This window comes from Panthera pardus, unplaced genomic scaffold (genome assembly GCF_024362965.1).
Source record: "Panthera pardus isolate Hobbes unplaced genomic scaffold, ASM2436296v1 HiC_scaffold_13, whole genome shotgun sequence".
Classification (NCBI taxonomy): Eukaryota; Metazoa; Chordata; class Mammalia; order Carnivora; family Felidae; genus Panthera; species Panthera pardus.
Genome location: NW_026526688.1, coordinates 36,585,274 through 36,729,452, shown reverse-complemented (window position 1 = coordinate 36,729,452; position 144,179 = coordinate 36,585,274). Strand labels below are relative to the sequence as shown.

The following is a 144,179-nucleotide window of genomic DNA, read 5'->3' as shown; positions in this document are numbered from 1 at the left end:
AAGCATTCCTCAACTGCACTTTTGGGTTTCTTCTCTCAGAAATCTTCCATGACCTATCAAAACTTTAATTTTGCAGACAGGGGAGCTGTTGTTGCTATTGTTTTTATGTCAGAGGTATATTCTAAAATCAAAGGATGGGACACCTGGGTGGCTCAGTCAGATAAGGCACCGACTCTTGATTTTAGCTCACAGTCGTGAGATTGAGCCCCACGTCAGGCTCCATGCTGTGTGAAGCCTGCTTGAGATTCTCTCTCTGTCCCTCTCTCTCTCTCTCTCTCCCCCCACCTCCTTCTGTCCCTCTCTACAGATCACACACACTCTGTCTCTAAAATAATAAAATAAATAAATAAATACATAAATAAATAAATAAATAAATAAATAAATAAATAAATAAAGCAGAAATTGAATATGGGCAATATTGTTATTGCAAATTCCTTAAATTTTCTACACTACACGATGTTTGAAGAATGCAGCTCTGTACATTGTTATATAATTGCAAATGGATAATATATCTACACATTGTTTATGTATATGTATATATATACAGTTATATTTGTATATAAATTACTTATATATGCAACACAAGGTGATGATGCAGAGGATGTGGACCAACAGAAATCCTCACACCTAGCTGATGACAGTATAAATTGGTACCACCACTTTGACAGTGTGCTGTTACCTAGTAAAGTTGATCAGCACATATCCTACATCCCAGAAACACCACTCATAAGTACAAACCCTAGATAAACTCTTGTACTCAGACATCAGGAGCCATGAAAGAATGCTCACACCAGCATTTACCAACATTGCTCATGCTGGTAAAAAACTGTAGAACACACAAAAGTCTGTCAACAGTAAAGTCAGTAAGGAAATGGTGACGTACTCATGTGATGAAATAGTAGGTGGCAATATAATGAACTAAAACTCACAAACCCATTTAGAAGAAAAGAAAAAAGTATAAAAAAATACGCACAGTATGATTCCATTATATAAACTTCAAAAACACAAAACCTAATAATATAATGTTTAGCGGTATGTGAATAGTTAGAAAGACTTATAAAGAAAAACAAGGGAATGCTATCACACAAGTCAGGATAGTGTTTGCCTTGGGGGAAAGGAAGGGAATGGAAAGGGAGGCACATGGGAGGCATTCAGATGCAGGCACTGATCTGATCTTTAACCTGGGTGGAGGCTTCATGAGTTAGTTTTCTTCTTCTTTAAAGTGTGTGTGTGTGTGTGTGTGTGTGTGTGTGTGTGTGTGTGTGTGTGTTAACCTCTAAACTCTGACATATTTTACACTATAACTTATATATCAATACATAGTGATGCTTCCATAGAAGCTACAACTTTACGAGACTATATTCACTAGAATAACCTGCAGCCAAGGTGTGGCTCACACTCTGGGATGCACAAGGATGGAAACCTGCAAACAACCAAGAAAACAGCAGTTCATGTCTCCCGTCTCTGGTTCACTCTGGGACATATGCTCCCTGTATGGGATAGCTCCTGGAATTACTAACATTATTTAAATGGTTTTCCCCTGAAAGCTCATGGCAAAATTTCTATAATTTCACTATGCATACAAGACCCTTCACAGTTACACCTGAGTCTGCACAGCCGCTTAGAGGCCACCCATGTGCTCAGGGGCCCAAGGTCTGCATGCACTGCTGGCTGGGCACAGACTCAGGACCTCTCAGTGACCTTTTCCCTCTAATGATAGGTACTGCTGGCTTAAGCCAGTCATATTATATGCATAATATTATGTATACATATATACATATTATATACAAAATAAATTCAAATATTCATTTCTTCCCTTTCCCTTTCTCTATGTTTTCTCTTTGCAGTAAGATGCCTATAGCTGACCAGAAAGCTGTTCCTTGGAAAGTAAGCTCATTGAGGGCTGGCACCATTGTCTTTCTATTTGCAGCCCTGGTCTACCACAGAAGGTATTAGCTCCACACTATGGTGCTCATCACAGCCTGTCTCGATGTGCAGCTGTCTCTTAGGCCTATTTCTGGATGACATTACCATCCTCCACTCACTTTGAAGCCCTTCTCATTCCTGCCTATTTTTTCTCTCCCTTGTGTACCCCAGGTTTCATTTTCCCACTTCCTGTAGACCTCATCAGGAATCCTCTGACCCCAAGTGGAGTCTGCTCCTCTTTGGCCTGTACCCCATTCATTTATTGAGTACTTATTCTGTGCCCGTTCTGTATTAAATGCTTTCCATACCTTAAAATTCAATTCTCACCAACCTAGAGAGCAGGCACTATTATCCACATCTTACAGAACAGGGTACTGAAATGCCAAGGGATCCAGTAATGTACCCATCCAGGGCATACTCCAACCCAGGGCTGACTGACCCTAGAATTCACCCCATTCCCCTGCTTCTCACCACTTGTACAGGAAGTGGTGCTGTGCCACCAACACTCCTGCCCTCCTCCCTTGGCTGCCAACACATCCTCTGCTAGCAAGATCTCCCCTCTGCTAGCAAGATATGCCTGGCTCACCATGAAAACCTCAAGCAAGTGGCTAGCAACATGCACTCCTTCCATGGCTCCATCTTATGCTGACATCTGCCAGTCCAAACCCCAAGTGACCTGCATCTTTCCTCGGATCTGCCAGCACCATACAGTGTCTTCCTAATGCAGACACAGTGTCTCCTAGAGCCAATGTTTCATTTCTCGAAGAAAATGAACACAGCCTTTAGCCTTGGTGCAGTCTATTCAATCACCTCAATTTCTCCCAGTGGCTTGGTCCTTTTCCTTCTGATATGGTGTCCAAAATAAATCCAATTTCTCTGCTGATCTGAAGCTCACATCAAACTCTTTTCTTCCAGGCATGTGAATTACCACAAATACGTCCCCTGGGTTCATCCCAATTGAGCTACCTGACGCTCGGCACTGACAGTTTCGTCTCTTAGAAAGAAAAGGATGTAAGAATGGAGCTGCTACTCTGGACTTAATTCTGACCAACAAGGAAGAACAAATTGGTAAAGTAGAAGTGACAGGAAACTTGGGAGAAAGGGACCGTGTCATGTTGGAGGTTATTATTTTGAATGAAAGAAGCATTAGATATAGTCAGACATGTCGTTTTTGAAATGTAGGTTTCAAAACATTCAGATTGGTGCCATAGACAGACTCTAAAAGAACAGTGACCATATTTCCAAACCAAAAATCAAGATGTGTCACAGGCCAAGAGATTTCACGTTGCATCTGGTGCAATGGGCAGTTTGAGAAAAAGAAGTCTAGATAGAAAAACAATGATTCTAGCACACATTTCAATAGCCTATGGGAATAACAGGACAGATTATCTAAAATACTGTATGTCTGAAATTTTATCACACTAGAACACTGAAAGATGTTGAGAGGCCATACTACCAGAAATTCTTGGGATGCAATTATAGTTAATACCATTTAAAAAGACATGGAGACATCTACAGAAATCAATGCATCTGCACAGGGAGTTCTTTAATGAATATAGATTTCAAAAGGATGTCAGTAGTGGGGAGTGTCAAGGAAAGGTGTTTGAAAAAGGATGACTTTGAAAAACAGAGGAAACAGCAACTCAAATTAACTTAAAGGAAAGAAACATAAAAGTTCATTAGGAGGGTGGGCTCCAGGCATAGTCTGAGAGGGACACTTTCTAGGACTTCCTCCGTCCTACCCTCCCTGTGTGCTGGCTTTACCCTCAGGCTGGATGAAATTGGATAATACAGTCATCCCTAAACCGACCACTGATGAGAATGGTTTCATAAAATTATAGTCAAATAATCACCTAGGATATACTGGGTATAAAGGATATAATGGATGTTGAGGAATCAGTCAGAATAATCACTACAGATGGGCACATAGCCAGGGAGAAATGCCAGAGTGGTATATACTGATAAGAACAGCATCTAGAGGTCACAGATAATAATGAGCTGAGGTGACATTGGAAAGGACAACACCAATGTTCTCCCAGATATATTTGTATTAATAGGACAAAGAAGCAACCTGCTCGAGGCAAACAGGGCAATGTCAGACAAAGACACAAGACAGGCATTGCCACTCAGTCCCTGTGTTGCCTCTGTCTTCATCAGAAAGATGGAGAAATTATCAGCCAGAAGACACTTGCCAGAAGATAGTGTGAGATGAGAAAAGCATCCCCAGACACTCTCAATGATCTCTGGGTTTTAGATTCAGACAAGTTTCATCACAGAGCACTGAAAGAACATGTAATTGGGAGGATATGGCCTCTAATTTTATATTTAAAGGCTCAAAGAATAGAGAAACACATTGTCTGTCTTCCTTAAAAACTTCTACGGGAACCCTCTTGCACTGTTGGTGGGAATGCAAACTGGTGCAGCCGCTTTGAAAAACAGTGTGGAGGTTCCTCAAAAAATTTAAAATAGACCTACCCTATGAGCCAGCAATAGCACTGCTAGGAATTTACCCAAGGGATACAGGAGTGCTGATGCATAGGGGCACTTGGACCCCAATGTTGATAGCAGCACTTTCAACAATAGCCAAATTATGGAAAGAGCCTAAATGTCTATCAACTGATGAATGGATAAAGAAATTGTGGTTTATATACACAATAGAATACTACGTGGCAATGAGAAAGAATGAAATATGGCCTTTTGTAGCAACGTGGATGGAACTGGAGAATGTTATGCTAAGTGAAATAAGTCATACAGAGAAAGACAGATACCATATGTTTTCACTCTTATGTGGATCCTGAGAAACTTAACAGAAGTCCATGGGGGAGGGGAAGAAAAAAAAAGAGGTTATAGAGGGAGGGAGCCAAAATATAAGAGACTCTTAAAAACTGAGAACAAACTGAGGGCTGATGGGGGGTGGGAGGGAGGGGAGGGTGGGTGATGGGTATTGAGGAGGGCACCTTTTGGGATGAGCACTGGGTGTTGTATGGAATCCAACTTGAAAATAAATTTCATATATTGAAAAAATAAAAAATAAAATAAAATAAAAAAATAAAATAAAATAAAAACTGAGAACAAACTGAGGGTTGATGGGGGGTGGGAGGGAGGGAAGGGTGGGTGATGGGTATTGAGGAGGGTACTTTTTGGGATGAGCACTGGGTGTTGTATGGAAACCAATTTGACAATAAATTTCATATTTTAAAAAAAGTTAATATTCCTCAAAAAATAAAAACTTGAGGAAAAGACGTGGCCCATTAACATGGACCACCAACTTCACTCTTGCAATTAATTCTCTCTCTTTCACCAGCACTCTATCTGCATCATTTCTGATGACTTACAAAAAATGCCCTGCTATTTCCTGTTCTGTAAAAACCTTCATTTTGTCTTCTCTTTCCTCTTCTGTCCTCTCCTCTCCTGTCTCCCTCTCTTTCTCTCTTCTTCCTGTCTTTCTCTCGCTTCTCCTCCCCCCCATCTTTCCTTTCTCTTCCTTCTTTTCCCCCTCCCTCACTCCCTCTCCCTAGCTCCCTCTCCTCTGGCATCCTATATTGCCATTCTCTAGGATTCTATACTGCTCTCTACTTTTATCTCTCCAAATTCTCTTCAATCCCATGTATACAGTAAATATGCCAAAATTTATATCTCTAGCCTGAACCTCTCTTTTGGATTCCAGATCAATACATCCAATAGCCCAGTTGACACATCATTTAAATGTCTCACAAATATCTCAACCTTCATATTTATGAAGGGGTTCCATTATTTTCTCCCCTAGAATTATGTATTCTTCCTTCTCCTCATCATTGTAAATGGAACCCCATTTACCCAGTGGCTTAAGCAAGATACCTGGGCATTATGTTTGAGTTCTTCTGGCACATTATACTGACATCTAATCAATTAGTAAGTCTTATCATTTTACTTCCTAAATGTATTTGGAGTCTGTTTACTTCTCTCAATTCCCCATGTGAACTCTCTTGCTCAAGCCTCTTTCTTTCATCCAAGTTAATTCAACAGCAGCCAGCTGGTTCCCCTGCTCCAACTCAAGTCCTTATATAATCCATTCCCCACACTGCAAGCAGAGTGAGGTTTTTAAAATGTAAATCAGATTGTTTTACTTCCTTGCTCAAAACCTTTCAATGATTTCCTTTGTATCTTGAATAAAATCCAAACTCCTTATTGTGGCTTAGCAAGCCCCACATGCTCTGACTTCAGCCAACCTCTTGGTTGACAGAAGGGCTCAAACTAACCACACAGTGCAAGCCAGAACTCACAGGTAAAGACTCTGCCTCTGTGCCATGGAGTACTCCAGTTGATCTACATCCTGAACAGTGCCAAGGAAAGGGACCCCACCCCCTGTGAGCTCCCCCATCCCCCGTTTTTAAAGGCTCTTGTGAAAGTAGCCTTGAAGAAGGTTGGGTCCTCAGGGAAGCTACATGCTACCACAGAGAAAGCCAGCAGCCCAGTGCCCATGGCACCCAGAGGTCCTGTGGGAAGCTGGGGTCGGCACAGCCTTCCCACTGAGAGGAGCAGAGCCACCCACTAGATGGTTGCCAGCAGCATGCAGAGTGTCCTGATAGTCACTCAGAGTTAATCTTGCCTGTTTCCCCACATTCTCCCCCCTGCAGCCTTGGAGGCTCCTCCTCCTCCTACAGCCTCAGCTCAACTAGCCTCCTTCCAGTTCTTCACACACACCAAGCTCCCCAGCAGGAGTTTCCCACATGATGCACCCTCCCAGATTCCCACCCAGAGGATCCCTTCCTTCCCACCCCTCCATGTATAAGTTAACATGTCACTTCTTGGAAAGGCCTTTTCTGGCTACTTCTGTTGTTCTCCACTCTTGTTCCTGATTTGCTTCTGCTTACGAATCTCAGGACTTGTACTTTGTATTTCATTTTTTTGTTTCTTTGTTTAAAGTCTGGCTCTCACTAGATTGTAAACTCCACAAGGGCAGGAACTGTCCTTTATATTATGAAATGACAGTTATCAGAATTTTTTAATAATATCTTTATTTTACAAAATTACCAGTGGAAAGAACCCTGTATCAGCCCTTATATTCTGTATTAAGATTTTTGCTGATCCATTAAATTAAAATTTCCAAGAACGACAAGGCTAGATTATAGTACAATGTCAGTAGATTTACAACCTAGCTGAATGCCCTAGCACACAGCAGTAAATAAACTGATTGATATAAACCTATATGGAGAGGCATAAGGAGCTTATGGTCAGGAGGCATTTCTTGCTCATCATTATATCCCCAGTGTAACACAGGTTGCCCAGCAGATATTAGGTATTCAATAAATATTTGTTGAGTTAGTGAGACTAATGAGGCATGGTTCCTAATGGCACGCCTCAAGAACCCATCTCTACCCTTGTCCTGTTCAACAATTTTATCAACATTGACCCAGTCCTGTTTAATATTTATATCGATAAATTGAATAAAGATAATATAAAACTGGGAGGATAACACAGTGAATGAGAAATCAAGATTCAAGATCTTGTCAGCTTGGTATAATGGGCCAAAACCAACATAATAAAATTAATAGCCTTTCCTCAGGTTTCAAAGATAAGATACACAGAGCAACATGTCAGGGATATGGTTTAATGAGTTATCTGAGGAAACAACACTGGTAGACAGAGAGGCTTGAGGGTATGATGTAAGTGGTGACTATAAGGACAAGGGAATGGGTAGCTGAGCGACACTGATGTGCTAAAGAGCAATGATAGTTCTGTGTGCTTCACCACCCACTCAGGAACAAGTGTGAAAGCCAAAGGGTTTCCTTCGTGGTGTTTAAGAAAAGCCTAACTGATTGTAGCCACTGGGCAAACAGAGTGGAGAGCCAGGCTCAGGGACTCAGCAAAAGAAGGCCCTAACAGGGAAAGCATAGGACCCCAAGACCTGGGATGTGGGGTGTCTGAATATTTACATTTGATAGTTTTGAACTCCCAGATTCCCCAGAACATGCTGGGCCTGCACAAGTAGCCCACTCAGTTACATCCCAGTGAATCCCCCTTGCTTGCCCATCATGCAGAAGCTGCAAATGATACCAGGGCCATACAAGATAACACTGACCCCTCTCAGAGTCTACCACCACCCTCCCTCCTACTAAGCAGACCAGTAACAGAGATCAGATCACAGGAGTGGCAGAACACCAAAGACATCCATTCTATCAACAATGATGGAGTAGCAGGAAGCAGCAAGTACCCTGGAGGCCTTCATAGGATGCATGCATTCCACAGAGAGATACACCCTTCTGAGATTCAGTACAGTTTTTAGGGCCCAGGGATTTGGAACAGCTTGACTCCCTCAGAAGTAAAGGGCAGATTATTGTATTCCATAATGTCCCTAACTAAGAAAAACTACTTTGAGTTCGGGAGACTGCCTGTTCAACACATTTCCTGGGTGACACAGAAGTCTGCCAGCTGAGTGGTGCCCAGGACAGGAAGGGATTCTCCAACATGGTCAAAGCTGCAGTGCCTGCAAACTTTGCTCTTTGTGTCACATGACCTGATGGAAGCAAGACCAACAAGAATCCTGAAGGAACTGTTCCCAGAGGAAGCAAATTTACCATGAGAAGCAAGTGGGATCTGAGCTGTGCAAGAGTTGGATCTAGTAAATTCTGCGGCTCTCCACCAGCTTCCTTGTTTAGGCCAAAGCACCTACCCCCTGGCTGCTGAGAGCTCAGAGCTACATCCCTCCCTCACTGGGACGAGCCCTCAGCCATAGGAAGCCGACTCATCCAGAGACCAACTCATGGCCAATGATGGGCTGGAATAATGAGAGAAACCAAGGCTTAGCCCTTTTCTTTCAATTTGGGACAATTTTGAAAGGCCATCCAGCTCCAGAGTACCGTGTGGAATCTGCTTAGACCTCAGCTGCACCCACATCACAGGTCAGCTTTCCTCTGCCCAATCCTTCCAGTCTCCCTGTCTTAGAGGCATTGCCTGAGAATACTCCAATAAACCTGCCTCAGTGCTCCACCTCAGAGCCTATTTACAAGGAACCCTTTCAAATACAACAGTATCTATTACCTTCTCTATAATCATGATGATATCACTTCACTTTTCCGTTGTGTTTACTATGATTTCTTCAAGCCACTATGTCATTGTTTTCAGTTAGTTTCATCCAATTTTTATTGCTTTTAATGTGGTTTTCATCTCTATAATGTTACTGTTTTATCTTCCATTTTTCTTCAGAAGCTCTACTAACTTACATGCCATTTCTTTCTGTTGTCTGATTTTCTTTTCTGCGAACCATCTACTTCCTTTGGAGCTCTATTTTAGAAAGATTATATTGCCTGTAACTTCTGTAAGAATTTGGACACCTATTCAGATTGGCCCACATGAAATTGTATTTCTGTGAGTCAGTAATGGTCAAACATCAACAATTTCATGTGGTTGGAGCTAGTATTTATCAAGTTTTTTTGTAGTTTTTGTTCATTCCTCTTGACAGGTATGTTTTTCATCCACTTTTAGCTTTTTTATCCCTCTCTACCTTACTTGATCTTTATTTATTATTCCTATGCAAAGAGCTTGTATTTGTTTTTTTAATAAAATAATAAAGTATTATGCAAATGAGGTTAATTACTTGCTAAAGAGTACTATAAGTGGAGGTGGAGAAAAGAGCTTTAAAAAATCAGTGTAATTTATACACACCAGATGCCCTCAAAGCAGAGAATAGAAAGGAAACTCTTTTTTTTTTAATTTTTCTAATGTTTATTTTTAAGAGAGAGACAGAGCATGAGCATGAACAGGAGAGGGGCAGAAAGAGGGAGACACAGAATCTGAAGCAGGCTCCAGCCTCTGAGCTGTCAGCACAGAGCCCAACACGTACTTGAACCCATAAACTGTGAGATCATGACCTGAGCCGAAGTTGGAAGCTTAACCGACCAAACCACCCAGGTGCCCCAAAAGGAAATTCTTATGCAAGGGACCTGTAAAGGAGCAGAGGAGGTTGGATAGAGCACAGGATGTAGTCTCAGCTGGAGTCTTAACTCAGCCTGATCCTGAAGCAGAAATAGTACCCAGAATGGTCCAGCATAAGGGTTTCCTCACATCAATCAGTTGGTTAGGAGCTGGGAGCCCCACACCACACCAGGGTTAGGGTGTAACCTCCCAGACATCTCTGGATGAGAAATTTTCTGGAGAAGGGCAACTGTGGACCATAGCACTCAACAGTCCTAGCAGCTGCAGAATGGAAACACTGTCCCATTAATAGGAATCTGGGCTTTCTGTGCTGCCTCCTTTCCCTTTCAGCTTGCTGTGTTTTAAGCAGTCAAGCTGGGACAGTCAGGTCATCAATAAGTTGGTCATGGAAATAACCTGGCATCTCCTTCTCCTTCTGCTGCACTTGCCTTGCCTTTCTGCAGAGTAATGCCACCCACTCTTCAGGGATGCTCCCCCATGTCCTAGGGCCAGGTCACAACCTGGGGTATCATTGTTCTAACCAAAGGCTCATTGTCTTTCAGACTGAAGACACTGGTCTTTGGGGAAGTCTGCACCCCACTCATGGTCCAAGGTGGCTAGCATCAGCTTTCAACATACTTCCTCTGCTCAGTCCAGTGTCCATTTTTTGACCCTGACAGTTCATACTTTGTTTGTGAGGCATTGGGAAGTTTCCTACTTTGTTAAACATGGTCGAGTTTTTTTTTCATATTTTCCTTTTTGTGATGTTCCCAGGAGCTTGCAGAAGGTAAATGACAATAATTCACGATCTGAAATAGAAATCGGGGCACCTGGGTGGCTCAATTGGTTAAGTGTCCAGCTCTTGGTTTGGGCTCAGGTCATGATCTCACGGTTGGTGAGTTCAAGTTCCACATCAGGCTCTGTGCTGGTAGTGTGGTGCCTGCTTGGGATTCTCTGTCTCTCCCTCTGTCTCTGCCTTTCTCCTCTTCACATGCACTGTATCTCTCAAAATAAATAAATAAACATGAAAAAAATTGAAATAGAAAGTCTCTCTATGGACACTTTTCCTCTCTTTAAATTGGGAAATGTATCATTTACAAAGTATAGGTAAAGTGTAAAGTATAAAAATAATAAAATAACAAAATACAACCACCTTTAGTCATTACCCAGATTAAGAGACAGAGTGTAACTGGTAACATGGAGACCCTCTTGTATGCCTTTCCTCAATTCACAGTCTCCTACCTCCTTCCCAGTAGAAACTACTGCTTTGAATTATGTTCACCATTACCTTGCCTTACTTTATAGTTTTACTGGATACATCTGTAATTCCTGAACAAAATAATGTTTAGTTTTTCCTTATTTCACTCTATATAAGTAGAATTATACCCTATTTATTCTTCTGTAAATGTTTCTTGGGCTCAATATTATCATTTTGAGATTCTTGCATAGGCAACACTGAGCTGTAATTCACTCATTCCCATCACTGTATAGTATTCCTTTTATGAGCATATCAAAATTTATTTATTCATCTTGCTGTCGATGCACATTTGGGTAGTTTCCAGTTTTGTAAAATTAAGAACAATGCTGCTGTTAACATTCTTGTACCTTTGTCCTAATGCACATTTGTAAGAATTTCTCTAGATAATATATGTATGAGTGGAATTGCTGGCTATTCGTATTTTCACCTTACTAGGTAATGACAAGTTGTTTCCCAAAGTGATTGTAGCCATTTATACTCCCACCAGCAGTGTAGGAAAGTCGGGATTTTCAGACATTCTGATTGTTGTTTATTTCGATGGTAAGAAATTATATCACAATATGATTTTAATGTGTATTCCTTGATTCCTATAGAGGTTGAGCATCTTTTTATATGCTTATTGGATAGTCACACTCTATGGTGAAATTTCTGCTCAGATCTTTTGTTCCACTTTCCTTTGAGCTGTTAGTCTTTTTCTTATTTATTTACAGTTCTTTATTATATTCTGGACCCTGAACCAATGTCAGTTATGCATACTGCCAATCTCCTGTCTCACTTTGTTGCTTTCCTTTCTTGTCTCTGTTGCTTTCCATAATTAGAAGTTATTAATTTCAATGTACCCTGCCTTTGCCATCTTTTTATTCATCATTAGGGGTTTTTTGTGCTGTTTTTAACAAATACCACCTTAAGATCATAAAGATATTTTTTCATATTTCCTTCTAAAAGTCTTCAAGTTTTGCCTTTGACATTTAAGACCTTAATCCATCTGGAATTAATTTTTGTGTATAGTGTGAAGTAAGAATCCATTTTCATTGTTTTCCATGTAGATAAACAGTACCACATATTGAAGAGCCCATCTTTTCCCCTGTCTGATTCCCTCTGTCACCTATCACTCTCCACACATGCATGGATGAATTTACAAGATTTTTTTATTATGCCTTTCCCTATGCCAAAAGCACATTTTTTATTTTTATAGTATTTTTATAGTATTAACCTTTTATGTTGTTATCTGATAAGGCAAATATCCTTCTCCTCCCTTGTTCTTACTTTTTGGGAATGCACTGACTCTTCTTGACCCTTTGTGCATCCATATAAATTTTATAATGAACTGATCAAGTTCCATGAAAATCCTATTAGGATTTTGATTGGAATTTCATTGAATATATAGATCAATTTTGGAATAATTGGTATCTATATAATATTGTTATCTTATCCATAAGCATGGTATGCCTTTCTTTTTATTTAAGTCTTTTTTGATGTCTTTCAATTAAGTTTTGCAATTCTCTCCAAAAAGGAAATTGTAGGATAGTAGTTAAGAGCACATATTCTGAAAACAGATGTTTCATTAAAAAAAAATGAATTCCTACTCTGAAGTTTACTAACCACACAATATGGACAACTTACATACTCTCTTTGGTTATCAGTTTCCACAGCTGTAAAATGAGAGTAATTTATAACACCTACATCATAGTGTTGTTATAAGGATTACATAGGTTAATATAAAAGGAATGTGTAGAATAGTGCATGGTCCATGATAAATACTATATGCCTCTGCTTTTATTATCCCTGAGTACATTATATTTTGTTTTCCTACCATGAATAGCATTTTTAATTGCATTGTATGATTCTTTCCATAGTATACAGATACAATTGATGTTGATATTAATCAAAACCTGACAATCTGCTAAATTCCCTTATTAATTCTAATCATTTTTGTAGATTATTTTGAGATTTTTGTCATTTTATCTGCTAATAATACTGCCTCTTTTTTTCTAGTCCTTATGCATTTTTTTCTTGATTCATTAAATTGGCTAGGGCTTCCAGTATATTGTGGAAGTATATTGTGGCAGTAGTAGTGGCAAGAATCTTTTATTGTTTCTAACTTTAAAGGAAACGCTTTTAATATTTAGCTACTAAAGAGGAAGGGAGGGAAGGAGGGAGGAAGGAAGGAAGGAAGGAAGGAAGGAAGGAAGGAAGGAAAGAAAGAAGGGAGGGAAGGAGGGAGGGAGGGAGGGAGGGAGGGAGGGAGGGAGGAAGGAAGGAAGGAAGGAAGGAGGGGAGGGAGGGAGGGAGGGAGAGAGGGAGGGTGGAAGGAAGGAGGGAGGGAATGAGAAAGATCAAGCCTGTCTAGCCCTTCTGTTCTCCCCTGGTTCTTGATTTCTCAGCCTGGTCATCTGACCACCTATTGGCCACCGGGGCCAATCTTCTGCTCTTTTCAACCAACAATCCTGGTGGACACACCCCAAATAACTCTGGGCCCTGCACACAGCAGAGGGAAAGTATGTCCTCAAGAACAACAACAAAAATATTTAGCCACTGAATATAATGTTGGCTATAAACTTCAGGTTGATATAGTGTATCTGGCTAAGGAATGTTCCTTCTATTCTGAGTTTGCTAAGACTTTTACCATGAGTGGTTATTTTTATCAGATGCTTCAGTTTGCTACCATGGTAAATTAAATCTACATATTTTTTTAATGTCAAACTAGCCTTGTATTCCTGGACCAGTATAAACTTGGTCATAAGGTGTTATTTTTGGTCTTAGATTCACTTTTCTAGTATTTTGTTTAGGATGTTTGCAGAAAAAGCCATGATTTAAATTGTCCTATAACTTTCCTTTCTTATACTGGTCTGTCGGGATTTCATATTGAGGCTATCCTGGACTCTTTTTGACTCTCTAAAACATTATGTAGGGTTAGAATTACTTGTTCCTTGAAAGCTTTGTACAGCTTACCTTACTTATACAACTGTCTGTGACTGGTGCCTTCTTTGAAGAAATGTTTCTAAATGTTGAATTAATGCCCTTCATGGCTATAGAATCATTTCTTCTTGAGTCAATTTTAGTATTTTTTAAAATTTTCTGCAGAATTTATGCAATTTCTATGAGTTTTGAAATTATTAGCATAAATATTTTAATCTCTGTTGCCTCAATCCAGAGTTATGCTCTTTTTCATTCCTAATGCTGTTTATTTGTTTCTTTTTACTGTCATACATGATCAGTCTTGCAGAGGTGTGTCAATTTTATTAGGATAGTCAAAGAAAAAAATGTCTACCCCTTTTGCTCCTTTCTATTGAATCTTTTCCATTTCCTTAATTTCTGACTTTTCCTTTACTATTTCCTTACTTCCTTCTTTGGGTTTTTTCTACTATTATTTTCTACCTTTTAAGGTTGGATGTATAGCTGCTAATTTTCAGCTTCTCTTTCTTTTTTTTTAATGTTTATTTATTTTGAGAGAGAGAGAGATCATGCATGCACACATGCACAAGCTGAGGAGGGAAAGAGACAGACAGACAGACAGACAGAAGGGAATCCCAAGCAGGATCCACCCTGTCAGCACAGAGCCTGACTTGGGGCTAGATTTCACAAACTGTGAGATCATGACCTGAGCTGAAATCAGAGTCAGACGCTTAACCGAGTGAGCCACCCAGGTACCCCCAGTTCTCTTTCTTTATAATATTTGAAGTATTTGGAGCCATTATTTCATCTGTAGGGACAAATTAACCTGCATCCCACAAGCTTTGATTTATAATATTTTCACTGTTGTTTTTCCACGATACATTCATTATAGAATTTCTTTAATTTCTGATATATTTTCTTTTTTTATTTTAATGTAATTTCATTGTTGTCTATCTATTAGATGTAGATTCTTTGAAATGTGTTCAACCTAGTACTTGATCATTTTTATAAATAGTTCTCTGTGTGTTTGGAAGGAATGTGTATTCTCCATTTATTGGTGCAGTGTTCTACATATATCCTTTAAATCATGCTTATTAAATGTGTTGTTCAGATTGTCTCTGTTATTATTGATTTTCATCTGTTTGACCTATCAGTCTCTGAAAACAGGATGTTAAAATCTCCCACTTAGATGGTGAATTTGTCAATTTGTCCTTATAGCTGGATCAATTTTTGTTGTATATATTCTGAAGTTACACTATTAGATATATTCAGATTTAGAATAGTAAATTGAAGCTTTTATCAATGGATAGTGAAGGTTTTTTTAATGTCTAAAAATTTTTTGTCCTTAAAGGCTATTATATCTGATATAGATACAGATATAGATACAGATGTAGATGTAGACATAGATGTAGACATAGATACAGATATAGATAATGTGTGTATATGCTTTTATTATCCCTGTGTATATTATACTTTGTTTTCCAACCATGAATAGCATTTTTAATTGCATTTTCTGATTCCAAAGTATATAGATATATAGATATATATAAAATCCTAACTTTCCTTTAGCATTTGCCTGGTGTATGACTTTTTCCCCATCCTTTGATTTCAGCCTTTCTAGATCTTTGGATTTTTGTACGCATCTTATAAGTAGCATATATCTGGACTTTGCTTTGTTTTGCTATGCTTTTGTTTTTGTTTTGTTTTGGGTTTTGTGGGGTTTTTTAAGTTTTTAAATTCCAATCAGTTAACATACAGTAATATTAGTTTGAAGTGTATGATTTAGTGATTCAACACTTCATTACAACACCCAGTGCTCATCACAACCTTAATCCCTGTCACCTGTTTCATCCATCCCCCCACCCCACCCATCTCTCTTCTGGTAACAGTTTGCTCTCTATAGTTAAGAGTCTGTTTCTTGGCTTGTCTCTCTCTTTTTCTTCTCTCTGTGCTGTGCTTTTAAATGCAGTTGGTGATCTTTATCTTTTAACTGGAGCATTTAGCCCATTTACATTGATTGTGATTTCTCATACATTTGGGTTCATTATTACCATCTTATTTTAAACTTAAAAAATATATTTCTTCCTTCTTTTAGATTAGCTGAGTTTCACTTCCATTCCATTTTTCCTTATATTGGTTTTAGGAGTTATTCACTCTATTTTTATTCTTTTAATAGTTGTTAAATTTGTTAAATTAAGTTTAACAAATTAAATTAAATTAAATTAGATATTAAATTAAAGTGAAAAGTTAATTGTTTTAGTTTAAGCTCCTAGATTCACAGAATCTAAGACAAGTCCTTGGAGGCAGATAGCATATTTTGCAGGCAACCTAAGGAAGCAGGAATAAGAGAATGGGGAGATTGGGAAGAAAGAAAGCCCCTATCAGTGTCTTTATCAAGGTCATTGCCATGGCAAATGGGGGATTGATTCTACCAGGTTTTCTGAGGAGCATGAGAAATGAATTCTATAATTATCCACCTGCATGATGGGAAATGTGGGTAGCTATCTATAACCTTCCATTATTCATTGGTTTGGAGTTGCCCCAGGGGTAATAATTCACCCAAACCCCTGTACTTCTCTTGCACATGGGCCTGCTGGTCACCCATGGCTTTGGAGAAGTCCTCACAGCACAGAGAGAAAAGGAACATGGTGCATCAGAGGTGGGATACTGTTAGCATGAGTTTGAAGTCACTGATGACTATGAACTATAACTGCAGTGTCTACTACATAAAGTATTATCTTTACTAATTCTCTCAAGAAAACAAGGATCTTAGAAGGCTTTCAATTACTTCAATCCTGACTTATATGTAATTGTTCAGGATTTTTACTGATTTTTTTTATTCCACAGATTAGGCATAGTTAATATTGTTTTATACAGTCAATGTTCATTTAGATTTACCCACATATTATTTCCTGTGTTCACCAATTCTTGTAATATTTTAAGCCCTCCCTTTGAAATCTTTTTTCTTCTTCCTAAGAACTCTCAGAAATTCCCTTAGTAAAACCCATTGTCAATAAACACGCCCAGGTTTTCGTTGTCTGAAAATTTCTTTTCATTCTCCTTCTCCTCATTCATAAAAGAAGTTTTGTTAGATGTAGCCTTCTGTGTTGACACTCATGTTCTTTCCAAAATTTAAGAGTTCCTTCCCCTAGTTTCTGCATTTGATTGCTAGCACAGAGAAATTATCTGTCAGCCTAATTTTCATTCCTTTGCAGTAATTTGTCCTTTGTTCCTGGCTGTTGTTAAGATCTCTTTTTCTTGGTGTCCTGCAGTTTCAAGTGGTGTACCTGGATGTGGACTTAAGGAACTTAAGCCTGGGTGTCTCTTATCAAATTTGCAAACTTCTCAGTCATTATTTAGCACATATATAATGCAGCCTCTCCATTCTTCTGTCTTTTGTCTCTTTTTTAAAATTCCAATAATAGAAACACTGGATCTTCTCACTGTGTCATCCATGACTCTCAAACTCTCTCAAAGATCTACCTTTCTGTTCACTAACCTTCTCTTTGACTACCCACTACATTTTAACTTTATTTATAAAGGTTTTTCATTTTTAGAATATCTGCCTGACTTCTTTTTAAACTGTCTTTTTAAATTTTTAAAACTGCCTATTTAAACTAAATAGGTCTGTCTGACCTATTTTTACAATCTCATGATTTGTTTTTTTAACATACTTTTATTTATTTCCAAGGAAGTATTAAACATTCTGGCTTTAAATTCTCTATCTGCCAATTCCAATATCTGCAGTCTTTGTGGTTCTAATTTTGTAGTTGGTTGTTTCTGCTGACTCTTGCTAATGGTGGTTTGTGAACACATGTGTTTATTGATTTCTCATTGTGAGTTCATGTTCCTAAGATCTTTATCTGAAAGAATTCTCCAGTCCTGCATTTAGAGTTTTTCTCCAGAGACTGTTTATATTTGTTTCTTCCAAATGCCTGGGGGCATTACTAACCTGGGACTACTTAGAACTAAATTTTCAGAATACACTTTTTTAGGTCACATGTAATATAAATTCAGACACCAAGCCCACATGAGGGAGGGTTTGTGGATAAGAGTTCTCAGGGTAAATATGTTCTTTTATTCTGTAACACCCAGAGCTGAAGGCATATTTTCTCATCATCTTCCTTTGTGGGGTGGGTAATTTTTTAGATCACCCATTGAGGGACCCCAGCTTTATGTATGGGTATTCCCACTTTGTTTAGACCCCAGCCCCCTTTCTCTTATTTCCTACATGTTTAATCTAAAAGGACACATGCCTGCTCCAGAGTTTAGATTAATTCAGACTTTCTTACATGTGCTCTCTGAGGAATTCCCTTACTTTCCTACCAGCTCATTCATGCATTTGAAAGACACTTTTTAAATCCAGCATATTTAGGTAAGCTACACTAATGGGAGTTCTTCCGAACATATTTTCTCCATTCTTGCCCTCCACAGACTTCATTTGCCAGGTCTCTTAACATACCAACAAGGTTCCTACACATAGAAAAAAAAGGTAATATCCTTTTTAGTGTGCTATGGAGAATCATAGGACCCACATGCACTCACGTTGTCCCGCATTCTTGAAGGTCTTACCATCAGAGACATTCCTCTTTAGATCCAGGCACTACTCTCCAGAAGGCCTACATAAATTGGGGTTTCCTGGGAGGAGCAATGTCTGAGCTGTTGATACCTGTTCACCTAGCAGACATTAGCTAGCTCTCACTAGCCAGACCTCCACACAATATTTAGGTTAGGGCAGGTAAGGAGAAGGCAGGAGAGCTCTGGAGGCTAATGTGGTGAGTGCCTAGAGAGCAAAGGTTGGAGATTAAGGACAGAGGCATATGTTAGTGTTGGGAGTGGGAGGCCAGATAGCTAAGGGGTATCATGAGTTTCTCCTAGGGAAACTAAGAGAAGACTGGGGAAAGTAGCAAGAAGAGATCAGTTAGATGCTAAATATAAACCACAGAGGTCTTTACTAAGTTGCTAAAACCCATCGCTACCCCTAGAAGAAATAAAAGCGAAAGAAATGAATAAAATTTGCATGTTATACATTTAAGCCATAGAATTAACTAGTCTGATTCCATCAGATGAAGAAACAGAGCCCAGACAGGTAATGAGGTTTGTCTAAGCTCACACTGTGAGAGCTCAGACCTGGGTCTTCAGATTCCTAATTTCAGCATTTATTTTTTTTGTCTCCCAACATATCCTATGGGGTGTTCTGTACAACACTAGTTCCAGAAGATACTGTAAGGGCTACCTAAGGAAAACAGACAGTAGCCAGATGTAACTAGAGACACTGAGGTTAACAGTGTTAGATACATTTCAGAGGATTTTTTGGAGGATTTTTTAATCCCTTTTATTATACAATTCTGCTCTGTGATGCTCAAAGACAAGGGTGTAGAATACAGAGTTTCCTAAACTTGACTATGGAGTTGGTTTTCTAATTGAACATCCCAAGGGATTAATGTGCTGCAGAAAACAATTTGGAAGATGCTAGGCTATGTCATACTGCTCTTCTAATTCTGTAACTCTTCTACAATGTTGGTTGAATTTATGACAACAAGCATGTATTACACAGGCCATCTGCCCAGCACTATACTAAAGCAGTGGAGGACTCCAGGATGAATAATGTCCTCAGCACCAGGATGCTTGTATTGTCCCAACAACATTCAGATACATGCAAAATTAATTGTAATCCCACACAGAATATGATCAAGTTGCTTTTGAAAATTACGATAGGGGTGTCTGGGTGTCTCAGTCAGTTAAGCATCCAACTTCAGCTCAGATCATGATCTTACAGTTCATGACTTTGACCCTTGCGTTGGGCTTTGTGCTGACAGCTCAGAGCCTGGAGCCTGCTTAGGATTCTTTGTCTCCCTTTCTCTCTGCCCTCCCTCACTCGCACTCTGTCTCTCTTTCTCTCTCTCAAAAATAAGTAAACGTTAAAAAAAAAAGAAAAGAAAAAGAAAATTACGATAGTGTTTTGGGGGACAAGAGGTTGTAAATATCACAAGTGGACAGAATTATCACATTACTTCATTGCTTGGACATCTGACGGATACCTAAAAGTAACTTCTCCAAAACGGAGTTTCTAATATCCCTCCATCCAGTTTCTTTCAGTATTCTCCACCTTGGTCAATGACATCTTTGTTTGCTCAGGCTAAAAACTGCATAAGCAACCTTGACAACTCTTTTATTGTCATACCTCACAACTAATCCTTCAGCAAATTTTGTTGGCTTTACCCTCAAAAACATTCAGAATGTGAACACTCAGCAGCACACAGGTGTAAGCTCTCATCATGTCTCACCTAGATTACTGCCATAACACACTCTCCCTGCTTCTGCTTCCACTTGTGCACTCCTATGTCTTTCTGCAAAACTGCAGCAGGTGTAATCCCTTCAAAATCCAAATCAGCTCATGTTCAAACCATTACAATGGTCCTTACGATGACCTGTGAGGTCATATGATTTGGTCCTATTACCTCTTTGGCTTCCTATTACTGGTCTCCCCTTGAATCTCTTATTTTAGAAACACTGGCCCCTTCACATGACTCTCTAGATATAGTCTTACCTCTGTACCATTGTATGAACTGTTTCCTCTCCCTGGGCCATCTTCAATCGTATGCTCACATGTTCTTTCCTCACACCCCCTTCAAGTCAGCATTTAAATGTCATCTTCCAGTGAAAGAACACCTGTTTCAAATCGTAATCCCCACCTCATCCATAGCATTCTCCCCCCCCCATTTATCTAATTATTCATGTGTTTATTTTCTTCTCTCTCCCCACTAGAATATAAGCTTCATGAAAGCAAAGATTTTCTCATATTTTGTCTCCTGTTCTTCCCTAGAACATGAAGCAATGCCTCACACACCAGAGGAGCTCAGCAAATACTTGTTGAGTGAAAAATGAACAAAGCAAATTGTAAGTGGCCAGAGAGAGCCTTAATGAAGGAGGCGGTATTTGGGAAGAGTCTTGGAAGGAGCTGAGTGAAAAGAATACTGACAGAGCCCTCAGAGTAATTGCATCCTGGTCCGGCTCCACCAATGACTAGCATCTCATCTTGAGCAAGTCACATCCTTTCTCAGCTGGGCTTTGCTTGGTCATGGATTTCAGGCTGGGGCTTACAGAGCCCTGGAGCTCCTGAGAGGGGCTTCTGGGTCTGGGGAGAAGAGGGAGCACGTGGCACCACCTCTGTTCCCTTCAGCGTAGCTTTGCTCTTCTCTCTTGGACGTTTAGCATCTGCACAAAATTTCCTTTGAAACAATTACACTGTTAAAAATTAAAGGCTTGAAAGCCATAGCCCTTGGTGATCTCTGAGGCCCCTAGTCCTCCTAGGATGTGAGGAAATCATGCGGACAACCTCTAAGGCAAAAGGATGAGGGTGGTAAAGCTGCCCTGCCTGAAGAAGAGCCCTCTGGATCCATCTAATCCAGAGGGCAAGAGGTGAGGCACACCTGCGGTAAGAAACCTCTGTCCCGAATCCAGAATTCTGGCATAGCCAACTAGTCTCCCCACAGGCTGCTGTGGGGAGATCTGCGAAGCCAACATCCCACCATTGAGTTTAGTGAGTGAAGAATAGAGCAGACAGCCCAGCTTGGAGAATTCAGCAGGTGTCAAAATTCTGTCCGTGCAGCTTCCTGGATAAATTCAGAGCCCAGGATTCCAGCCTCACACTAATTAAATCATAAGAGAAAATGATAGAGTGAAGAAAGAAGACACTGGAGTAGCTGAGAGCTGCTGAAAGTCTGTGTTAATGATAGCTGATTCTACATTAGCATGAATGCCTTCGGTTAACAGGAGAAATGTGCTGAAGCAAAAGCTTTTGCCAGGCCAAACACATCTGTGAATAATTGAACAATATTCATGTTGAAGGAGTCAGCAATTTATCACCGGCTTGGCCTCTACTTTTAGAAGGAGTGAATAACTTTTTGAGTGAGGAGATTAAAAACATGTACACACAACTCTCTCTCTCTCTCTCTCTCTCTCTCTCTCTCTCTCTCTCCTCTTGTCGCAAAAGTTCAGAAGCCAACAACATTTGTATGTGACGATTTGAAATCATCTGAATTGTATCTTTGCAGGATTCGGAATTAGATGCAACTAACTTGAACACTCTCTGCCCTCCTCCACTCGGCCCTACCCCACTCACCCGTGGGGCCCTCAGGTTCCCGGGTCATTGCACAGGCCCTTAAATGCCCTTCTTATGGTGGGGCACTATCAGCTGTGCTACTCGCACCTCAGGCCTCACAGGAGGCCATTCCGTCCCCAGCCCTGAGGTGGCCAGAAGAGCTGTGAGGAGCCAGCTATGAAAGTCAAATCGGTAGCAAGAGAAGAGGCCAGGTTCAGAGCTGAGAACTTTAAAGATGGGCAGGAGCACAAAGAAGAGCCAGCATTTGTCTCTTCTGGCACCAGAAAAAGGACATGACGTTCCCAAGGTACAGTGGTGACAACAGAGCAGGGCTGCAGCTGGACTTCCTGGGACCTTGCAGACAGATGGACTCATGCACGCTTTGCAAGACAGAGGCCCAAATACCTCAGAAGCACCAACGGACCAGCAAGGAGCCAGAGGCTCAGAAGCACCGAGGGGAACAGCATCACTGACCTCTTGAGCACAATAGTCCCCCTCATCTGTGGGAGGTATATCTTGAGACCCCAGCAGATGCCTGACATCATGATGGGCCCACACCCTATATATACTGTTTATTCCTAGATGTACATAACACGTGATGAAGTTTAATTTCTAAATTAGTACAATAAGAGACTAACAACTAATACTAAAATAGAACACTTTTAACAATACACTGTGATAAAAGGTGAATGTGGTTGCTTCTTCTTCCAAAATATCCTATTACACTGTACACATGCTTCTTGTGATCACGTGAAATGATAAAACGCCCACATGAGGAGACAGAGCAGTAGGATACAGGTGCTATGACCTGGCCCAGGCTGCTACTGACTTTTTGACCATACATCACTTGCTTCTGGACCTCGGTTGGCAGTGGGTAACTGAAACTGCAGAAAGCAAAACCACGAATAAGTGGGGGCACCACTGAAGGTTGGGGAACCCCAATGGTAGGCTATGTGGTCTGTCCACAACTCCCTTCTATGGGAGGAAGTGGACCTAGACTTTCACTCCAGAGGGAGAGGAGAAAGAAAGGCAGCCACACTCTATATGTATGTGTATATGTATGTCTACATGTATGTATGTATGTATGTATGTATGTGTGTTTATATATGTATGTGTCTATGTCTGTGTGTAAGTATGTATGTATCTGTGTGTGCATGTGTGTACATGTGTGTCCATGTAATTCTGTGTGTATGTATGTATATGCATTACATGTCTGTGTATATGCACTATGTACATATGTATATGCTTGCATGTGTGTGCATGTGTGTTCATATGTACACATGGGGGGTGGATGCATGTGCGTGTGTGTGTATTCGTATCTTTCGTCATTTCTTTCAGAAGGTCAGAGACAACTAACTTAGACCTCAGGTGGCAGAAACTGCCTTCCCCCAAGAGTGATTCTGAGTGAAGGACCATGGATTGATCTTCATGAATGCCCATTTTTGCCATCTGGGGGTTGGAGTCTACCCTGAGCGGAGCCTCTCTGTTGTTGCCTGGCTACCATCTTACAGCCAGTTTCCTTCCAGACCCACTACCGGGGCCATCCTCACATCCAGCCACCAATGCTCTGCTTCATTCAGAGGGAAGAACAAGAAGCCATGAGGAGGCAGTGAGCTCCACATAAAGTTAGGCAGCAATGTGAGGGGATAAAAGGAGAGCTGGCAGTGGCTTGCTTTAAAAGTGAATCCCAGAGGTGCCTGGGTGGCTCAGTTGGTTAAGCACTCAGCTCGACTTCAGCTCAGGTCATGATCTTACAGTTCATAAGTTCAAGCCCCACATCTGGCTCTCTGCTGTTAGCATAGAGTCTGCTTCAGATCCTCTGAGCCCCTCTCTCTCTGCCCCTCTTCTGTTCTCTCTCTCTCTCAAAAAATAAATAAACATTAAAAAAAGAAAAGTGAATCCCAGGAGGGCACACAGTTCTGACTGGGTAGGACCCTGAAGACCCTGAGTCCTTCCTTTAAATGCTGCACCCCTGAGCCCAACCCCAGTTCCAGGTCTGTCTGCTGCTCTATAAGAAATGCACCGACATAGTGAGTTTCCCAACCTCAACACCCTAACAACTCCATGCCCTGGAAAAATTAAAGAATTCATCACTAACACACTGTGTGGTCTTGGACAATCCATGCTTTTTTTCCTGGGTCTCTAGTTCCCCAGACATAAAATGGGATGGACAGTCTCCAAGGTTCTTGCCAGTTTTTACACTCTCCCCTCCTCTACTCATCAATAGTATTGATGTGTGCACAGGGAGGGGCCAATCCCATGCTCCATCCCCTGCCCTCTCTGCCCCTTCTCAGCAGATATGCAGCTTTCTGAACAATCATCCAGGAGCAGCCTCCGGTCAGCAGGCTTGGTTCTCTCTTCCAGGCCTCGTCTTATGCCACCTTCTCCCCCAACTCAGCTGTTCAATTCACCAAACTGTGGTCAGCACATATGCATATGCATATGTGTCATTTAGGGCATATGCAAGTAACATGAACTATGAAAAAAAAGAGAAAAATAGAATCTATTACCTTCCCCACCTGAGAAGCCTGAGAATTGACTAGCTTCATGCCCAGACTCATCCAGGGGTTCCAGTGATGTTACCAGGACCCTGTTCATCATCTGCCAACCTAACCTTCCCTTGTTTGGGGCCCATCTGCACACAGGCTTTTCTGTCAGGGAGACTATTTGGTCATTACAGACCCTCTGTACTGGCTCAGTTCCAGAAGGATATATAGGGTTTCTCTTCCAGAAGCTCCCACAAAGGCCCTAGATTTGTGCGGAGCAGATGGGCTGAGGTCAGGAGTCCAGCCCTGTGAGGGGGATTCTGGGGGTGGGGCAAAGTTTGGGTAGAGGTAGATGTTGTGCTTCCTGGTGCCTCAGGAGAGCTCAGAACCCAGGGTAAACAAGCAACTGCTTAAGGGAGAGATGGATACCCTCATTCTGGGATTATATCAACATAAAGTGAAATGTCCTGCCTCTACTTTCTCTCTCTTCTTTGTCTTCCCTATCAGGGGAAGGTGTCATCGCTACCACATGAGGCTCAGAAAATGAGAGCTTTACTTGGTATCTGCTGGAGAAGGCAGGTCCAAATCTCTCAGAAAGCAACACAGAAGTAGGCATACATGGCATCCCCAAAAAGCATACATGTGCATGCACGCACACACACACACACACACACATGCATGCGTGTGCGTGTGCGCACACACACACACACACACACTGCAGAGTGCATGCTGCATTTTGGCCCAGGCTCACCAACAGGAGCATTGCCACTGCTCATCACTGTTCATTATTGCAACCAGATGGTGTGCTTCTGATCTGGGAAGGCTGGATCCTATGAACACCACACTAAAGCTTCACTGCCCACCCTCTGCCTTCTGGGTACCCCCATCCTTCACCCCTGTCCCTCACAGCCTTCCCTCCTCCAAAGATATCTGCAACTGCAGGTTGTGAAGTGAATCAGAATATCAGATGCCTCCTCTTTGCCCAGAAATCTCCATTTATTTTCCCGCTGAACATTACAGTTTGTAAATGACATAAAATAAAATATATATGTTACTGTTTTACACTTAATACCATGACAGCTGAAGAAAGCTGGAAATGGCAGTCTGCACCAGGCAGGTGGCTTGCATTTGGAAAGGCAGAGACAAGAGCAGAAAATACATTGTAGCAAGTCTATGGTGAGGTTAGAGAGGGGTCACTGTCACTCACCCTGTTAGCCCCTGCCAGGCCAGGACTCCTCCTCACCACCTCAGCTCAGATCCCCTAAATAAGAGTCTGCACATCTCAGACCTTCTGCCAACAAAATTCCAGAAGACAGATTGGATGGATTTCACCCTTGTCCCTTCCTCGTGGGTCAGCACATATAAACTCTCTCCCCCTGTCTCCCACCTCAAACAACATCCGTGACATTTCCATTCTTTCTGCCTAAAATGTCCTGTCTCCTTCACCCCTTTGAATCCTATCCCTCCATGGAGACCCAAATCCAGTGCTACTCTCCCCAAGAAGTTTCTCTGCCCTCCCAAGCCTTGGAGAGCCTTTTCCTTCAGAACACCAGCTGCACCCCATGTGTATCACCCACACATGCCTTGCCATGTTAGTTCTTCCAGGACCATAGTAGGACAGGGAAGAAGCAGGGAAGCCCAGACAGGCAACATGTAGTTCCAGTGGCTGAGTTTGAGTCTTGGTTCTGCCATTTGATAGCTTTGTATGCTTGGGCAATTACCTCCCTGTGCCTCCATTTCCTCGTCTGTAAAATGCTGAGGATGATGCTGTCATGACCCAGCTATTCAGGTTGCAATGAGGATTCAGTGAGTGACTGCCTGTCAGGCACTCAGCACAGCGGCTGGCATATAAACCCAACTGGCATGTGCCCCACAATTCATGCTCAGTACATGTTTGTTGGATGAGTACCTGCTGTATACCAAGAAGCCATGGACGTGGGAGTTGCTGTAGTGGGGGGGCCCTTGCAGACCTGGGCCCGAGGGAACCAGCCTGTCTCCCCTTGCCCTCAAGGACCTGTGCACCTTCCTTTCTGCCTGGTATCCCCAGCCCCACTGTGCCTGAGAGGAAGGATGGCCCTCATGATATTCATCTTATAAATTGTTTTCTCCCTGTACACCTGGGCTGTTCCAGCCCAAGCCCACTGAATAGCAAATAAACCTTTAAAAATAAGCAGGCTATCAGTGGAAACAATATTCATGACATTCAGTAGGGAAGGCAGGAGGTAAATGATGAAATTAAAGGCATTCATGGTGAGAGCTAAGGAGCAGCAAAAGTGTGGAACAGTGCACACAGGCTGTGGTGGGGCTCGCGGGACCAGTCTTCCCGGCTCTCCAGCAAATACATGGTGCGGAGGCAATCCAGGGGGTCAGGCGGATATGCTGGGGACATAAAGTGAGGGAAAAAGGCAAGCAGGTAGAGACAGGAAAAGAGGGGAGGTAAGCAATAATTCTCAAGCAGAAATTTTTGTTTCAGATTAAGGGTCAGAGGGGAAGAACCTTCCCCCTCCTTTGTTTTCCCTGCAATTAGGTCTTGATAAGATAGAGTCACGGTATCACCTGACTGTGAGGAAATGGTGGGCAGGTGACAAACTGGGGAGCAATAAACCCAAGTTCCTGTGGGATTATTATGAAGACTAAATGAATTGTGATATTTAAAACACCCAGGGCACATGGTCAGTGTTATGTACACATTCTTATCATCATCATTATCATTGCACTTATAAAGCTGACCATGTCACCCTGGGGACATGCAGGTGAACAGAGAAAGCAACCCCCCCCCCACCCCTCCATGACAGAGGAAGACCGCTGTGGAGAAGAATCAATCAGGCACTGTCAGGTGAGGTGGCAGGTCGGAGCCGGAGCCAGGGGGCCCCGAACTCTGCAGAGGCCACAACATGTGAGCTGGTCTTAGAGATCAGTGTACTTCCTCTCCTGTGCCCCCCCTCCCAGGGCTGGGCTGGATGAGCAGCTGAGGCTCCCAGATGGGGCACTCTGTGCCACTTAGACCCGCAGGGGCAGAGGTGGGGCCACAGGGACAGCACACTGCAGCCCCTGCATCATGGCCTCACACTCAAAGCTGGCCTGATTTGCCCTCGACCTTGGGTGAGGCTTCCTCTTACAAAATCGCTTTAGAAACTCTGCCTTCAAATTGTTTCCCAGGTTCAATCAACTTTCACATTCATAATACAACAGAGATCTACAGGGCCACTGAACAGAAAGCGTCTGTGGCTTTTCATTTCCTGGCATGATTAGGGGAATAATCACGGTGCCTGGAAAAATAATAAAGCCGGAGTCTGATGTGGGATCAAAGCAGAGAGTCCAGCCACACACACAGGCCTGGAGCCACTGTGACACATGGGCACAAGCCTTCCCCAAGGAGAGGAGCAGCAGAGGGGAGAGGCCCTAGCATCCAGCCCACACTTGCCTGTTCAGCATCAGCACCAACTGGACGGCAGGGAAAATGTCTTCTTTGTTGACCCTCAGGCCCTTGATCTGGGGAAGCAGAGAGCTGAGGGCTAGCTGGAGGGGAAATGCAGGCACATCTCCAGAGGGCAGAGGGAGTGGACCTGGGAGCTTCTGACTGTCACATGCTCCTCACAACTGCCCCTGCCACACAGAGGCAGCCACCCTGTCCATGGAGCTGGGGACACACATGGCTAATGGGTGCTGGGAAGCAGGGCTCAGTCTGGCCACACCAAGGGGTTCTTAGGAAACAAACCCTTTGCAAAAGAGCAAGCTCGGGAATAGAACCAAAATAGAAGGCGGCTGTAAGCTCTGACCCTAACTGACCAAGAGCCTGTGTCAGATCCCTGTTTCCCCATCTGCCTGATGGAAGGAGCAGTTCCAGCCCTGCTTCCGGGACATGCAGGATATGAGAAGGCAGACACAAAGGTGAACTATTCATCCTGAAGGATTCCAGCTGAGCTGCCTGGCAGCACTGCTCCCCAGAGAAGGAATTAGAAGGGTAGAGCTCCCAGGTAAGTGGCCCCTGAGACACTGCACCGGACCTTGCAGCTATGGGAGACCACTGGAGGCCCTGCAGGGAGAAGCCCCAGGGAAAAACACAGTCTGCTCCAAGCCCCACCGGGGCTGCAATCTGGTCCCTGCTTTGTCCCACACAGAGCCACTCCCCACTGGTTACTGTGCAAGTAAGAGCCCAGCACAGTGCCAGCCACACCAGCTTGCCAGGTGTGAGTTTCCTTCTTTCCTCCCTTCTCTGGACCTAGGACATAGAAGTTTTAAAATGAAGGGATTATACTTTTCTATGTCTGGGCCTCTCCAGAATGCTCATCCTGAGGTTCACTGAGGAAGGTGGTATTCTCAAAGGACAAAACTATGAGTTTTTTATCGAAATTACTAACTTACATGTTTCTCATCCCCAATATAATTTCCAGGAAAGGATTTTGTCTATCTTAATACTGCCACCACTTAGAATATCATCTGGCAACCATCGTACAAAAGTGCTGCAGTGTGGATTGACAAACAAGTACCCCCTGCATGCCAGGATTTTAAAATCTACCACCATGGGGCTCCTGCATGCCTCAGTCAGTTAAGCATCCGACTCTCGGTTTCAGCTCAGGTCATGATCTCGCATTTCGTGGGTTTGAGCCTCATGTCGGGTTCTGTGCTGACAGCTCAGAGCCTGGAACCTGCTTCTGACTCTCTGTCTCCCTCTCTCTCTCTCTCTGCCCTCCCCCCACTTGTGTGCTCTCTGTCTCAAAAATAAAACATTAAAAAATATTTAAAATTTTTAAAAATTTAAAATTAAATTTAATTTTTTAATTTTAATCTAAAATTAAACTTAAAAAAATAAAGTAAAAAGCTACCACCAAGTCAAAACTCACCCATATTCATACTGCATGCTAGACATCCCTTCAAAATACATGGGCAAGAAAGGATGTGGCATTAGAAACGGAAAGCCTGGTTTCCATATAGTATATACAGAATAGTATATGCCCCAGTATAGTAACAGATTTCTAGATAAAGTATATCTGGGGGTGTGCACTGAAATCTCTGCCCCTGCTATCAGGAGAGAAATCTGGAAATCAGAGAAAAACTCTGCACATGATGCCATTCACTCCAGATGGCCCAGGGTTCGTAAGAGAACATTTTGTAATGGAAACCGGATCAGTATGAAAGGAGAATGTGCCTCTAGCAAAACAAGGTTGCGGTTATTATTTTTCAAGGAGTAGGGACACATTAGCTGGTTTTCCCCTAGTCTAGAGGGAGAATTCCTCACATAGCCTAGACCACGGGGTCTATCAAGAGGATTTATCTTCAAGTTCCATCTGCCTTTAGGAATCCCAGGAAGGACACAGGCAGTGGCTCTGCAGTGGAGACTCAGGGCTGAAGCTGAAGACGCAGAGGCTTCCCTCCAGCTTCTGCCCCCTCACCCCTTCTAACATAAAAAAGGCTGAGCCAGGTAAGACCCGCTGGTGTTCACCAGAGCCTGCAGGAGCAGCACATACAAGACACAGGGCTTGGCGCTGGGTTCTGGTTTGGTGGTGGTAGGTAAGGGTGGGGATGGTGGGAGAGAAGGCCGGGACCCAGATGGGAAGGCTCAAAGAGAGAATGTTTGAGGAATAGATGACCCTAAAATTGGGGTGACTGGGGAAAAGGAGAGCTTTCTAGAACAAGGACGGTTTTGTAAGAAAATCCCACCTTTTACGAAATGAGGGAGCAAGTTATATCCTAAATGCCACCATAGTAAAATAACTGCCTAGGTTTCCACTGGAGGCCAGGGCATGCCCTGCTTGGGGAGGCCAGATGGGGCAGAATTTGGACAGGAGTAGCCTGCTCCATGGTCATGTGATGGACGCGGGCCTGACCCATTGTTGATCTCCAGGCAGAAGGTGTTCCTACAAGCAATCCTCCCAGCTGAGCAGGCAGGGGTCCTCAAAGGAACGTCTCTGAACTTAGGTTTCCTCCTTCATAAACTGGATGATATGGATCATCCATATCATGATAAATCCATATCATGTGGATGATAAATAACACACTCCATGCACACAAAGTGTGGGGTACGTGCAATAAGGTACAGGGAAGAACTTTATAAACATAGAGGCACTAACAACTGGAGCGACCACACTTAATTGCCGTTGTCTTTCTATGCCCAGCAGAGGAGAGCACTCTGTGATGGCATCATCCACTTAGCACAGGCCTGCATGTAGAGATCAATCATGCCTTCCGTGAATAGCCTGGACTGTGTTTTCGGACTCTGTGCTAGATTTTGTGGAGAAAAAGGAGTCTGAGAAGTCTAGTTCCTTCATTCTCTTCTCCATTAACATGTTCTCCCTGTGAGATTTCGTCCACCCCTCTGGTTCCTGACACCTTCTGCACGTTCTGGCTCCCAAATCGCCCTGGGATAAGGACTGTCTAGTGAACACAGCTACCTTAAGGCCTGTATTAGTCAGCTCAGGCTGCCATAACAAAGTGCCACAGATGGGGGACTTCAACAGCAGGGAGTCTGTGATCACAGTTCTGGAGGCTAAAGTCCAAAGTCAAGGTTCTGCAGCATTGGTTTTCCTGAGGCCTCTCTCCTTGGCTTGCCGATGGCTGTCTCCTCCCTGGGTCCTGACATGGCCTCCCCTCTGTGTCTCTGTCTTAATGTCCTCTTCCTGCAAGGACACCAGCCACATGAATCAGGGCCCACCCTAGTGAACTCATTTTACCTTAATCACATCCTTAAAGACTTTATCTCCAAATACAGTCACATTCTGACACTGGAATTTGAACCCAGGTTTGGGGGAGCACACAGTTCAGCCCACAACAGGGTGGGTCTCTGCTGCCAGTAACTTCGAGAAGTCTTTCCTGAGCTCAGCCTTCTGCATCAAACCGGGTGAGGAGCTCCTCTGTGCCACCTTACAGCTCACCTTAGCTCCCCTCTCTCACCACCGAGGCCCACCCAACCTCCCCCCTCAGAAAGGCAGGACCCTGACTTTTCATCTCTGGGGTCCCAGCACCTTTCATAGTACCTGAGCAAAAAAAGCAGAGCCCAGTAACATTCCAGGGCATAAATTAATGATTAAAGATCCACCAGGCTTTGCCTTGGTCAAAAAGGAAAGTCATGTTCCAGCTTAGTTTAGAGAAGGACGATTCCAACACATGCCATTTTACAGACGAGTAAAGGCCAGGTTTGATTTCTTGCTCTCTTTTATTGTGTGATCGATAACTCCTAAAAATCCTTAAAAACAAGCTGCAGGGCAAGGCTAAGGATCAGAAGAGTGGAGAAGAGAACAAGTCTGAGGAGCCTATGAGAAGCACTATAATATGATGTTGGCATTACAAGGGATATCAATATTAATAGCAATATTAGTGCCAAAAAGCATCAGCCTCAATATTTTGCAGCTTCTTACAAATGCCTTTAATGGGTAATGACAGATGGACGATTTCGGGGTGAATTGAAATGGGCTGCTAAGGGGGCTGAGAGACCAGAGGCCGCACATGTGCTTCTCCTTGGGAGAATGGGCCTTCTGCCACCCCCACTGTGGGCTGGCGCCAAAGCTCAGGGTGTGCCCTGGATGCCCCCACCCACCACATTTGCGGGGCCAGGGGTTCCCTTCAGAGGCTGGAGGGTAGAAGAAAAAACTATCTGTAAATGATTAATCTTATGAAGGCTGTCCCTGCATGTGAGCGAGGTGCTGATTGCAGGCTTGAGATGTGAATGTTGGCCCATACCACTTTAAGCAGGAAATGTGCTCCTAGAAAAAGTGATGTGGAATTTGAAATTGCATCCTGCTGTAAATACACCAGGGGGCTTACCCTTTAAAGAGATCCTTTGGCATAATCATTTCTATAGCCAAGAATCCTTTGTGAAATGAATACAGGTGTGTTCTCCCTTAAGCAAATCTAACTTACAAATTCAATTTAATTCAACAAATGTTTATTGATTACTTTTTATGTATGCAGGGCATCATGCCAGTGCAGGTGATAAGATATTTAAGACATGATCCCTGCCCTTAGGAAACTCATATTCAAACAGAGGGAGACAGATGAGTAAACAAATACCTCTAAGTGCTGCAATAAAGATGTGCTTAAAACTTTCTGGGGATCTAGATAAACCTAACAATTCATTAATAATGGTATAGTCAAGGAAAGCTACAGAAAGGAGGGAACAATTCAATTGGGCTTTGAAGTTTGAGTAGGAGTTCACCAGCTTGGACTATGGCTGGGCATCATGCCCAGCATTATGAGGAACTAATGTTCCTACATATATACAGGACTGGTGAGGGAAGGATCATGAAGGAGAAATGGAGGGAAATATTTTGGACAGATATCATGCTCTACCCTGAAGGATCTGATTAGGCCAGACTCCAACATTTATTCCTCACCCACTTAGCTATTGTACCTAAGAGGTCACCATGAGATTCATGTAGCTAGCAAGCTCTCTTATCACATTGATAATATGACTCAATTCATAAAAATTTAAGGGAATCATTCATTTTGTGGAGAAAGGTGCATGTGTACGGGGAGAATTGTCATGTCTGGGTGTTCACACAGAATAAGAAAGAGACAATGCCCTGTTGGAGTCCAGTACTCTGCTGCCATGGGCAGATTTGGGAAAGGGAGGCTTGGCATTGAATGCCTCCAGCCACTCAGACAAGATTTGGGTTAGGAAGCAAAAATCCACTTGAACTGAGCCTCTTTCTGAATACATCAGAGCAAAGCATACGAAGGAGGTACTGGGTCCACCCAAGAGAACAACAGTGTTGCATTAAGGACAGCGCCATCCACGGCTCTCTGAATGCTCCTCTCAGCTGCATTGGCATCTTCCCCCCTCATAAGTTCACACCTCAGGGTTCACAGATTCGCCACATGTTCAGTGACTTTCTTCCACCCACCTGCCACCCTCACCACTGTTTGTTATTTTTAGAATTCTATTGATGGCCAGATGGAGCAAACTCATCTTTGTCACCATCACGACCACAATCATCATCACCTTCATCATGGTCTTACTCCATTTGGGCTGCTATAACAGAAATCCTGCAGACTAGAGGACTTATAAACAACAGAAGTTTATTTCTCACAGTTCTTTCTCTGTGTCCTCACGTGGTACAGGGGTCAAGGAGCTCACTGGGGTCTCTTTTAGAAGGTCACTAAGCCCATTCTTGAGGGTGGAGCCCTCACAACCTAATCACCTCCCAAAGGCCCCGCATCCTAATATCACCACATTAGGGGTTGCGCTCCAAAATATGAATTTGGTGGGGATACAAAATCGCAATCCATAGCAATCACCATCATCTTCCTGCCATATAGTTGAAAACATACACTCTGTCATTTGATGCAGGCAAGCACCATAAGAGGAATGCAGGCTATTATCCCCATGTTCCAGAAGGGGCATCTGTTGCTCAGAGAGGTTATTTAAATTTCCCAGGGTCAAACAGCCAACTATTTGCAGAGATAAAACTAGGTCTTCTGGAAAACCAATGCAAGGTAGCTATCCCTACAGCATACTGCCTCGAGTGAAGGCAGAGTCAGCCTCACACATGAGCAAAGCAGCTGGTCAGCTATATGGTGTGAATCCAGAGACCTTAGCAAGACCTCCTATGTCCCAATTTTTCCCCGGCTAACCAGTCACAAGGCATGAAATTGCACCATTTGATACCTGGGAATGTGTGTATGGTAAAGATAAATGGCTTCAATTTATAGAGTGTTTAACTTTCAGAAAGTCCTCCTGAGTGTTTTGCCACAAAACTCATCTTGTGAGACGGCAGAAGCCATACGTATCTGAGATGTTTTTCACTGCCAAGTGCAGCTGACACAGGTGGAAGTGTTCACCACCCTCATGCGAAGGGGTCTCAGGATAGAGATGCAGCGGCTCCAGGACTGTCAATAATGTCACACAAAGAGCTCACCAAGCCCCAAGTTCTTTCCAGCTTTCTGCTCTGCATTCTCAGCAAGCCAGAAGCTCCCCTCTCTGTCACAAAATAGCTCCAGCTGGCAGCTCCAGGTGTTAGAAGAGAAAAAGTGTCTCTCCATTTTATAAGACAGAGGTAAACGTCTCAGACACCTCCCGGTAAATGTCCCCTTACACCCCAGTAGGGCCACAAGCCCATGCCTAGCCAGTCCTGACTGAAGAAATGCAATTTTTCTGATGGACTTTGTCTGCTGAGGATTTTTCCCCTGGAGGCGGGGAGGGTCCAGAAAACACCTTATCACAGTGCTTGAGAAAAACCTGGGTTCTGTTGGCAGGAGGAGGGGGCAACGACTCCTGTATGAGCAACTAACGGTGCCTGCCACATATCCTTTCAAAAGGGAAAACAAAGATTTAGAACCTTGTAGAGCCAACACCTCTCCCAGCAGCACCACATTAAACTAGTATCAGCTTATACAAATGCAACAGTTAAGCTTTACAATACCCTCAGCTCTGAACACCTATGCTCCTGCATCTGCTGCCATTAACCCTATCAGATGTCTGGTTATGAACAGCCTTGTTGTAATTAATTCCAAGTTCTAAATTGTATTTCTAAACAATTATGAAACAAAGCATAAAGCTAGGATGGGCCTGCACAGAACAGGAACAGAGACCAAAATAGGGCCAGAAGAGGTCCCAGCGGTGAGTAGTACAGTACTGGAAGGGAAGAAGGGGCCCAGCCAGTGGCCCTTCACGCATCCCCCAGCACTGATCCCAGGTGTCCCTGGCAGGGTTGTGAGGTTGAGAAAGAAAGCAAAATGGGTACACAATCAATAGAAAACAAGTAGCCATCAGACCAGAGGAAGTCAGACCCCATGGCCTTATCCAAGTCTTAAATTCCCCTGTCAGGCAGGTCTTGTTCATGGTGAATGTTTCCACTAGCAGCACCTGCAAGACTTGGCTTGTGTCTACTCCTTCACCTGTGTGCTCCTCTGATGTTGTACTTGCAAAGGGTGGTTTCAGTCAGGGCCAGCACAGAAAGGAGGGACACACAGGTGTAAGGGCCCCATCCTCACAGGTTGGGTGGTTCTTAATCCCATTAGATATTGATCTTCAGGATCTAGGAACAAGAAATAAGAATTTCTGGTAATTACTGGGAACCCCCAAATCAGAAGTTATTGTGCATTTTTAAAAGCACTTTATTTGTGTGTTTTAAAATAATAATGAGTGGCTATAATAATAAACAATTGTTTGGGGAATCAGGATTATCACAGAGGCTTTCTGTTAGAAATACATAATCAACGCATGGTTGATCTTTATTATGAGCCAATACATTCTATCAAGATTATATACTTCAGTAAATTGTAAAAATGGTGTCTCCCTGATATAGACATTGGATAATCAAAAACATTAAAAGAAGGAGATAATGACAGAAATAAATGCCAAATAAAAATCACTTAAAAATTAAAAGATAATACCACAATATTTAATTGTTAATACTTAAAAGCTATCCTTCTTAAAGAAATTTTAAAACCACAAAGCATTAACTGCCATATCCAAAAGTTTTGATGTCTTTTTCTGTGACAAATAGTCCAGACAGAGAATTTATTCCATCTTGCATTGACCTTTATCGAATTGGCAAGAGCATGGCCAAAAGCAACTTCAAGCTGGGTGTTAGCACAACTGTTGCTTTCTATAAACTCATTCCCTTTTGTAATGATGAAAACACTTTACTCAGTCTGACTTTGGTTTTTGTCTTCAAATTTGTTATTGTTTTTGCTAATTCAGATTTTAAAATCCATTTCTGATTTAATGTTATAGTATTCCTACAATGACGTTTGTGTCTTCTCTCTGCCTTTCTCTGTTCTAGTACTTGCAAAGAACTGTCCCCAACAGTGAATATTTGAGCCATAAACATTTTGAGTAGTGATGGAACAAGATAACATCTGGATCTCCTACAAATGCTCCTCACAGCACCACACAGGATCACATGTCAAAATCGCAATTTAAGGACATAGTTCACTTCCAAAACTTATTATTTCTGGGAACACCACCCATAAAGTATTCCATAGCTATAAATATTACTAATATTTACTTTATTTGCAACAGTGGCTCACCATTAGCAGCAGACAGGGCAATGGATACTTTTCTCCGTGGCAAGACTGCAAGCAAGACCAATTGATGAGGCTCTGACGCTGCCGGCCTACCTGCTCTTGTCCAGGTTCCTGGGCACTTTGACCTTCACCTTCCAACTCCGTGGTTCAGCATTTCCTGCTCTGATTTTCTATTTGATGTCAGTGAATTATTTCAAAGAAGTAATGTTTCTATGTTGATTGTTACCCTTAAATTCTCACAGGAGACTTGTAATACTTTTTACAGTGTTCCCATTTTCTCAACTGATTTTTCTCTGCATTTGGAAAAACATACACAATTCCTGTGAAATGCTGGAAAAGAATTTCCACCCAGAGGGGTGCCTGGGTGGCTCAGTTGGTTAAGCGTCTGACTTCGGCTCAGGTCATGATCTCACAGTTTGTGGGTTTGAGCCCCACGCTGGGCTCTGTGCTGACAGCTCCGAGCCTGGAGCCTGCTTTGGATTCTGTATCTCCCTCTGTCTCTGCTCTTTCCCCACTCATTCATTCTCTCTCTCTCTGTCTCTGTCTCCCTTTCTGCCTCTCTCTCTTTCTCTCTCTCTCAAAAATAAATAAACATTTAAAAAATTTTTTAAAAAAAGAATTCCAACCTAGAATAAACCCACCAGGCACAGGCTGGTCAGTCCAAGTCAGACCCTGGACAAGAATGTCTTGAGACCTTTTCCCAGAGCTCATGGCAGGAGGGCATGAGGACCCAGTGCACCCACTTTTCACTCAGTATCTCTCCCCTGGCTGCCATCCATGGTTTCATGATTCCTGCCCCATCTGTCCAGTCCATTCACACCCAAACTCACCCAGACCTGCCTACTGCTCCCCTACCTCTTCTGCTCAAATTTAGCCTCTGGCTTCTCTCTATAATCCCAGCCCACACACATAAAACCTCCTCTTCTCACATTCCAATTTTCTGAGCAAAATCAGTATCAGCCATGAGTTTGGTCTGATCGCCACTGTGACAATTTAATTAAAGCAATTCAGACTATAAGGTATAAATGATACATAAATGTCCACTTACTTTCATTATGATGCTGAAAAGATCACTTCATCATACTCAGCCTCAATTTTTTCATCTATAAAATGGAGATAAAAATTCCTAGCTCACAATATTTTTGAGAAGATGAAGTAATACAGGTAAAGCAAAGAGCTAAGTGCCTCCCTCTCCAAAGAGGACAGTATTAAATTTTAAAGGAAGAGCTTTTGAGTACAAAAGAGTTTTGTATCAGCTACTGGAGCCCCCAGGAACAGAATTAGCTGTATTTGCAAATCCAAACACAATGGGGGTGTCTGCGGAGGCTTCTCCTCTCCTTCCCCAAAAGGCCCAAATTCACTAGCCAAACATCAATTCCAGTAACTTCTCCCTCTGCAGGTTTCCAAAGTAAGAACTGGATGGGGAGGTTCAGCCCACCAACCCAAAGCCTAGCCCACCACTGCTGCCTCCAGCCTGGCCTGAAGTAAATGCTCAATAAATGTTTGCCAAATTGAATTTCCTTCTCCCTGGATTAATCATGGCAGCAGCAAGGAACTGGCCCCCTCTGGGGTGGCTCCAGTGCCCACAAGCTTCATGAGTCATGTCTTGGAAGGCCTTGCTGCAGCCACCCCCCTTCCTTTGCCTCTGACCTCTCCTGCTTCTTCAGCATGTTTACGGACATAATTACAGCATGCTATTGATTTCCTGACAGCCGCCTTGATGTAACTATTTTAGAGAATCAAGCTAATTTCATACATTGAGGTTTTTATGGTCTCTGGCAGACTCAACCCTAGAAGTCATTTTGTCTCCTCCTAGGGCACTCCTGCCGCTTCTCAGAAACTGCTTCTCCTTGCCCTGCCTTCCCTGAAGCCCAGCTGGGCTGCCTTACATCCACACCCAGTCTTCTCCTTGCCTCTACATTCCCATGGTCACACGACTTGGCCATGCCAGGGGGAAACAGGGAGATGTGGAGGCCTCAGGAAGTCAGAGTGGTGGGTAAATTCAGGGGAAAAGATGGGACCCAATTATACCTCTAACTTTAACAGCCTGTGTCTGCCCCCTTAGTTCCCTGTTACACTCTGAATGCATTCCCAGGCCCCTTCTTCCCTACCTGCCATTTAGTAATTTATAGTTTGCAGGATCTTTTAAGAGATATAATCTTATCTAATTTTCATATCAATCCTCTGTGCTATTATGTCCATTTTACAGATGTAAACCTACAGAAAATGAGAGTAGAAAAGTAAAACAGCTTGGTAATATAAAATGTTAACAAGGAGCATATGAACACCCTTCACAAGAAGGATCCCCATGGCTATTTCTTCTTCTTTTGGAGATACAGAGTTTCAAAGCCAAGATTTAAACAACGAGACTTCTCCTGCCAGGCCCTTTCCTCCACAGGGAGTCCTCCTCGCTGCCCTTTTTCATTTCTGTATGTTCACTTCCCCTTTACACAGCCTGGTCTTGGCCCTATTCTTACACACCTGAATATGGTCCTCCTCTGTCCACCCACCCAGCTCACACCTATCCTCAAAGGACCTCCTTGAGTCTGCCTCCACCAGGAAGCCTTCCCTTATGAATCCATCTTTTGGTGACTCTCCTTAATATGAACATAGTGGACACATTGTCTATAATATTAGATAACAAATGTACATAAGTAGACATTTAATAAAGTTGTTTCATTCTCAGAAGTCCCATAGTATAGTGTGTGTGGGTTGACTGAATCGCCACCATCCATTTGCTGATCGATGTAAATGTTCCAATTTCCCACAAGCTTCCATCCTCTTATTTGGGGAGATAGGACACCAGGGAAGTTGAGTTCACCCCTGGTTCCAAAAGTAGAACCCAAGGCTAAGGCCAGGCCAATCAGTCACCATGTGATGTAAGGTGGTCCAATCAAACGGAACATGTAGACTGTTACCAGATGCTCTGAGAGAGACTTCCTCTTTCCTGTGGGATACAAAAGAGAGGAGAGAGTCAGAGCCAATACCAAAGAAGAAGTCAAGAAATGGAGAGAGAAAGTAAGTCAAGGTCAAGCCATGTTGAGCTGCAAGATCAAGGCTTACCTGAAGCTGACAAGCTCTTTCTCATACTTTTCAGTTGGATGTGCCAATTCATTTCTCTTTGCTTAAACCAGTTTCAGTCAGAACCTATAGCTCCAAAGGGATGCTAGTGCATGTACCTAAATAGTGATGTTTGTTCTACAACAGTGTATATCAACCTAGAGGCAGCATAACTCTCCATTCAGAGCTCTTAGTTTTTATTTATTTTTTAATATGAAATTTATTGTCAAGTTGGTTTCCATACAACACCCAATGCTCATCCCAACAGGTGCCCTCCTCAATACCCATCACCCACCCTCCCCGCCCTCCCACCCCCCATCAACCCTCAGTTTGTTCTCAATTTTTAAGAGTCTTTTATGGTTTGGCTCCCTCCCTCTCTAACTTTTTTTTTCTCCTTCCCCTCCCCCATGGTCTTCTGTTAAGTTTCTCAGGATCCACATAAGAGTGAAAACATATGGTATCTATCTTTCTCTGTATGGCTTATTTCACTTAGCATAACACTCTCCAGTTCCATCCATGTTGCTACAAAAGGCCATATTTCATTCTTTCTTATTGCCACATAATATTCCATTGTGTATATAAACCACAGTTTCTTTATCAATTCATCAGTTGATGGACAGTGCTGATGCATAGGGGCACTTCCCCAATGTTTATAGCAGCACTTTCAACAATAACCAAATTATGGAAGGAGCTCTTAGTTTTTAAAAGAGGATACCAAAACTACATTTAGCTCTATTGATCCTTTTATATGACTAATTAGATTTTTTGGGTTTTCTCATTACAAAATAATACATGTCCATTAAAGACACTAGAGAAATCCCACTACCATTCATTAACAACCAAAATGTATTTACTTTTGTTTTAATATTATTTCAATATATATAATATTTCATAAAATTGGGATGATCATTATGCTGTGTGTGTAACTTTAAATCCTATTTCTCTCACTTAGTAACAGAAAGTTACCTCAGTGTGAGGGACAAAGTGGCCAGATTGCCTGGTTCAAACCCTGTCTCTGTTATTAATATCTGTGTGACTTTACAATTCCTGCCATGTCTTAATGGCCTCATATGTGAAAAGAGTGTAATGATAGCACCTGAATTATAGGTATTTTGTGACAATTAAATAAAGTATTTCATGTGACACCTGACATACAGAAAGAACTCAGTTTGGGACCAGGTGGGTTTGAGATGCTTATGGCTATTCAGGAGAATGAAACAGTGGGCATTCTCGGCTGTGGGAGTCCATCCTGTACAGGGACACAGGATGTAGAGTAGCATTTCTGGCCTCTACACACTAAATGCCAGTAGCACCCTCACCCCACTTGTCTTTACAACAAAAACTGCTTCCAGACATTTCCAAATGTCCCCAGGGGGATAAGATCACCCCCATCAAGAATCACTGACTCACAGTATTTCATTATTGTTATGTAGCTAGAATGTACAGAACACTATTATATGATGCTAGTCTCCCGTATCTTTCCACTGTTGAAACTTTAATGGGAATTTCTTTTGTATTTCACCATCACATTTAATACTGAACTATTAGTTTGATTTGTTTTACTTAATTTATATTTTTAATTTATACTTTTAAATTTTAATTTAATTTAATTTTAATTTTAATTTTTAATTTATATTTTTAATTTACATCCAAGTTAGCATACAGTATAACAATGATTTCAGGAGTAGATTCCTTAATGCCCCTTACCCATTTAGCCCATTCCCTCCTCCCACAACCCCTCCAGCAACCCTCTGATTGTTCTCCATATTTAAGAGTCTCTTATGTTTTTGTCCCCCCCCCCATGTTTTTATATTATATTTGTTTCTCTTCCCTTATGTTCATCTGTTTTGTATCTTAAAGTCCTCATATGAGTGAAGTCATATGATATTTGTCTTTCTCTGACTAATTTCACTTAGCATAATACCCTCCAGTTCCATCCACATAGTTGCAAATGGCAAGATTTCATTCTTTTTGTTTGCCGAGTAATACTCCGTTGTGTGTGTGTGTGTGTGTGTGTGTGTGTGTGTGTGTGTGTGTATATATATATATATATATATATATATATATATATATATATATACCACATCTTCTTTATCCATTCATCCATCGATGGACATTCGGGCTCTTTCCATACTTCAGCTATTGTTGACAGTTGACAGCAGCTATTGCTGCTATAAACATAGGGGTGCATGTGCCCCTTCGAAACAGCATACCTGTATCCCTTAGATAAATACCTAGAAGTTCAATTGCTGGGTCATATGGTAGCTCTATTTCTAATTTTTTGAGGAACCTCCATACTGTTTTCAGAGTGGCTGCACCAGTTTGCATTCCCACCAGCAGTGCAAAAGAGATCTTTCTCTGCATCCTCGCCAACATCTGTTGTTGTCTGAGTTGTTGATGTTAGCCATTCTGACAGGTGTGAGGTGGTATCTCATTGTGGTTTTAATTTGCATTTCCCTGATGATGAGTGATGTTGAGCATTTTTTGCTCAACATTTTGTAAGTGATCTTACATTAATATTTATTAAATTTTTCCCAAGAGATTTTTTAAATAGTTATTTTATCAAATGTGTTTAGGGAATCAACTGAAGTTTTTTCTATCTCACTGATCCCTGGATTGTATTACTAGATTTCATAACATTAAATTATCCTTCCATTCCTCAGATAATGATTAACTAGACAAGTTATAGTATTCATTTCTTAATATTGCAGTAGTTGTGATTTGATGACAGTTTATTTAAGGAAAGTCATTTCCATTCCATAAAATAAACTTGTGTTTAGTATTATGTTTTACTTGTGTTTCATTATTAAGGTTATGTTGGTTTCATAAAATAATTTTGAAAGTTTTCTGTCTTTTTATATAATTACAAATGGTTAATTTCCTCCTAAAAATTACATATTTCTGGAGATTTGATCAACTAAGCTGATCAACAACATTAAGTGAAGAGCATTTGGGGGTAATTAATTCTACAGTAACTTTCTTTTTTTACAATTTCTTTAAGTTCTCTTTTTTTGAGTCAATTTTGGTGATTAATATCTTGCTATAAAATTATGTCTTGTAATCAACATTTAAAAATAGTATAGAATACAATATATTAATCTCATGAAAAGCTTTATAACATCAGTATCTGTAGGTCCATCCACTTTCTAATATCTAACTTTGCACATTTCCTTTTTTCCTGTTAGGCTTTCTGGATTTACACACTACTATTCTAATTCAAGAAAGATTTCTCTGTTCTATGTTAAATCTCTGTGTGTTGTTTATTTAAATATTTAATTAAATATTCCATTTTTATTTAAATGTGTTAATAAAACCATTTAGCCTATGAATTTACCCCTTTGTACAGCTTTGACTTTACCCCATAAACTTTTACATTAAGTGTCTATTTTTTGTTGCTTTATAGATTGTCAGTATTTCTTCTTTGACCCAAAATTGTTAAGCACAGCAGTTTTTAGTTTCCAAGATCTCATATGTGCCTTTTTAAAACCTTTATTTTTTTTTATCTATTCTTCATGTATGATGTTCTACATAAACATGGATTTTCAGTATTTAATGAGCTTTTCTTTTAATTTTTGTCACTGTTCTAAGAATGGCTAAAAGAAAAGTTTATTATCTGTTCGTGGATTAAAGTTTGTTATATATTTTTATTAAATAAAATTTATATATCTCATTTTCCATGTACTCTGCACCCACATTTATTTTTCACTTGCCTTATCTGCATTGTTCTGAGCAAAATACATGGTCTTCCACAAATATTTTTTGTTATTTTCTCATATTTTCTAATGATTTTGCTATAAATAGTCTGATATTAAATGATTTGGCATCATCTAATATTTGCTTTATGACTGCTACATTTTTATGCTGGATTTTATTTTCCAATTCAGTTGTTATTATATTGATATTGTCATTCTTGCATTTTTATATATTTTCCCGGTATCTTTTACCAAGCCTTTTATTTCTAATCTTTCCCTGTCAATCATTTTGTATTAGATTTGTGTCTTGTAAACAGCATATAGTTGACATTAATTATGTGGCCTAATCTGAGAGTCTATGTATTTTAATGGGAGGGTTGACCCTTTTATTTATTGCCATAATTGTATATCTGGATTTATTACTGTCATTACATTTTATTATTTCTGTCTATGGAACTTCCTGGCTTTTTCTTATTATGCTTGTTTTTTGCCTTGTAATTCTCCATTTTTAAAATTTCTATTTACTGGGGCACCTGGGTGGCTCAGTCAAACATCTGACTTCAGCTCAGGTCATGATCTCACGGTTTGTGAGTTCAATCCCCGTGTCTGGCTGCTGACAGCTCAGAGACTAAAGCCTGCTTCTGATTCTGTGTTTCCCTCTCTCTCTGCCTCCCATCCTACTCACACTCTGTCTCTCTCTCAAAAATAAAATAAATATTTTTTTAAAAAGCATTTTAAAAATTTCTATTTACTAAAGAGACTATGAATTATTCTCTTTGACTTTTTTTTCTCAAATAGTTTGGGGGATGGTGAAAAATATATTTTTAGCTCTTGGGAGTTTTAGAAAATAATTTTGAGCTTTATTTTTCCAATAGTCAATATCAAAAATAAAATAGTTTCTATCCACTTTTCCCTTGAAGATGAGGAAACTAGGATGCTTTTTACTACTTTCTACTCCTCTTTCACCCAATTTCTTTGTTTATTCTGGAATAAAATGGGGTATTAGAGCCCAATTCTGTTGAGGGTTTTTTTTCCCCCACTTTTGAGAATAACTTATTATTTTCCATTCCTCTTTATAGCCATGTTAACAAGAATTATTTAGACTTTACCCCATGGTTAACTGATTCAGTGTTTCAACCAGGCTTTTTATTTGATAACCTCCTCATGCTTAAGTCTTTATTTTGATACATCTCTATATTGACTGAAATATATTCTTAAATACTTTTTTCAGGAAGGAAATGGACCTTTTACACCTTATGAGCTCTTTTATTTCTGGTTACGTTTCTCTATGTTCACACCTAAATGACAGTTTGACTAAATAAAAAAATACTTGAGTCATGACTGTGTTCCCTCAAAACTCTCTAGCCCTTTATATTAGAGCAAGTTAAATACTATAATAAGACACTGCACTTCTGAGGTTGACATTTACAGAGCCCATTGTAGGGGCCAGAGGGAGCCTTCCATGAGGTGAATCAGGAACTCAGGCCCTTTCCACTGTCTCCTGGGGTTCTCTGCCAGACTCTGTGAATCTGGCTGACTAAGGAGCAGAGAAAGGAAGAAAGAGGAGACTAACAGCTCTCATGGCAGATTTTAGGATCCAGAGCAGAAGTAGCATATGTCACTTCTATCCACAACTCATCAGCAAAAACTGGTCCCTGGCTCACCTATATTGGAGAAAACTGGGAAATTCTGTCTTCCTCTGTTTCCAGGAGAAAAGAGAAATGATTTGATAAACACAGAGCCCTGTCTGTGCCTCATGGCTGCCCTATTGCTCTGGGGCATTTGCAGAGACCTTGAGGGATATTTTAGTCTTAATTTTTGCAACTATATATTCAACATGGTTGGGTTTTTTCTCCTTCCAGCGTGTTCATAATACTTTATCTTTTCAATTTGAAAATGTAGCCAGTATGTATGTAGATGCAGTTCCCTTTAAATTTATTTTGCCTGCACATTTAGGACATTTTGCAAGACACATTTTCCTCAGTTATGACTTTGATTTTGTTTCTGAAGAAATTATTCTGGTTTATTCTTCAGCAATACCTGTAATTCCTAGATTGGATCTCCTCTCTTCTCTACACCTATGATCTCCTCATCACTCACATCTCCTTATTCTTTTTCCTCTGAATAGAAGCAGATTTTGTTCTTCTCACCAGTGATTTGCATTTTACCAGTGTTAACTCCTGCCTTCACTACCTCCACCTGCATTTTATTTATTCTATTGGAGCTAAGTATCCTTCAACTGCATTTTATTTTAGCCATCTTCTCTGCAGGCTGCTTTCACCTCAATTTGCTTTTCTTCTTATTGTTTTTTTTTATTTTATTTTTAAAATTTTTTATTTTAGAGAAAGAGATAGAGCACATGAGCAAGGGAGAGGGGCAGAGGGAGGGAGAGAGAGAATCTTAAGCAGGCTCCACACTCAGCCCAGAGCCAGTATGGGGCTTGATCCCATGACCATGAGATCAAGACCTAAGACAAAATCAAGACTCCGACGCCTAACTGACTTAGCCACCCAGGTTCCCCTTATTATTTCTTTTTCTGTTGTCTTTTTTCTTGGATCTTTTTGTAGCATTTCTGTTTATTCATTTCCAAACAGGACATAATCCACCCAGAACAGTGGTTGCCACTGGGCAGGACATGTGGTTTGCCCTTGGCCTTGCACACTGTTTAGCTGAGTAGGGTTGCAGAGTTTCAACACAAACACCAGATGGTAAGGCTCATCCTTCGTGTCCTAGCAATACTAACCACAGAAGCACACAGGTCAAGCCTAGACAGAGATCAAGAACTTTCTGACAAAAGTCATACATTATCATGAACTGGTATCCTGAACAGAAACACAAACTCTACACTAAGTAAAGGCTACATGTCAGCCAATCCACACTTGGACATTTGCAGATATAGTGCTTGTGTTCAAAACATGCACAAAGCACCTAACCCCATGCAGGGCCCCAAGACCAGTGAGGTTGGGGCTTCCCTGAGTCTCACCAGAAAACCAAGGGTATTTCCCCTGACAACCACCTCCTGCAAAGTCAGCAGAGAATAAAGGAATGGCTCCTCTGGAGAACAACACACAGCTGCAAACCAAAGCCAACCTTAGCTGGGTCTTAAATGTGCTGCTCCTATAGTACTACACATGCTTCGTATTGATTGTGTATTGACATATTTCTTGATCTCACAGGGAGAAATTAATGTTATCAAAATCTGTGTTAGCCACCCCCCAGTTAAGGTTTTCTAGCCTTCATTTTGACTCTCCAAATGAAGCCAAAATTATTGTTTTCTTTTCTCTTTTTTTTAATGTTTATTTATTTTTGAGAGAGAGAGAAACAGGGCATGAATGGGGGAGGAGCAGAGAGAGGGAGACAGAATCTGAAGCAGGATCCAGACTCTGAGCTGTCAGCACAGAGCCCAAGACAGGGCTTGAACTTATGAACCGCGAGATCATGACCTGAGCATAAGTTGGATGCTTAACCAACTGAGCCACCCAGATGCCCCCCAAATATTTTTTTTCTGATTCCCAGGTGCAAAACTAGTGCTTTATTAATTAGTAGTTAGGCACTGTTGAATGAATGAATGAATGAATGAATGAATGAATTCAGGAAATAAACCAACATCTAAACCAGGTCTGCCTGAGTATAATGATCAGAATTGATTATCCCTATTTTTTTTCTTTCTTGGGAGGAATTAGGTACTTTTAAATTTCTCTTGTTGTAAATGTTAGGACAGCTACTCATGGGAGACATGTGAGCCCTACCTAACTGGAGCATGCAGGAAGCCCAACCAGCCACCACCTGCCTGCTGTTCCAGCCCCTTTCCCAGCCATGTCTGCTGTCACCTGTCAGGCTCCACTGCCATCCAGGATCTATGGCCACCCCTGCTCCTCATAGCTCTTCCCTATTCAGCTTCCTGGGAGAGGCTCCTTGTTGTCCCCAACCTTGTTACAGCTAAAGATCTTCCTCCTGGGTCCTGTCTCTCTCTCTCTAACTCTGGGGAAATGGGAGGGGTGAGACCTGCTGCAGATATAGACACTCCCAGGTGTAGAGACATGAAGACCAGAAGAAAGATTGGGGTCAGGTTCAGAGACTCACAGTGAAGAATAGTGTGTTCTGTAAAAATGGCAGACTACAGCCCCCAAGCTTCCACATCTGACAGCTAAATATGTGATCAAGGTGACATGGTGACATGATGACAGGCATCTCTGACATAAATACAAGCCAGAATGTAATGAGGATGTTGCCTACCCACCAGCAAAGTCCCAGGCAGGATACCCTACATGATGCAAACTGAAGATCAGACAGGCAGCCCTGGTTCCTGATCAAGGTCGCCCTGTGTAGGGCCAGGTAATGAGTCCAGAGGGCTGGGGATGGCAGCAGGTTTTGGAGCCGGTATGAGCAGCATCGACAAGGGAGCAGCAGAACTGACACGTAGCCCCAGGTCTTCCACTAACTAGCTGTGCAATCTCAGACAAGGGTTACCTCCCTAGGCCTTGATATGTTTTCCTATGAAACTGAATAATAACACTTGCTTATTTCTCTCATTAAGACCCACCTAGTTCCTGTCCTGTATTCCCCTCACCCATCTCTTGGAGCTATTTAACCACAGTCCACAGGTGGAGCCCTGCTGGGACCAGCAGCCAACGGTGTCTTCCTTGAGTGCCACTTTAAGCTGTAAATTAACAAGATTTGTGATAACAAGGACTGTGATATCTGCCTTACATATATTGAATAATTTAATCCTCAGAGGTAAGTACTATCATTATTCCCACTGTCATTGGTTTAGATGAGGAAACTGAGAAACAGAGGACATAAATTACAGCCCAGGGTCATATGCTAGCAAGTAGTAGAGCCAGTCTTGACCTTGCTGACTCACTGCCACAAAACTCAGTCAAAGCCAGATTTTCTGCAAACCCAGCCCTCACCTTGTACCTGCGCTGTAGTTCCTAGGCCTCTGAATTCTTTCTGCCAACCATGTTTCTGCATTACATTCTACAGGCAGTACTTCAATTCCATCCTTATTTCCTACAGCTAGAACTCTTATCTTTGTAACATGCTCAGGATTTCTATTCCTACAAAATAGGACTGGAGTCCTGGCCAACGGGGGCTATTACCTGTGGTCAGTCATTCTTGTACTGATGCCCCCGGCCCCAAGCTGGAAGCTGCTCCAGGCAGGCACTGGGTCTAATCCATTCATCTTCCCTTGAAGGTGTCACTTCAGCACAGCCCAGAGCAGGTGCTCAGGTAAGGCAGCTCAGGTGGCTTCTGCCTTGGTGGCTCCTCCACCTATGAGCATGCCCTAATGGTAGGGGTTCACCTGGAACACCAGCTGTGACTGACTGAATATGGAGGCAGTTAATCCCAAACATCAGACACAGCAGGGCATGGGGGTCAGACACCCCTAATGGTAAATCCCTTCTCTTCTATTTCATCTGCTCTTTTGTGCTTTCTCTTTTTTGGAGGTAAAATTTACATATGAAATACATAGGTCTTTAAGTATACAATTCAATGAGTGTTGCCATATGTATACAGCCACATGGCCAGCACCCCAGTCAAGATATAGAACATCTCCACCCCAGAAATTTCCCTCGTGTCCTCTTCCAGTCAATCCCCATAGGCAACCACAGTTCTGAATTTTATCACTGTAAATTTGTTTGACCATACTCCTGGACTCCATATAAATGTACTCCTTTTGTCAGGATTCTTTCCCTCAACATATTGGTTTCTTTTTAGTTATCTTTGTTATTTATTTCTTCTTGATCGCTGACTGATAATCCATTGCATATGGGGAGATCAGGCATCATTCATTTTGTGATCCTGAGAATGTTACAGGACTCTCCCATTTATTCATTCATTCGTTCACTCATTCACTTAACCAGAAGTTACCCTCTGCCTCGTGTTATGTTTTCTAAGATCACGCTGATAACACCTGCTGTTGTCTGGGTGTTTAACCAAGATTAGAGAGACAGTAAACACAGGGGTGGACTCAGTAGCCAAGCAGCTTACATACGAATTCTGGTTTCAGCCCTTACTCGCTGTATGACCTTGGACAAAGTACTTAACCTCTCTGTGCTCTGTTCTCTCCTCTGTAAAGGGATTGACTGAGGATCAACTAACCTAGTTAATTTTCATAAAGTTCTTACAATAGTGCCTGGCATGGGGTAAGTACCATGTAAGAGATTGCTATTATTACCAAATATCTACCAAGCCTTAGTACACGGCAAGTATTCATTAAATCATAGCTGTTTTCATCCTTTTTATATTAGCCTTCACAGACACACAGGAAAGTGGGTGCACTATCAGTTACCTGGAGCAGTTCAGGGTGGTGAGAAAAAGGAACCCAGTCCCTCGGCCACTATGACAAATCAGCAAACCTCTACCTAAACTCAGATGACCAGCTTGCTCTGGGACTTGTCTGGCTGGCACTGAAAATCCCAGGAACATCCCTCAGTCTTGGGAAAACTGGGACAGTTGGTCACCTAATCCAAAGCTCAGTCTTCTTATCTGTTAAATGGGCATGATAAACTGTGTTGTCTTCCTCACAGAATTGCTGAATAAGCCAATGAGAAGCCTGTAGACGCGCCATCTGAAAGTAGAGAGTGGTGCTTGTTTTGTTTCTGGGAGCGCTAGAAAGCATACTAACTCTTGATCTCAACTTTGAATTCAAACCTTAAATTCAATCTTGAATTCGAGTCATAGCTTCTCAGCTTCCAAGTCGAGTAGCACTGAGCCCTGTACCTCCCCTGGGTTTGCAGCTTCCTCGTTTATAAAATGGGAATGGTCATATTCAGCCCCCAGGGCTGGTGTGAGGCCTCATATGGAAAAGTACTGTCCGTACAGAAATGGTACAAGTTAAATGGCAGTTAATGTGGTATGGGGGCCCTATGTCCCAGGAACTCACTCCCAGTTCTAGTCCTGTTGCCCTGATGCCTGACCCCAGGCCTCCCCGGAGCCACCCTCCTGTCAGCCCAGGAGTATCTCACCCCTGTGTCTGACTTCCTGGTGTCTGACCAGACCCTGGACCCTGATGGCCTGCCTGAGGTGCACAACACAGGGCTCAGCCTGGCAACCCTCCCACACGCTCTTCCACCAAACCCTGAAGTCAGGCAAATGACTGCTGGAATCACAAGGCCTCAGCGGTAATCAGCACGCCAGGCCTGAGGTAATGGAATAACCCTGATGCAATTATATATTGATTGCAAGTATTATGGCTGTTGCTGATTGCTTCTTATTGATACAAATCCACTGGGCTGCCTATTTGGATAAAGTCAAGTGAGAATGAGGAGAGAAGGGGGAAGCAAGAGGAAGAGGGAGAGAGCGGCAGGAGGGAAGAGGAGGAAGAGGAGGAGGAAGGAACACATCACAGTGGCTACCCATCAGTTGAGCAGCAGAACCACAAGGTAGCCCTCAGCCTCAGCCCCTACCCTACTATACGCAGGGCCACCATTCCATTTTTACCCCATTCCCTACAACTCCTGGACACCTCCCTGCCTAACAAGCACACCCACAAAGAGGCCTTGACACCACGTTTCATAGTGCCAGAGAGGAAGGTCAGGAATGATAGGTATTCCTGTTCCACAGCCATGGCGAGTCCAACAGAAAAAAACACCAAAGGCAGCCAGTCACCGGGATGTAGCCAAACCGGGATCTGGGAGGCAGGAGGGTTAGGATTCAGGGGTCAGCTAACACCCTGCTTCCAGCAGAGGGTCAACAGGCCACCACATAGCCTTCTTGTTTCAGCTACTATACTGTAAGCAAGTGTCCTCTTCCAAGTCTCTGTGGTACCACAGTGTTTGCTCTGCTGTGCTTTCTGGTGGTGATTTCTGTCTCTCACGGTCCCTGAGTGTAGTGCTGGCATGCTGTCTAGCATTTCCAAGTGCAAAAAGGCTGGGATGTGCCTCATGGAGAAGTTCTGGGTGTTAGAGAAGCTCCATTCAGGCACAATTTTTAGTGCTGTTGGCAGGGAGTTTGATGTTAATGAGTCAACAATATATAATTCTTAAAGTGTTTTTCAACAGAAACACACCGAAAAGGGGGTGCCTGGGTGGTTCAGTCAGTTGAGCATCTGACTTCGGCTCAGGTCATGATCTCACATTCATGAGTTTGAGCTCAGAGCCTGGAACCTACTTCATATTCTGTGTCTCCTCTCTCTCTCCCCCTGCTCGTTCTCTCTCTCTTTCTCTATCAAAAATAAATAAACATTAAAAAAATATAAATGGAAACACACCTAAAATAGCATTATGTAGTGATCCAGTGATTTAAATGTTGTGATGGAAGGTTGGCAGGAACCTAGCCCTGAGTGTCCTGTAGAAGCAGCAGTCAGCAGCCACAAACTCAGTGTCCACAGCCACTCTGTGGGACACAACCACCAAACCTAGCATGTCAGCTGCACATGCACACATCACAAAACAAAGTAAATCCAGGGTCCCCTGTCTAACTCTAGTTTCCAACATAAAGGAAGTCTTGAGTCTTCTGGTAGGTTACTGACTCTGGAATATGAACAACTTCATCCCTGACTGTTCAAAGCTATAACTGAAGATTTGTCATCATCTTGTGCAATAGGATAATCATGGAAGAAAACTGTTGTGTGTCCGTGGGGAACAGACTACCTATAACTTAATAACTTTGGAAAATCTTGTCTTTTTTCCCTTTAAATAGGTGTCATAATTTGCATTTGACAAGTCAGTCCTTTTCAGACATTCTCTGCAAGGGTTCTTTTAAACTTCCTTTCTTTGCCAAATGCTTTAAATGCTGTGTCTCCTTGTCTTCCTTCGATTCTGACTAGCCAACAGGAGGTGAGACTGAGTTGGAGGGAAGTCCACATCAGTGATGTCTGAACAGGTCCCAGACAGTAGTCAACAAGCACACATGTGTTCAGAGGGTCACAGGCTGGCATGCTCTTCATTTTTCTCTACACAACACCCAGGTAATGTCTTGCACCAGGTAGGGACTTACTATGCAGAAGCATGTCCTAGTCATGGGGTACCTGGGTGGTTCAGTTGGTTAAGTGTCAAACTTTGGCTTAGATCATGATCTTATGATTCATGAGTTCGAGCCCCACATTGGGCCCTGTGCTGACAGCTCAGAGCCTGGAGCCTGCTTTGAATTCTTTGTCTCCCTCTCTCTCTGCCCCTCCCCCACTCATATTCTGTCTCTCTCTTTCTCTCAAAAATGAATAAACATTAAAAAAAAATTAGCTCAGTCGATTAAGCATCCAACTTCAGCTCAGGTCATGATCTCACAGTTCATAAGCTTGAGCCCCACATTGGGCTCTGTGCTGACAGCTCAGATTCCTCAGCTTCAGATTCTGTCTCCCTCTCTCTCTACCCCTCCCCTGTTCACACTCTCTCTCTCTTTCTTTCTCTTTCTCTTTCTCTTTCTCTCTCTCTCTCTCAAAAATAAACAGACATTCAATGCAATCCAATCAAAATTGCACCAGCATTCTTCTTGAAACTAGAACAAGCAATCTTAAAATTTGTACAGAACCACAAAAGACCCCGAATAGCCAAAGGAATATTTAAGAAGAAGACCAAAGAGGGAAGCATCACAATCCCAGACTATAGCCTCTACTACAAAGCTGTAATCATCAAGGCAGCATGGTATTGGCACAAAAACAGACACATAGACCAATGGAATAGAATAGAGACTCCAGAATTGGACCCACAAAAGTATGGCCAACTAATCTTTGACAAAGCAGGAAAGAATATCTAATGGAAAAAAAGACAGTCTCTTTAACAAATGGTGCTGGGAGAACTGGACAGCAACATGCAGAAGAATGAAACTAGACCACTTTCTTACACCATTCACAAAAATAAACTCAAAATGGATAAAGGACCTGAATGTGAGACAGGAAGCCATCAAAACCCTAGAGGAGACAGCAGGAAAATACCTCTCTGACCTCAGCCGCAGCAATTTCTTACTTGACACATCTCCAAAGGCAAGGGGATTAAAAGCAAAAATGAACTATTGGGACCTCATGAAGATGAAAAGCTTCTGCACTGCAAAGGAAACAATCAACAAAACTAAAAGGCAACCAACGGAATGGGAAAAGATATTTGCAAATGACATATCGGACAAAGGGCTAGTATCCAAAATCTATAAAGAACTCACCAAACTCCACACCCAAAAAAACAAATAATCCAGTGAAGAAATGGGCAGAAAACATGAATAGACACTTCTGTAAAGACATCCAGATGGCCAACAGGCACATGAAAAGATGCTCAACGTCACTCCTCATCAGGGAAATACAAATCAAAACCACACTGAGATATCACCTCATGCCAGTCAGAATGGCTAAAATGAACAAATCAGGAGACTAGAGATGCTGGAGAGGATGTGGAGAAATGGGAACCCTCTTGCACTGTTGGTGGGAATGCAAACTGGTGCAGCCACTCTGGGAAACAGTGTGGAGGTTCCTCAAAAAATTAAAAATAGATCTACCCTATGAGCCAGCAATAGCACTGCTAGGAATTTACCCAAGGGATACAGGAGTGCTGACGCATAGGGGCACTTGGACCCCAATGTTGATAGCAGCACTTTCAACAATAGCCAAATGATGGAAAGAGCGTAAACGTCCATCAACTGATGAATGGATAAAGAAATTGTGGGTTATATGCACAATGGAATACTACTTGGCAATGAGAAAGAATGAAATATGGCCTTTTGTAGCAACGTGGATGGAACTGGAGAATGTTATGCTAAGTGAAATAAGTCATGCAGAGAAAGACAGATACCATATGTTTTCACTCTTATGTGGATCCTTAGAAACTTAACAGAAGACCATGGGGGAGGGGAAGGGGAAAAAAGAGAGGGAGAGAGCCAAATCATAACAGACTCTTAAGAACTGGGAATAAACTGAGGGTTGATGGGGAGTGGGAGGAAGGGGAGTGTGGGTGAAGGGCATTGAGGAGGGCACCTGTTGGGAAGAGCACTGGGTGTTGTATGGAAACCAGTTTGACAATAAATTTCATAAAAAAAGAAAATAAAGGTACATGAGAGAACCAAAAAAAATTTTTTTAATTAAAAAAAGGAAGCATATCCTAGTCAGGGTCCTTGGTTGCAAGCTACAGATACTAAACCCGTTAACTTAAACATTGTGAGATTGCCTGGATGTGGAGAGCAGTATGGATCATCAGGATTGAGGATGGTGGCAAGGCCTGAACAACACAAGAAGGGAACAGCAAAGAAAATAAAGAAAATAGCCCAGTTTGGACAAGGTGCATTTGAGATGCCTGTACCTGTTCAGCGGGCACTCTGTAAACTCCAACACTCCATGTATTTGGAAACGATTCTATTAATACTATTGATGCTATCACTATTATTAAATATTAATGAAATTTCCATCCTTGAAGAACCTAAGACAGAATCACTTCAGTGGACTGAGAACACTCTGCCTTTGTCAATTGAAAAGAAAGCGAAGATCCCATTTTTAATCCTCTTTACCTTCTTTTGCCTTGGCTATCAGTTGCAAAGAGAATGGCCAGGCATTCAGGGCAAGGCTGCCCAAGACAGAAAGGGTAACCACCACCAATTTTCAAGTAGGTAGCTGGAAGCCAGTCATGCATGTAAATCAATAGCCAAAATACAACTTCAAAGCTATTGTATTTTAAGGCTTCATCTACATTGGGGGACCATCTGGTGACCAAAGAGAAGGAGTAGCATTTGTTTGGATGATGGTGGGGGTTAAGGAAGCAGGAGTCCCAAGAATCTGTGCCTACTTTGACTTCTCTACATGTCAACCTAGAGCTCTTCCCTACCTTTTGTGTGCAAGGTTTCCACGGCTCACATTTGGTGGGCTCCAGCCCAGTGATGTGGTATCATTGTGAAGATGCACTTTAATTTGCCAGGATCACTCTGAGACAAATAGTGTAATACTCAGTCTGTGCCTGGAGCTCTGGTTCAGAACACATGCTGTCCCAGTCACTGAGGAGAGGGTGTTAGGAGTCAGAAGATCTCTGATCAGAGTTCTGGTTTCACTACTCCCTGACCTTTAGCACATTTTAAAATTGTTCTTAAACTGAGCCTTGTTTTCCACATCTGTAAAATGAGGCTAGTACCATCTACCTGTATTAGAGGAGGATTGTAAGAATTAAATGGGGGTCAGGGTGCCTGGGTGGCTCAGTCGGTTGAGCATCCGACTTCATCTCAGGTCATGGTCTCATGGTTAGTGGGTTCGAGCTCTGCATCAGGCTCTGTGCTGACAGCTCTGAGCCTGGAGTCTGCTTCGGATTCTGTGTCTCCCTCTCTCTCTCTGCTCCTCCCCCACTTATGCTCTCTCTCTCAAAAATAAAAAAAAATAATAAACATAAAAAAAGAATTAAATGCGGGTAGAGATATATGTAATAAAATACAATATGTATATCAATTACCTCAGACAGTGATTGTTCATACCTAACACCCTCTTTGTCCAGAGAACACACCCAAGCTCCCCATAAAATTAATCCCTTCAGTAGTAAGAAATACATGTACAATCATCACTGGAGTAAGCTGGGAAAACAGTATGGCAATATTATAAATGAGGAGGGAAATGAGAAGAGCTAATGTCCCACATCCACTGCCCCCAAAGAGAGAAGACCCAGGGGATAATCAGTGGCAAGAGGAGAGACTCTGTCATGTCCTTGCCACTTTTTTTTGGAGAAGATGCATCCCATTTTACAGAGCTGTTTTCAGGACAAAAGAACTTATTACTTGCCTGTAGTTTTCTTTTTCTTTTAATTCTGTGAGTGTAGCCTGTAGCCTAATAGTAAGCAGAGTGTGTCTTTAATGAAACCAGTAAATAAATGTTTAAAAAAAGGGGTCTGACTTACTGGGGAAGCACAATGATGCTCTATAAGTTCAAGATGTTGCTTTTCAGTGTCCTGCCTGCTGTGGCCCATACTTCCTTGCTGAAAGGTCATTTCATACATCAGGCCATCAGTGACTTACTGAAGGACAAAGGCAACTCCCCAACTTTTAACTCAGGCCAGGTCCAGCAGCATTTACTGAGTACCTACCACATATGCGAGGGGGAAGTTCCAAGATTAATGAAAACTTACATGCATGAAAGGACTCAGTACACAGTAGGCACCCAATAAAGGCTTGTTTTCATCCTTCTTAGCTGTCTTTTATCTCCTGGACCAAGAGTCACATCTACACAAGAGAGTGAGCATTTCATGGGGTTTGTACACACTCTCTCCATAGCTAAATACTGAAAAAAATCAGCTTTAGAAAAAATTACTTCCATCTATTTTGCAAAAGACTTGCTGACAACACACCCAGCAGCATCTGAAATTTCATCTCAACAAAGAGGGCAGGGACAAGGCAGCTAGGAGCTCTATTTTCTGACTCTGGGCTCCCCACCACATCCCTCCCACACCACACAGGCACACACATCGGAGCACATGTGCACCACTGCGATAAGGAGACATTCAAATGCCGTAATTCATCACCCTGGCCCCGGACGGAAGAGAGTGTGCATGTGAGCTTGCGTGCGTGCACGTGTGTCACACTCCCACATGCACATGCACCTGGAGGGCCTTTGTAGCTGGCCTGACAATGAAGCAAAGGCACAGAGCTAACAAAGGGGGAGGAAAAGGCAGGCAAGTAAAGAAAGGGGCCCCTTTGGCTGCCTCCCTTCGGTTTTGGCTGCACGAATAGGGCCAGTTAACCAGTTAATATGATAAAGGACTGCAGAAAAGGAGAGAAGCTCCCAGCCCGTAGCCCTAATGCAGAAGGAGAAAAACATTAATCATCACAATCCTTGTGGGAGCTGGGGTTGTTCCCTAATGTGTTTGGGGGGAGAATTCATGAAGTCAGTGGATGGGGATGGGGATGGGGATGCTCAAGTCCCTTCCCAGAGTCCTCAGGGACCTTCATGCTAACCTTGACTGATCAGAGTCAACCCCACTAGGCACACGTGTGTTCACACACACAGACACACACTCTCCAGCTCCACCTTGGCTCTACTCCCATAGCCAACCACTCCTCTTTTGGGGCATTCTTGGGAAAAATGGAAATGAAATGAATCCACATTTATGGAGACCCACTTGGGCCAGGCACTTCCTTTTGGTTATTTAGTGTTAAGTCTCACAAGAGTACTAGGAAAACATTTTTCTGGCTATTACCCCATTTGTACAGATGCAGAAAACCAAGATGCAGAGAGGTTATATGGTTTTGATTTTGGTTTTGAGGCACACACAGCTGGTAAGTGGTGGATAGAGAATTCAAATCTAGATATTTTTTTTTTGATGATCAAGTAGTATATTTTGCTTTCACAGCACAACCAGTATCATCTTTCTACCCCAGATTCCTGAGTCCCATATGATACAGTAGTTCAAGAGTGGGGTCCCAGAATCTACATTTCATTACAGACTTTTTTTGCTTTTTCTTGTTTTAGTGGTTCTGTTGAGGTGTAAATGAATTACAATAAACTACATATGTTTGTGGTGAACACTTTGACAAGTTTTGACATGCTTAAATACCCATGAAACCATAGCACCATCAAGAGAGTGGCTATACCCAGCACCCAATATCCAGTCTCCTTATCCCCCTCGTAATCCTTCTTCTCACCCTTCCCTACCTTTTTTCTCCCATCTTTAGGCCACCACAGACCTACTTTCTATCACTATAGGTCAGTTTGCATTTTCTGGAATTTTACATTTATGGATCATACAGTATGTACTATATTTTGTCTGACTTCTGTTACTCAGCATATTTATTTTTTGATTAATTCATGTTGTGTGTATCAGTACATCCTTTATATTGCCAAGTAGATTCCATCCTGAGGATATGCCATGATTTGTTCACCCTTCCACCTCTTAGTGAATATTTGGGTTGTTTCCAGTTTGAGGCTCTTACAAATAAAGCTCCTATGTGCATTCACATTCAAACTCTCAAACTATAATAAGAAAATACATATAAACTTGTCAAATCACTATGTGGTGCACCTGAAACTGATGTAACAATACAACATTGTGAGTCATCTATATTTTGATCAAAAAGGAAAAGAAGAAGAAAAAAAGTTTTAAAACAAAGAAAAAGAAAATAAACCACCAAATCTAAAAATTGGGAAAATGTTTGAATAGACACTTCATCAAAGAAGACAGACAGATGACAAATAATTACATGATGCTCAACACCATCAGTCATTAGAGAAATCTGAATTGAAACCACAAAGAAATATCACCACACACTTAGTAGAATGGCTGGAATTAAGAAGATCCATCATTCCAAGTGTTGGTGAGGGTGTGGAGCAACTGGAACATTCATCCACTGATGGTGGGAACATAAACTTACACAGCCACTTTGTAAAACAGGTGGGTAGGCTCTCAAAACGTTAAATATATACCTACCACATGACCGAAGCACTTTGCTCTTAGGTACTCACCCAAGAGACACGTGTTCATACACATACCCATTCGCGAGTGTTCATAGCAGCTTTACTTGCAATAACAATCTGTGTTTTTATTTATTTATTTTTAATATGAAATTTATTGTCAAATTGGTTCCCATACAACACCCAGTGCTCATCCCAACAGGTGCCCTCCTCAACGCTCATCACCCACTTTCCCCTCCCTCCCACCCCCCATCAACCCTCAGTTTATTCTCAGTTTTTAAGAGTCTCTTATGATTTGTCTCCCTCCCTCTCTAACTTTTTTCCCCCTCCCCCATGGTCTTCTGTTAGGTTTCTCAGTTTCCACATAAGTGTGAAAACATATGGTATCTGTCTTTCTCTGTAACAATCTGTGTTTTTATTTTTTATTTTTTTGCATTTTATTCTGCATTTTATTTTTTTTTAATATATGAAATTTATTGTCAAATTGGTTTCCATACAACACCCAGTGTTCATCCCAAAAGATGCCCTCTTCAATACCCATCACCCACTCTTCCCTCCCTCCCATCCCCCATCAGCCCTCAGTTTGTTCTCATTTTTTAAGAGTCTCTTATGCTTTGGCTCTCTCCCACTCTAACCTCTCTTTTTTTTGTTTGTTTTTTCCTTCCCCTCCCCCATGTGTTCCTGTTAAAACAATCTGTGTTTTTAAAAGGACTCCAGATAAATCTGAAAATGAGTTAGGTTTGGGAACCATTATGCCGTGGGTTTGTGATGTACATAATTGCTCTAGAAAATTCTCATATTCTTCAAATAACTCTATAAATGGAGAAAACAGTTGAATTAAGAAGTTAACTAGGTGGTGGAGGAATTCCATTTAATGAACCTGTGTGATGTTCAGCAAGTCAGTTCACCTATTTAATTCTCTGTTTTATTCATCTTATTCATTTGAACCATGAGAGGTAGTTTCAATGACTCCCAGACTCCAGGACTCTGCATCTATGATCTCAAAGAACTCCACAAAAAAACTACTCACTCTCCTTGAAAGACTGGAATTAATTCCATACATCAGTTTAAAGGCCACAGTTTTCCCCTGATGGGAGCATCCATCCTCCTCTCTGGCAGACACCCAGTTGTATAAGTAGGTATGACTAAACATACACACACACACACACACACACACACACACACCTAAATTTGTAAATTGAAAAAGTTAATGTTTTCAGGATTGAGAGTACCATAATTGTCATGAAACTACTGCAGACACAAGGACCCTCTGCTGCCTTGCAGTCCGTGTGAGGCTGTATTTTGCTTTTGTGGATCCCTTTTGTCTGGAATTTTTTCCTCATTTTGAATAACCTGCAAAATGTAAGGCTGAGGACAGAGAATCGTCAGCCTCCCTTATTTGGAAATGCGTTTGTCATTTGCAGTCAGTACCCATACCTGGGGCAGTTTGGATCAAAAGCAGTTTTCAAGGCTTCGTTTATTACCACTCTTTAAAGAATTCACCCTTTGATCAAGAGCCTGGGGATTCCATGCTTTGCCCCCTCAAAATGTGTTCCTACCCCCAAGATCCCAGCGCTGTTTTTGTTTCTTTTGAAAGCCCTGTTTACTTCGGAAATTCAGCAATTGCTCCCGAAGTTCCTTTGATGTCTATTGAATTTAATATATTTCATTGCATTATGGAAAAGCTATTTCAGCTTTTGGTATCAGCATCTTCTTGATGTGCCGAGAGGTCTTTTTGTTGGGTTTTGTGTGTGTGGTTGTTGATTTGCGTGGTTGAATTTTTTAGAATGATTGAAGATTTTTGTTCTTTTTATTTTATTTTTAAAGTCTAGCCAAAGGGTGAGCAAGCAATGAGACTGGCAGCTGTTAGAAACTAGGATTCTCCATTAAGTCAAGGGACAGATGGCAAGAAGAAATATTTTTTCTTCACCCTGTTTTCCCTAATTCCATTGCCCTGGCATTGCCTCCACAATAAACCAACAAAGACCACTATTAGGAACATTGTATCAATCAACAGTTAATCAACCACCTACTATGTGCTTATTAGTATACCAAATGTTGTGCTAGGTATAAAAGGCAAGTAGCTTCCAGTGTAATTGAGAAATAAGATGCATATATCTATATTGGGTTGAACAATGTCTCTGTAAAATCCATGTCCTGTTGGAACTTGTGATGTGACCTTATTTGGAAACAGGGCCTTGCAGATGTAATCAGGTTAAGATGAAGTCATACTGGATTAGGGTGGGCCGTAACCCAGTAACTGGTATCTTTAGAAGAAGAGGAAAACTTAGACATAGAGACCCACAGAGAGAAAATGGCCATATGAAGACAGAGGCAGAGATTGAAGTCATGTGTTACAAGCCAAGGACTGCCAAGAATTGCCAAAGACTGCCAAGGACTGCTGGCCACCATCAGAAGCTAGAAGAGGCAGAGAATTCTTCCCCAGAGACTTTGAAGGAAGTGCCACCCTGCTGATACCCTGATTTCAGTCTCATAGCTTCCAGAGCTGTGAGAGAGTTCCTGTGGTTTAAGCCATCTAGTTTGTAGTAATTTGCTACAGAAGCCTTATGAAACTCATATAATACTCAATATATAATAGCAGATGCCTATGAATTATCAGACACTAATCTAAGAGATTTCATATTTAATTTTTGTACTCTTATGAGGTTAGATACAGTTATTATCCCATATTTTGAGTAACCATATGATTTATCATTCAAAAAGTCACTTTTGACAGTGAAAGGGGGCATTATTAATAATTGCACTAGGACAATAGGTATTAGTCAAGACTATTGGAAATGTATGGTCATCCTACCCATACTACAGATGACAAAACTGAAGTACAGAAAGGTTAAGCAATTTGTTCAAGGACACACAGCTAATAGATGGCAGAGACAAGATCTGAACCCAGAGCACTTGACTATAACCACCACTCAATGCCATGTTGAATTTGCCCAGCCTTCTGGAATCTAGCCACAGAAACAAAAAGTGACCTTAATATATGCCTCAGGCACAGATCTACTATTAGTGCAGACAGGCCCAGATGTCCGATAACCACTGGCCTATGTGTCCAAGACCTAAGAAAAATGAGGAAGATTCTCTCTGGTCCAGTTATACAGGGTCATAGGAATAGAAGTTAAAAGACCTATACTATACTTTCAATTGTGCCATTCAATTACTAGGTCCTGGGAGAAAGCTAATTCCCTTCACTGCATCCTTGGCCTCTTCTGGTCTGCTGTGAGGCCATTCCACTCACAACATTGCCAGATGACCCCAACATTAACCAGCTTTCCAAAGGCTCACCCCTGCTCAAGACCCAAACACTAATAGGAAGTTGCAAAGAAATAAAAGAGAGAGAAAGAGAGAGACCCTGTTGCCTACAGATGGGCTCTAGAGTTCCCCCTCCTAAGCAGCAAAGAGTGGGGATCATTTGAACTAAGGCTACATTCTGGGCTCTTCACTGCTTCTGAACCCTGAATCCTAAGTTAAACTGAGGTCATGATGTCCTCACATCCTCCCTGGAACTACCTGCAAGCCCTGTCTTTGTGCCCTGCCCTGCCTCCTCAGGTCTGAGCCCTTAGGATAGGCTGGACCATGGTTGAGTTTGTTCGGTCCCCCTAAGCCTGGCACTCGGGCCACTGTGGCTAGGCCCTCTGTGTGGGTTTGACCTGCTTGGCCTCTACCCACGGCTGGCCTCAGTCAGTCCCTCCTCCCCATGGGAGTTAACAGTGTGGCTCATGATCAGGACTGACCAGCTTATGACCACCACCACAACCAATTAGTCACCACATCCTGCCAAATTTACTTCCCAAGTAACTCCAAGTCCATACTCTCCATCTTCCCTTCATGTGGGTGAATGCTTCCAACTGGTCTGGCTCCATTCTCTTCTGTTCCTTGTCTCTTTCCTTTTCCTTACAAATTCTCCCTTCTCACCACTTCAGGAACTATGACTCTAAAACACACATTTGACTCCATCATTCCCTATGTGTAAACCTTTAGTATATTCCCAATATAAAGACCAAACTCCCTAGCACGGGATTCAAGGCCTGCACCACCTGGATCCAAACTACTCACTTCTTCCTGGAACACCACCTTCCTGCTTCCTCAAAGTATTCCCTGGTGTTTCAGACACATGGGATTAAGCACTGCACCCCAAATACAGCACCTCTTTTTTCACTGCCAAGAATGCCATCCCTCCCTTTGATTAACCCAAATTCTGGCCCGTAAGGCACACCTCAGATATCACATCCTGTGTCAGTCCTGCTCAGTTCCCTGTTTCTGCACTGAGTCTATCAGAAACAGTCCCTCACTGCCTAGGTTTCCCCAAGCCCTTTGATAAGGCTTATTTCACTGCCCTCCCAAACTGACAGTGTTGTTTTTATAGTGCTTGTCTGACTACCCAGAGACTAGGGCTTTCCACATGTGCTTCCCCAACAATGCTAGCCCCATGTGTTAAATGGGCTCTGTACATGTGCACAGATTTGACCTTTGAGTCAGAAGAGCAAAGCACAACCCCACAACTGCCCTCCTCTCCCCCAATATGGGCCCTGAGTGCTGGTATCATGAGACCCCTCCATGGGGTTGGAACCAGAGGCAGCAGATGCAGACTGAAGCAGGGCCATGGGAAAGACTCACAAAGCCTTTGAAGGAACCAGCTTAGAGGGGAGCCAAGGATGCTATTAAGCCCCAAGACAGGGAAAGAAAGAATAAGAAAGAACCTGCTTTGCTTTGTGCGTGTGCCCCCTCCTTTGAAAGCTTTTCCCTGCCAGCAGCCAGCAAAGCAAGCAGCGGTCTTTGCTGCCGAGTCAGTGCTGGAAGAAGGTTCAGAGTTTTTCTCCAACTCCTCCCTCTCTCCAATGCCCCAGCCCTCTTGTATTTGTTGCAATTTGGCTGCCAAGCCTTTTTTCAAATACACATCATTAATTCCGCTATGCGGCACAAGTAGGATCAGGCATTTGAAAAAGAAAAGAAATATGGAATTCAGGAGCTGGAGCAGCCACATGCAAAGACCATCAGGGAACTCGAACCAAACAGAGCCTTTATTTTTTTGTGTTTTGTTTTGTTTTTCAACAGACATAAGGTCACTGCAAGCAGCAGCCATTAGCCTAATTAGACCCTCGGAATAAGAGGGGAGAGAGCACTCCAGTGGGAGAGAGGGAGGGGAGGGGGCGAAGACAGTAATTGAAGCCAAATAATGAATATTAAACTCTTGTAAGTAATGTTTAATTAAGTTATTCTACGACTGAGGCTTTTTGCAAATATTACCATGGGATTCAAAGTAGTACATTAAGTGCCTGGAAAATCAGTAAGCAGAGAACACAGGCTGCCTTCTCCTCTAGCCTGTGCCTCCATTTTATCTGCATAGACATTCCATGGGATGATGGCCAAAGGAAGGGACAGAAATACATGCACCTGAGCCCCCGCTTCTGCCCACACACACAGCTTCCACAGCGCACCACATGGCATTGGAGCCCATCACCACGTTACAATGCAAAAAGTCTAGTTGTCAAAAGATTCTATCAAAAGTGAAAAAGACAAGCCAAAGCTTGTGAGATGATATCTGTAAGCCATTTAACCATCTGATAATTATTTTTCAGAATATATAAAGGCCTACTTACAGAAAGAGACTAATGACCCAATAGAAAAACGGGCAAAGGATATGACACTCAATTCACAGAACAAAAAGATCCAGTTAAAATACGAAAAAAAAAATCTAATCCACTAGGCCTCAGAAAAATGTGCAATCTGAAATGTGACTATGTCATGCCCATCAGATTAATGACAATAACAAAAAAAATTAATATCTGACTACACTAAGTGTTAGTGAGGATACAGAGGGATAGGAACATTTATACAATACACAATGGACCAGTCATACTGAAAAGCAATCTGGCACCATACCCTAGAATCCAGAAAATGGGTAGTGCATAGTATATACCCTAGATTCTTAGAAATGTGTACAAAAATATTCAATGCGCATTATTTATAAAGCAAAAATTGGAAACAACCTAATGATCATCAACAAGAGAATGAACATATAAATTGAGGTATATTCAATGAAAAATGACTCAGGAGTAAAAACAAATTAATATGTGAGGAATGAATCTCTTAAATATAATTTGGAGTAAAAACAAAACTGAAACAAAATTTTTAAAAGCAGACAAATATAAATGTTGACGCATAATTTACATAAAATCCTAAAATCTATAGAACATAATAGAGACATATATATGTGTATTAAAAATGAAATGCATCAGAATGACAAACACCTGGGGCCGAGGATAGAGGATTCATGGGGAATGGCACACAGAGGAACCTTTAACTGTGAGTGTTGAGTACACAAGCATTCATTATATTAATCTATAAACCTCTTTCATGTCTTCAGTATTTCATAACATATATATATTTTAAAATTGGAAACAATCATATTTTTAAGCAGAGAGAAACAGACCTCAATAAGATCCTAAGCTCCTCAAAGGAGGGACTTGAAACAATCATCAAAGAGTCGACCAGGAATGATTAGAAGCCAAGATGCAAGGCACATTTGGGACACAGACCAGATGAGGGACTTTAAGAGCCATGAAATGTTGGTCTTGCTGAAACCTCTACCCAGAGAGTTCCTGAATTTGAAGTGGTCTTATATCTTCCATGGTACTGAGCCACAGCCAATCTTGGAACTGTCATGAAGCCAGACCAGAAGAGCCAGCATGTTGGCCCACTCATCAGTCCTAATGAACAAAAGGACTCCAGGATGGACAACATAACCCCCAGGCAGGAAAGGATAAATTAGGTATTTCTTTCCAATTGAATTGAGGTTAAATTTGAACCCTTCTTTCTATTTTATATTTAATAGATTATCCAAATTCAGCTGCCCCAGAGTAGGTAGTTGTTTTCTGAGGGCCCACAGAGGCTTTGTTTTCTTGTTAGAGCTTGAGAATACCTAGTAAACATTGGTCATGGGATTCATCTTTGGGTAGAAGGGGTGCTGCAGACACAAAAACTGTCACCAGAAACATCTGAACCTCTTTTAGTTGGATTTGGACCTGGAGAAGTCTTGTTGAGGGATCACAATAAGTTAATTGCAAAGAAGGGTCATGATGAAACATCTTTAACTGGACTTTAAACAGTCAACTCATAGAGTAGTATTCTTTTTACTGAAGTATAGTTGACATACAATATTGGATTCATTTCAGGCACACAACATAGTGATTCAACATTTATATACATTGTAAAGGGATCCCCATTATAAATCTAGTTAACATCTAGTGGTCGTCACCTTGTACAATTGTCACCATAGAAGCTGTTGCTTATTATTAACTATATTCCCTATGCTGCCTTTGTATCCCCATGTCTTATTTATTTTATAACTGGAAGTTTATACCTTTTAATCCCTTTCCCATGTTTCACTCATCCTCTACCCTCCTCCCCTCTGACGACTACCACATTGCTCTCTGTATCTAAAAGTCTGTTTCTGTTTGTTTTGGTTTTTGTTTCTTTGATTGGTTGGTTTGTTGGCTGGCTTTTTTAGAGTCCATGTATAAATGAAATCATAGAGTATTTGTCTTTCTCTGTCTGACTTATTTGACTTAGCATACTACCCTCTTGGCCTATCCCTCTTGTCACAAATAGATTTCATTCTTTCTTAAGGTTGAGTAATATTCCATTGTATATATATGTTCCATTGTGTGTACACCACATCTTCTTTATGCATTCATCTATCAGTGGACACTTAGGTTGCTTCCATTATCTTGCCTATTGTAAATAATGTTTCAATAAACATAAAGGTGCATAATCTCTTTAAATTAGTGTTTTCATTTCTCTTCGAATGAATACCCAAAAGTGAAATTTCTGGATCATATGATAGCTCTATTTTTAATTTTTTGAGGAACCTCTATAGTGTTTTTTATAATGGCTGTACAGTTTTGCATTCCCACCAAGAGAGCAGACAGGTTTCCTTTTCCCACATCTTCGCCTTTGTTTGTTATAGCCATTCTGACAAGTGTGAGGTGATAATTTCACTATGGTTTTGACTTGAATTTCCCTGATGATGAGTGATGGTGAGCATCTTTTCATGTGTCTGTTGGACATCTGTATGTCTTCTTTGGAGAAGTGTCTATTCAGGTCTCTAACCCATTTGTTAATTGGATTGTTTGAGGGTTTTTTTTTATATTGAATTGTGCAAGTTCTTATTTATTTATTTATTTACTAATTTATTTAGAATATTAACCCCATATCAGTTATATCATTTGCAAACATCTTCTCCCATTCAGTAAGTTGCCTTTTCATTTTTGCTGATGATTTCTCACTATAATTTACTCAACTCCCAATGGGAGTGCTCCATTGATAGGCACTTCTTTGAAACAACTTTGCATATACACTCTTACTCACCAGTGCTTTTATTTCTATGAGATAGATTCTCAGAAATGAGACTGTTGAGTAGAAAGGAATATGCAGTTTTTTAAATTTCGCTAGCTATTTCCATGTTGTTTTCCAAAAAGCCTGAAACAGTTTACATTTCCTCCAGCAGTGTATATAAATTCTCTCTTCCCTGCATCCCCTCCAATAGTAGTCATTCTTGGTCTTTGCCAGTCTGTTAGGTATAAAGTGATAACTCAAAATACTACCTTAATTTGCAGTTTTTTGACTTCTAGTAAGTTTGAGCATTTCTTAATGTGTTTACTGTCCACTTAAATTTGCTTTTCTGTGAGCTACCTAATCATATTTTTTGCCTGTTTTTCTGTTTGGCTATCTTTTTATTGATTTTTAAAAGCTCTTTGTATATTATGGCTATGAATCCTTTATCAGTTTACATTCAACAAGTATTTGAGACCTATCATTTGATTCCATTCTTATTTTTACATTCAAACTGCAGTTCTCTGTTTGACCTAAGGCATAGGGTAAGAATCAGAGATTTAAAGAGTACAGGAGAATAGAGGTGCTCAGTGTTCCATATCCTATCTGGGGATGGTGGATTAGTCTGCTTAGGCTGCCACAACAAAGTACCACAGATTGTGTGACTTAAACAACAGAAATTTATTTTCTCACAGTTCTGGAGCCTGGAAATCCAAGATCACAGTAACAGAAGGATTGGTTTCTGATCAGGCCTGTCTTCCTGGCTTGTAGGCAGCCACCTTCTCAGCTTGTTCTCACATGGCCTTTCCCAGTGCTGTGTAGAGAAAGAGAGAGGTCTCTGGTGTCCCTTCCTCTTTTTTTTTTTAACATTTATTCATTTTTGAGAGACAGAGACAGAGTGAGAGCATGGAGGGGGAGAGAGGGAGACACAGAATCCGAAGCAGGCTCCAGGCCCCAAGATGTCAGCACAGAGCCCGTCGCAGGGTTTGAACTCACAAACCATGAGATCGGGACCTGAGTCAAAGTCAGATGCTCAACTGACTGAGCCATCCAGGCGCCCCTCCCTTCCTCTTTTTATAAGGACACTAATCCTATTAGATCAGGCCTCTACCCTTATGACCTTGTTTAACCTTAATTACCTCCTTAAACACCCTGTATCCAAAAATAGTAACATCGGGGATTAAATCTTCAACATACGAATTTGGGGGACACAATTTGATTCCTATCAGATGTGTTCTTCAGAAATGGATAAATGTAGAGAGGAAATGAGAGGCCAATATGTATGAGCCTCATTCATCCTTGCAGCAAATCCCATGCTCTAACACAGCAAGGAAGCAGCTGGATGATCCCCACTCCCTCAAAGGATGGTACAGAAATAGCAGAGAAGCCCCTGGGTCTGGAGGAACTATGGGCAGGAAGCAGGGATGGCTCCACAGATGCCTGCATTCCAATGGCCCAAGCACCAGGCCCAGCACCAGGTTGGGGTAATAGACGCACCTGTGTGGACACCTGTGAGGATAGTTGTCTGCAGGGCCATAAGTCTTGGCTCTATGTAAATTCCCCAGAAGTTAGACAGAGAGAGGGAGGGAACCACTGACTGACTGGGCATAAGCTTCTTCATCCTGACAGAATGGAGTCCTGCCTGATACAGTCAGGATGTAACCAAGGAAAACATAGCAGAATGCAATCCAACACAATTTAAGACAAAGCCCCTGAGCTGGGCAGTGCTGGTCTCGGGCAAAGGGCATAAGCTCCCCAAGAGTGCTGGCATTTGCCGCCACCTCTCTACACTGGCCCTACAAGTAAACACCTCCTACATCTGCAACTCCCCGCTGTCCAGTGCCACCCCCTTTGCTTCACTCCTAATCTCCCCTCAAGAGCCACAGTTAGAAATGTCCAGTATTGGAAATGAGTCCACTCCTTCTGCTGAGTCTCCCTCGAAGGAACATATTGCAAATTGCTCCCAGACTTCTTTAACCTAACCCTCCAATTTAGTCCCCATTAAGATGGTTACTCATTTATGTATTTGTGGCTGTCAGGCAAAGTCAGAGAGACCCTCCTGGTTTAGGGATATGGCTCTCTTTTCCCTGACACCAATGCCTAAGACCTGTCCCTCAGCTGTTTCCCAGGCCACATGAACCAGCAAGCATTTAAGCCAGCAGGAAAACAGGACATGCTACATATTTGAGGTTTAACATCTTGATTCTCAGACTTTATAACTCTGGATAGTATTGGCCAAACCATGAAATGAAATGGAGAGACACAATTGCCTGCCCACTCCCATGAATGTGCCACTGGGAATATAGCAAGGGCAGAAAAGGACAGGAAAATCAGAGGCCTGGAAGCTGTAATTTGGACTCCTTCTTTTATTTATTTATTTTTTCTTTTTGAAAGAGAGAGAGAGCATAAGCGGGGAAGGAGCAGAGAAAGAGAGAAACAGAGGATAAAGGATCTGAAGCAGGCTCTGCGCTGACAGCAGAGAGCCCCATGTGGGACTTGAACTCACAAACCATGAGATCACGACCCGATCTCTAATGCTTAACCCACTGAGTCACACAGGCGCCCCTGGGCTCCTTCCAATATACTTCTGTAGGACTTGATTTCCTCTTCTCAGCATTAAGACAGCTGAACGTAAAGCTCTCACAGATTAGGAATCTTGAGTTTGGGGATTTTTTTCCCTTATATGTTTCAGATATTCTTCTTTGTTTTGTTTTTGTTTTTGTCTTTCAGAATTGACAAATTGAAGCTCAGGTCCTTGGAGAAAGTTGAAGGTGACCAGCTTTTGTTTTCTTCTGTTGGATCAAATCCAAGTGTCATTCCCCCCTGATTTTTATTTCCTATTGTTTCATTTCTGAACGCTCCAAAATGTTAGTGTTTCTTAGATGTGAGCACCAAATATTACATCTGGGGCTGTTCTCCCTTAAAAGTCTGCCCTCAATCTGAGAAGTTTATCAGGTCCTCTTGGAGAGGCCTCACTGTGCCATTAGCATTTGATAGGGATGTCACAATTTGCAAACCTTTTTATCTTTGGGAAAAGCAGAGCAAGAAAGGAGGGCCAGATCACTGGGTCCCTGGCTCAGAGTTGCAAACTGATTTTATTTGTGAAATGGGCTTAATTTAATCATTAGGACAAGTGATCCAAGCGATGTTCTCAGTGTGAGCTGGTGACAGGCCTGCAGTTCTCCGTCCTCCAACATGCACACGTAGGAATGTGCATACACTCACACACACTATCCTCCCCTCCCTCCCCCACCCACACACACACCTACCCACATATGAAAAAAATGCCAACAAGGCAATAGTCACGGTGGAGGGACACTGGAGTGAGGACATTTTTTGTAAGGGCCATATTGTCGACAAGACATTTCTTTATGCACCATACCTTTTGATCTCTTCCACCTCAAGAGCACACACTGTTGGTTCTTAGTGGACTGTCCTCTCCAATGCACCTGCACACCCCTTGCCAACTTTTCCTCCTTCCCAGAGAAATCTCCTCTGACAACCCTATCTAAATTAGGAACCTCTCCCACCATTATTCCCCATCTTTACAGTCTGTTTTTATAGCACTTAATTTATTTGGGTATTTGTTAATTTAGCTATTTATTCCTGTCTCTCCCACTGAATTATAAACTCCTTAAAAGGTAGGAATCCAGTCTGTCTGATTCATCTTGGATTACCAGCACCCAATACAATGCCCAGCATATAGCCAGCACTCAGCAAACATTTGTCGAATATACCAACTTGATTTTCACAACTGTACGGTTACAGCCATTTCACAGAGAAGGAAACCAAGTTTCATAGAAGTTAGGTGATTTGCAAGTTCCAATAGCTAGTAAGTGGCAGGGCCAGAATTCAGATCTAATTCTATGCCCATTTCACAACATCATGCTGTTTCAGACAGTCATTCTTGGAGCTATGAATTATCCTTTGAATGCCACTATAGCACCCAGTCTCAGGAAAACAAGGGAGAGTTTGATGCACACGTGCACGCACGCACACACACACACGTATACAGATACACACCTTTGATCTTACTCCACTCCACCAGCTAATTAGCTAGCAAGTGCCAGGTGGTGAATTTGACACAACTATGTATGCCATACTCCTCCTCCTTTGTGCCTGGCTTGCAAATGACCATAATTAGAACAATTAGCATTTCCAGGGCCTTGAAGATGGGAATACACAACAGGAAGATGACAGAATGTTAGAATTGGAAGGGATATTTTGCAGGTAGGAAAACTGAAGCTACATTAAATGACAGTGACTTGCCCAAGGTCACTTGTAGTAAAACCAGTGCTAGAACCCAGGTATCCTGATTCTTGTCTCAGGGTTCATTCGGTGAGATCAATCACAGTGAACTCAATGATAAATTATGCCTTAGGTGTCCTCTAATCACTGATAATCAATGCTGATGGCTTCCTTCATCTGCTTCTTCAGAGTTTGGTCCCAGAATAATGCATATGGGGAAGTTTGCTCTGATTTGGGGAGAGCATTTCACATGTGAGGTTGGGCTTTAGCTGTTTTTGCAAATTTCTAAAGGCTTATATGAAGCTATTGCTTCAAACCTAGTTCTTTCTCTCCATTTTCCCAGCTTAGCCTCTCACATTCAGCTAGTAAGCAGCAAGGCATTGCTGCCAAGCATGATCAAGGATTATGTCCCACCTCCCACTGGTTAATATTCATTTTCAAATGAAAAAAATTAAAAATGACATGTATGCACACAAATAAAAATACACACATGCTGAATATACCCTGGCCTAGAAATGCAAAGAAAATATTTTTAATTTTTTAACATTTATTTATTTATTTTGAGAGACAGAGAACAAGTGGGGAAAGGGCAGAAAGAGAGAGAGTCACAGAATCCAAAGTAGGTTCCAGGTTCCTAGCTGTCAGAACAGAGCCCAACATGGGGCTCGAACCCACGAACCATGAGATCATGACCTGAGCTAAAGTTGGACGCAACCAACTGAGCCACCCAGATGCCCCTAGATGCAAAGAAAATCTTTGAACAGACTTGGGTGTCCTGAGTTAGATTAAAAAATTAGAAGCAAAAAAGGAAAATTCTGTAAAAAAAGAAAAGAAAAAAAGCAAGATTATCAGAAAAAAACTTCAGAGACTTTCCTCTGGAAGCATAGGCAAAGGACACTACCAAGGTTAAGGACTGGCTCAGGAGTTGAAGACAAAGGCACACACTTAGCCCACACTCTGCAGAGAGGCTCTAGGTTAGATTAGAGATCCTAGATTAGAGATCTAGGAACTGTCATTACTCAGCTCGTAAGGAGTCTAGCCTGGGCAACCCTTCTTGACATGCCTTACAGACACAGGCATGATGTATGTAGATGGGTTCATGGCTATACAGGACATCACACACACATACTCATGCTATCCATGTCCCTTGGCCCTTTCTCATAATGTTCCTTCTCCTGTATAAGCTCTTGAAGGCTCAGCTCCTGTGGTGATTTCTCCAGGCACCTCCCTGGATCCTCTCACCTCTTCCTGGGATCATCTCCCCTGCTCTGTGTGCCCATAATACTCTGTGCTCACCACCATGACAGCATCTGCCCCAGCATCACACCATAATCACCTGTTCACATGACTATCTTCCCCACCAGACTGTAGGCTCCTTGAGAGTGAAGGCAGTGTTTTGCCTGTCCTTCTGCCCCAGCCCCAAGCACACTGCAAGGCACATAGTAGTCCTCAGCAAATAGTTGTTATATGGTTAAATGGCTGGATTCCTGCCTGGGGCAAGAATGGAAATGATGGGATCTTCCCACAGGTCTACCATAACACTGTGACAATTTTTATCTTAAATCCCGATAATATTAACACTTATCACAACCAGAGGATTTTCACCTCAAGAAAATAATGTCCAGTTAAATAATAGGAGGTAAAACAGGAAAATAGTAGAGAAAGAAGATCACTGTATTCATTTCTTAAGGCTTCCTTAACAAAGTACCACAGACTGGGTGGCCTAAACAACAAAAATGAGTTGTCTCCCAGTTCTGGAGGCCAGAAGTCCATGATCAAGGTGTTGGCAGGGTCGGTTCCTCCTGAGAATCTGTTCCATGCCTCTCCCCCAGCTTCTGGTGGTTTGCTGGCCATCTTCTGTGTCCTTGGATTGTGGATTCATCACCCAGATCTCTGCCTTCACGTGATGCTCTTCCTGTGTTTCTTTACATAATCTTCCTTGTGTTGTGTCTGTGCTAGTTTCCCCTTTTTACAAGGACACCTGTCATATTTGCTTACAGCCAACCCTAATGACCTCATCTTAATTTGATGAACTCTCTAATTTCCAAAGAAAGTCACATTCTGAGACACTGAGGGTTAAGATTTCAACATACTATTCTAGAGGACACAGTAAACCTATAAGAACCCATACTCAAAACTGGCAGGCTAAAGGCATACAACCATAGTATATTCTACAATCATCCTCTGTTTCATGTTCCTCCTGGACAAAATCATGGAAGAATTTTGATGGGTTAAATTGAGGATTTGCTGAAGTTTACTTATGATGCCTTTTCTTCCATGACTTTCTTTCCTCATTTTGTGGGTTCCCCTACTATTGGTTCACTGTTACCTGGCTGCTTACCATGCAATCCTTCCCAGAACACTTGCACATTCCTTCAAGATCCAAGGAAGTCTGAAATTGTATTTCAGACACAGTAGTGGAGGAAGGGTGTGTGTGTGTGTGTGTGTGTGTGTGTGTGTGTGTGTGTGTTGGAGAGAGAGAAACAGAGACAGAGAAGAGAGACAGAGAGAGGTGAAATCAGGAACACCAGGACAGCAACAAGGCAGTCCAGCTGTGTTCCCTGCCTCCTGCTTCCTGGGGACATCATGTCATCAAGGGAAATCCCAAGTGACAGTGTGTGAGTGGCAGAGGAACAGATTGTGTGGTAAAGCTATGTGTGGTGCCTGGAGTTGCAAGGACTGCCATGTGAGATATATTCAAAGTGCACAGCTTCACACAAGGTGGGTTGAGGGAAACACCCAGTCATAGTGGACCCTCAGCTTGGGGTCTTGCTGTAAGCAAGAGCACTGGCCTGCAGTCTGGACATGGACTCTGGTCTTGCTCCTCTACTGACATGCTGTGTGAAGCCGGACCAGTCTATTCCTTTCTCTGTAGACTCAGTTTCCCCATCAGTACAGCAGAAGTTAGGGTGAGGTGGGGATGGGATTAGAAGGCTCATTCCCAGTTCCCTCTCATCATGCATCCTGTGAGTGCCTCCAACGACCCCTCCTTGCCAAGAAAAACCATCAGCACAACTGCAAACAAGGAGAGGGCACTGAGCACCAGCCAAGCCTTCATCTGCCTGCTCATTCTAAACAGAAATCACTTACCCTAAACGGCAATCATCCTCGATGGCCTCCTTTCCAAATGCTGTGTATGACAATGAGTGATTTGTAACAACATCCAATCAGGCGCACCTAACCTTCCTGTAATTGCCTGTCCTTTTCAGCGTTCTTAAAAGCTTTCCAGTGGAAAAGAACAGAAGCTCCTTGTCAGAAGGAGGCTATTATACAGACACCCCCCATTCTTTTCCTCTCATCCAGCCCGTGTCTGCACCCCCAGTCCCCACACCGGGCATCTGCCTGACGTTGCCATGGAGGCAGCACCCACCAGCTGGCGTAAGTCACCCAGCTGTTCCCCATCCCCACCAGCTCCCTTCTTGATGCCCAGAACCCTGGGGCCAGGACAGCTCATGCATCACAGACCCAACAGATTCCTTTGTTTCCTTCCAAGCTGGAGGAGGTGACCCCAGCAGCATTTTCAGTTCACATTGAACATCATTATGAAAACAGCAGGACTGAACACCAAAAAGGTCCTGGGACATGCTTTGAGGTCACAAGGGCCAAGGCAGATTCCCATCCCCACACATCTCTGCAGGCCGGGATCCTGAACAAGTCACTCACCCATGTTTCATGTCCTGAGCAAAATGACAGCACTCTGCTCTCTGTTGGTCTGGAGTGACAGAAGTCTCGGGGGGGATTTCTTAGTCGCACAACCAATCTCCCATCCCAGTATGGCAGACGAGGATAAAGGAAGGAAAGTGTATGGCCCAAGGCCTAGATTCCGAAGCCCACCAAACCATAGTCATAAGAGGGAGCAAGAATGAGCCATGGCCTGGATGTCCCGGAGGCCAAAAAGAGGGATTGAAATTCTCCAGGAGAGAAAGTCATTGGGAGACCATGCACAACACTCAGCAGTTACGACATGTTTGTTCTGAAAATACTAGATGGATTTCTCACTGTCTCACACATACCATGCTCACCCTGAATCCCTTGATTTTCCTCTGAATTTACACACTCATTCAACAAATATTTGTTGAGTGCCTCCTGCTTGGGAAGGGCTGGGCTAGGTACTATGAGACATGTAGAGATGCCCCTGACAGGTGTCCCACCCAGTTCCCACTCTAATATGGTATGGCAGGAAGGGAAGCCTTGTCAGGTAGCTAGTGACTGCTCGAGAATCGTAAATGTTTTTAAGAGGTACAGGGCCAGAAGCAACCACAGGAAGGAAGGATGGGTGTCAGCTAGCCTGGGTGAGTGGAGTGTAGAAGTCAGGGAAGGCTGAGTGGAAACGGGGAATGAGGGTGAATTAGGCATTATAGGCACAGCCAGAGCAAAGGGCCTGACCAAAAAACATGGGTGGCTATGGTGGAGTATAAATGGAGAAGGAATAGCAAAAGGTTAAATTTGCCTGAAAGATAGGATTAGGGGCAATCTAGAGGGTGTGGGAGGCAAAGCACAACAGGGTCAGGGTAAGTGAGGATACAAATGCCCACGGAGGAGTCTGTATCATGACACTGTAGAGCATCAGAAACAAAGATTCCAGAAAAATCCACCTAGTGTGGCTTCACACATGTGGCTAAGCTGGCTCCTCACCATCAAAACCAGACCAACATGTTAGGAGGCTGTACTATATTTTCCCCTCTTTGATTTATAGTCTCCTACAAGGAGAGAGATTGTATATGTCTCGAGGAGACTTGTCTTACACAGCTTTGGACCCCATATTGTGCCAGCTCAGAGCTGGGCATGGCATCTACTCTCATGCCTGCTGATCATCCAAGAGACCGGGAAACTGGGCCAGCAGTTTAAGTCCAGCAAAAACTCTCCTCTGCCCCTGCCCCTGTGGTTCTGGGATGGTAGAAAGGGAATTTTCACCCAGTTTCCATTTGAACAGGGCTCCTACCACCTCGTCCCATCTTTCTTTTCTTATAGTTCACCAGGATGGCTTCATTCCAGACAACACTGAGCATGCCCATGCACACGCATACGGACACACACAGGCACACACACGCATGCACATGCAACACACACATATACATACAGAAGCAATATTCCCACACATGAACACAGAAGGAGGGAGCACTTCTCATGCCCTTCTAACTCACCCAAGCATTAATTTTCTACCAGTCCCATGTCCTCAAAATACAGGGGAAACTGAGATCACCGAGAACTTCCCCCAGTCCTGACACGTGCGCACACACACAGATACACATGCACATGCAACACACATACACACACATGTGATAAAATATGGAAAAATGGCTGGAGGACAAAGAGAGGATAAACAGCCAAAAATAGAAATATAAGACATATAAGGACAGATAGACCAACCAACAGAGAGTAGTACATACACAGACTAATGAGAGAGAGAGAGGAGAGAGAGAGAGATGGCAACTGAAGGAGTAAATGCTGCTTCTCCACCAGGGCCAACGAGTTTCCACAGACCTTTATTCAGACTTGAGCTACCATTCAGGTGATGTGAGGTGTTCTGCTGTGTTCTCTGAGAATGGCCAAAGGGACAGGAATCTCTCCTCTGAATCGTAATGAAACAGTTACTATTTTTACCACCAAACAAGACTCCTCACACGAGTACTTCCCAGCCCCCCATTCCCCATGTCACACCCTGCTCCACCTGCACTGGAGGGCAGTTAGCCCTGGGCCTCCTACCTGGAGAGAGAGAGAGAGATGGTCCTTACCACATCCCTCTTCCCACCCTTGCCTGATTCCTGTGCATCTTGCCTCTCCATACCTTCAGCCTGTGGGCTGGCTCAGGAACTGCTTTCTCAGCAACTCAGTCCCAAATATCCTGTCTACCAGCAGCCCTATCCTATTCTCCCATGAAGGTCCACCCTTTCCAAGAATCTTTCCCTGATCTCCTGCTGGCCCACCTGGCCCAGCCTGCCTGAGTTCCTAAAGGCCACTGTTTTGGGTTTTTTTTTTTTTTTCATTTCTGTATCCCTAGAACCATGCATGGTTGTTGCAATCAGTAGACACTCCAGGAAAGTGGAAAGAAGAAAGAAATTAAGGAAGGGAGGGAGGGGGGGGAGGGAAGGAAGAAGGGAAGGAAGGAAGGAAGGTGGGAACCAAACCTTGGCCAAGCTCCAAGTAAAAATCCATCTGTCTGCATGGCACAGGACAGATGTTGCTTACCTGAAAAACAGTATCAAACCCTTCCAGCTATTCTCTCTGCTCCACAGTTTCCTCATCTTGAATAACAGAGAGAGCAACAGAACCTACCTTGAAGGGCTGTAGTAAAGTTTAAACAACTTATTGCATTTAAAGCTGCCTGTCACATAATAATCAATCACCTCAAGTTAGTCATTGTCTACATCATTCTCATCATCAAGGGATATGCTGTGCGAGCCACACAGACCCACACCTGGTTGAGAGACACAGCCTCCCCTTGCTGAGTAGATTCTTCCTACAGGTGAATCTAGGAAGGGCAGGCATACATCTTTACTGTTTGTTAAATTGTCTCCTATTGTGTGTACTTGAATGTGTGATTTATGGGGGATGGTTGTGTGTATGCTTTGTACCTCCTATCTTAATGACTTAGCTAGGAACTGATTACAAACACTGAACCACAGTAATGCCTCATTTATGCCTCTTTGTCTGAAATCAAAGAAGTATTCTGAGTGGGCAAAGTTTCCAGATAACTGAGGCTTATGCTTTTAGGCAGAAACTTGTATCATTTTTACCATTTTTGGTGAAAGTCATTTTCCATATGTGATGACTCCATTATTAATGTGAACCGAATTCTTGGCAGCACCTCTGGTGTAGTAGAAATGACACTGGACCCAAAGCCAAAAGGCCTGCAGTTGGGTTCCCTCGGCCCATTAAAATTTGCACACCCTTAATCTCTCATCTATAAAACCACAGTAGGGGCGCCTGCATGGCTCAGTCAGTTGAGCATTTGATTCTTGATTTCAGCTCAGGTCATGATCCCAGGGTCACAAGATCAAGCCCTGAATCGGGCTCCCCACTGAGCATGGAGTCTGCTTAATTCTCTCTCTCTCTCTCTCTCTCTCTCTCTCTCTGCCCTTCTCCCCCACTCACTCTCTCTCTCTGTAAAAAAATGTTATAAAGCCACAATGAGTCCCTCTAACTCAGTAGCTGTCAGGCAAAAAGGGTGTAATGTCCGTGAAAGTGCTCTGGAAACTCCTAAGTGCTATGTGAGTCCTGGCTACTACCTTCAGGAAGTATCAAGGTCTGCAGAGCCATCTGTTCTTTTACTAAGTAGTCCCACCCTCCCATGCTGAGCTGTGATGTCCTCCAACTCTTCCACTGCTGTTAGCTTTTCCAGGTAGGTGTCTCTTGCTCCATCCAGCCCTGCTTCCCTCATAGCACTTCCTGCTTCATCACATCACTTTCAGGCTCTCACACATCCAACCAACATGCCAGAGGGAACCAGTGCCTACCTTGCTAGACAAGAACCATCACGCTTTTCCTGCAAATGCAGATAAATCATGTACCCTGAAGCTGGGCTGCATTTAGGGAAGCACCCAGTCCAATTCTTTATTTTAAGATGAGGAATCTGAGCCCCAGGAAAAGGACTTGTCTGAGTTCAAATAGGCATTTAGCAGTGGAGCTGGAACTAGAATTATGTTCTCGTGATTTCAGCCCAAGCAATTCTTCTCCTCTGGTCTGAAAGAGGCCACCCTCCAGGCTGTGTGATAAAGGGATGAATGTTGTGCTTTTCATTGCTTTCATATTTGCACACATGTTTGTAGTCAAAATCCATGTGGCAATGACTGTGTAAGGCTAGGTGTAGTGATACCAGAAACTTCTCAGGCAGCCAAATGGGGGCCAAGTAAGTGAGGAAGGGTGAGAGAGTGTGAGAGAGGGTGAGCTTGTATAGCTTAGGAACCCCTACCAAGAGTAGATTTTGAAGTTCTGCATCAATCCCCTGCATCTATCAAGGTCACTTGCAAAGACCCCTGCCTAGTCTCTCATTTTTGCTAATGCCCAAGTTTGAGTCATTTTAAGAGGAGAGACCTGTGCACTTATAGTTGTCCTGCTAACGTTAAGAAGGGAAGCCCTTGAGTAGTAGTGGCAAAGGGGAGGAACTTCAATGCTCCAGAAGGCTGAGAGTCATTCAGCATGGGAAAGGGGAAGAAGGAGAGCTGGGTTGCTCAGATTTAAGGCCAGGGACGCCCCAGGGATAATCCAGAGACCAGGAACACAAGCGCCCTGCCCTACATGTATTTGCAGATAGACTGAGTCATGTCGCATGCCTTTGTACCCTCTATTCTAGGTGGCCAGCTAGAATAGCTTTTCCCCATCCTGAAGGAAAAGACAATGGGCTGGACTAGCCCACCATGATGACTCATTCAGTCTGCCCACAGGCCAAAGATATGCCCCAGGCCCAAGGTACTGACAAGTAAGGGTATAACCCTAGTGATCAACTCATTCCATTTGCCCAAGAGCTTCCCAGTTTTAACAATGAAAGCTGCATGCGCCAAGAAAGCCCTCAGTCCCAAGCCTGAGCCTCACTCTCCTCATCTGTTAAATGAGCATAACACCCTGTGCTGCCTTCCTCATAGAACTGCTAAGATAAACAGGTAAGGAAAGATATTTGATCCTAAATTCCTTATTTTCTACTTATGTGGCATTGTTAAGAGGAAAAGAGAGCAAAGGAAGAGAGCACAAGCAGAGAAAAGAGGAGGAAAAGAAAGACTAAGAAGAATAGGGAAAAGCAGGAAGAAGACACAGATAGAGAAGAAATTGAGAGTAATGAGTGGGAAGTTCCCATCCAGTGAGAGGGGAGGCCTAAGTGACAGACAGAACACCTTCAGAGCCCACCTGCCTCTACCTTCCATCTCTTTTAATCCTATGAATCACTCAAAGCCCCATTGGAGCTGGTCTCCTCCTCCAAGAAACTCTCCCTGACCACTAGGACCCAAAGGGATTGTTTTCTCTCCTTCAGACTCCTGGAAAATGCAGAGTCTGACATGCCATCAGCCCTGAATCATCTATTTTTCCCAAAGTCTATTTATTTTACATATCAAAATTGTATCTCTCCTTTTAATTCCTGCACTACTCGTTACTCCTGTAAATCCCCGTAATACTCAGTATACGTAAGGGCTTATAAACATTTGTAATTGTCTGAGTGATTAAACAGGGGGAAAAGTAAATGGGCCTTGTCCAGAAAGGAACTCCAAATGACCTTACAGTCTTCCAGAGCCTGCCTGCAAGTGGGCATCACCTCCCTGTCTTTACAAAGAAGAGATGGAATGTAACATGGACCTGGGATTCTGGAAACCTGGGGTCTTGTGCCAGCTCCTCCACCTCCCAGCGGGGTCACTTCTGCCAAGCTACATTCTCCTCTGTAAAATAACACATGTGGCTGGACCCTCTGGTACCCCAGTGTGGCCTTGGATCAGCTGCACCTGCTGGGCACTCCTCCTTAGAAATAAACAACCTCAGGCTATCCCCCAGACCTGCCAAATCAGGCTCTGCACAAAGTCCCCAAGTGGTCCCAGACGCATGCACATCAGAGCCTGAGATCACTGTGGTTCCTAATGGTTTCGACATTCACCATCTTCCAGCCTCTTCTAGTCCCATTCTCAAGGACAGCCTAAAGACCCTGCAGCGACCTGTGAGTGGCCTGGACCTTCCAGTCCTTGCAGGGCAGCCCATCTGTTATCTGAAGCTTTCTCCTGCCTCTCCTGGTGGGGCCAAATTCATTATTCACAGGAAGTTTTCTCAGTGGAGAAAAGCAAAATCATTTCATTCCACCATGAAGAAAGCAGTTAGCTTGGCACTCAGCTAAGAAGGAAGTATTCACCAGCACACAAACCCTGATAAGCATGCCCTCACCTACCCAGATTCTCTGACTACACACAACACTTCATCTGGGAAAGTGACTTGGCCTCCAAGTGGGTTTAATAATCTCCTTGGGACATTGTAAGGAGATGAGGAGATGGGCCAGGGCTCACTGCTGCCTCCCCAGCCTGTGCCTGCTGCAGGTTATATATGTAGCTCACTTGCTGTGGGACCCCTGCCTCCCAGAGGGACCTCTGGGCTCACAGTGGAAGCCAGACCTCCCCAGGTGCCCCCTCCACCTTCAGACAACTGGGAGCACAGAGCCACTGAAGTACAGAAGCTCCTGGAGCCCTGCTGAGGCCCTGGCCTGGACCTGGGCAGGCCTAGAGCAATAGGCTACAGCCAGGGGAGAGGGCCTCACATCTGCACCTGGCTGGGAAATCATATTCAGCCCTTTGCTCCCACTGTGTTGGTACATTCATGTTCCGAGATGCTTCCAAGTCACTGAAATTCATCATTTAGGCCCCAGATTCATATTGTTTTCAATGTTTAGAGTGTATATTTTTCTAAATAGGATGACAATCTCTTGCTTTCTGGAGTGGAATATGCAGAACACAGATTATTTCTTTTTCTTATTTATGTACCTCATTATGATGGAAGCCCCATGGGCATGGGGAGTTTTGTCTCTGCTTCCTGCTGCCTTCCCAGTGCCTAGAACCGTGCCTGGCACTTTCAAGATGCTCAGAAGACATAAGCAAAGCACCTTCCTGTGAAGAGCTCTGAAGATGAGAAGACAGATGGATGGATTCCTCTCCCTATAGGCAGAGCTCACAGTGCAGCCAGTGAGGCTTACACTGGCCTGGAATGTTGGGGGGGTAGGGAGAGAGGGGTTCCAGCACATGATGAGGTGTGAACCGTGCTGACTTCACAACATAGGCTGCCCCGCACTAATGAGCTTTTTGAGCCACAGCATCAACATTTTAAAATCTACCTTCCCTTTCTCTCTGCCAGGTTGTCAGTTGTCACTCAAAGTTGCATGGAATTGTAAACAGGACGGGAAGTTAGAGATCATTCTCGAGAACAGCTGTCTTGTCTGGCAAGACAGCACTTCTCAGTCTCAACACGGAGCCTTGCATGCTTCTCCCTATTTATTCCAGCTGGTGGCCTGAGAAAACTTTCGTACCCTTGATCCACTGCAAAAGCCACATTTTGCAGTGAGGAAGCTGAGCACCAGAAGTCAAGTGATTCCTAAGGTCAAGTAGCTCAGGGGAAAAAAGCCCAGTGTCGGGTCTTCTGCCTCCCAACCCAGGGCTCACTGCTTCTATGGGCTGCATGCCTGCTTCTCATGTTCTGTCACAGACTCACCTCTAATTTCCTATTGGTGGAGGGTGGTAGCAGGGAGGACAGATAAATAACTTTGTTAAAACTATTCCTAAAGTGAAAATATATAGCCATTGTTCTATTTGTTCAAAATCATACATCATTAGGGAAATGTGAATTAAAACAGTAAGATATCACTACACACCTATTAGAATGGCTACACAGAACACCAACAATACCAGATGCTGGCACGAATGTGGAGCAACAGAAACTCTCCTTCATCACTGGTGGGAATGCAAAATGGTACAGCCACTTTGGAAGACAGTTTGGGGGTTTCTTACAAAACCAAAGACACTTTTACCATATGATCCAGCAATCACACTTCTTGGTATTTACCCAAATGAGTTGAAACTTAGGTCCACATGAAAACCTGCACACGAATGTTTGTAGTAGTTTTATCCATAATTGCCCAAACTTGGAAGCAAATGTGATATCCTTCAACAGGTGAATGGATAAACATACTGGCACATCCATACAATGGTATACTATTCAGCACTAAAAAGAAGTGAGCTATCAAGTCATGAAAAGACATGGAGAAATCTTAAATGCATACTACTACGTGAAAAAAGCCCATCTGAAAACGCTGCATACATATGATTCCAGCTATATGACATTCTAAAAAAGGTGAAACTCATAGACACATAAAAAGGTTGGTGGTTGCCAAGAGTTTGGGGGAGGGAGGGAAAAGAGTGATAAATTGGTGGAGCACTAGGGATTTTTAGGGCAATGGAACTATTAATCTGTGTGATACTGTAATGGTTACATGCTAGGACACATTTGTCCAAACCTGTAGCGTGTACACCAAGAATTAAGCCTAAACTGAACAAACTGAAAACTTTAGACAATAATAATGTTCCAATATTGGCTCATTAATTGTAACAAATGTACCACCCCAGTGCAAAATAGTGATTGGAGAATCTGTGAAGAGAAAAAGGAATACAGGGGAATTCACTGTACTTTCTGCTCAACTTTTCCTTAAACCTAAAACTGCTCTAAAAAAGGCGGGGGGGGGGGGGGCTCTTCATTAGGGAAAAAAATCCTATGCCTGCAGTGAAAACATACAGGCACTGTAGTCTCCCTAAAATGCGTGAACTTGAGTACCCGAATTAGGGACACTGACGTAGGGAGGAAGAGGTGGGTAGGAAACTGGCCTGCTGTTCTCTGCCCACGTCTCTAACCTCACAGCTAGTCGGAATCCCAGCTAGAACTCGAACCTGGTCCTTGATTCTCAGACTGTGACGCTTGTCCTAAACTACCCAGACACTGAACAGAGACACCGCACTGCCGTCCTAGCGTCTGTGTTTTAAGAGCCCCCTCCACTCCACCAGTGGGTGGAGGGAATTCTGTTAAATTTCTCAGCATCTTGTAATTCACAGAAATAGTTCCTGACGCCTGATGTGAATCCCCACGCTGCCTGGCTCACCCCCTCCTCTTTTTGCTTTATTCTTAGGGAACTTTGGTAAATAAACATGGGTTATTCCCCCATCCAAACGCAACCTGTGGGGGGGGTGGAGGGGAAGACCTCACCGCAGAAGCCATTCAGGTCGCGCTGCAGCCGCCGGGCTGACAGATCGACACCATGTCACGTGCAGAAGTGAACGATAAAAGGCTCATCATTTCACTAAAGCCCTCTCTATTCACCCTGTACTTTTCCACACACTTCATTTCCCATCATGGCTGACTGCCTAAAGCATTCATGTGAAAATAGCAGATTTTTGCCTGTGTTACTCCCAGTCTCCTCCCTATAATGCAGTTTACTGGATTCTCTGAAATGACATAAACACTTGGCGTGTTCCAGAGGGAGAAACAAAGAGAAAAAAGCATTAAAATAGCCAGTGATACAGTCATAGAAAGGGGTTTAGGCCTGTAATTTTCTAGGAACAATGAAGTCAGAAGCGTCATGACTTGCTAGAAAAGCCCTTGGAGATGATTTCCCTTAACAGATGGGGAAACTGAGGACCAGGGAGGTGAATTCTTCCAAGTTCTACATGTGGAGGAAGATGACTGCTGTATGTTCTTTATGGGGTTTCTTTCTAATGGAGCACAAAAAACATAAGGAAGAATTCTGAGCAGGGCCTAAGAAGAAGAGACTGAGTGTAATGGGGCCATAATAATGGGCCACTGATAGATGTTTTCATCAGGGCCTTCGGGGGTTCTTTCCCCCAGAATCCACAAAGCAGAAAGCCCATGGCCCAGTAAGATGAGACAGCACATGAAGGGACATACCTCAAGCAACAGCTGTGTGCCCAGCATGGGGGGCAGACACTTTACTTGGGTTGAGTCAGGTTCCCATAATCATCACATAAAATCTTTCTGGAAGGATCTCTGGCATCCCAAAGCAGGATGTTCCAGGAAAGATATATAATAATCGCCAATATTGACTGAAGGCTTATTACTTGCTAGGTGCTGTCTATGCCCTTAAACACTTTATTCAACTCATTTAAAGCTCACAGTGGCCCTATGAGGTTGGCATGGGTTGTTCTCCCACTCATCAGGTTACAAAACTGAGTCATCAGAAGGACACGAGGACTTCTTGAGGTTACACAGTTGGCCAGGGGTGGGCAGGATTGCAACCCAGAACTCTAGCCTCAGAGCTGAGGTAACTATGTGCCTGTCCATGTTTTGAGATGTCTACTTTCCTCCACCTGGACTGCAGCATAAATCCCCTTCACTGATGGGGCCCAGATGAGTTCTTTTCAAAGTTATTTTTGTACATCATCCTTTAATCCTCACAACATCGCTGCAAAGTGAGCAGGGTAGAGGTACTTACCCTCACTTAACAAAATAAGAAACCAAAGCTCAGAAAAGTGGTTAGTCCCTGGTCACACAGCTGACATGTGACTGAGCACTGGTGAATGTCCACGTGACTTCACTTCATAGACTTTAGACTACCCCACACTGTCTCTCTTCTCCACTGAGCCCAGGGAATGCCCCTTAGGAGAAAATCCAAGTTTCTCAGCAATCCTACCAAATCCAAATAGGAAGCCCATTCTTAGATTCCAGCTCAGCAAAACCACCACCCCATCTCAAGCCTCACTGTGATTTCCTCAAAGAAGCTACCCAGTGGTTGCAGCGCCTATGGGCAATACAACTTGACAAGCTTTGCCTGAGGGGGCCCGTTTCCTTCTAGTTGACTCCATCTGGGCTAGTTTGGGTACCATGGGAGTAGCAAGGATGCTCATCCTCTCCTTACCTCCTTTTCTTTCTTTCTCCTTTCACCTTCCCAAGACTTGCCTCTGCTTTCCTTCTCCTCACAGCAACAAAGCTTTTGAACCACCCCCATCAGCACAATGTGTTAGTAATTGTGCAGCAAGGGTGACATTTAGACTCACAGTCCTGGAAGAAAATCGCATGGATTTGGAAACGCCAGAACACTAAATTTAACCAACCCTGAGGGCCCTGGGGAGTCAGGGAGGAGGAGTGAGGGCAAAGTTTTACCCTGGGACTGGTCCCACAAAATGCAGGTGCAGAACCATCCCTGCCTGCCTCTCCCTGCTCTGCAGGAAAGGGGTAAATGGAACTTCAATCAGCCTACATTCACCTCTCCCTATTGTCAGGTGCTTGCTCTGAAAGCCCCTAATCATTTCTTTTATTGTCTGGCTTAACACAAAGCAGAGCAAAGCAGTGTCAAAGCTGTGCCTCTCTCGGCAGAAAGCCCTGAGGTATGTTGATATATGTGTGTACAGACATATGAATATACACACGCCATCTCCTCTCCCTCTATCTCTCATGCACATGCGCACACACCTTGATTAAGAAGGATGTACTGAAGAGAGAGGTGCAGAGCAGAACCACCCACCCCATCCCACACCCTCCCCATGGAATGAGAATAGTTAGAAAGATACCCTGGCTCTCATTCCCCAACTCCATAGACAGGCCTTCTAGGGGGACACTCCTGAGACCCCACCTTGATAACAGATGCCCAGTTTGCCCTGTGCTACTGGGGGAGCATGTGTGGTCTAAGCATTTTAGAATTTGGAATCACTGAGAGTTTTCTCATTGCCTCAGTTCCTCATTTTGGCCAATGGATCTGAAGTGCCAACAAGGTAACTTTAGCTTTACCTCCTTCCTCTGTTCAACAGTCTGTTGGAACACAAGCAAGCCTCTGAAAATAGAGGTTAGATCGGCCAATAAGATTTAGGAAAGTAAATAAATGCTTTACAAAAATTTCCCTTTCATGTGGAAATGCTTAAGCCCCTACAAAATGTCAGACCCTGGGCTATTCTGTTGCTTAATAAGATACAAAGCAGGGACCAGATGTGGCAGAGGGAAACAAACTATTGTCTTAACAGTTGTAACCAGGATGCCTCTTAGAGGGAACAGTCTTTGCTTAGGAAAATACTTCTTGAAAGACATGGTATGAATGATGCATTGCACTTAACAGCCCCTGCTTCCCATACTGTGTCATGGCCATGCCTTTGCATAGTGTCTCCCATGCTGACTCTGGGCTGGGCCACATGGACAGCAAATGTAATGCAAACAGAGGCCTAGAAGAAAACGCTCACACATTTTCACTCCCTCTTCAATCCTACCCTCATGGTGACAACATGCCTGGGCTAGCATGCTGGACATGGAAGAGAGTGGAGTCATCCCAACCAAGGCCATCCTAGACCAGCCATCTCTGGGATGATGCACTTGCTGATGACCTACACATGAAGAAGCCCAGCCAAGATCAGCAGGAATACCCATAGACTCATCAAAAATAATAAATACTTGTTGTTTAAGACACAGAATTTGGGGTGGTTTGTTACACAACAAGAGTCAGTTGATACACTTGGCTTAGAAGTTGAGTCCCAGGGGACACTGGTTAACAAGGATCAAAAAGGATCCTTAAACCACAAGGAACAAGAGGTAGGAAGAAGAAAAGAGCAAAGTATAGAAAGAATGACAGGAAGGAAGAGGGGAGGCCAAGAGAAATGGCAGGGGGACTTAAATATTCGTGATAGCTAATACTCAATTTTAAACTGTGTTACTTCAACATATCCATCCTTATCAAGTGAAGTCTGCCTCATACATAAAGGCCTTGCAGCTGTGAGTGAATGAGTGTGTACAGGTGTGTATAAATTACAACAAGAGGATCAGTTCAACCTCTGAGTCAATGTGATATGGAGCAGGGACATTGAGGATCCATACCTAATTCGTGGCAGCATAGTTCAGGAATAAAAGTGACCATGAGAATGTAAGTCCCTCAGGAATTTTTAGAGGTCTTGGGGAAGCATTGCCCCCCAACCTCTGCAAATATAGAACCAATCTTATCTAAATCTTAAAGGACAGGTGCTCCAACTGACTTCTGGATTATGTACCCAATGCATGTTCTTAGGACCCCTCTTCATGGGAGTCCCCTGCTAAGTGGGAAAAGGCCCAAGAAGTATCCAGGCCTGGGTTCCCACTTATCCTAGCTTATCCTCATAAATGAACACAGTACATGTGCAGGCACACACACGACCACCACCACCACCACCACAATTTCAACTCACACATGCATCTCCTGAGCTTTCCAGAAATCTCACAAAGAAGAATTTATCATGAAGCTAATAAAGCTCAAGTGTCAGAGCTCCTCACTTCCATGACCCCTTCCTGCTTTATATGCACAATTTTGCATTCTTTTTTTTCCCCCACAATCACACAAGCTTCAAGCTCCACAAGGCTTTTGGACTTTTGGAGCTCCTACTCCAAAAGCTCCAATCAAACATAGGGCTCCCAACCAACTTATTCTCACTATGAGTCACACACAGGCTCTGTGCTGCCATGGGGCTGTGCTCAGGAGTGGCATTGCACCCAGCCCAGACATCAAGAGTAAAGTACCTACACCCCCGACCCCTTGCCCCACAAATCTGCCAACAATGTGGAGTTATCCTCCATTGCTGCTACAAGTAAGACCTTTCTAACATCTCCATCCACAGCTGTGTAGAAGTAGACAAGGTCCTAGAACACTGTCAGGAAAAAGGTCAGAAATCCATGGGTCACATTTCCTTTCTTCTCCCTTCCCCATCCTTCTCTTTTCTCTCTTCTCTCTTCCTCTTTACCATTATATACATTCTCCTTGGATCATCTCATCTGAACACATGACTGCCAGCACATCTGCCTGCTTACCAGATACATATCCCAAATCTCAACATATCCCAAACTGAGTCATCCCTTCAAGCACACCTGAATGTTCTCCTGCATCCCCCTCCCAGACAACACCACAACTCATCAGCTAGGCACCAGGCCAGGGGCTGGAGATATAAACTTCTTCCTCTGTGCCCCATCCCCAAATTCCATTTTTATATTGTTAAACTCCACTATGTCCCCTCTCCATCTGCGTGGCCACCTGTGTCCAGACCTGCTTCTCTCTCCTGGACAGCTGTCACTGACTAGGCACACTGACGATGGTCTCATCCCACATCCTCCATGCTGAGCCAGGATGATAGTTCTAAAATGAAAATACTAGTCTGATCCTCCTATAAGCAAAACTCTTCAGTGGTCCTCCACCAACCACCAAGGTCACAGTCCCTTTATTTGTCACCAGAGGTATTCCATAACCCCCACCTCCACTCCCTCCACAGCTTCTGTCTGCAGCCTTGACTCCCACTGCTGCCCTCACATCTCTTCAAGCACCCCAACATCTGTGTCTGTCTTATTATTTCCTGTCTCCTCACTATTTCGTCACCTTGAGGTGCTCTGTGCCCCATCTCTACTCCCATTCCATTCATCTAGCAGGCTCTTACCATCTTTCAAAGCCTAACTCAGCATGTCCCCCTCTGTGAATACTGTGCTCTGACACCCACTAGATCACCTCTCCAAGGTGGACTAATCACTTTCATTTAAGCTCTGGCTTTATTTTATACCACTGCCATTATTACACCTGGTATTTGATAAGAACTGGGTAAATCACAGAGCCCCAGGGGTCTCTTGGTGTTTAAGATTGATGTGAACTCCAATTCATGGCCAGTGGAAATCCAAAGACTAATTTTGGATCTATGAATTCCCTGGGAAACCGCATGCTCATGGTCACCAGTGATTATGAGCTTCTACATTTATTGATGAATGGATGGATGGATGAATGAATAACTATACCCAAAAAGCATTGATAAGTATGGTATACTACTCTTTCAATGTCCTTGGGCCACCCACATCAGGACATTTTCATTACATCTTCAGTTCAGGGTGTCCATAGATTAACATCCGTCCATTGGATCCTTTTCCTACCTTGCTCCTCTCCTCTCTCATCTCACCCCCATTACACCTACTGGATTCCCACTAGGAACTCCAAATTCTTCCCCCTTCATTGTGCAGAACACTTCCTCACCCTACATCAGACAGCCAAACGTTGCTATGGAATCACAATAATGCATAAGAACCCATCAGGGTCCATCCCTTCCTTTAACTGTGGTTGTAGCTACAAAAAAGAAAACATTTCTTCCTTACAAACTGTCCATCTCTCCCAGAGACTGTGCCCTCCTGTGAGCAGAAGGGGCCTGATTCATTTTCTATCTCCCGTGTTCCACATAGTATGCATGCAATAATGTCTGCTGAATGAATACATGAACAAACTCACAAATGATCCCACTGTCCACCTCACCCTCACCCTCTCCATGGATGCAGACTGGAAGGTGGGGGAAAGGTGAGTTCAGGATGCACAGGAGTATAGAGCTGAGGAACATTTTCCCGCCCTCCTCCTGCATGGACCATGTGTCCTGTCTTGAAGACTGGCCTCTTTCCCATCAAATGCATCACCTCAGCCACCTTCAGTGGTGGTTCAGCATATTTCTGTGTGAAATAAATGTTATTTTCTGGTGCACCCAGGTTTCATTATTTTTCCTGTCAGAGAGAATCAAAGTGAGAGGGAAGGAGAGGCTGGCAGAAAGTGGCTTCTTGCTTACACCAGAAGGAAAAGGGTAACATTACCCAAGGAAAGAGAGGGAGGAAGGGAGAGAGACAGAAAACTCACTTCCTCATTTAATCAAGTTGAAACACGGATTATCTGAGGTTGAAAAACAGCTACCTTGTTCTCGAACCAGTCTCTTGCTGTGTCTGGGGCTGTAAAACCCTTTGCGATTTTATCTTTTCATAAACTTTTATTGAATCCGATGTTCAAGGGGCCATGGAGGATCATCCAATTAAACTCCCCCCACTAATCCTACTCTTAAACCCCAGCACTAAACTGATGGGAGATTAAAAGCTAATAAAGATGACAAATGAGAGACGATCTTCAGGTTGATAAGGGAAATGGAGTCGGGTGGGGATTTACAAGAGACAAGCCAGGCCCAATTTTGGAAAACACAGGAACAGAGGGGACTTTCAAGGGAGCAAGTGTAGAGAATTCTGAAAAGATGCACCACGGACACCCACGACGAAGTCCTGCTCAGTGACACTGTGATCTGGGGATGAGACAGGCTACCTGGGGCCAGCCACACAGCAGTAAGAGGGCCGACTTGGCACAGATGCACCACGGTGGCCACCACTAGCCATGGAACGCCATTGAACCAGGAGTCCTGTCAACAGGCGGTTCCTGATACAGTCATTATCATAACGACAGCCATATAGTTGCCCTTTGTGGAGCACCAAGCACATGCCAGACACTGTCCTATGGATGTAAGTCATGTGCATGAGGAGTGCTAGCCCATTTCCTATATTAGAAAACTAAGGGCCAAAGTAGGCAAACAATTCCCACAGGCCCGTGCAAGCAGCAAAGTCAATACTACAACCCTGTCTTTACAAGAAAATAATCCCCATTTCATGCGGCTGCACTGAGAACTCAGTGAAGGTTCTGGATTCACACCGGTCCCCCCAAATCCAACTTCCTTCCTTTCCTTAGACCCATATCTTGCAATTTGAGCATCTCAAAGGGATCTTTAAATTCCTCACCACCGCCCCAAAATGCAATTTTTAACTATACAGTGAGAGTGATTTTTCAACATTCATGCCAGATAGTTTGTATCAATTCATTTAATCATTCCACAGGCATCTATGAAAACCTCTCTTTGCCAGACTCTTTCATAAATATGTATCAAACTAATCCTCACATCAGCCCTGAGAAGAAGGAATTATTTCCTCATTTTAATTAATGAGTACACAGAGGCTTAGAGAATCCAAATGATTCTCCTGGGATCACAAAGCTAATAGTGACAGGGGTGGAATTCAGGCCATGTGTGCCTGGTGCTCAAGCCTGTGCTCCTCCACAGCTCTGTCCTGCCCTCACCAGTGTCCAGTCCAGTGACAGGAACGAGACAGTTGGATACACTCACAAACAGCAAAACAGGGCTGTGTGGTCCATACCATATGAAATACACACACTGCCGTAGTAGTTTCTCCGAAGGAGGGCATTTCAAGAAAGGATTCATGGACAGGGAAGCAGTTTTTTCTGGGCTTTTGGGGGTGTCCAGTCATGGATGTTGTAAGGAGGAATATTCCAGGTGAAAGAACAGTACGAGAGGAAAGAATGGACCCTGTTGAATACCCCAGTTCAGCTTCAGTGTGTGGGTCTCAAGAAGGGAAGACATGATGTATAAGGAAGTTTGGGTGAAATTGGGGCACCTTGATTAAGGAAGTGAGAAAGCAAATTAAAACCTATGTATCACACCATCTTTCCCTGCTTCACAAGGCATGATTTCTCCCAAGGGACCAAGTCTCAGATGACTTAACATGCAAACCAACAGGACAACTCTCCTCACAGTTGACAGAAAAGGCAAGCTTTTGGAACTTGAATGGAATGAGCTGAGGGCTAGAAGTCAGCAGACAGGGTTTGCAGTTCTGGTTCAGCCATGCTATCTGAGCCCATGGCCTGGCACCACTCACCTTCTAGGATATGTCCTTTTGTTTCTACAGAAAACGAGGGGTTGAAGGATGAGTGTTTCTCATGGGTAATACTATCAGTGTTCAGTGAAGAATTCACTTTGGCTTAAACCACCAGGAACCTGCAGTCTTCTGAATTCATCCTGGCTCACATGTACTTGAATCTTAGGAATATTAAGTGTGCCAGTTAATGGGTCACATTCACTGGATCAGGTGATGCCCAGTTATCTGGTTGAACATTATTTCTGGGTGTATCTGTGAGGTTGCTAATCCGGAAGATATTAGAATTTGAATCAGTAGACTCAGTACAGCAGATTGCCCTCCCCAGTGTAGATGGACATCATCTAACTCATTGAGGGCCTGAATCAAACAAAACGGTGGAGGATTCTCTCTCTCTCTCTCTCTGTCTCTCTCTCTCATTCTCTCTCTCTCTCCCCCTGACTGATTGAGCTGAAACATTGATCTTCTCCTGCTCTCAGCACCCAGGCCCTCCAGCTTTTCAACTACATCACCAGCCTTTCTGGGTCTCTAGCCTACACACAGCAAATCGTGGAACTTCTCAGCTTCTATAATCACACGAGCTAATGCCTCAATAACAAATCTCTTTGTGTGTGTGTGTGTGTGTGTGCGCGCGCGCATAGGTGAGTTATGAATATATACACACATATATGGATATGAATGGGGACAAATATGGATATGGGTGTCGATGTGGATGCGGGTGTGAATATCCCATTGGTTCTGTATCTCTGGAGTACCCTGACTAATACAGATTTAAGGACCAAGCTAGTGCCAGAAAAACAGAATTTAAGGATAAGTTTTCTGAACTGGTTCTGGGGCTTCTGGAATTGGCTCTCTTATCTGATTAAAGATGCTAATGACTCTATTCCCAGCAGTAAAGATAACACTGATCTTTCATAGCAGCAGAAACTAGCTCTTTCTGAGGCCCCACCAGGTACCTAACCCTTTCATTCCTTTGATCTCATTTTGTCATCACAGATGCACAATGTAGTTTTGATTAATCTTATTTTTACAGACAAAAACAGAACCAAATAAAACTGAGGCTCTAAGAGTAAGAGACTCAAGGACACATGGCTGGCCCAGTGTCTTATCTGTTGGCGTGAATTTTTTTCACTGCATCAATGGTTCTCAGTCCTGGCTGGCCATCGAATAACCAGGGCAACCCCACCCCACAAAGGTCTCTGGAAGGGCATTTTGGGCCTTAGCATGTTTTAGAAGCCCCTCAGGCACCTCTGTGTGTGGCCAGGGTTGAAAACCACAGTGCAAACCACTGTTGCTTCTGGAGAAGACAACAGCCCTTGAGTCCAGCCACCACAGACCTGTTCCTCAGCCTCAGCCCCACCCACCAAGTCATCTTAGCCCAGGTCTCTATTTTACAAGTTAATATTCATTTCATCACATTTAATTAACACAGGGAGACTAGAGCTGTCTCAGCCTCACACCCAGCTAGCAGGAGCCCGTGCCTCCCTCGGAGTTCAATCACAGCGCTGTCTTGCGCAATTAGCTTCCTTCCCCCAGATCTGAAGGGTCTGTGCCCATAAATATCAACCAATTTTATTGATATTTGTAATTAAAACCACCAAACGGGTCACACTTGATTGAACAAGTTTGCAACACATACATCCATAATGGGAACATGAGCATATTTGTATGTGACATTTGATAGATAATAATCCTAGGCATTTCTCATTTTCAGAACATCCTGTGGGTACCAGCTAATTAAGCCTTATATGTCTCCTGGGACAGAGGGTGTTATTCAGACACACCCCTTTGATTGTCTTTGTTCCTGAAGTTTCAGAGAAACCAAGGGCCAGGAAAGTAGGGACCAGGCTAAAGACCACAGAGAGAAGATGCCACAGGCACTAGGTCTGACCGTGCCAACTTCTTAAGTTTCTTCTCCTCATAGCTTCTGTCTGTAGCCTTCAAGGAAGCTGGTGTTTTTAAAAACCCAATGGCAACAAGAAGGAGCTCTAAGCCTCCCCAGAGGCTCCAAGGCTATCTCTCTAAAGTTCAACCTCATGATCCAGTTGGGCCTTCCATCCCAAAAATTAGGTGGACAAAGCCTGACTCATCCTTTAGTTCAAATCTTGTGGGGCGGGAGTGAGAGCTGCCACCATCCATCAGCACCATGATCCCATCTCTGTGTTGGCCCAGTTGTAGCTGTGCCCACAGGTTATTTGGGATCCTAACTTTTGCTATGTGTGCCCAAAAGAATTATCTGTGAGCTGAGGGCAGATCCAGACCACAGCACTGCTCACAGCCCATAAGTGGAGCAGAAATGTTTGCCATTCATGGGTCCAGCATAGGGTCAGGTTATCAAATCAGCCTCCCTCTCATTTTCCCTTTGAAATCTCATTGCTCACACATACCCAGGGAGATTAAGACCTTTCCCCAAATCCCCTAACGGCATTCTTACAAGAAACAATCAGTCTTCAAGTGAGTTACAAGGAAACCATTCTATCCCAAAAGGCAGCCTTCTGAGTGCTTGGGCAGGAAGACTATTTCTCTTGTGATCTAGAATAAATCCCTTCATTTCCAAACCCCTCAAGGGTGGAAGGGAATTCCAGGGGGGAGCAGGAAGAATGGGTGGAGAGAGACAGCGTGAAGACAGATGAAAACAGACTACCAGGCAACGTTACAGTGAGGACGTTTTTACTGTGTTATGATTTAGGCCACACTTGCCTCCAAAAATGATTTGAGACAGTTACAACAATAGGCACATATCCAGTAAGGCCATTAAACTAGAAATAAGGAGGACACATAAATGTCTGCAGAGAGTGACACTGAGGTGGTCATCATTCCCATTATCCCAAAAGCTCAGGTAGGAACAGTGTGTTTAAATAAGCACAAGGTGCTTCATTGATCATCAAGACAACTAACTCAATTATTCAAAGACTAATGATCCAATTTGTGTTTAATCTGGCCCTGTGGCACCAGCCCTTTCTCTCTTCTGCTGCCTATGAAGAATTTCACTGTTCAACATGTATCTAACCAAACATGGTCATGAAAAGGCATGGAATCTGAGAACTTAACAGTTGGAAAGGACTTTCCACAATCACTTAAGAAGGCTTTTTCCTAAGTTCAGGAGTTCTTTTTAGAGCTGCTGTATCAGAAAGTTGTGCATCAGAAACTTGAATTCCTCTAAATACAGGGGGCTTGCTACCTCATGAGGTATCTTTTTCCTGAGAGTCTATTTTACTGTTACACAATTTGAGCTATTAGAAGGCTCTTTCTTGTATAAAGACAAAATCCACCCCTTGGAGAAATCAAGCAGTGATTCCAAACCTAGTTGATCTTCAAAATTATCTGGGATGCTTTTGAAAAGACATCCTGGTGGGATCATAAATTAGTACACCCCTAGAGAAAACAGTATGGCATTATCTGCTATAGCTGAATGTACACACACCGATAGCCCTACAATTCTACTCTCAGGTATACACCCAACATAAATATTTGCACATGCACACCAGGAGACCAGTACAAAAACATTCTCAGCAGCATTAGTCACACTAGCCAAAAACTGCAAACAACCAAAATGTCCATCAACGGCAGAATGGGTAAACTTGATGCATTCAGAAAATTGAACATTTCCAGAGCAGAGCTGTCCAAAAGCATTTTCTGTAATGATGGAAATTGTCTGTTCCACAGTGTTCAAGATGGTAGCCATTTGACACACATGACTGTTGAGCACTTGAAATGTAGGTAGTGCAAGAGAAGAACTGAATTTTGAATTTGATTTAATTTTAACCTGTTTAAATTTAAATAGCCACTTGCCCCTAGTGACTACTGTACTGGATAACACAGTGTATTAGAACAGTGAAAAAGAGCAAACTGTAGCTATATACAATAACATGGATGAATTTCATCCAGTAAGAGAAACCAGACCCCCCAAAAATACATACTATATGATTACATTTATGAGAAGTTCAAAAATAGGTAAAATTATACTAAACGTTTAGGGATGAAAGTTAAACCTCGGGGTTTAGGGGTGCATGCTTAAGTAGCAAAACTTTGGGTAGGAAGGAAAAGGCAGGGCCATGGGGGAGCTCCTGGAGACTGGGCATGTCCTATTTCTTAGCTGTGTGGTGATGTCACTTTGTCATAAATCATCAAGGTATCATTTTTGTTTGGGGTGCTTATCTATATGTGCTTTATATTTCACAATTTAAAAATGATTAAAATACAAATTATCTTTGCAACTTTTCTGTAAATCTAAAATTATCCCCAATTAAGTGTTTATTTTTTTAAAAAAATACAGATTAAGTGCTTCACTTCAGATTTGTTGTGTCAGTTTCAAGAAAAGCGGCCCTGGAATTCATATTTTTCAAGCGCTCCAGATTACTTCTCTTACACAACCTATTGGGGAAACATTGCTGCCTCCTGTATGTGGAGCCTTTTCCACAAGACTGAATGTCCCCCAGAATCTTCTTCTGTTCCTGGGATGCTCCTGTTTCCACTCTCTAAACACTGGGGGTTCTCAGGGGGCTCACTGTAGTAGACAATCACCCACTAATGCTTCCTGGGCCTCAGCATGGTTCTGTAGCTGCATCTTTCCACACAAGCCAGTGCCAACCTAGCTGCTCACCACTTGCCTTGAGAGCTGGAGAATGAGCCACCAAAGATGAATGAGGGTGAGGTGAAAACTAGTGGTTACAATGAGTGTTAAGAATCCCATTTGTTGCCATGTCCTGGGACTCAGTTGACCACAGACAATGGTGCATGTTAGGATGCAAGTCTTTGGCAGTGGGCCAACATCTGCAATGTGCTCATTTCTCCTACCAGTCTGCTTGACCCTTTCCACCCTTTCCTTCCTGTATTCTGTAAGCTGCCTCCTACAAGCCCTTCTATAAGACGTGCTTCTCCCTGGTCAGACCTAGCAAAGCCACGATCACTGAAGTTTCCTCCACCTCTCTTTTCCTCTTGGAAAGTCAAGTCTTAAGTATCAAGAATGCAAGGTTGATCGGGAAAGGGAAGAGGGAGGGTTTGACAGAGCGGGAGTCAATGAGTTTACACCAGGAAGTTTAGAGGTCACATACTAGGGAAATGAGCAAAAGTGAGGAGATGTAGGCATTGAATAATCATTTATCTCATGTGACCCCCACATTAGCTCTGAAGCAGGCTGGCAGGGCCACTGCTCTGCACAACTCCAGGGACTCCATGGGCAACATAGTCACATGCGTCCTAGAGTCTTGGGTTGTGCAGTGCCCAGCCTGTGCAGCCATCTATGGCAACTCTGTAGGCTGGGTAGGTTTTCTTATTCCCATTTTTAGAGGAAGAAACTGAGGCCAGGAGAAGCAGTGGGATTCATACTCACATCTCTTGGCCACAGCCCTGTGCTGTTATGGCTACCACACCAATGGTTTCTGTCAACAGAATAGTCCTTAAAGGCATAAAGATGCCCCATAAACACCCACTGGGAAGTGGGCAGGGACTCACCTTCTCTAGGAATAGAGAAGGACCCATATAATGCCAAGGAAGCAGGCCTTCAGCCATCACAGTATCCTCCATGTCTAGTTTCCAAAAAACGTAGCAGGAGGCCAGTCAAGTTTAGAGCATCAAGAAAAGAGACTGTGGAAGGCATGGGGAGAGAAAGCCAGACTTCACCTGCGTGAACACATTCAGTGAAGGCAGAGCATAATTAAGCCTAATTGTGTAAGCCCTGCCATGCTTTCGAGAGAGAGGGATGCCAAGGTCTCCAGTTATCTTCTGTTCTGTGCAGCCCGCATATCCCCACCCGAAGGTCACCCTCATTAACGCTGCCAAAAAAAGCCATCCCTCTGCACATCCAGTTGTTGCACTAATGGGCCCTTCTACCTCTGCCCAGGCATATTAGCTGCATGAACGCACATGTGTCTGCGCATCTGTGGGTGTGCACATCCGTGTGGGGTCTGTGTGAGTGCGTGTGCCTCTGGAACTGGACCTGTTTCATTTTCTTCTGGTATTTTATGTACTTACACAGTCAAAATTAATGGAATCAGTTGAGATTCAGATGACATCACACTGGTGACTCACATCTTGACAGATGGATGGGTTTCCCCCCTCTGCATTGCTTTCAAGGTAACCTTGATTTGTCACACAGCCACTGGGGAATGTCAGAAAGCAGGATTTTTTTAATAGACATTTGACTTGGCCATCCACAGTTAGCAATCCGAGCCTGCGGGGGGGAACAGGGTAGAGAGGAGTCAAGGAGCAAAGCCACGGCTAGTCCTCTCCAGGGACCGAAGGGTGAGCTAATTAGTGGAGTCCTCCCCTGAGCCGGCCAGTACTGAGCTACCCATCACTCCTTCAGAGGTGGGGACATCCAAGGGCCAATCTGCACACTGCACTGCTCTTGCTCCCTGGAAGTAACCTTTCTTCAGCAACATTTTTATTGAGCACCCTTTCCTATTGGAACATAAACAGGTATGGAGGGGTAATAAATAGTAAGAGCAGCTGTAAAACAGTGGAACAATAGAACAGGGTTGCAATTATGTAATCATTTCCGCTACTAGAATTTCTTTGAGGGAAATTTTCATTGGGAAAATGCAAAGGAGAGAGGATGATGACTCACAGCCTTTTAAGACTCAACCTGCCCCAGATTGTGTGAGTCCAGAGGTCAGACTGACATGGCTGGATGACTTCTAATTGTCAAGTCCAAGGGTATCAGCAAAGATCTTCTCTTCCTACTTAGCATTTTTCCATCTTCATATCAGTTCCTTCCTCTGCCTGGGGTTTGGGGAGATATTTCTTCCTAAAAATTAACTGCAAACACCAGGCCAAGTTAAACCAAGCAATCTAGGTTGTTACAAGCAAGTAGCTCGCTCGTTTTTCTAACAGCCTGGCTCTGAAAGCAGACCCTGAGTATGCACCGAATGGGCAAGTGGTCAGCCTTTGTCATGCTTTGGGGCAGGCAAGTTTTCCCTCAGCACCAGGTAGACAAGACACAGACACTTAGACTTCCAGAACTAGAGGCTTCTTAGCAACCATCCTAACCAGTCTTTTTCTCATTGAGTGGTGAGTGAAGAATAAGTTCCTGAAACAACCAGCACAGGGTTCTTCCTCAATTACTGTTCCACATTCTTTAAGCTCTCCATCTACCTAACAGAAATGATAATGCTCAGCATTTACAAAGTGTAAGGAGCTCCCTCTTGCAAATCCAGAAGAATGCCAAACCCTGTTTTACTACCATAGCAGGGAAATCATGTGAAGATGAGCCCCACAGGATACCTACAAGGTCCAAGGAACATGTCTGTATCACATGCAAGACCTCTGACCTCAGCAGAAAGTCTACATGCCTGCCCTTGGACATCAGTCCACCTGCATCTGATGATGTCCTGTCACTCTGGAGAAAGACCTCAGTGTCTGCTCTTTCCCTAGTGAACATCATGGCCAGCAAGGCAGGTCTTCCCACCCTTTGGTCACCACCTCTCACCACCTCACTCCTAACCCCATGCCACATGAGTGTCTGCCTCTCTGTTGGCTCAGGACCTCCAATCCCAAACCACCCCCACTCCTTCCCCCCCGGACCACACTCCATTCTCTTCACCTAGGCTCATCCCACAGGTCAAAATCCCACTGTTTTGAAGATCCATCTCAAGCACCGTGTCCCCTAGGAAGCCTTCCTTAGTTCCCCCTTTGGAGTATGTATTTTCTCTCTCCTTGTGTTTCAACCACTTATGCCCCAGGTATCTTGTGATGAGTGGCTCTTCCAGGCAAAAATGAGTCAGTCCATGATTGCATTCTTAAAGGGAAGCTTCTGACCTGGCCCAGCTGTCTTCGGAGGCACCAGAAACTTGAGTGTGATAGTCAGTAGCAACCAACCAGGTCAGGTTCATATACAGCAACATACATATAGTGCTTGCACTTAGGATTTTATGAAAATGGAAAATGGATTGGTCAAAAGCAAAGCCATGTAACACGTGAGGGGAAACTACACTCATGTACAACACACACCTGTCTACAGGAAACCATAAGGCCACATGGCAGTTCAGATGGCAGCCTCCACTTCCTCCACCCTTAGGAGCTGGGAGTAGCCCCAATTGATGGTAGTTGAGGAAGAAGTCTGCCCACTTAGATTCTCTTCTGCCCATGCAAGGCTGCCCTCTGAGCCCTCTTTCCTCAGAGCCCTTAATGTGTGACCCATTCAGATTTGTTCTCAGCCTCAGTACTTGACCAAAGCACCACCGCCCCCCCCCTCAAGGAACCCCCTGATTCCCTTGCCAGGTGTGTTTTCCTTGATATTCTTTGCAAATGACTGGCTGCCTGCTTTACTTGGATAGGAATGGCCATTTGATGCTGTAGCTCCCTATCTCTCTTAACAAGAGATCTCTGTCTGCATTTCTCTTCAGGAGCAACATCATAAGAGCAGTTAAACTTGGTTTGGAAATAACTCATTCCTTGGACTCCAGGCTAGGAATCTATGCCTAGGAATCTATTCCCCATTCTGCAGTGTGCTAATGTCCCCTGTGCCACATCTTACACACCTCCCCAGATGCCAGAGCCAGTCAGCACCATTGTGTGTCACCCCAGGGCAAACAGGAAGTTAGTTAAAACAGCACCAAGCATGTTCTACCTTAAATTTAAAAAAACAATAATTATAGCAATGTTGGTAAAGAGTGTCCATACTCTCACCATTTATAGACAAACTGTACTACCATCGGATCTTTACATTCTCAAAACAGTTCTGTGAAGGAAGAAGGCATCAGCACTCCCATTTTACAGGTGACAAAACTAAGGCCAGAGAGGTTAACATAACCTACACATGATCACATAGCAAGTGGAAGAATTAGAACATAAATTTTTGTGTCTTCAAATCATTGATACCACACTGCTCTCTCTCTCTGCAGCTTCCTGAATGTCTCCTCCACATTACAAAGCTCCCAAGTAGACCCACATACACTGGCCATCTCTCCCCAGTTCTATTCCTCAGAGCATGAGGAGTCTCTTTCTCTTTTAATCCAAACCTAATTCTATAACATTTACCTAGGACTTGTTACAGGGCCGCCTGGGGCACCATGGGACTCACAACTTGGTTGTAAGGTTCCCAAGGCTCTGGGGCTCCGAATGTTACAGAGGAGAGATAGTTGCAACACAACCTACCAACCTCCAGGGATATTTTAGTTTTGGCCAACAAACCCTAGTACCAGCCCCAAAGAAGGAATTCCCAGTGATGACAATTCAGACTATGGAGGAGGCCAGTTAAGGAGACCTTTGAGACAAGAGTTGCCTTTGGGATGTTTCCAAGTTTGTTAAGATAACACTATTCCCTCCCTTTTGTACCTCAGTCCACAGGCTAGAGCCCCCAAACTGCAAGCACACCATGGAAGGATCTGCACGCACAGCAGCCAGCCCTAGCACTCTTTATCCCTACCACACAGTCGTAGTGTCCAGTGCCCCTAAAGCTTACCCTGCCAGAATCCAGAAGGATCCTCAGAGGCTGGGCATCTAAGAAAGCTCCCTCCAAGGGCAAGCAGGACATCCAGCAGGTGCCCTCCCTCCCTGCAGCGCCTGCCAACAGCTCAGTCTTCTGATTACAGGAAGGAGCTGCCTCCTCCTGTTTCCCGACCAGAGCCCTCCTCTGACCCTAATAACAGGGCTGTTGAAATCAGCAATTCCATTTTATACAGCCAGAACCACACAGACCAGAATCAGCAGGCCAACCACAGAGCCGCATTCAGCAAGGGCAGGTAAGATTTAAGGAAAGAAATACCAGAGCATGGGAAATGGGTAGGCAGTCAGCTACAAACTTGATTTCATAATGTCCAAAGCAAATGCTGATCAGTGTTGTGTTCCTTAATAATAAGACCAACATTTCAGCTGATTTTATCACTCTCTGTGATGATTCTGTCCTTTTCCAAATTTATCATTTACACCCACCTGCTCCTTACAGCAATCCTGTAAGGCAAACATCATTACTATGTTCCTAGAAATGCAGTGCAGCAATGGTAAGAGCACAGGCCTTAGAGTCGGAGCCTGGGTTTCACTCCTGATTATGTCTTTATACTGGGCCACTCTGCCTCCCAGATAATAGAAACCTCCAGCCTGGGGAACAGTTTCAGAGGCAGTGAGACTAAGGTGTATTTTGTGCCTTGTTCATTTAAACGTACACCTGAGTGCCTTGCCATGCTCTTCCCTGACGTGTTAGCAGCAAGGTTGCCTACTGTTGGGGACACACAAGTAAGTACCCTTATCTCTGCTGAGGGTAGCTGCCTATTGGCTACAGTAGGGGTGGTCACAGCAGACCATCTCTCTGGCAAGTTTGTTCAGGTCAGAGAGAATGGCTTTAGATCAGCCACTCTAAAACCAAAATCATCTTCAAAGGGAAACATCTTTTGGCATTCTGTTGCCCCAACAATTCTGTACCACAGTTCAAATTGTTCAGTTACCAGGAAAAAAAATAATATGTAAATAATGCATCTTGGAGGTTTTTACCAGGAAGCTACATTGCTCAAAATTTAAAATTCTAGTGGGCAGCATTTTCTCAAAGTGTGTTTCAATCATTCTTCCCCAGGGAGATCTGTAAGGGGTCAATTTGTATCCATCCAAGAGATATAGCGAAGCCCCAATCCCAGTACTTGTGAATGGGACCTTATTTGGAAACAGTGTCTCTGAAGAGGTAATCCGGTTGAGGTCGTACTGGATGGCATAGAGTGAGCCTTTAACCCAATATGATCTGGGTCCTTATAAGAAGAGAAGAAATACACAGAGAGATAACACTATGTCAGAGCAGAGGCAGAAACTGACATGATGCAGCTGCAAGCCAAGGAAGGCAAGGATTGTGGGCCACACCAGAAACTAGGGGAAGGGCATGAAACAGGTTCTCTCCTGGAGGCTTTGGGAAAGCATGGCTCTCCCAACACCTTCATTTTGAATTCTGGCCTCCAGAGCCATGACAGAATAAATTTCTGTTGCTTGAAGCTCCCCAGTTTGTGGTACTTGGTTGCAGCAGCCACAGGAAATTAATACAAGGACTATGAGAAATAAGCCTTTAAAAATGGTGCATTGAGGGTGCCTGGGTGGCTCAGTCAGTTGAGCTTCCAACTTCGGCTCAGGTCATGATCTCACGGTTCGTGAGTTAAAGCCCCATGTCAGGTTCTGCACCCTGCTTGGGCTTCTCCCTTTCTCCCTCTCCCTTCTCTGCCCCTCCCCAACTTGCACACACCCTCATTTTTCTCTCTTTCAACATAAATAAATAAACTTTAAAAAACGGTGCATTCAGCAGAGCCTTTTAAGCTGAGGGTAAAAAATAAGATTTTATTTTTAAATAAGCTCTACACCTAACATGGGACTCAAACTTACAACCCTGAGATCAAGAGTCACATGCTCCATGGACTGAGCTACACAGCAGCCCTTCTGAAAAAAATTTTTAAGTACCCCACTATACACCAGTTAAATTATGATCTCTGAGGGGTGGATATTTTTTTAAGTATGTTTTTAAAGCTCCTGGGAAATTCTGATGCACAATGAGCAGAATTAAACAGGTTTCCTTACCTGTAAATTTCCCAGCCTGGCTAATATGCTGTGGATTACTAAGAGGAGATATTTAGATGCAGAATTTCCCAAACTTATCTGACCACAATGTTTTTATTTTTTTTTATTTTTTTAATGTTTATTTATTTTTGAGACAGAGAGAGATGGAGCATGAACGGGGAGAGGGTCAGAGAGAGAGGGAGACACAGAATCTGAAGCAGGCTCCAGGCTCCAAGCTGTCAGCACAGAGCCCAATGAGGGGCTCAAACTCACGGACTGTAAGATCATGACCTGAGCTGAAGTCAGATGCTTTAACTGACTGAGCCACCCAGGAGCCCCAACCACAATTTTTTTAATTGAACATCTTCTACAAGGCACATATACAGCAGAAAACACTTTGGAAAACACTGCTATCTTTTACTGGGTTTTTAGAGTCTCGGTGCATGAGTGGTAACACCTGCTTTGAAATCTTTCCAGGCCAACGTCATTGCTATGATGCTTAATGTTATAGAGCTTGGCACTTTTTTACCTATGTGTGCATGTTCTGGAATAGATTAGATCTTCCCATGGAGGCAGTGTGAAAGACTGGGTCTATTCAGCGAGTCACATGTCTTAAACAGACTCCTTTATTTTCATTTGCAGTCCTTGAACCTAGCGTCCGTCTAGTTGATTGCCAAAGTGTATGGATCTGTCTTTAAATTTTTTAACGTTTATTTCTTCTTGAAACAGAGAGAGACAGAGCATGAACAGGGGAGGGTCAGAGAGAGAGGGAGACACAGAATCTGAAACAGGCTCCAGGCTCTGAGCTGTCAGCACAGAGCCCAATGCAGGGCTCAAACTCACAGACCGTGAGATCATAACCTGAGCTGAAGTCGGACGCTTAACCAACTGAGCCACCCAGGTTCCCCTATGGATCTGTCTTTAAATGCTAACACTGGCTAGCTGTGCTCATTCTCACTAAGCCTATAACTTTAAATGCTTCAATCTATGTCAGACATAGTTGCAAAAATATCATGTGGGGGGGGGGCACATACACCCACATTTGTTTATGCAGGATGTCCTAAACCTCATGTACTCTTCCATCCCCATGAAACAGCTATTCTTAACCTATGATTTATACATGGAGAGGGATCTGTGAACTGAAAGGGAAAACAAATGTACCTTTAGGTTTTCACTAACTGCCTTTAATAATGAATGTAGGCAACAAACAAATGTAGCAATGGCAGTATCTTTGACTTTGTCACCAGTAGAAATCACAGACTTTCATGTCATATCCCATTACAGGCGTTGCAAGTGCCTCAAAACAGCATTTACAATCATCATTTCTCCAAAACTATTTCTCCAAAACACCTGATGTTACATCTTGTTATTTAATGTGTTAATGATGAAGCACAGACATTCCTTATCAAATTTATTTTTGTTTAATATTTTGATGGTTTTTCAATATAATCTGTTTCATTGGCAATTTTTGTATATTTGATACTCTGCATTTAAAAACATTATCCTGGGGGCGCCTGGGTGGCTCAGTCGGTTGGGCGTCCGAATTTGTCTCAGGTCATGATCTCGCAGTCCGTGAGTTCAAGCCCCGCATCGGGCTCTGTGCTGACAGCTCAGAGCCTGGATCCTGTTTCGGATTCTGTGTCTCCCTCTCTCTCTGACTCTCCCCCCCCCCTTCATGCTCTGTCTCTCTCTGTCTCAAAAATAAATAAACATAAAAAAACTTTTTTAAATAAAAAATAAAAACATTATCCTGATTTACAGTCTTCACCTGACTGCCAAAGGGTCCATGGCACACAAAAAGGTGAAGAACCCCTGTTCTAGATAATCTAGTGCACATAAGGATCACCTGGGACTATTGTTGAAAATGCAGAATCCTGGGTCTTACCCTCAAAGAATTGGACTCAATTGGTCAGAGGTGGGACCCAGAAGTCTGCATTTTTAAGCACACCATGGGGATACCGGCACAGATTTTTCATGGACTGCATTTTGAGAAAAAGTGCTCTAGGAATTCTTAAATTCACTCATGGGTCAACCAAGAGCATCAAAGTCAAATCTTTGAGTAATTATCTCATTATTTTGGTGGTTTACACTTCATGATGTCATTGGCACACTGGGAAGATGCCATACGCAGTGTCTGTATAAATTTGATGCTTTCCTCATTATTACAATTTCCTAAATGCTATCAACTTGTCATTGTATATTTCTGTGGAGATCTCTGGTAGGATTTTTATGCATCTCAAATCAGAAAAAGTCATGTTGCTCCTAAGCAATTTTCCAAAAACCTTCAAACAGTATTAATCCTGAAATTATTTTCCTCTCCATACTGACCACAAGAAGACAGAACCCTGACTTTACGTCTAATCTCTAGAATCATTGAGAATATAGGCTATGCATCTGTGGCCAAATGCTACTTTGGATGCTTTTTGTGATTCACCAGTCAAACCATACTGGAACATCTATTTGCTACCTTTGGAAAGCATTGTTATAGCAAGAAAACAAAAAGAAACAAAAAGTGTTAAGGCTCAGCTTACAAGCTTCAGAATCAGCAACTGAGACCCACAGCAGAGAAAGCAAATGAGAGGATGCACTTTTAAATCTCAAAATCCTGACATGGCAGTATGAAATGCCACAGCCCTAAAGGAATCATGGCTAAAGTTTATGCTATAAATAATAAATTTGAAAGTAACTGATAAAGTGCCACACTACCTTTTTCTGTCAAGCCAATATTTCCACAGCCCAGAGGATGGGAATGTATGGCAAGAAGCAGAGAGGAGCAAAGAATGCAAACTGGTGGCTGTCCAGACTCAGAGTCCTGCAGCCCCTTCTCTGTCCCTAAGCCAGTAGGATTGTGGATCCAAAAGAAGCAGAGACTTGGGTGTAGCCTCAGAGGAGCTTTCCCTGTAGGGTCCCCTACCTCTTACGCCAGCCTGCCCATGTAGCACCTCAGAAGAAAGGGCCTGGGACGGTCCCCTGTGCTCCTTGCAGTCCCAGAATGTTGGAGAAGAGGGCCTCAAATGTTCCAATCCTCCATTCTCAAATGTAGTTGATGGAGGCCAGTGAACACAAAGAGGGATGGTGGATCAGACAACAGGTACACTGGCTAATCCTAGCACACATGGAAATCAGAGACTAGATGGAAACACCTCACAAAAGGAGGGATTGCTTTCTCAGGCCACAAAAACAAGGATACAAATAAGGCAGTTCAAGGTTTCCAAGCCCATTGGGTTTTTCTCCCTTCTATGCCTTTTCCTACTGGGGTGGCCTCTGCCTTCTGGGTGCCGGAGGCATTGTCTGTGCCAGCTCAGGCTGCTATAATGAAATCTCATAGACCAAGTGGCTTAAACAACAGGCATTAACTTTCCACAGTCCTCGAGGCTACAAGTCCAAGACCAAGGTAGATGTGGTTCTTGTCAAGGGCCCTCTTCCTGGCTTGCAGACAGCCACCATTTTACTGTATCCTCACATGACCTCTTCTTTATGCAAGCATGCAAATAGAGAACTTTGGTCTCTATCTCTTGTGAAGACACGAATCCCATTGTGGGGGACTCCACCTTCACAACCTCATCTAAACCTACTCCCAAAGGCCCCTCCTCCAAAAACCCTCACACTAAGGATTAGGGCTTCAACATATGAATTTGCAGGAAACACAAACATCCAATCCATGTTGTGTCAGGGCTGTACCTGGCCCAGGTCACCAATTACACTGGTGAAATCTCCTGATGCCCCATCACTCCTGCCGTGTTCTCTCCATCACTCAGCACTCCTCATGGCTTCACTGCAGCCAATGCTTCTCCTGGAATGCTCACAGAGCCTCACCTTCATGCTGCTCCAGTTTCTCAGCCTGTGGAAGTTATGTCTTATGGGATTGGACAGTGGGACTGCCCATTCTTTCTTTCCAGAAGTTCTACCCAATGTCCTTCAGGACTTCAACTTTTGATCCTGAACAACTATTTTCTCTCAGTTATATATTTCAAAGATTTGTGCTGTAATGCCAACACTGATGTAGGCATTGACAGTTTCTGCATTTCTTTTTTTAATATTTATTCTTGAGAGAGAGAGACAGAGACAGAGTGCAAGCACGGGAGGGTCAGAGAGGGAGACACAGAATCTGAAGTACGTTCCAGGCTCTGAGCTGTCAGCATAGAACCCGACGTGGGGCTCAAATTCACAAACTGCTAGAACATGATCTGAGCTGAAATCGGACACTTAACCAACTGAGCCACCCAGGTGCCCCTCTGCATTTCTATTTGTAAGATGGCTGACTGAGGGGAGCAAGATAAGCCAGGGCAGCCTGGTGCGCACTGGCAGAGGGGTTCCAGGGATAAGACACAGAACAACCCATGCTTCCACACATATGCCAGGTACACATCTCTGAGCACCAGGCTTACCCTGCCTCCATTATTCTCTTTCTTTTACCCTGACCTCTATAGAGTATTCTCTTGAGCTGTGTGTGTGTGTGTGTGTGTGTGTGTGTGTGTGTGTGTTTCAGAGAGATTTTGTTCAAATCTTTTGTAGATTAAAGTGAGATGCAGATAATAAAATGTAACATGTCACGGCTGGGCAAGGGGTTCACTAAGATGTAGCTATTAATTATCTGCATTTTACAGATAATTAATGGTCGGTATCCACTAAATACTGGGTATTTTATTATCTCCATTTTTACAGCTGAGGAAATGAATAATCCAAGAGTTTAAGTGACTTAAACTCCACATGATACAAGTAATATTTCAGAGAACCAGAACTCAAAATTAGACCTCTTCTGCCTCCAGACCCTATGCTCTTTCCCCTGTAACACACTGTTTCTTTCTAATACTTTTTCAAGTGATTTTACATTCAAGCATCCAGTGGGTTATTATACTTGGGTACCAGGGTGTTAAGATGGATCTTCAAATGATGTTTCTAAAGAACTTTGAATTTCCCAGGTGAAAATTCTCATTGAAAACAGCTGTATTGTCAGCTCTTAATTATTGGTGACAGCGAGAGGCAGGGATAGAGCAGTTGGATGAGATTCATAATTAATCACCTTCTCTGAGTCAAGAGTTTCAACCTGCTTCTTCCATAACTTCTCCTGCTGAAGCTGCCCACAGGGAGAACCTAGTTTCCTCAGAGGCTGAACTCCCAAGATGTGAGCTTGGGAGAGTTGTCATGATCAGACATCTGCATTAATGTGGCATCAGAACAGCAATCCAGAAGAACAAAGGAACACAAGCAGCTAAAGACGAGATTTTAACCAGAAAGAAATGCTCAAATCAAAGTTGTGGGTCTGCTCAGACCCCACCATTACCATTCACTATTTTACTGAGTCTACATCACCCTTCTTGGAGAGGAGACAGGAGAGAAGAGAGGAGTAATCAAGGATGACTGTCAGACAATCTGAAAAGAGACAGCAATCCTTTAGATTGGCAAGGTTTATCACTTACTTTTTAAAATACTGGGGTGTTTTTTTTGTTTGTTTCTATTTGGGGAGTTATTTGGCCAATCTCCATTTTTGTGTCTAGAGCTCCAAGGACAAGTGGGAATGATAAAGTGAGCAAGAAACTTTCTACTTTGTGGTAGAAGTTATATTCCCACAGCCTCAAACATTTACTTAGTACCTACTATGTGACAGGTAATGAAATGCATTGATTACTGCAAACATAAGGGCGGCCACACACCCTCTGACCTTTTGCATCAGAGCATCCAGAGAAGTCAAAGTCATTCAAGAAGGAAAAATGTAAGGCGTGGACAAAGAAGCAGGAAGCCACAGGGCATTCTAGTACTAAAACCATATGTATGCTTCTTTCTCCGATGGAGAAGCTCATGAAGTGTCTGCCTCTGCACTTAATCAAAAGCATTAGAATTATGAACAATCCTATAACCCTTTGACAGCTTCCCAGTGTAACCAGCTAACTCCAGCATATGAGGTTAAGTTGGACGAAACCTATCTGAACCGATTATGATTTCATGGCACTGCTATGAATGTAAGAGTAACAAAAGCAGAAAGACCCAGAGTTCACCAGACCCACCAGACCCCAGATAGAGTCCTACCTTTCAGATGCTCCTCACTTACTGGTCTCTGAAATTTCTAAGGCTTCAGAAGAGTCCCCATTTTCTTTATTTTTAGATCTGCCCTAGCATGAGTGTTTTTGACCTTCCATCTCTGTGATCTTAGAGCCAGAGAGTCCTCTTCCTGCTTCATCCTGGCCACCCACGTGATTGGAAACCAGTTCTGAGGTTGGCATAAGGAAGCTTGGGTTTTATCTCCCTGAAATAAATTGAAAGGATGGAACGAAGGGAGGGAGGGAGGGATAAAGGAAGGAAATAACATAAATAAAACATTGAATGAGGCAGGTAATTACAAAGCTTCCCCTAAAACACAACCATTTGCAAACCTCTATCAAATGGGAATACAGAGTTTCTCTGGAAGAGGAAGAGGACGCAGGTGTATATGCTAACTCAGTGCCTAGAATCTGGATTCCAGTGGAGCAGATCCCACTTCTGGCTAGCTTTTACTGGGTAGCTGAAAAGTGGAGTCCAGATTATCTTAGCAACTACCCTGAGATCTTCTTTCCCCAAGAAAAAAGGCCAAATGTTGTGTCCCCTCTTATGGACACTGATATTGTTGATTAGGGATTCTAACCCAACACTGTCATAGTGTATCCCCACATGGACCTAGGCTCTGGACCGGAAAAAAAGAGATATCTCTATCAATAAAAGAGAAGGTGTTGGGACAGGGACAGCAGAGAGACTGCGGGGGTGGAGAAGGGGTGGTGGACAAAGGCAGGCCTTGGAGAGGGCTCAGAAGATTTACAGGACTAGGAGGGGACAGAGATTTATAGATTCTGAGAGTACCAAGGATCCATTTCTTACTCTTTCACATGCCCTGGAGATGTCAGGACCTCAGAGGGCATTGTCTCTGCGGGCATGTCTAGGTGATGAGACCCTACAAACAGGGTGCCCAGTCATCCTGGCTGGCACAGGGACAGCTAAGCCTCAAGGGACTGTGTGGGTGTATAAACCAGACATGTTCACATAAAGACCAGGGCATGTCCAGCAAGTATTCTGTACTTGTTAAGATTCCATGACTCTTCTAACTCAAGGAGAACAGAGAGTCGGGGGGGAAGGAGCCCCAGTTACAGCTAAGATTGAATTTTCCATTGGCCTAACAGGATGTGGGCTCAGAATAAATGAAATTAGAGTTAGGGGAAGGAAAGCTCCCCTTATTTCTCATGTTGTATGAAAAGTAAAATTCATACCCACTGGAGCTGAGCTCTGCCCCACCCACAGCCCACACCTGACTTACACTCTTTGCCTAAGTCCCTCATTGCGTTGGCAGCATCCCCATGGAGTCTGACCTCAGGAAATGCCCACAGTTCTACAGCTCAGCCTGCTGGATCCCAGACTTTGCAAGGCAGATATGCCTTTAAAATGCATGAACCAACACTAGTTAGAAGTTAATATTTCATGGATTAATCCCTTACTGTACTGCAGCTTTCCAATGTCAGAGTCTCAAAGCTTTGTCTTGAATGCTGTCCAGCCTCATCAGGTCCTCCTCTCTGAGCTGGCGGCGAATGTTCAAAAGCACTTTCCCATTTCAGCCACAGTTCCTGCTTCAAAACTGCAAACTGCGGTCCTCAGAAGAGCTTTGTTTTGTCCCCATATTTGTCATTTGCAAGGATTGAATCTGATATGTGATTATAAAATAATGAGACTGACTTTTACACAAATCACAGACATTATGAATCCAGATGAGTGCTGGCCTTCAAAGATGTCACCTTGGGAGGCTGGCCACATACTCCAGTGAGGCTGCCACCCAGACACCACGACTGGAATTTCACTATGGAAACTGCCTGCAGGGACAATTAGCCAATTACAGAAGAAAATAGAAAATCAGTCCCACCACTCGGTGGCACTCATGGCTCTCAAGTATGATTCACTGTTTGTGGGTCACCCTCCCCTGGTAGCTTGTGTCCTCCTTCAGGGCATGTGTCTTATTCATTTTTGCAGTCCCTAGGCAGTGCACACAGCCCAAGCATACAGGAGGCCCTTCATAAATGCTTGGTAAATAAACAAGGATCCTCACTGGCCCAGTGCATTTTTAACTGCCCCATTTCCCCCATCTTCTACATTGAACACTCATTAGTTATCTATAGCCTCCCTTTTTTGCTGCTTAAGTCACAACAAAAAATACCTATGGAGGGAGCTAGAGTTGACCATAAGCTAAGCAGGACTGAGGTTTCTGTATCCACTGGGATAGGCTAGGTAACCAACACACCCCAAATGCCAATGGTCTAAAGCAGTAAAGGTTAATTGCTAACTCTTTGCAAGAATATAAAGCCTGGAGCAAGGGCGGGAACTCTGCTTCACGTGGCCATTTCTCAGTTGCACACCCACCCAGGCCAACAGAGACTACCATGCTCTTGACAGGGACTTTAGGGTTCACACAGTGTGGGAGAAATGAAGAGACCGGAGATGCTCACACCGACAATTAAATTCCCTACCTGGAAATAACATATAAGCTGCACACCGCAACCCACATGGCCCACTGGTCTCATAATCCCATTGCAAGGAGGGACAAGAGAGTAATTGGAATTCTCCTATGTGCTTGGAAAAGAAGAGGACAAGATCAAGATATGGGTAAGTGTTAGAATTCTCTACCACAAATCAAATCTGTAAGTCAGCAAAAACAGATCAATGAGAGCACATGTGATGCATTGTTACATTAATGGCCCCTCCATGGATCATGACTCCCAGAATCTGTTCCCTTGCTTAATTCACTTTCACATTGACTTTAAGCTTGGCCATGTGACTTTCCTTGGCCAATGGGACATCAGCAAATGTGATGCTTGCACACTGAGGCTTGCCCTCTTGGAAGTCTGCCACTAGCATGTAGAAAGATTGAGCTTTCTGCTGGAGAGAACACACAGAAAAGAGTGGAGGCACCTCAGTTGACAGCCCCAGCCAACTGGAAGATATGCATGAGGCCATCTCCATCAGCCAGCCCCCAGATGAGCTGATGGCTGAGTGCAAGCATATGATTGAACCTAGCCAACATCATGTTGGACAGAGATAAGCCATCCAAGCTAAGCCTGTCCAAATTACTGAACTACAGAAGAGTGAACAAATAAATGGCTCTTGTTTGAAACTGCAAAAGTGTGGACTGATTTGTTGCCAGCATTAAAAAACTGGTAAAGCCATTCATATCTAGAACAGGGGTGCTGCTACAACAAAAAATTTAAAACATGTGTTGGCTTAAGGACAAGACAGCAGACAGGAGATGGGAATGCAGTGAGTAGGTTATTAGTAAAGACTGGAGAAATGGTGGGCCATCTTCCAGTGTGTGCTAGAAAGGTAGTGAGGAGACTGTCACTAGAAGCTAGAGAAAGGACAGCCCATGTTATGCAGTCACAGAATCATTGGCAGAAATGTTGTGTGTTGTAACTCAAAAGATATAAAGTGTTTAATGAACCTATGAATCTAGAGGACATTTCTAGACATAATGTAGATAGCTTCAGTTGGATATTTCTGTTCTGTGTGATAAGATCCTGTCAAAGAGGAATAAGCTAAAGAAGATACCATTCCATATTCAAGCATATTTCTGAAGAAATGTAGAGAAATAGAAATTTCTGGTTTAGAACAAATTAAACCATTTTCATCCCTTGTATATCCAGCCAAACAACGATTCTCAAGGAGGAAATAACCTCATCATAAAGATCAAAGATATGTTTGTAAGACCTCTGAAAGACAATGCCTGGGAGACCCTCTTAGCCAGATGAAAAGGGAGTCTGAGAATCTTGAGGGCACTGTCCCCCTGCAGTTGGAGGTCTGTCTCAAAAAGAATTGTGGATTAAGTTTTTGGGTTATGGGATGAATCCCAATAAGATTCATAGAAAACCCTAAAAATTTTTCAGGAGCTTTGTCAGTGAAAGCACTATAAGATTGCACTAAAAGTGAAAGAGACAATTCAAAATAAAAAGAGACCTTTGGACCTCCACTTTCTACAAGCAGGAATCAGGCTGAGCAAGGTACTTAGCTATAGGTATGGATACTTTCCTATGGGAAAGAGAAAACATGCCACAGAGCGGAGCCAAAAGCTCCCTGGGAAGATCTAAAAGTTACAGAGAAAAAGCGACTAGGTAGCCCTCTCAGGGAGCCACTAATCAAGGGACATTCTCTGACCCATATAGAGAAGCCAGCATGTGACCAGCTAGACTTCACAACTCTTGGCAGTGACTGCTTTGTGGTTCCCATTGTCTCCATTCTATTTATTTTTATTTTTTTTAAGTCTATTCATTTTGAGAGAGAGAGAGAGAGAGAGTGAGAGAGAGAGCACAAGAACAGGGGAGAGACAGAGAGAGAAGAAGAAAGAGAATCCCAAGTAGGCTCTACACTGTCAGTGCACAGTCCGATGCAGGGCTTCCCTCCATCCTCAAACCATGAGATCATGACCTGAGTCGAAATCAAGAGTCAGATGCTTAACCGACTGAGCCACCCAGGCATCCCTGATTCCCATCATCTCCATTTTATTTTTTTTCAATATATGAAGTTTATTGTCAAATTGGTTTCCATACAACACCCAGTGCTCATCCCAAAATGTGCCCTCCTCAATACCCTTCACCCACCCTCCCCTCCCTCCCACCCCCCCATCAACCCTCAGTTTGTTCTCAGTTTTTAACAGTCTCTTATGCTTTGGCTCTCTTCCACTCTAACATCTTTTTTTTTTCCTTCCCCTCCCCCATGGGTTTCTGTTAAGTTTCTCAGGATCCACATAAGAGTGAAACCATATGGTATCTGTCTTTCTCTGTATGGCTTATTTCACTTAGCATAACACTCTCCAGTTCCATCCATGTTGCTACAAAGGGCCATATTTCATTCTTTCTCATTGCCACGTAGTACTCCATTGTGTATATAAACCACAATTTTTTTATCCATTCCCATCATCTCCATTTTAAATAAAGGTGTCTATAACGTCTATCCAGCTCCTTTCTTACTATTGTGTTTTAAGGGTGTGGGGGCAGAATACTCGTCTTCTAAGTTCAAGGTTGCTTGTCAAGTGAAGTTGCACCTGAAGTTGCCATACTTGAGAGGTCTTATCTAGATAATAACCTGATACAGCCCATGAGACAATGGACTTCAAGCTTGATGCCATAATGAGACAAACTTTTGGGGGTCTTGGGAAGGGTAAGTGTATTTTGCACATGACAGGGAGTGATTTGCTGAGGCCACAAATAGACTGTAGTATCTTATTTCTAAAGAAGGCCCATTTCTTCCATCTATGTTGCACACCTTTGTAATGTGACTATGCAGCTCCTTTCATTACAAAGTGAAACCTATTTCTCCACCCTTTGAATCTCAGCTGGACTTGTGACTTGCTTTGTCCAATCAAATGGGACTAAAGTGATATCATGTGACTTCTCAGCCCAGGCCTCCAAAGGCTTAACAGCTGTAGCACTCATACCTTTGAAAAGTGACTGTTACCACGTAAAAGAAAAATTGCTTATCCTGCTAAGAAGAGGGAAACTATGAGGAGATCCAGACATGTACCTGAAAGCTCTAGCTGAGGATGTGTGAATGAGGCCAGGCATGTGAGTGAGTCCATGTTGGGAGATCCAGCTCCCGTCAAGCAGTGGATGAATGCAACCACAAAAAGAAGAACCATCCAGCTAAGTCCAGCTCACATTTCAGAACTGTGAGCAAATAAATGTTGTTTTAAGCCATATTTTTTGACACAGTTTGTTATGCATGAATAATAACTAAAATAGGGACACCTGGGTGGCTCAGTCGGTTAAGCATCCAACTTTGTCTTAGGTCATGTTACAAGTTCATGAGTTCGAGCCCCACATCAGGCTCTGTGCTGACAGCTCAGAACCTGGGGCCTGCTTCAGATTCTGTGTCTACCTCTGTCTCTGCCCCTCCCGGGCTCACTCTCTCTCTCTCTCTGTCTCTCTGTCTCCCAAAAATAAACATTAGGAAAGTAATAATAACTAAAATACTAAGAAATAGAGTAATGGTTCAGTTGTTGTGTTTGTGCTATATATAAGCTAACTGTTCCCAAATACCCTAAATTGCACAGTTGTGTTTGATTTCCTCCTTGACCCGTGTGGTAGGTGTTGCCATTATGACCACCTATGGATAAAGAAACATAGACTCAGGAGGATAAGTTAACTATTCAGGGCCATGACACCTGTAAGTTAACCAGGACTCAATTTTTTTTTTAATTTCAAATGCCAGGGTACTACTTGTCTTTTAGTATTCAGAGTCTCTGAATCAAGAGAGAGGGCATCAGAGGAGTCACACTTCAGGAGCCTTATCTGCTTCTGAACATGATGGAGATCACAAGATAATGGACTTCAAGCTTGATCACTATAATGAGAAATAACTTTTGTCATACCACTGGTGCCTCTTAGATGCTACAGCTGGATAACAGGAATGCAGTCTGGAAATTCAAACCACTAGCATTTGAAGACTGCAAATGACAGCCTACCTGTGTGCAAGTAGACAACTGTGGAGATGCTAAGTAGATAGATGTTAATGAGAGCACCAAGTCCTGCTTTCAAGCCTTCACACTTGCTATTTGCACTGCATGAACCACTCCTCAAGGAACACATGGGGCTTGCTGCTTCCCCTCCTTTAAATCTCTGTTCTATGTTGCCTTGTCTGCAAGGCCTTCCCTGGCTGCCAACCAAACCCATGCACCATCTATTCTTCTTTCTGATATGCTTTCCTCCATAGTACTTACCACCCCCTGACATGCTATTTACTTTACTGTTTTACTTATTTATTGTCTGCCTCCCCCCAACTAGGATGCAAGCTACATCAGGAGAGGTATCTTTCATCTGTCTTGTTTAATAGTATATCCCCAGTGCCTGGAACAGTTCCTGGCACATGGTAGCTACTCTGTAAGTGTGTGTTGAATGAATGAATGAATAAACAGAATACAGTTTTCCCCACCTTAGTAAGAAAATCTGAATTAAAGATATCTAAATTAAAGAAGGTTCTGTATGAAGATCTGTGTTTTCCCTGGCTCTCTGGCAATTCTGTTTCCTACGCCTCTGGTCAAACCCACCTTTCTTCACCCTCTGAATTCTGAAGGAAACTACTGGGCTCTATGGCTTCTAAAAAGTGGGGCTACCCAGTCCCAGTTCAGCCCCAATACCCTGAGCCCTTGACCCCAGAACTTCAAGGCACTCATTCTTCCTGTCTTCCTTTCCCCACTTTTCATGTGCTTTTCTTGGATTCCCATTTGGCCTTGGCCACTGCCTCTGCTCTTATTGAACAAGATGCACATAGAAAGACACATACAGTGAGGTGATGGATAGGGAAAAGGTGAAGCTTCCACAGGGATCCCAAATAATGAAAGTGGAGAAATGAGTATTCTGATGTATTTCCTCTCATAAGACAGTTGGCACTCCTTGGAAAACAAATTTGGACTCTAGAATAGATCCTGTCATAGTGCTTTTTTCTGCCCCAATACCTTCGCTTATGCTATAGACGTGCACATGCACACACACACATGCACACTCACACTCTCACACCCCTATCTGAAATGCTGATCTCTAACCCCAGTTCTGTCTTTTAGAACTTATTTCTTCTTTGATGCTTCTTCTCACATCATCTAACACTGCTTTCTCTTCTCCAAAATGCTACAGTATTTATGGTCTATAGCAATCTATATCAACCAAGTTCCTAGCAGAAAACAGATGTCATCCTCAGCTGGGATGTTTGAAGAGTTGTTTAATAAAATGTCTATTTACTGAGGTATGAACAAGGGTTAAATGAACTATGTTATTCTGGATCTTCTGGGAAGAAGGTGCCAAGACAAGATTAAACTTGCAAGAGTTTTTTTTAGAGCAAATATCTATAAAAGAAAATGGGAGGGGACTCAGGTAAAGCTGGAAGAAAAGTCAGATAGTGATGCAAGTTTAACCCAAAGGAAGGCCAGAGGAATAGGCAGAAGCATCCCAAGGATGATACAGTCTAAGGAAAGTTCATAAGTCCTCAAGTCAATGGCAGTAATTAGACAGTTCCGTGTCATCCAAGAATGGACCTACCTGCCACATTCATTCATTGGCTGGGAGCAGCCCATGGGAAGTGGGGCCTCAGTACAAATGTGATAATGGATTTTATAGTGCAGCAACTGCTACCCTTGGTCATCTGTCCTTCCTGTCATTGGAAATCCAGAAGGTGCATTCTTATGGCCACTACAGTCTACCTCTTGCACCAAGCAAATCTACCTCATACTGATTTGGCCAGCAGCTATTACATGGTTCCAGCAGACCTTTCTTCCTGAGGGGGAATCAGAGGAGGGAGGTCAGTGGGATGAACTATTTCCCCTATCTTTGCAATTGGCCATGGGACCACAACTAATTTCTTCTCTGCTATCCCTTTTCAATTTTTCTCAACCTCAGCTATGCCTCAACAAGACTTTGGCATGTCTTGGTGGCTTCCCTTGTGGTGTAACCCAAACCTTCATTCCTGAGGATTATGAACCCATGATAATCACTCATCTCAGGGTAGGGTGATTGCATATGCTCATTCATACTTAGAACAAGGAAATGGAGCACCAGGAGAGACCCAGGTAGATCACCTGATGTGTTAGTCTGCTCAGGGTGCTCTAACAAAATGCCAGACTGGCTAACAACATACATTTATTTTCTCACAGTCCTGTAAACTGTGAGTCCAAGATCAAGATACCAACAGGGTTGATGTTTGATGGGAGCTCTGCCTTCAAGTTGTAGATGACCACCTTCTCGTTGTGTGTTCACATTGCCTTTTCTCAGTGCATATGCACAAAGAGAGAGAGAGAGAGAGAGAGAGAGAGAGCTCTCTGATGTCTTTTCTTATATGGATAAATCCTATAGGATCAGGCCCCATTCTTATGCCCTCTTTTAACCTTTTTTAAAGGACTCATCTCTAAATACAGTTACACTGGAGGTTATGGCTTCAAAATACAAACTTTGAAGGAACTCATTTAGTCCATAACACCTGGATTCTTGCCTGCCACAATTGTGTAAAAACAGATCTGTATCTTACTGATGCTCAAGGTCATTTGCCCCTATAAGTATAATGGTTCATCTCCTTGCTCATTGTCTCTGAACACAGTGAGTCCAAAGTGCTTTGACAGCATCCTACAACTTATAGTTCAATGGTGCACTTGCTGTGACCCCTGACAAGTATACACCCCTTCAGCAATTAGAACCTCCAACTCTGCAGAACACAAAGTCACAGGGACAGGGCATATAACAATTCCCCTTGGGTCATGATGGTAAATGGGGCTGCCCTTCTTATTGGAGACAGGCAGAGCACTATATATATATATATATATATATATATATATATGTATATATATATATATATACACATATATATATATACATATATATATATATGTATATATATATATATATATATATATAAAAGGGTCACTGATTTAGTAAATACTGCATCCTGAATGATGGCCCAATCCCTTCTGAATGTTCCCTCTAAGCTAGTGCTTCCATTGTGCCCATAGAAGGTTGTGCCATCATTGCATGAGAATGACTGTCTCTCAGTGACACACTATGTGATAAAAGCATTATATCCCCTAATCATGGTCCCACTCTAACACTTTCTTCAATGTGAAGCAGATCCTCTGATTGGATGCTGCACTGTGTAGGATTCTGTACCTAGGGTTCAGGAATCCTATAAGTGTCTAGATAGTAATGTAGGCTGGGCTTATTGTAGGCAGGAAAGGCAAACCCATTCCCAGCAGAGGTATATAACCTTGTGAGAAGGAACAAATGACCCCTTCAGGATGGAAGGGGGTCAATGCAGTTAACTTTCCACTAAGCGGCCAATTGGTTTTCTTGAGGAATAGTGCCTAGGTGAATTGGTTTCTGTTGATAACAATTTGAATATTGAGAAGTAGCAGTAACTAGAGGAGCCTTGGTAAGTGGAAGTCCATGCTGTCAAGGCCAAACATTCTTCCTTTCTGACACTGTGGCGATTCCACTCATGAGCCTGTTATGCCCATCTGGGGTGGCTAATGATGAAGGTTGGTTAATGTCAACAGAACAAGTCATTTGGTCTACTTTGTTGTCCAGTTGATGGTGGATATTTACTGGTGAAGGTTAATACAAATACACTTACTAGTGAAGGCAATACAATAATCTTCATGCTCAAGGCACCTAGGTGGCTCAGTTAAGTGTCCACCTTCATGTGGTCTGTGGATTCAAGCCCCACATCGGGCTCTGTGCTGACAGCTCAGAGCCTGGAGCCTGATTTGGATTCCGTGTTTCCCTCTGTCTCTGCCCCTCCCCCACTCATGCTCTGATTTTTGTCTCTCTCTCAAAATTAAATAAACACTAAAAAAAATTAAATGTATTATTTCTAACATATTTAGGTCATCTATGATGTTTTAATTTTTTTTAATGTTTATTTATTTTTGAGAGAGAGAGACAGAGCACGAGTTGGGGAGGGACATAGAGAGGGAGACAGAGAATCTGAAGCAGGCTCCAGGCTCTGAGCTGTCAGCACAGACCCCAGCATGGAGTAGTCTGACGCAGGGTGGCCCGACATGGGGCTGGAACTCATGAACTGTGAGATCATGACCTGAGCTGAAGTCAGACGCTTAGCCAACTGAGCCACCCAAGCGCCCCTAAGAAGTATTTTTAATAAAATTTAACAAAATAATCTTCACACTCTGCCCACTCCCACATGTCTACCACATATGCCTCCACCTCTCATCTCGTTGCCTATGATCCTCTATTCCTTTTGCTTCCTGACCCTAGACTAGGTCATTTGCCACTCACCTTGGGCCACGTTTCCCTCCCTACAAAGAAAATGATCAGGTATATAACTTATTGCTCTACCCATTGGGAACATTTTCTCTCTCTACAGCCTGTTAGGGACACCCCTAAGTGTGGGGGAAATGCAGCTGCTCATCACTTTTGATTCGCACCTATGTACTGAGCTAATCAATTTGTAATCCAAGGTCAGATGTTTTCCTTCTTTTCTAGCTGGACATATGGGATTTTCCTATATGGCCATAGGCACAAATCAGAGAAGGGCCTTGGTCCAACTGTGGTGGGTGACAGGGAAGCTACATATTCTTGCAGATTACTCATGCCCTCTGGTGCTGCCCAGACTCAACCCCAGATGTACTATTTCCACACCACAATGGGTGCCTGCCGGACCTGTCTGACTTTATAATTTGGCAGGTCTGACAGAACCCAACTCATAATAGGCAGTTCCAGATGCATTGTCACTTGATGATTATGGCTAAGTGCTCTGTCTCTACCAGGATCCAGTAACATGCCAAGAGCTATTTCTCAAAGGGTGCATAATTCTCCACTGCAGATGGCATGACTTTGTTCCAGAATCCCACGGGCTTGCCTTGTGATTCTCCCACTGAAGTTTACCATAAGCCAAGGTCACCCCTACCCACATTTCCCTCTAACCAATTACTCTCCAGCCCCTTTCATCTTATTTTTCCATCTCAAAATTCTATGTATTGACGTACAAAACATTGTATCAGTTTCCCAAGGCCTCCATATCAAAGTAGCATGAACCAGGTGGCTTAAACAACAGCAAGTTCTTGTTTCACAGTCATGGAAGCTACAAGTCTGAGATCAAGGTGTGGGCAAGGTTGGTTCCTCCTGAGGGCTGCGAGGGAAAATCTGCTCCATGCCTCTCCCCCAGCTTCTGGTGATGTGCTGGCCATCTTCAGTGTTCATCACCTTATAGAGGCATCACCCCAACCTCCACTTTCATCTTCACATAGCTTTCCCCTATGTGTGTATCTGCATCCAAAGTTCCCCCTTTTATAAAAATACCAATCATATTGAATTAGAGGCCCACCCCACTCCATTGTGGCCTCATCTTAACTAGCTACATCAGCAAGAACCCTATTTCCAAATAAGGCCACATTCTGAGGCCTTGGGGAGTAGGACTTCAGCAAACAAATTGTGGGAAACACAGTCCAGCCTATCACAAGCAGTTTGACATTCTCCCTTCATTGAACACTTCTCTGTGATTCCTTCATCCTGGAATGATGACAACTGCCTCCTACATCAGCTAAGCACTCATCTGGAATGATGGTGAGCAGCAGACCCCAAGGGCAGCCATCCCACTGATACAGCTGAGGCCAGCAGCCATACTCACAACAGGCCTTACCCTTGCCAGGCCCTCTTGATCCTGGGATGACAGGGTGTCCTGAGGCCTGTCACTCCTCCTGACTGTCAGCACAACCACCACCCGACTGAAGCTCTTTCTCCACAGACTTGACCTTGACACCATAGTTGGCATGTTCCTCAATAGACGGAGCATGAAGGCACTTTTTAAAGAAACTATGTTCTTCCCAGAAGCATGGAGCTGGATATAGCTGTGAAGGAGCCTGAATGGCTTCGGGACCCCAGCCCCTTTCATAATTCTCGTCAGGCTTTTGGAAACTCCCAATTCTACCCCACCTCTAAACATCATTATAAACAAGTAGCAAGATGCAATAAAAAAATGCTAAAGGTAGGAGTCAGGAGAGCTGGGATCCAGCCCAAGTTCTGTTGTGTAGCACCCAGGTGGCCTTGGGCAAGTCACATTACCTCCTTGATTCTCACCTATCAAACAAACAGGTGGACAAATGAACTATGGTTGATCCCTAAGTTGCCGTCAAGCTTGACTTAGGGCTCAAGCTTGGCTCCTCATCAACTTGTCCAAATATAATGGATAGAGCAGCTTGTTTGAAAGTATCCTTTTCCTTGAAAGTAATTGTGAAACTGTGGACAGAAGACCCTTTGGTCCATATTTAAAGTTAAGGATCTTGATTATTTTCCTTCAATATATTTCCAGTTCTCTATCACTGCATAACAAACCATCTCCTAACTTAGTGGTCCCAACAAGAATTATTTGATAAAAACAGAGTAATTGATGATTATCCCTCAGGTCTTTGTGGGTTAACTAGGCTCAGTTGTGTGGTTCTTGCTCCAGGGTCGCGCCTGCTGCCACAGGTAGATGGGCCACAGTCACTGAAGGCTCAGTTAGGCTGACCCACCCACATGACTGTCAGGTGAGGCTGCCAGCAGGCCACTCAGCTAGGGCACCTACAGAAGGTCTCTCCATGTGCCTTGGACTTCCCCAGCATGTGGGTGAGTTGCAAGAGGAAATACCCAAGGATGAGTGTGCCAGGGAAAGAAAGCAAAAACCATAGTTTCCTCTCACCCGGCCTTAGAAGTACCAGCATACCACTTTCACCACATTCATTGACCAGACAACTAAAGGCAGCCCAGATTCAAGGAGAAAGGAATGCATTACACTTCTTGATGGAGAAGTTTCCAGACCACATTATAGAAGAGCATCTCGGGCTGGAGAATTGGACATCGGAAAATGCAATCTGACACAATATGGAAACCTATGGTATAAAGCTGTATAATGGAATGCATATGCAAAAGCATAAAAGACACAAATAATACTTATCTCCGGGTGACAAAAATTTTTTATTTTACTTTGTCAAGTGCTTATACAGAGCTAACTATGTACCAGGGATTTTAAAGATACCTGACCACATATAAACATAATTAATCCTCAAAACCTCACTTAAGTCACTATTATTACATTCATTTTACTGACTGAAAAACTGAAGCACTGTTTAAGGAAATTGCCTAAAACCACACAGTTAGTAAGAGCTGAGATTTGAACTCAGGCAGTATGAATCTAGAGTCTACATGCTGCAATTAGAGTGAATGTTTATTTTTCTTTTTACTGATCTACAATTTCTAAAATTTTTATTATTAAAATATAATTGGCACACTGTTGTATTAGTTTCAGATGTACAGCATAGTAATTTGATAATTCTATACATTACTCAGCGTGCTCACCATGATAAATATAGTTACCATCTGTCACCATACAGCCTTATTACAATATTATTGACTGTATTCCCTATACTGTACTTTTCATCTCCATAATTTATTTATTTTATAACTGGAATTTTGTGCTTCTTAGTCTCTCTTATCTTTTTTGCCCACCCCCCCACCCACCTCCCCTCTGGGAACCACCAGTTTGTTCTCTGTATTTAAGAGTTTATTTGGTTTGTTTGTTTTATTTTTTAGATTTCATATATAAGTGAAATTATATGGTATTTGTCTTTCTGTGTCTGACTTATTTTACTTAGTATAATACTTTCTTGGTCCATCCATGTTGTCACAAATGGCAAGATCTCATTCTTTTTTATGGCTAAGTAATAGTCCGTTATATATATGGAAGATATATATATATATATATATATATATATATATATATGGAAGATATATATATATGGAAGATATATATATATATGGAAGATATATATGTATATATATATATATATATATCTTCTTTATCCATTCATCTGTGGATGGACACTTAAGTTGCTTCCACTTCTTGGTTATTTAAAATAATGCTGCAATAAACATGGGGTCTATATATCTTTTTGAATTAATGTTTTTGTTTTCTTTGGGTAAACACCTAGTGGTGGAATTGTTGGATTATAGAGTATTTCTATTTTTAATTTGTTAAGGAACATCCATGCTATTTTCTAGAGTGGCTGCACCAGTTTACATTCCCACCAACAGTGCACCACGGTTCCCTTTTCTTCACATTGTCACCAAACATTTGTTATTTCTTGTCTTTTATAATCTCCAATTTTTAACAACAAACATGTATTATTTTACAAGTCAGAAAAGTAAACACTCACTGATATTGAGAAAAAAAGAAGTCTATGGAAAGGGCTCCAGAAAGTCATCTGTGCATTTGTTTCCATGCATGGGATATTGCAGACATATTACTTCAGTCTACACCAAGGAGGTATGTAGAAGAGGCAACTCCTAAAGGAAATAGTGTGGTGTTACAGAACCTGTCCTGGGGCGTGGGGTGCTTCACTTCTAATTCTGATCTAACTGGACTCAACTGAGTGAAATCATGCTAATGGCATCCCCAGCTACAGATCTTTCAAATAAAATCATTTCAAACACTTTCATAGTGTAAGTGCTCCTAAACATTGTATGGGATACACTTAAACTAAACATTATTTGGTTTTTATCTGAAATTCATATTCAGCGGAGCATTGAATATTTTTATCCATTGAACCCAGCAACCCAGCCTGCAGTGAATGTGGCAAGGGACTCCGGGACCACCAGGAATGTTAAAAGGTGGGTGAGTTGTCAGGACCCAGGGGCAGGACATGATAGAGGAATTCAGCTCCTTGGTTTTCCTCACTAGAGGAAATCTCCTTCTGGGGAGGAGATTCTGAAATCAGGAGCACCCCTGGATTGGGGCTGTTCCGTACTTGTGACTTAACAGTTTAAAAACAAGTCAGGGGAACAAAATAAGTCAGAAGAATGAGAATCTGTTATCTGAGCCACTTTCCCTCTCTCTACTGTGTCTTTAGGCAATATTTCTCTCCTGCTGCACCAGATGTAAAACCATTCACTTCTTTGCTACCTGTGAGAAATGATGAAGGGCACTGACCTGAAGCCTGAGATGGTTTCGGGACAAGGGGAGCAGAGCATGGCTATGGGAAGGTGGATGGTGCAAAAGGGCTTAAGGGTTAGTGAGAGAACTTCTAGTTAAATCTGGAAAGGAATGTTCTTCCTCTCTTGTGGTTAGAGCCTGGGGTGGATCACAAATTCCTAGTGACAGTGCATATTTCAGTGGATACTTCTCGCTGGAAGGGTCTTTATGGAATCTTCTTTCTTGAGGTCATGGTAGGGATTGATTTAACTCTACACTCTATTGTGATCCTGTTCCCTGGGCAGGGTGGGCCAGTATGAGGACTGTGAGCTTTGAATTTGAATCCCTGCCCCCTAGCTGACCATATAACTCAGGCATGTAATTTAACCTCCTGAGCATTGAATTCTCCCTTTACAAAATAGCAGGCCCTCAGAATTAGTCTCCCTTGCCCTTCCATTCTTCTCTGCAATTACTCCTTCCAGACCCTCTATTCCCCAGCAGGAACCACTTCTTTCTTGTCCCATTTTTCCACTCTCCCACATACCCAGCACTATCTACACCTTTTTCCTCTGTCCCTTCCTGGCTTAGGCTCCCCCTCCCCCTCACCTCTTCCAGTACCCACTGGCCTTAGACTAAATGTATTCCATCTCTGTCTGCCTTCAGAGGTTGGCATGTTGCTGGGTGCAAGGGAGGGAAGTCACCTGTGATGGCCCAGGAGTGCCAGGAGGGTCCTGCAAGGCAGCCAGTGCTGGATCATGACAGACCCAGAGAAGGAAGCATGTGTCTTGTGAACATTTTTTATATGTCAGGAGTGAGTGAGCAGGAAGCTTACGGCCACCATTAGTGTGCAATGAAGCAATTCCAGAGTTGATGTGTTTTGGCAATTTAGTATCTGCAAAACCCTCTGCCTGAGGGAAGCCATAATCTTGCCCGTACGTGGGTGAGTGTGTGTGTGTGTGCACACACAGGCACAGTATACACATTTCGGAAACTCCAAGTGTCTTCAAAATCTTCATACAGATCCAGGAATTTTATGGGGTTGTAAGCCCCAAGCCATATCATGGAGCTCCCTGATCATTGCCTTCCTGGGAGACCACAAATATCCACTCTTGTTCCCAGGATGCTGCTCTCAGAGCTAGCCCTCTGGATCTGATTATATCCCAGATGTTTCTAAAGTGTTCTGGTAAAAGCTGTGCCATCGTGCTAGTTTAAGTAGAAACGATCCCCATTCCCATCACCACCCCATCATCATTTTGTAAAGAGGCCAGCCCCAGAGAACACTTTCATTATCTAATCATCTTAACTTACATAATTATTTCCCTAAAAATACAATTAGCAGATACACCTCTGGGATTTAAAATATATAGATAGCACAGCCTAACACAAAAATTGTATCACCAAAAGGAAAAGACACTAAAACACAGAAGAAAAGAGAGAGTACAAGATTCAGGAGAAGGCAGATGCAGAGATGGGGAAGCAGAGCAGGAAAAGGGGAAATGAACAGAAAGGAGAAGGGCAGAGAGAACAAGGTAGAGGTAAGAAGAGAGAGAAACAGAGACCTGCTTGTGGAAGTGGGAAACCTCATAAAAATGAGCATCAGCACCCTCCATCCCAGCAGCCTGAGCACCTCTCCTGCCCATGTGCTGGTCAAAGAACACATCAAAGCCCACTGCATCCAGGACCTCCAACCCACAGAGCTGCTCCTGCTCCACCTTCTCCTGCTCACTTCCAGTGTAGCTGTCCTGATTTCTGCCCTGTTGCTTTATATCCAGAGTGCCCCTCACTGCCTCATCTCTCCAGGTTGACCACTTGCTTGCTGGTAAAGATGCTGCTTCCTAGGCATCACCCGTGGTTCCAGAGGCCAGAGCTTCTAGAGCAGTGACTCCCACTCCAGTGCCCTCACCAGGCTTTTGGACACTGCAGCTCAGGCCAAGCCCTGTGCTAAGATCCTACTTGTCAGGGAGTGGGCATCAGACATCACACTGCTCTCATTCTTCCTTCCACCCTAGAGAACATGAACACACTGTTAAGAATGTGCTTGGAGAACCAGAGGCCCCATGGCAGTGTTAAAGCACCTCACCTCCTTCAAGTGTCAGGGGGCAGACACAGTGAGGACCAAGCCCAGAATCTAACAGTCAGGGCCACAGAGTCCCAGCACCAGCTAGTCCTCAACCCCACCAGACCACCGCAGATTTAAGTCATAGGCACTTGTGGAGCTACAGAGCGGGGAGCTCTGGACAGATATCAACAAAGCTGACAAATTTGATCTGCCAGATCTCCCTGTGCCTTCCTTGACTTTCAGGATGGGATGGGAGCAGCTCCACTGCTGCTGGCCCAAGTTCACACACTGTCCATTACACCCTGCCCATACTTTTGTACCTGGCCCTTTCCTAAATTAAGCTTCTTTTTAAAAAAATGCTTACCTATTTATTGTGAGAGAGAGTGAGGGGGAGAGCATGAGTGGGGGGAGGGGCAGAAAGTGAGGAGAGAGAGAGGAGAGAATACCAAGAAGTCTCTGTGTTGTCAGCACACAGACCCTGATATTGGACTCAATCTCAGGAACCATGAGATCATGACCTGAGCTGAAATCAAGAGTCATATGCTTAACTGACTGAGCCACCCAGGCACCCCTAAAATTAAGCTTCTTTAAATTATCTCAACTTGAGTGTGCCAGCTGTCTTCTGAGGGCCCCAACTGATAGAGGCCTTAATGTTAATAAACATTAAGGGGGAAAGGTGTTGAGTGGACAAATAAGGTTGGAAAATTCATGGTTAAATATAACCAGGTTTTCTAACTGCATAGTATGGTTAAATACATACTGAGATGTTACTGTTTTGTTTTGTTTTTATCCTCAATGCTGTAGGAGACTGTAAAGGATTGGGATGTTTTCCAGCCCCTGACCAAGAAGTTGGCTAACCTTGTTCTGAGTCTTGACTCCAGAGCCTCACAATGGGGTTATGTTAAGTATGATGTTATTATGTTACTTATTGATTAGCTATTATATTATTATTATTATTATTATTATTATTAAGTTACTATCTTTCAGAGGCTAATGCCAAACACCTGGATGGCAAACCTCAACTGAGATTTAGTTCAAGAAGTGGATACCAACAAAAGGAGACAGGTAAGATCCTTGGGGGCCTTGAGCAAAGGCTGGAGAAGGACCAAGTGGGCATCTCTGAGCAACGGGACTTGAGCTCTAATCCCTGCAATGCCCTAGGATGGGCAGAGCTCCAGTGGAAGCCTGAGTACATTGATGCCTGTGGGAGATGGACATGGCATCATTGGCTTGAGAACCTTGACTGAGATCCCTGCTCCCAAACTGGGCACAGAAAGAGCAGAGCTGTCCACTGTGCAGGGTGCTCCACAGAGACCTTTCAATTCCCCTTTTTCAAGATGGAAAGGAAATAGAGGTACAGCAACTGACTTAGCAGAATTGAGAAAGCTGCAATCTATAAGCCTGAAGAGGGGCTGTCACACCTGTGAGGTGTGAGCTGACTCTCCCTGCAAAGACCTCAGAAGTCTTGGCAATGGGAAGCACCAGCTACCTCAGAAACAGAAGGTAAGGTGGGCTGAAAACAAAAGATATCAGTTGGTTGAAGTCAGCATGTAGAACTGTTAGGCTCCAGGGTCTTCTTCACGGCTCTGGATAGCCACATGACTCTCCATCCTGCCCAGATGGTACAGCAGAGGCTGGTCCTCTAATTATACCGAACTAGAAATGCTACAGATATAAGTGAAGTAACACTCAGCAAAGCAGAAGGCAGAGTTGAGTCTTGGGGTTAAAAACAGAAGTGAAATTCTACATCTTGAATAGTTAGAACAGTCCCCTCAGCTCCTTTTTTTCCATCCAGATTTGAGAATGACAGCAGTTAGGTAAAGATGAAGATAGAGGTAGAGGTAGAGATGGTACAGGTAGAGGTAGAGAGATAGACAGAATCCTCCTCCTCCTTCAGGAGGAGATAGACTTTTCTGAAGAAACTGAATTCTCCTATCTTCTCACCAAAAAGGAAGACCTATATCCTGCTTGTTGCTTGATAACTCTACAGAGAAACCAAGCAAGAAGTCCTCCTCCCCCAATACATACACACACACACACACAGAGAGAGAGAGAGAGAGAGAGAGAGAGAGAGAGAGAACTTCCTCAACCATTTGTAAAGACCTTGCTCTTAAACATGAATGACAACCATGAAATATAAAACACAGCAACCAAAATGAACAGGAAAATAAGAACCTAGAGGAAACACTGTTGAAAGCAGAATAGAATTTCCAAAAACCTCTGTTAATATCTTTTAATTAATATGAGAAAATATTGTATCCATGTAACAAAAATAGAATTCCATTCAAAAGAAAACAAGGAAAGAACAAGAAGAATTCATGAAAAATTAAAATATGATAGTAAAAATTAAAAATATAATAGAATCACCAGACGACAAAGTCAAAGAGGTCTTCTGAAATGAAGAAACTAAAAAGAAGGATGAAAAGTTATAAATAAATTTAGAGGAGAATCCAAGAAATTCAACAGTTCTCTAATAGACATAGCAGAAAAAGAGAACGGATAAAAACAGAGAAAAGAAAGTCATCCAACCTGTATGACGAAAACATCTCCCATGAACTGAAACATATCAGTCCCCTGATTGAAATGGCTCCCTGATTGCCCCACACAACCAGTAAATAAAGACCCCACATTTAAGCTCATCATCATGAAATTTTAGACCAACATGGGTAAAGACAATGTCTTAAATGCTTGCAGAGAGAAAAAAAAGTCACATCAAAAGACATGAAATATGAATGACAACTGAATAACCACATGGGGAGTTAAAAGACAACATTCTAAACAAAATTTATTTTCAATCAAAAATTACAAACTGAACTGTGATTCAATTATTAGGGTAGTAAAAAGATCTTTTTTGACGTACAAGGCACAGTCTTCTCAAGAGCACCTAGAAACATGGTGGAAGAAAGCCAAAAAGAGGAAAACATGGAACAGGAAACAGGGTTCTAGACAGGACAATAAGAAAGGTAAATCCTAGGATGGTAGAAAAGGAGAATCCCAGATGGCAGCTTTGCAGTAGGTCTAGGAAGTGAGTTAATCCAGATTGGGATGAAGGGTTTCTTACTCTGAAGAAAAATGGCATTTAAAAAATCAGGTTGTTATAAAACCTGTTATGAGCACACAAGAAAGGAAATGCAATTACAGTACACTACTTGACTCAGCTGTCCACAAGACTCACATACCATAACCATATAAATACTGAATATTAGTTTACACAGAATTTGTGATATAACTACATTGTTGGCATGGCAGAAATGGTGTTAAGAGAGCTAAAGTATAATTTCCCACATTAAGAATATGCATTCTACACCTCCAAGAGCAAGTCGAAATAGGTATCATCCTTCAAAATATGTATTGCCCCTCAAAATATGTCTGACTACAGAACCCTTTTGTCACACGGAATATCAGTGAAGGATTTTGTCCACGACCCTCTGATTCTCCCAACCCAGGAGCTTGTACTGTGGTAAAGACACTCAGAGCAATGTCTATTAAATAACAATGCATAGCAGTCAGCTATTATAAGTCTAAATAAATGAGGCTTATAGAAGACCAAAATCACTGCTTTGAGGCATGAAGTTTTAATGGAGAGTGGGACACACTGATATCACCTTCTAAAAATTGGAAAGATTCTAGGGGTGCCTGGGTGGCTTAGTCAGTTGAGCCTCTGACTTCAGCTCAGGTCATGAGCTCATGCTTCGTGAGTTAGAGCCCCATGTCAGGCTCTGTGCTGACAGTTCAGAGCCTGGATCCTGCTTTGGATTCTATGTCTACCTCTCTCTCTCTGCCCTTCTTCCACTCATGCTTGCTCTCTCTCTCTCTCTCTCTCTCTCTCTCTCTCTCTTTCTGTCTCTCTCTCTCTCAAAACTAAATAAGCATTTAAAAATAAAAATAAAAATCGGAAAGATTCTAAAGCCACCCCCTTGACATGCTTTCTACTAGAATGACCAGATTCCCTGGGGCCTGTATGTACCTGAGATGAAGTCCTCCCTTCTCTCTCAACATCACCGTTCATATTTTCCATGGCCATCATGTGGCCCTCTGGCACCCTGGTCTCACAGTTCTTGGGTGTGATACAACTTACTCCACCTCTGAAACTCAAGCATCCCTCCCTCAGACCACAAGCTCCCATCTTAATAAAGAGCCTGGTCAAGTAACTCTCTGACTTTTACTGTTCACTTAACTACTTGTTTAACTGTTACAGTTAAGCTTTTCATGTCCTTAGAGTGTATAATGGCACTGTAGCATTGCTACTGTAATCAGAGTCCATTGACTATACTTAAAACATAATGCAGCATTGTTTTAGATACATGCGTACCCATGTATATTTATGATATGCAAACAATTATATCTTTTGCAACAGTTAAACTAATGATGAAGACATCTATGTCAACAGAAAAATATACAAAAGACTGTAAAAAACAAAAGCAGCTTTCCTGCTCTCTTTCCTCCACTATGCCAGCTTTTGAACCTTGATGACACCTAGTTCTTTGGAACCTGTATATTCTCCCAATATCCTTTCCTCTCATTGCTTACCTACACTCTAGAACTCAGGTCAGGATTTCAACTCTCCCCACATTGGGCTCCTTACTTTCTTTTCTCATTCCCTCGTTCTTCTATGCCACCTGCCCTACAAACATCCTCCACTACAGGTGCATCTGGGCCCCTGATCAGTGCTATAAACATCATAACCATGAGGATTGGAGGTCTTGTGATATTTTCCAGTCTTGGTTGTATCTTGAGACTGTCTATGTTAGCTTCTTCTCCCATCTTCCTTGATCTCCTTATTTTTAATTTTAATTTTATTTTTTTTTAATCTTCAAATGTTTATTTTTGACAGAGAGAGAGAGAGAGAGAGAGAGCATGAGCAGAGGACAGGGAGAGAGAGAGGGAGACACAGAACTCAAGGCAGGCTCCAGGCTCCAAGCTGTCAGCACAGAACCCGATGCGGCACTTGAATCATGAGATCATGACCTGAGCTGAAGTCAGATGTTTAACTGACTGAGCCACCCAAGTGCCCTATTCTAATTTGCTTAAAGTTTATTTTTTAGAAAGAGAGAGAGCAGGAGAGTGGCAGAGAGAGAGGGAGACAGCGGATCCGCACTGACAGCACAGAGCCCAATGCAGGGCTTAAACTCACAAACTGTGAGATCATGACCTGAGCTGAAGTCAGATGCTTAACTGACTGAGCCACCCAGGTGCACCTTCCCTGATCTCCTTAAGCCTGTATCCTCTTCACTTCACCTCACAGTGGCAGAGGCATCCATCTCCAGGTACACAGCCAACTCCTCCATCTCTGTCCTTGGTCCCATCCATTCCTGGCTCAATCATTTGAGCTCATTCATTCACATTGTCAGCTCCTCCCCCTCAACTTGCTCCTTCTCCTCAAGTCTTCTCCTCAAATCTATGTCACTTGTCATTATTACCTTATCCCTCTCCTTCTGTTCTGAGATTCTTGGGGGAAAATGTCTGCACTCGGTGTCTCCACTTTCTTATCTCCTATTGATGCTTTACTGTAAACATGCTGTAATATGTTTCTGCCCCCACCATGATAGGGAAGTTATTCTTGCCAAGGACATCTGCCAACTGCCAAGTGAAATGGGTGTTTCTTAGCTCTTAAATAACTTTATTCTTTGGTGCACTTCGTGCCCTTGACAAAGAATTCTTTCCTTTCTTCTACAACCACTCTTTTCCCTGGTTCTTTCTTCTTCCTTTTAACAATTCATTTACACATCCAGAAAGCATTCATTGAGCACCTACTCCATGGAAGGCTGGGCCTGGGAGCCTGCAGTCTGGTGGAGGAAGGTGGTCATGGAAACCAGAGCACTCTGGGAAGGGCTTACAGGAGCAGTGGTGAAGTTCAGGTGTGGGAGGGGGCACAATGAAGGAATTGTCCTTTACACTCAGGAGAGAAGTCATCTGGGAGGATCTGAAAGATAACAGAGCATTTTCCAGAAAGAGGCAAGAAGACTTGCCATCCAGGCAGAGTTGCTGACGAAGTGGAGGTTGGAAGCCTGCAGTGGCCTAGGACCTACCCCCCCACCCCACCCCCACCCCAGGCCCCTGTAAGTTGTGTGGTGTGGTTGGAGGGTAAGTGCCCAGATCTGCTCATCACTGCTTCCTCCACCAGCTCCCTAAAGTTGCCATCACTATGGTTGCTCCTTTGTCTATCTTTTCTTCCCCCTCAGAATCCTCTCCCTGAAGGGTCTCAAGCTTACCCCATCTAGATGTACAAAATAAAACCCCAACTTCCCCTGAATTCTCTGTTGTGGTTGATGGCATCCTCATCCCCCAATGGCCAACCATGGAAGCCTGGGGGTCATTCTGGTCTCCCAGCTGTCCTTTCCCTTCCCCTAGCAATATCCAGGTCCCTGTTAATTCCACTGCCAGACCACTTCACCTGCCACACCTGTGGCCACCGCCATGGCGAGCTCTCAACCTCTCTAAAGCAAGCTATCCTGAGGGCCTTCTAACTGGCTTCCCTGCCCCAAATCTCAACTTCCCTCTTCATGCCAGCCACTAAAAGGCCTTTATCAAACACAAACAGGATGGTGACTCTTCCCTTCACTTCCTGTCACCTCAGCAGGCTTTCTAAAACTTTCCCAAGAGACTCTCACAACAGCAGAGCAGAGCTAGCATACCCCCCTTCAGGGAGCCAGCCTGGAACCCAGCCAGAGGCGTGTTCCAATGCTATAATCATACTTTAAATTACCTAGCTACTGAATTATTCAACTTCTTCCCCAAGGATGTTCAAGTAAAATTAATGCCCCAGGAAGATTGCACTATGTTTATTTCTCTTGTGGCTTTGAGTTCTCCCAGTCACAGCATCTCATGCCACCACCCATATCTGTTCCCCTGACTGAGGAGCAGAAATGCCCACCTGAGCCTGGTACATAAAACTCTCCCAGTCTGGGCCATGCCTAGCTCTCCAGTACCACCTCCCTGCCCCCTCCCCACCTCATACTCTGTTCCAGCAATACTCTGTGTCCTCAGATAAGAGGGCTGTGCAAAAAAAAATATTAACTAATTATACTAGAGTTCAGATATTGTCTTCAACTAGAGGGCCCCTTTCACTCTAAAACCTCAGGGCTCCCATTTTGCAATGGACTTCTAGAAAACTCACTGTATAGTATTGTTATTTTTATTAAAGTAATAAGTTTCTCACATTTTATGAAGTACACATGTTCATTATTTAAAAAGCAAGCAATAAAAATATATATAAAGAACACAATAAGTCAGCCAAACTCCCACCACTACCCAGGAATAACAAATGTTAACATTTAAACATCATTTCAGACATACCTGGATGCATAAAGCTTTGTGACTGTTTAAACATCCGTCTCTGGCACAAGGCAGTGAGTTCCTTGAGGATCCCAATCTCACTCACATACCCAGCATTTCAGAATGCTTGACAATGCTGGCGAAGGGCTGCAGCCCCAGTGCTATGTATTCTGGAAACAGGAGCTCACCCTTCCTGCATGAACCTCCCCCTTCGCCCACCACCAGCTTTTAGCTCAAAACCCTGGGCCCACCCAGTCCCCCAGCTCTACCTCCCCCCCACACACCCACTTTTACCACCTGTTTCCCTACATCCTACTCTGCTCTGGGGTAAAGATTCATCAGGTGAGAATCTGGAGGACCTTCTAATTACAGGGGACTTGACAGGGTGGGGTGGAGAGATGTATATTTTTAGCTGTTTGAAGTGAAAGGAGATCAAGAGAGAAAATCTTCTGTCAGAACTTTCCTCAGCTCTGCTCCTGAACTCAGCAGGTTTCCGGGGTCTCAAACTGAAAAAGTTTTGGAATGAGAGCCAGCAAACAAAAAAAAAAAGGTATGGGAATTGCTGTGGGGAGGAGAGAAAAATGGTTAACATTGCTGTCAGAATATTTGTTTTGGAGAGGTTTGCAAAACAGTGAAATGTGTTTACTGTTCAACGTTGGAAAGCTAACAAGAAATAGATACAGAGGCAGTGTGATGCTAACTGCCTTTGACATTGTTGATGGCCCTTTGGTTGGAACAAATTCACCCAGTGCCGAAACAGATTATTTTATGTGTCCATTGTCTTGAGAGCCACCCTTTGCAAATATTCTAATGCCCTAGTCGGCTCATCTGTCCACTTATTGATTTATTTGAAGGCAGATTGGTGTGGAGAAGTATCCAGAAGGAAGGACCCTGAAAGAATGCAGGGGCTGAGGGCAGGGGAGGATGAGGTCTGGTAGGAATCACCACAGCTGCAAGATCTTGGACTGGGTGCAGCCCTGTCCCCCTGAGCCCCCTAAGGCAATGATTCATTCTGACATGCCATTGCCACTCATTTAGTCTTCCCAGCTACACAAAGAAAGGATCTCTTATCCACTTTACAGATGAGGGACTGAGGCACTCAGATGTTATGTAGCAGTCTAGTGGCAGAGCTGGGATTTTGGCTGAAAGGCAGTGCGTCCCTAACTACCTATGTCCTTTTTCTATGTCCTGCTTCTTGAGAAAGGAAATCAAAGTCCCTTCTCTCTGGCAACCTGGGCCCTGGCCACACTCACCTATCTTTCACTCCACTCCTCTGCAGGTGTGCTCCTGCTCTTGTCCAGCTTTCACACAAGCACAGGGGCTCAATTTCAGAGGTATGGGTATTAGGCTAACTCTCCCTTCTGTAATTAGAATAGCAGTGTCTATTTATGTCTTTTTAGCAATTGATATTTTTCAAAATGCTTCAAATATATCTTTAAAAAAAATAGGCAGCCTCAACATAGTTTAGTGATGCCAATTCCCATTGACTGGTTACAGCTGCCTAGATTGAGCTATGAGTTGAGATGGGCCCTGAGGTCAACTCTACATTCAGTGGGAAAAAGTCCAGGAGTTAATGTGTAACATCTTCTATGCATATAGTAGAATCACATCATAAGTGCATTTAATTCACCCAAATGCAACCACTAAGATTCTATAAAAATGAAAAGAGAGACAGAGCAATTTTAAAAGTATGGGTGATTCCACCTATCCTTACACTCTGTGGGCACATACCCTGGAGTGAGGAGGTGATAGGCTTTCACTCACCCTCACGCATCTCCTGTTGTGAGCATCCCACCATACTGAGTAGGATTCTGGTGTTTGAAAGAGATAGTAAGTATTTTCATACAGCTGACCCCTAAATGCAAGCCAAATATTTCATCCACACTGTCCTGTTCCAACTTGAAAACATTTTTGAAAGGTTTGAGGTTTCCAACTTAGCAACTTTCTAAGGGATTTTCAAGGCTAATTTGGTTTATGTGCAATTCCATAAGGAGCCCATTCTTTTATAACTCATCACTCATAGGGTGCCTGGGTAGTTCAGCTCTTGTTTTCCGCTCAGATCATGATCTCTCAGTTTGTGAGGTCAAGCTCCACATCCCCCACGTCAGACTCTGTGTTGGTAGTGTGGAGCCTACTTGGGATTCTCTCTGCCCCTTCCCCTCCCTCTCTCTCTGTCTCTCTGTCTCTGTCTCTCTCTTTCCCTCTCTCTGTCTCTCTCAAAATAAATAAATAAACTTTAAACAATAAGGAGAACTCATCACTCACACGGGAAATAAATCTTGTCATCCTGGTAGAGCAAATGCACACTGGGCCAGATTTACACCTGCCAGCTATGCCATTCACTACATCTCCCATAACTTAGCAGCTTCCTAAACTTTGCTGCAAGTCTCACTGCAGAAAAAAATCAGTACCACCAGGTAAACTCTAGAGCCAAGTGTTGGGAAAATGCTTCAGCTGTGCTGTTCTTCCAAGTTCTCAAGTTTGTCTTTCCACTTCAACTCCTATTAGTTGAGCCACCTTAGGCAAGTCAGTAACCTTTCTGATCTGTTTCCTTATCTTTAAAATAGGGCTAATAATCCATTACAGGGTGACTTCACAGAACAAACCTAATAAGATAATGTACAGAAAGGTATTTTGAATTTTAAAAAGCACTCTAAAACCACAATTTTGCTTTGCTTGTAGATGGTTTTCTGTTTGTGTTTTTAGGTTGCTGCTGTGTATCAGAATGTAGACCTGATCCTATCATTCTTTACCTAAAATCATTCTGCCATGGAGTCTTTGTAACCCTCCAAAATCCATATATTGAAGTCCTAATCCCCAAAGTGATAGTATTTGTAGATGGGATCTTTGGGAGGTAATTAGGTTTAGATAAGATCATGAAGATAGGACCCCATGATGGGATTAGTGCCCTTATAAGAAGAGGAAGCTACTTAAGACCTATGTCTCTCTCTCTCTCTCTCTCTCTCTCTCTCTCTCTCTCTCTTTCCCTCTGTCTTTCTCTCTTTCTCTCTCTCCCACACCAAGGAAAGACCATCTAAGGACATATCCAGGGAGAAGACCCTCACCAAGAACTCAATCATGCTGACACCCTAAACTTACTCTTCCAACACCCAGAACAATGAGAAATAAATGTTTGTTGTTTAAACTCACAATCCATGGCATTTGTTGTGACAGCTCAAGCCAACTAAGTCACCTTCACTGACCACCTAGGTCCTCAGGGCAGAGACCATACTCCAGCCTTACATGCAAGGCCCTTCATAAACTAACCTCTCTCTACTTCCCCCTCCATTCCCACAAACACATCCCTAACTTCAGTTTACCATACACACCATGCTTCAAATAACTATTTTCCATTTTGCATGTTATTTCCTCAGTTGTTGTATGATTCAAACTTCAAGAATCAACTCAAAAATCATTTCTCTATGAAGCTGAATCAATTATTCTGTTGTCTTTCTTATGCCCATGTCTGCTGTGGTGCTTGTCACATCGCATTGTCACTAGGTATTTAAATACCTTTATCCTCAATTGACCATGGGCAGCATGAGGAGCTCTCATTCCCTTAATTAATGTCAATCTTTAGACTGGAGCTCAACATATTGATGGGTGTATGAATAAATAAATGAATGAATGAAGGATCCATTTTCAAGCCATGTGTTTATGGCTGTCTCTGGACAGTTTTGAAAGCAAAGAAAATATTAGTAACAGCAGTTTGACATGGAGATATCTACTACATTTCCTTGAAAAACTCAAAAGTCTTTTTTTCCTCACCTACCCACCCTGGCTACTAAGTTTCCTCTATAGCCTCACTGAGGAAGAGCAAGCCTGGAAAATCCCACTGAAGCACCTCTTTTCAAAGAGAATTAAGGATAGAAATAGAAAGCTCACACTATTGATTAAGTTGGAGCACTAAGTATTATCTATTTTGTGCTATTTAAAAATCATCTATTAGACTTAACATGGTACCCAATGCAGACTCTTCTGATATCCTCTTAAAATGCTTGTTGGCATTTTAAAATAATAAATAAATAAAATTTACAACCAATAAAACTAAGAGAACTTTACAGGAAAATAAATGGAAGTATATTAGGGAAGAAGACCTAGCCAAGCTTTGCCTTAGGATATATCAAGTCTCTGTACCATATGAAACAAAGACTTTTTAATTTCAGAAAATTTTATGCCTCCCTCACTGCCTGCCCTCTGACTCAGAGACTCAGAAGAAACCCAGGTCTATGACAAGCATCAGTCTGAGGAGCCATCCCTAGGTGCTGAGCTGAGTTTTCACCAGAGGATTGTTGCCTGATCTCTTGCCCCCTCCTACTGGTAACCAAGCTTACATCCTGAATTTTTCTACATCTCCTCAGCAAGAACTCTTAGCAACCACAGAGAAGATCAGGGAAGCAAGGAAATAAAGGTACTTTTTCATGGATTCAGTTTATCAGAGAACATTCAGTTTATCAGAGAACAAGGCATATAGCAACAGGAAAAGATGCCTTCTAGTCTAATTATTACTAGAGTTTGGCATTTAGCCTAGAGGTTATATGTAAAAACGCAGCCAATAACTTTAGGTCTGGGAAAGTGATGATTTGAGATTTTGCCTCAAATGGACAAAGAACAGGGAAAGAACTATCACAAATCTCTAACAAAAGAATAATACAGATTGTAATTTGTTTGAAGATGAATAAAGGAAAATAATTCAAAGAAAGACGATTACTGAATAAGAGAAATGGAACAGCATCTAAGATACCATGGAAGGACATACCTCTGAAAAATAATCACCTCCAGGCATCAGAAGACTATGTCTAGAAGTTTGTATTCTCCATAGAAGGCAAGAAGTCATTACCTCTTATGAAAAAGAATGAAAAGAAGCTGAGATTTCTAAGACAGTTGAATGGAAAGGAGAAATGGATAAAATATAGAAATGATTACCAACCTTTCAGCATTATAATGAACTAGACTTGGGTGGATTATAAAAATCACCACTTAAAGCATTTTGAGTTTTTGGGGTACCTGGGTGGCTCAGTCAGTTAAGCATCTTACTTAAGTTCAGGTCATGATCTCGTGGTCCATGAGTTAGATCCCTGCATCACACTCTGTGCTGACAGCTCAGAGCCCGGAGCCTGCTTTAGATTCTGTGTCTCCCTCTCTCTTTACCCCTCCTCTGCTTGCTCATTCTCTCTCTCTCTCTCTCTCTCTCTCTCTCTCAAAAATAAATAAAACATTAAAAAAATTTTTTAATGAAGCATTTTGAGTTCTCAAGAAAAGAAAATCTATGGGAAATGAAAGATGGAGAGAGCAAGAACAGCTTGAGAGAAGAACCACTGAGAACTATAAAGACAAAATTGCTTTGTAATCAAATTCTTGTATCATTAGGGGTGCCCGGGTGGCTCAGTCAGTTGAGTCTGATTCTTGATTTTGGCTCAAGTCATGATCCCAGGGTCATGGGGTCAAGCCCCACATCAGGCTCCATGCTGAGCATGGAGATTGCTTGGTATTCTCTCTCTCTCTCTCTCTCTCTCTCTCTCTCTCTCTCTCTCCCTCTGCCTGTCTCCTGCTCATGCTCTTTCTCTCTCTCTTTCTTAAAAAAAATCTTGTATTATTAAAATCAAGAGACTAAACTTGTATTCCTATGCTAACTGGGGGAAATAAACCTAATGCTCTATTAAACTAAGGTCCTTCAAAGAAATTGAAGTGTTCATAGGTCAATAATGCTCTTTGCTTCATGGCAGAAGTAAACACAAATCCTCTATGAATGAAAATAACCCCATCAGACATTCTTAGTATTGCCACACATTACGTTCAACCAAATATGAATTTACAACACAAAATTTTATCCAAAGGAAACAAGGAAACAAGGTACCATGATTAAGAATCAGCAGAAATAAAATGTAACACATCACAATATCTATTTGAGGAAAACTACAAAATTTTAATGAAAGAAATCAATAACTAAGTAGAAAGATAGTCCATATTCATGGATAGGAAGACTCAATATTGTCAAGATGTCAATTCTTCCCAGCTTGATCTGTAGAGTCAATATAATTCCAACCAAGATCTCAGCAATTTGTTTTGTGAGTGTCAATGAATTGATTCTAAGGAGTATTTACACTACTTAACTTCAAGATTTAATATGAAATTACAGTAATTAAGACAGTGTGGTATTGGTGAAAGAATAGACAAATAGACAAATGGAACAGAGTATAGAGTCCAAAATTGGACCCACACAAATACAGTCAACTGATCTCAGACAAAGGAGAAATAACAAGAATGTTGCTAGAATAATAGGGCACCCATGCAAAATAGTAATAATAATAATAATAATAATAATAATAAATCTAGACACAGGCCATCCACGTTTCACAAAAATTAAGTCAGAACGGAACATAATGCAATGCAAAATGCAAAATTCAAAACTATAAAACCCCAAGATAACTTAGGAGAAAATCTAGATGATCTTGGGTATGGCAATGCCTTTTTAAAAATAACCCAAAGGGAATGCAAATTGGTGCAGCTGCTCTGGAAAGCAGTGTGGAGGTTCCTCAGAAAATTAAAAATAGACCTACCCTATGACCAGCAATAGCACTGCTAGGAATTTACCCAAGGGATACAGGAGTACTGATGCATAGGGGCACTTGTACCCCAATGTTTATAGCAGCACTCTCAACAATAGCCAAATTATGGAAAGAGCCTAAATGTCCATCAACTGATGAATGGATAAAGAAATTGTGGTTTATATACACAATGGAATACTACGTGGCAATGAGAAAGAATGAAATATGGCCTTTTGTAGCAACGTGGATGGAACTGGAGAGTGTGATGCTAAGTGAAATAAGCCATACAGAGAACGACAGATACCATATGGTTTCACTCTTATGTGGATCCTGAGAAACTTAACAGAAACCCATGGGGGAGGGGAAGGAAGAAAAAAAAAAAAGAGGTTAGAGTGGGAGAGAGCCAAAGCATAAGAGACTGTTAAAAACTGAGAACAAACTGAGGGTTGATGAGGGGTGGGAGGGAGGGAAGGGTGGGTGATGGGTATTGAGGAGGGCACCTTTTGGGATGAGCACTGGGTGTTGTATGGAAACCAATTTGACAATAAATTTCATATATTGAAAAAATAAATAAATAAATAAATAAATAAATAAATAAAAGACATTGTTAAAGGTGAAAAAAATAAAAATAAAAATAAAAATCTGGACACTAAAAATAAATAAATAAATAAATAAATAAATAAATAAATAAATAAAAATAAAAATAACCCAAAGGCATGATCCACACAAAAAAAGAACTGATAACCTGGAACTTCATTAAAATTAAACACTTCTGCTTTTCAAAAAACACTACCAAGAAAAGCCACAGACTAGGAGAAAATAATTGCAAAAGAACAACCTTATAAAAGACTGCTATCAAACTTAGACAAATAACTCTTAAAACTCAATAATAACAAAGAAAATTTAATTTTAAAATGGACATAAAACCTTAACAGACACCTCACCACAGAAAATATAAGATAAAAAATGAACATGAAAAATTCTCAACGTTATATGTAATTAGGGAATTGCATATTAAAACAATAATGAGATACCACTACCCACCTTTTAAAACGACCAAAACTAAAACACGGACAACATGAAATACTGATGAGGATGTGGAGCCACAGGAATTCTCATTCATTTCTGGTGGGAATGCAAAACAGCACTTTGGAGGACAGGCAATTTCCCACAAAACTAAACACCCTTACCATATGATCCAGCAATAACATTTCTTGATATTTATTCAAAGGAGTTGAAAATTTACGTCCACAAAAAAACCTGCACACAGATGTTTATAACAGCTTTATCCAGAATTGCCAAAACTTGGAAGGAACCAAGATGTCCTTTAGTAAGTGAATGGATACATAAACTGTGGTGCAATCAAACAATGGAACATTACTCAATGCTAAAAAGAAATGAGCTATTAAGCCATGAAAAGACATAGAAGAACCTTAAATATATATTATTAAGTGAAAGGTGTCAATCTGGAAAGGCTATATACTATACAATTCTAACTATATGACATCCTGGAAAAGGCAGAACTGTGAAGACAGTCAAAAGATCAGTGGTTGCCAGAAGTTGGTGGGAGTTGGGAGGATGAACTGACAGAACACAGGATTTTTATGGGAGTGAAATTATTCTATGTGATACTATAATGATAGATCTATGTCATTATACATGTGTCAAAACCCATGCAGTATACAACTCCAAGAATGATTCATAATGTAAACTATGGACTTTGGGTGATAATAATGTGTCAGCATAGGTTCAACAATTGTAACAGAGGTACCACTCAGGTGTGGCTATTGATAGTGGAGGAGGCTATGTTTGGAGATGGAGAGACACAGAATGTGAGAAATCTGTATTTGCCCCTCAGTTTTTCTGTGAACTAAAACTTCTCTAAAAAAAAAAACAACAAAGTATATTTTTTTAAAAGTATATGCTTACATCTTATCTATGGACCACATACAGCAGTCACTATAACCAGACCCTGCCTAGAAATTTAAGGATCTCCAAAATTATATGGCAAGCAAGACAAATTTTTTCAATTCATACCTGGACACAATGTAGTGAACCCAAAAACACTAAAGACAAAGAGAAAACCTTAAAAGAAGATGGAGAAGAAGGACAGATCACCTACTTGGACTAGCAGTAAATTCCTCAGCAGCAATAGTGGGAGCCTGAGGACAGAGGACTCCTATCCCCAGTAAGAAATCATGCACCACTGTTGGGAATGCGAGAGTGCACATCAACTTTGGGGAAAGGTGGGCATTTTGAACCTGTACATACCCTACACCACAACAGTTCTATCCCTAGATATATGGCCAGAGAAAATGTGTAAAATGTCCATGAGGAAACATGTTCATAATCACAAAAGTATTAAAATCACCAAATATCCATTAACAGGAGTATGGCTAAATGAATTGTGATATACACAATGGAGTACTGCAAGGCAGGTAATATGAATAAACTATAGATATACACAGAAGCTGGAATGAATCTTAGAAATACATTGAATGAAAAAAGAAAATCACATTGTACAGTAGTATTTTATAAAGTCATTTAACATATTGTTTTAAGATACATTCTTTGTAACAAACTATTTTTTAGAAATAAAGGAACGACAAATACAATTTGATGATGGTAGTTACCCATGGGAATGAGGCAAGCAGAGAAGTAACTTTAATACTTTGGTTAATATTCCAGTTTCTAAAGTGGATGATAAAGTCAGCTGTGAGTTCTCATTTTTCTATCATGATTCATAACTCATGTAACTTATATGCTATGTAAAATTTTAAAACAAAAGAGAAATTGTAAGAAAATTTCACATATGATTATCATAATTAAACAAAGAAATAAAGAGCAGTCCTATCTGCTAAAACAAAACAAAAACATTGCTATGAAATACACATTTGAGAAGACTTTTCTAATAAATGGAAAAATCCAAAGAAACAAATAAGAAGAGAGAACATACTATGGATATGGAAGACAGTAAATGAAAATAAACATAACAGATATCCCTGAAAACAAAGCAAAACTAAACAAAAAACATGGAATCACAATAACTAAAGACAATGGAAGAAAACTTTCCTGATATGAGAAACTGGATTTGCCAGACCAAAAGGAGTCACAATGAAGTTTTAAAAAAAAATGATAGAGAAATGCCTTAGTGAAATGTTTAATTTCAAGAATAAAACAAAGAATCATAGGGGCTCCTGGGTGGCTCAGTTTGTTAAGCATCAGGTCATGATCTCAGTTTGTGAGTTCA

General features: G+C 42.8%; 1 long non-coding RNA gene across 1 annotated transcript; it reads right to left on the bottom strand.

Moving 5' to 3' along the window:
• Nucleotides 1–35,600: 35,600 nt before the first annotated feature.
• LOC109277373 (uncharacterized) lies at nucleotides 35,601–98,740 on the bottom strand. The gene is made up of 2 exons (XR_002085123.2): nucleotides 98,117–98,740; nucleotides 35,601–39,476 (listed from the first exon to the last, which is right to left on the bottom strand). It is a non-coding gene; the product is annotated as an uncharacterized LOC109277373 (long non-coding RNA).
• Between the last annotated feature and the right edge of the window lie 45,439 nt (nucleotides 98,741–144,179).